The sequence below is a fragment of the Coturnix japonica genome, unplaced genomic scaffold (genome assembly GCF_054131305.1).
Source record: "Coturnix japonica strain WE unplaced genomic scaffold, WE-NBRP24 Scf047, whole genome shotgun sequence".
NCBI lineage: Eukaryota > Metazoa > Chordata > Aves > Galliformes > Phasianidae > Coturnix > Coturnix japonica.
In genome coordinates, this window is record NW_028188950.1 from 1,581,275 (window position 1) to 1,707,437 (window position 126,163).

A 126,163-nucleotide genomic window follows, 5' to 3' on the forward strand; every position below is an offset into this window, starting at 1 on the left:
GTAGTGAACTCATTCATTTGGTAAGCAGAATAACACTACCTGATACGTGAGGACTGTGTCTCTGCTCTTCTCTGCTCAGCTCACAGGGCTGCGGTGCAGGGTGTTGCTCTCATGTCAGTGCAGGTAAACTCACTTTAACCTTTTTTCTTCTGTAAATGCTACCTCTGTTTGTATGCTCAGATACACTTCCACATTCCCTCAAGTACACTTCCATATATCATTAACAATTACACTTTCTTATACCATCAAAACTGTTTGTCAAACAGTACAGTTCTTCAGTTCACATAAACTCCCTTAATACAGTCTGTATTCTTCAGTTATAAACACTGTGCCACAGAACCAGCACTGATTGAACCACCTCCCTCACACACTTCCTCGCAAGCAGTACATAGTATTACATAAATGGGTTGACATTCATTGGTTGGGTGGAATGTACACCTCTCCTCAGGACAATCTTACTAATCTACAGAGTACAAACTCCCGTCTTCTTACATACAAGCAGAAAGTACATATGAGTGGACAGACAACACAGTCTTTCACTTTGTCCGTGTCTGGCCATTTCCCTCACAGGAGGAAGGAAACATGGATCGGGACTCGGCACTCACCCTGCAGCTGTTCTGTGTCTCACTCACACCACACTCACTCTGACATTTAGATCAAAAACCATGGTTTATTCATACTACACAATGCTGACAACGTTTTCTAGCTGGAATCTTAATAACACTCATACTCTGGTCGACCAGTTGCAAACGTTAATGTTTTTCCCAGAGTCGGCTTGACACACGGTACCAAACACTTAAAGCAGATGATAATATTGAACATACAACCTATAACCCCCGTGATTACAACTTGGAGAACCCAGACTACCATTTGACAGGCTATCCACTATATCCCATACCCGTAGGAGAGACCAACCTAGGTCCCTCCTATTGTCAACTACCTGGGAGAGAGTATTTGTTCTTGTTTCCATTCATATGACATACAGTTCCCTTTCATAGGAACTCACCCAAGGAGTCTTCCTACCCCAGCTGGCAACCAAAGCCATGAGCTCACCTCCCTGGGAGCAGCACGTATGGCTGTAAACTGTGTAGGATGTCTCCTCAAGACATATGGGCTCCACTTACCATACACATACCTGGTCCACCTATGGGTGGTCCTTGTCTGTCCCTGCAGTGATCAGGTGAGGAAGGGAGTCCTTCAGAGAAATCTCAGGGTGCGCCAAAAGTGTCTCCCTCTCAGCTGGTCCTGCAGCGAACAGAGCTGGTCCCACCTGGGCCGCCAAATTGACTACAGGAATTGAACTCTATAACCTCTATAACTGATACAGTCTCCCATGACATACTTATACCAAAGCTGAGGAAGTATGGGATAGGTGATTGGACAGTGAAGTGGGTCGAGAACTGGCTGACTGGCAGAGTGCAGAGGGTTGTCGTTGGCGGTGCAGTGTCTGGCTGCAGGGCTGTAACTAGCGGCGTCCCCCAGGGGTCTGTGCTGGGTCCGGTCTTGTTCAACATCTTCATCAATGACCACCCTCAGCAAGTTTGCTGATGACACGAAGTTGGGAGGATTGGCTGACACGCCTGAAGGCTGTGCTGCCATTCAGCGAGACCTGGACAGGCTGGAGAGCTGGGCAGTAAGAAACCGGATGAGGTTTAACAAAAGCAAGTGTAGAGTCTTGCACCTAGGGAGAAATAATTGCATGCACCAGTACAGGCTGGGGGAAGAGCTGCTGGGGAGGAGCTCTGCTGAGAGGGACCTGGGCGTCCTGGTGGACGACAGATTAACCATGAGCCAGCAGTGTGCCCTTGTAGCCAAAAAAGCCAATGGCATCCTGGGGTGCATTAAAAAGAGCGTGTCCAGCAGGTCGAAGGAGGTGATCCTCCCCCTCTACTCTGCCCTGGTGAGGCCTCATCTGGAATATTGTGTCCAGTTCTGGGCTCCCCAGTAAAAAAAAGACAGGGATCTCTTAGAAAGAGTCCAGCAGAAGGCCACTAAGATGGTGAAGGGCCTGGAGCATCTCCCCAATGAGGAGAGACTGAGGGAACTGGGTCTGTTTAGCCTTGAGAAAAGAAGGCTGAGAGGGGACAGGATCCAGGTTCTATAAATATTTGAGGTGTGGGGGGCAAAGTGTTGAGGCCAGACTCTTTTCAGCAGTGTGTGGAGACGGGACAAGGGGAAACAGACAGAAACTGCACCATAGGAAGTTCTGCACTAATGTGTGCAATAACTTCTTTACGGTGAGAGTGACAGAGCACTGGAACAGGCTGCCCAGGGTGGTTGTGGAATCTCCTTCTCTGGAGATATTCAAGACCTGCCTGGATGCTGACCTGTGCAACGTGGTGTAGGGAACCTGCTTTGGCAGGGGGCTGGACTCAGTGGTCTCTGGAGGTCCCTTCCAACCCCTACAATTCTGTGATTCTGTGAATATCATGGAGTTGTTTGGATGGGGAAAGACTACCCCTTTGAATGACCTTTTGTCAGGGCATGTCCTGGGATTCCTAGGATCCTCAAAATGCAGCACTGCTTCTGTCACTGAAAAATGGGGCCCTGTGTGGGATGGAGGGAGGGTCCATGAGTCCCTGGCCCACCTGACTGAGTATTTCCATGGTCTTAGCAAAGACATACTTACAACTTGAGAATGACAGTTAGCTGTGTTCATGGTGGCATGGCCACTTTTAATGGCCTTGAACTGTCTGAACATAACTGAAGAGGCTCAGGCTGATGCAAATCAGCTATTGAATGATAGTGTTGAAAAACTGGAAAGACAGGTGGCAGTTTTGATGGGGAAAAAACCTAATTCAATCATTCTCCTATGGAAGATCAGGAACATCTCTCTGGAAGACCATGGGGACCCTGTACAAGGGAATCTGTATAAAATGGACTCTGTAAATGAAGGCACTAAAAGGTCAGATTTTGAGGTTCCATTTGGACTAGATCTATTTGAGATCTGACTGATTGTAACCCAAAAATGAAAAAAAAAAAAAATAAAATGCCGGATAGGCTGGTGGGAGTGCCCTGACCAGTATCCAACCCCCCAAACCCTGCTGCCCATAATACAGCAGCTGAACTGATGGATATAGTACAGTGGTTTAGACAGAAACCAAGAGAGCATGCCAGCATAGCTGCTCTGGTTATGGGACATGGAGGCAGAAAGCGCTGTGGTGAATGGACTGGAAATTTCAAAACTGACATCCATTACTACTCACCCTGCCCTCAGGCAAAGACTGTATGCTCTGTCCAACATAATGAGGATAGCCATTTGATCAGTGAATGATTTATGGCTGTGTGTCATATAACATGGCCAAATAAGAATGACATACCATTAAATATCAGCCTGTGGTCCTCTATGGAGGACTAACAAAATTATATTAGAGAATTAGGCATGAAAGAGGCAATCTATGAAGATGATTTTGAGAGCCCAGTCAATAAATTTTTCATCAGGAACGAGGGATCTCATCCTACAGCCATCACCTTTACATCAGTATGGGTCTATGTTATCCATACTGAAACCCCCAGTGGCCCTCAGGTGCTGTAATACAACAGGCTGCCCAATTGATGGGGAGACAAGAGTGCCTACAGCCAGATGCAGGCTCTGAATGGTGGTGGAAAGGTCTGAGAAAGGCAGAGAACCATCTGCTGCCATGACTTAGGCGTCCAGCCCCTAAGGTAATCCAGTCTGGACCCATTAGGGTCTTGAGACAACAAATGTTTAAAGACCAGATTAGAGCAGGAATTCAGTTTAAAAAGATCGATGGACAGCATAATCAGGAAAAAATATCTGTTAAACAGGCCCAAGCACTGAGTATTTATAGTCCAACCTTTTCAGCCAAACTAGATGTGAGTGTAACTCAAGAAGGGTCTGGATGGGGGCTCTGGCAGAGCCAGAGTTCTTTGTGAACCCCTATGAGGTTTTGGCCACAGGTTTGGCATGGAGCAGAATAAAGATACATCACAGTTGAAAAGCATTTATTGGCTACCTATTCTACACTACAGGTGGTAGAACCAGTAGCTCAGATTTCAGAGGTTATCGTTAAACAACAAGGCCAGTCCAGGGGTGGGTAAAAGATCTAACACACATATCTATGATGGGGGTGGCCCAATCACAAGCAGTGGTGCGCTCAGTTGTTCTGCTTGCCTGCTCCTCAAGGAGTTAGGAGAAATCTGTACCTGTTGCGTGTTTGAGTGCGTGTGCAATGCCATGTGGAGGGCTTATCACAATAAAGATTGGCGGATTTGCTGCGTAGACCGGTCAGAACTCAGATCTGCGTTGTGCTTCCTGCGGCACCAAACGCCCAACAGTGGCAGTTCCGTGTATTGGCCAGCAGGTGGCAGCAGAGACCACGGAAAGAACGTCTGCGGGACAGACCCTGGGGATCCGTTCTCTTTTGATTATAGGGGAAGAACACAAAGATGGAAGAGGAGGGAAGGGGGAAAAAAAAAAGAAAAAAAGAAAAAACCAAACCACAGCAAACAAATAAAAACTTCTCCAAACGTAGCAAACTTGAATGTCTGTCAATAAATAAATGAGTAATTGAATTGATGTCCGTTTCAGACAGTCCCCTGTAGAATCAGGGTAAGGGTTAGGATTAGAGTTACATTGCAGGTTAATGCTGTTATCTTTACAGCTCCTGTGAGGGTTGGGGTCTGGGTCAGGTGTTTAAAAAATGAAATGAAAAAAGAATTAAAAAAATATATTGAAAGCTTCAGATTTCCTTAATCTTTGTGGGAATCATATAATGTGCAACTCAGATCTACCTCTTCGTGCAGTGACTGCCTGTAAATTTGCTAGAGCCCAATATAATATGGCCTTCTGCTTTCCGCTAACTCACCTTCATTTAATTTTCATTAAATTTGCTTGGTAGTCAGATTTTGGTGTGTGGATTTTTTAAAACAATCTGACATTGGCAAAAAATTAAAAATAAATAAATAAATGCACGACAGCATCAATTGTATCAATTTTTATAGATAAGAAGAGCAGTTTTCCTTAGTTTTCTGTGCCTCTTTACTTTCTTACCCTCTCCCCTTGTGTGAGAAGCTCTCAAAGTCAAAGATTTCTAGTTAGGCAAAGCTGGCAGCGATAGCAGCAGTGCTTATTCATTACTGCAATACTGCGCGCACATCCCCTGTTGGCAAGGGAGAAACTGCACACCAGTCAGTGAAATCAATTCTGTTCTGTGCCCTAAACCCAATGCAGGTGATGCTCTCATGGCCCTCATTGGTTGAGCATCTCAGGCTCACAGACTCCTCGAGACTGTTGCTAGGATTCATTTCCGTATAAGGTCAATTACCAACCTCTTGTTTTTAGGTTTGCCTTGTACTTTTCTGCGGACAGAGAAGGGCAATGTTTCCAAAAGTCAGTACATTCATTCTGTCCTGTGCTGGGCTCTACCCACCCTGTGTATTTATCTTGTGCTTGTCTCAATTCTACCCATGTCAGAATGCCCCCAGTCTGAACTTAACTCTGTTCAGCAACTTTCTTGGTGGAAAAACTACTTATACAGCTGTTTTACAAGAGGGTTATACATTCAGTTAGGGCCTACACTATGTACTGAAAATACTGGAAACTTCCACTGCAAAAACACGATCTACCTCTCCCATCTGTGCAGCCTTGCAGACCCAGAGCATGCCAGGTTATTTCTGCTTTCATAGCATTTGCATGTTGTAGGGTGAGCACAAGGTTCTGCTGCTTGATTCTTCTGCAAGAGCTGCCTACTGGCAAATGGTTGCAGGGATGGAGGATGTGACAGAAAGCATTTGTCTCCACAAGAGCAGAGTTACATTCAGTGCAGAGTGTGAGAGTCAGGTTGGTGTGGAAAAGCACTGACACGCTGGGGATGATGCAGTGCTCACATGTCTAACACTCACAGACATTACTGTCAGAAGGATGGTGCTGTGTTGTGCTTCTACCTTTGGCAGCCCCTGGAGAAATGCTGTGGCACACAGAACACCTTTGTATTGCACTGACTGCTGCCATGCAGCATGGATTTAACACACCAAATCCAGAGGAGCATGACTGCATCTAACTGCCCTGAGAAAAACTACTGTAGCTGAAGAGATGAGGAGGCAGCTGCTCATCTGCAGAACAAGCAGTACTGCCAGACATTGGGCCAGGTGAGCACCTCCTGCTGCAGCGTGATGATGACAGGGCTGGAGATGATCTGCAAAGCCAGCTTCAAAGTGGGAGACGTGAGTCAACATGGCAGGAGGACAGAGGTGTTAGGGAGCAGCCAAGGCATCAAAGAGTATCAGAAGGCTTTGAAAGGTATCACAAAGCAACAGCCAGGAAGACTGGGATTATCATGAGCAGCAACCTGGATGCTAGAGATTATTTGCTCCCATACAAAATGGTAGAGATCTTGCTGCAGACATCCCAAAGCCAGGCAAAATGGGAACCCAGAGCTCTGCCTGCACGAACCCCACAGCCAGAGTGTTGCAAGCTGAGCTGCCTTGCTGTTTGTTGCATTCATCCCAATCCCTGTGAATGAAGACTCGGAATGCAGTCAAGGCGATGACTGAGCATGAGAGTGACTTTATTCATTAAAAGACAGGAGGGCTTGAGAGGTCAAGGGTGAAGATGGGACTCCTCTTGTCAAGATGAGAGTGGCTCAGAGCTGGTGCTGCTGCCTTGTGCCTGGGACTGGCAGCCTGACTCCAAGTCCCCATCTAAGATGCTCAGCTTCACCTCACTGATGCTGACCTGCTCCTGCATGGTGCTGCTGCTGTTGGTGCACTCGGGCTGTGCTTGGGATGGGCAGCACTGCAAAGGCGCTGAGTCACAATCCAGGCAGGTGACTGCTGTCTCTGGCAGGCTCAGGTCAGCATCTTCAGCAGAGCCAGGAGATATGAGAGCATGAACGTGGATGAGCCCCTTGTGTCCATCACTGTTACCATGTGGAAGGCTGTCATCCGAATTGCAGCGATTCATGCTTAATAAGAACTCTCCATTGATGGAAACACACTGCACATCACTACTTGGTTTGGATCTTTGGGGTTGACAAGGGCTCGAATCACCTAGGAAGGCATAGAAACACAAGGGTTAGTGTCAAACGTTTGCAAGTTGAATCATGAAAGGTTGTTGATACTTGGTAATAGAGCGGCGGCAGGAAGAAGCAAATAGGCTTCAAGCAACAGAGCCACTGTCTTGAAAGTGATCCTCATTCAGGTCCAGCTCGTGAGTTGTTTCACTGTAATCTGCTTCTTTGGGTCTACCTAGTGGGCAGCAGCACTCGAGCTGTTACTGATATCACTGAAAAGAACTGGAGACAATTGTTCTATTCCTAAGAGCTTCAAGGTGCCTAGAAGCACAAATAGAAACCAGCAGTATTTCATCACTTCATCAAAAAGAAGGTCAAACACCTGAGCTGTGAAGAGCAGTTACAGAACCTATGCATAAGATCACACCAGGCATAGTTTGTTCTAACAACAGTTATGGCACATAGTCCATTTCCTTCAATATTCCCAAAATGAAATGATGTGGAGCATTACAGGGAAAGAAACACTGCACACAGACACTATGACCCTGATTATACTCAAGCAGCAGACTTAAAACAAGTCAGAGTTTTTGATTCCAGGATATTTCAGGACCTATAATGTGTGAAATTCAGTTACACGACAGTGCCTAGGTGCCTGCGTTTCAAGCAACTTTCAGATCACAGCCATGTAAAATAAAAACAAATTCAGTGCAGAAATAGCAATCCTGTACCTTAATACTCATGAGATTATCCATTTTTTACAGCACTCTAAGTTCTAAAACTTGCTCATCCCAGTTCACTTCAACAAGTTCCACCAATTCAAGCAACACAGTTCTGAGATCCTGTGTATGTTGTGCAGATAGAATTGAACAGTGCAGAAATAATCTCTGACAGCTTTAAGAGCTCCGTTCTGCTTACAAACTCTCAGTCCAAAACTATTCTCAGTTTTAAGGAAATGAACACCTGAAGCAGTTGGATCATCTGCCGCATTCTGCTTCTTGGCATCATGATTAGCACAAAGGTTTTTCTGCTGTCCTGCAGAGATGGAAAAAGTCCTGCTTACAAATGGACCAAGTTTCAGTGTACAGCAGAGTTTGTACCAGACTAAAAAGCCACGCCATTCAATTCATGTGCTCAGGTTGTTATGCACTCCGAAAGGAAACAGAACTAGCTGTTGGATTCTGAAGGCAATCTGTGGGGTCCTACATTACCTCCTGATTCTGGAAGAGGAAATTCTAATAGCAAATGCAGAACTTTGATCTTTGTAGACATGAGAAGAGCTGGCATTTAGGAACATTCATTTCAGGGAAATCAAATGATGTGTCTGTATTTTTACTACAGATAGTATAGGGAGCAGCCAGTTGAAGAACCAGATACAAAAAATCCAGCCCATTGGCAAGAAAATACTTCTCCTTAAATTCTGTATGCTATCATGGTACAGAATTAGGCTACAGTGCCACATAGGCCAACCAAGTGTAGAACCAAATCCACAAAATACTGGTAGACAAAGCAGCAAAAACAGGGACAATATTCAGCAGACAGGCCTTTCTACCCACAGCTCAGCATGTTCTGCCATCCGAAAAGCAAGGCCTCTTGTCAAGCTCAGCTATTTCCCTTCTCAGTGTATTCTAGCACCACTGATACCCACTGGTATCCTCCTGTAGAGTGCTATCATATTGTCATCATCCAAAGGGAAAACCCACACAGCAGAGCATACAGCACTACACCCATGCTCCAAATATCCGCCTGAAAAACAAAAAGACAAGCTTACAAACCTGAAGCACCTCAAATGGCTTCCTGACAGACTGGATTGTCTGCCCTTGCCAAAGCCCACATATAGCCCATGAAAAGCTGGCTCTTTCCCTCAGGAAATAAAACCTTATCGTCCCAGAGAAAGCATATATCCCTCATTCAATTGCCCTTCCACTCAGCTTAGAGCACTACTAAAACCAGCATCTTCACCTTAGCTCATCACACTGCTGCAGTTCCTTTTACAAGGATTTCACTGGCAAAAATGAAATCAAAGCCGTCACAAGGGATTTAGCACAGTTACGTGTTACTGGCTACGAGAGCTGTCAGCACAGTCACCTGTCAGGCTTTGCTGCTGTTCTATTTATGTACAGGCACAACAAGGTTCAGACACCTCACAATGCAATTCTCACTTTGACTGTAAAGAAAAAGGAGGCTTGAAAAGCAGCGTGTGGAAAACAAAGAAACAAGAATTAGAACAACAGTGGGGCCATGGCACTTGTAGGAATTGCTCCGCCTTTAACAGCGATTCAAGAAGGATGAGGGCATTCCAAACCAAACCAGTTTGGACAGATTAACAACTGCAAGTAGTGGGTTCCAAAATTCCAGACATGAAATCAAAGCTGGAAAAACTCTTCACATTTTCATCTCTCAATTTTTAGTACATTGTGCATTACAACGGAAACAATTCTTCACATACAACTTGGAAGCTAAAGACAAGTCTGACAAAACAGACTGCACAGAAATGATGGATAATTAACAGAGCAAATTGCTCTTTCAAACACTTAGTAATAGAAAGAAATCTCTGAAGTTGCTGTTCTGTAGAGCACCAAAGCAGTCGCTTGAGGCAGTTCAGGATTAGCCTGAGACAAACCAGCCAGCTGTGAACTGAGACCAATTGCACTTCTTCAATTTTACTTTCATTCTATGTGACCTCACTAAGCAAATATTGTCTAAGACCATGAGTATCACATAAATGTGCAGATCTCAAGCTGCTCACTTATCTAGTACCCTTGGCATGATGCTTTATTTTCCTCAGCTTTCATCTAGATTGTGTCTGTTGATTGTGCAACAACAGCCTGTTGGTCTCGATTACCTGTGAGAGGCTCTAAATTTGGCCAGGAAAAATCATTTGAGGATAAGTAATTATCTGGGACTCAGTAAGGCAGTCTTCCCATGCTTTCATAACAGCAGAGATACACACACACACAAACTCATGGAACCCCACTGCTTTGCACAATCCTGTGCACACTCACATGTGTCATGCACTGATTTCCCAGCCAGTCCTCATGGGGTCTATTACTTAGGACAGGAGTGCAGGGGAGCAGCCAGAAGCTGTTTGCATTCCCTGCTGTCTGCTGGGCAGCTTTGCTGGAGATGCTTGGGTTGCTTTGCTTTTCCTTGGGAGGTGGGAAGGAGCTTTGGGTTGGAGGCACATCCCGTGCCAGAGCATCTCGATGGCACGTGTGTGGCACTGATCTGCAGCAGAGGAAGGGGAGGAGGTCCCAGCACAGCCCTGCACCATGCTCTGCCACACTGGGCAGCTTGTTCCTGGCTCAGCAGCGCCATCAGACAAGGAGCTAGGAAGGAAATCAAGGATGGGGGGTACCATCAAACGCAGTTAGTGCATGCCTGTGCAAGACAAACAGACCCAGAGCTTGCGGGTTATTCCTGCTTTTGTAGCATTTGTGTGCTGTAGCTGAGCAAAAGGTTCTGCTGCTTGAATCTTCTTCTGCAAGAGCCACCTACCGGTAAATGTCTGCAGGGATGGAGGATGTGACAGAAAGCATTTGTCTCCATGACAGCGTAGTTACACTTGGTCTAGAGAGTGAGAGAGGCAGGCAGCACTGCCTGATGTTGGTCAGGGCGAGTTCCTCCTGCCGCAGCGCGATGATGGCAGGGCTAGAGATGATCTGCAGGGACAGCTCACAGGTGAGAGCCAGGAATGGACACGGCGGGAGGACAGAGGTGTTAGGGAGCAGCCACGGCATCAAAGAGCATCAAAAGGCCCTGAAAAGCATCACAGCCACAGCCAGGAAGCTTGGGGCTTTCATGAGCAGCATCCAGGATGCTAGAGACTATTTGCTGCCATACACAACGGCAGCAGAGCTCTCGCTGCAGGCATCCCAAAGTCAGGCAAAATGGGAACACACCCAGAGCTCGGCCGCACAAACCCCACAGCCAGAGTGTTGTAAGCTGAGCTGCCTCACAGTTTCTTGCACTCATCCCAATCTCTGCGAATGAAAACTCGGAATTCAGTCAAGGCGTTGATTGAGCACGAGCGTGCCTTTATTCAATAGGAGAAAGGAGGGGGTGTGAGGTCTGGAGGAAAGATGGGACTCATCCTCTCTTGTAATCATGAGAGCTGCTCAGAGACCGTGCTGTTGCCCGGAGCCTGGGACTCATGTCCTGATTCTGTGCCCTCCTGCGAGATGCTCAGCTTCTCCTCGGTGATGCTGACCTGAGCCTGCATGGTGGTGCTGCTGTCGGGGCACTCGGGCTGTGCTTGGGCTGGGCTGCACTGCAGAGACATTGAGTCCAGGCTGGTGCCTGAGGTGTCTGGTGGGCTCAGGTCAGCAGCTTCAGTAGGGATGGGATGAATGAAGGCTTCAACGATGATGACCTTCTTCTCTTGATAGCTGATGTTATACGGAAGGCTTTCATCTGAACTGCAGCATTCTGTGCTTAGTAACAACTCTTCATTGATGGAAGATGCGTCATCGTAACATGCCCTGCGTCTTGGGGATATACAAGGGCTCGGGTCACCTAGGAAGGAGCAGATGTACAGCAGTTAGTGTCGAACGTTCACAAGATGAACCATGGAGATTCTTGACATTTGGCTATGTAGTGGTGGTGGGCAGAAGCAAATAGGCTTCTAGCAACAGTGTCACTGTCTTGAAAGTGATCCACGTGCAGGTCCAGCTCTTGTGTTGACAAGAGACTCATTTGGGAAAGACAGGGATCAAGACGGGCTTGAACGCCAGAAGGAGGTACAAGCCCACTGAAAGCATGAATTCTACCTGTGTTGCTGACAAGCAGTGTTTTGTAAGCTGGACTTGCACCCTTACCTGCCAGGACCAAGACTTCTGCTTCAGAGGGCTCCCTGGCACTGCTCTGCAGTTGGCGTTTGGCCACAGGGGATGGTTTGCCCAGGCAGAAGCAGGAACACCAACTGCCAGCTGCTGACTCTGCCCTCTTCCTGGGAGAACTCATTCTGCAGAGAAAACAGAGCATGCTGTCAGACGTGGTGCAGGGTGATGGAAGAGCTGCACCGAGCCCTGGCCAAAAGTTGCCTGTTCTGGGCACTGCCTGCTTTCTGCTGAAACACAGCTTAGAAACGCCCTCTGTTTCAAACAGCAGAGGATGCTTCCATTCCTACAGCTCAGCCCTCAAGTCCTGAAGGCTAAATACCTCTCAACGATGTCAAGCAAGGACATGGATCCGGAGAATGTCGGAGGCTCAGGCTGCTTTGCTCTCCCGGGGCTGGCCTTCACCAGGGAACAAAGGCCGTTGATGAGCTTGCCCCATTTCTTTGGCTCTGCGCAACAAAACAAAGAAACCAGTTCATTTCAGGCCTGGCTCGGTTGGACGAAGCTGAGCGCAATGCATTCGACAGAGCATGTAACAACGGGAAGAACATTCCCAACAAGGACACGCAAGAATGGATTTTCCCCATCCCTGGAGGTGCCCAAGGAGATTACTGTAGTTCTCTTTCTAAGCTTGCTGAACTTGGGCATAAACAAACCCCCTGAAAGTAACGTTCTGACCCTATTTGACTAACTCGCATTGTCAAATGTAAATTACGCACCTGGCTTTGGCAATGAATTGAGGAGGGAATCGGGAACTTTTCCGCTGATGAGTTCCATGCACTCACCAGGGAAAAGCCCAACCTGTAATTAGAACAGAAAGACAGGTGAGCATTAGCCCGAGCCCAGAGCCAAAGGGAAGGTCCACTGACAGTGACACAGGGCAACTGTTTGCATCCAGCAGCCATCCGTTGCAGGCAGAGCAGCTCCAAGCTGAGATTCCCAACTCTACTGAAGTTGTGCTCTCTAGTCAAAAACGTGTGCCTACCTCAAAGCCACGCTTGCCTCTCCACCAGGGGCTCAGCCTGTTGATATGTCCTCATATCAACAATGCTCACCAGATCTCTGACCTGAAAGAGATTGAAACATCAATCCCAGATTCAGCAAATCTGGTAGGAAAACAAAGCAGAAAGGACTGCCCTCTTCTATGCACGACAACACGGAATGCCTGGAACTGCTTACCTCCAGAGAGAGCTCATCTGGCCCCTGGGTGACGTGGCTCTTAATAACATGGGCTGCCGCAAATGCTGGTACGTTTAAAGATGACATAGCACGCACCAGCTGCGGCTTCTGCATGTTATCAGCCTGCAAAACAGAGAACAGGCCGTGGTCAGGAGCTGAGGACAAACCAGGAGGATTTCAAGGTGAGGAGCACATCTGCAGAGAAAGCTGCAGCAAATGCGCTCCGTCCTTATCAGGAGCACTTCAGAAGGAGCTGCACGTCTCATAGCTCTGGAGCAGCACTTCTTCCCCACCCTTCACTACTCCAAGCAGCTCCAACAAACTTCTCAGAAGAAATCCAGGCCAGCACAAACCTGGCAGACCAGAACCAAGTGCAGCTTGTGTGACGGCAGTGCCCACTCCTTGCTTCCACCCTGCTCCAGCAGGTTAAGGAGTCTGAGCATCACTGGCCTTTGACAACTCAAGACTTCCAGCACCTCATGCCAACATTTCTCACTAAGATACACCTAAGGCATTGAATTCTCTTCTCACTACCTCCTCTCAGTCCTCCCCTAGGAACAGAAACCATTTAGATTCTACAGCAAACTACAGCATCTACCCTGCAAGAGCACACTGAACCACCTGCAACAATGAAACATGGTTTTGGAGAGTGGGTTTGAAAACACACCTTTAGACAGCTGTCTCCCTGTAGCCAAAAGGAAACCAAGCAGCAAAAGAAGAGTCCAGCCTGAAACATGCCCATGCTACTAGCCCAAGTTTCTCACAGTGAATGCAGAATCCATCCTGTTCTTGAGGTAACAAATGACCAGTGGGTCTCCTCTTGCTCCACCCCTTCTCCTTCAAAGCCAGAAAAAGAAAAACAGGTAGAAGAAAACCCAGACGTACCTTTCCACACAAAGAGCAGAAAGTGGAACAGCAGTTGTCTCCTTCCTGAGACATGGTGGGGAGCATCCCAGAGGAAGCCCAAGTTCTTTGCTTCTCTCCACAGGGACTTCAAGCACTCTTGGCAAGAGCTGCTTTGGTTCTTTCTTCAATTGCTTCCATCACCAGAATCTCCTTTGGAAAAGGAACCCGAATGAAAGAATCAGCAAATGAAAAAGAATGAGCAATAGCCACTTTACCAGCTTTCTTCTGACACTCAATTTAGACTCTTGACTCGGGCAAGGTCTTAAAATCAACTGGTTACAAGAACTGTCCCAAAATATATCCAGCTTCTGTACAGCTGCTGTTATTTCTGACAGCGAGTGTAATCACAGAATCATAGAATGGCCCGGGTTGGAAGGGACCTCAAGGATCATGAAGATCAATCACCTCCCTGTCCCTGCTGGCCATCCCCTCTTCTGATGGAGCCCAGGGGACCATTTGCTCTCTGAGCTGCAAGAGCACGCTGATGGCTCACGTTCTGTTTTTCATCCACCAGGACCCCCAGGTCCTTCTCTGCGGGGCTTCTCTTAAGGACTGCTCCTCCCAGTCTGTAGAAATGCCTGGGATTCCTCCAGCCCAAGTGCAAAACCTTGCACTTTGCTGTGTTCAACCTCATTAGATTCACGTAGGCCAACCTCTCGGTTGAGCTCCCTCTGAATGGCATCCCTTCCTTCCACTGCGTCAGCCGCACCACTCAGCAAACAGCAGAGGGTGCACTCCATTGCATCATTGGTGTCTCTGATAACCATGTAAAAAAGCACTGGTCCCAAGACAGACTCCTGGATGACACCACTTGTTATCGGCCTCCACCTGGACATCAAACCATGAATCACCACCCTCTGTCCTCTACAAAACCTCTTTGTCTTCTACTCCTGCTGCAGCTGCAATGGCTGCACCAGCATGACTCACGTGTTTGACAATCCTCCAGCTCTGGCCTAGCCATGCACAGCAGCAGTCCGTCTCCCTCCCAGCTCACTCACCAGTGTGCTGCTGTGCCCCAAATTCAGTGCAGCAGCACTGAGAGCAGGCAGCACCCATCACCCTCCTCTAACTCTCTCTGCCAGCTGCGATGAGGACTGACATAGCACGCCCACCCCAGCCCAGCTTTTCTGCTGAGACACCTCCCAGCAACCACCCAGCACCAATCCCAGTTGCTGCAAGCTGTCTGAGAGCCTGCTGGAGTGCACTGACAATAACTTTGTGGGTCAAGTATTAAGCACACCAAGCAGAAGGGAAGCATTACTGGACATGGTGCACAGCAGGGGTTAAGACTGGAGGTGGTCAGGGCTGTAGTGACCATGCCCTACTAGAGTTCCTCATCTCAAGGAATGCGGGCCTGGCAAAAAGCAAAGTCAGGACCCTGAGCATCAGGAGAGTCAGCTGCAGGCTGTTCAAAGAATTCTTGCATGAGAGACACTGGAAAACTGTTTTTAGGGGTAAAGGAATGGAAAAGAGATGGTAACTTTCTCAGAAAACCTTACTCAGAGCTGGAGCTCTGAGCTCCATCCCGACCACACGAAACACAGTAGAGGAGGCAGGAAAGAAGCATGGCTGAACCTGCTGGTTACAGGGAGCAACAAGAAGGAAATGGAGAAACAGCGGAAACGGAGACATGCAGCCTGGTCGCTTTGGTGGCCTTCTACAGTGGAGTGACAGCATCAGTAGGGAAAGGAAAAGCAACTGACATCACTCAGCCAGACTTTTGCAAGGCCTTCGATGTTGAGCAAGTTTCCTGTTAGAACTCAGTGTGAACAAATCTACCACTGAGCAACACCCTGAGCCCCCACTCACCTCAGCAGAGGTCAGCCTGCACCCCAGCCTTCCGCCTATTCTGCTCCATTGATGGAAGCACACCGGGCATCATTGCTACTCACCCGACCAATGATGATAGGGGCAGAAAAGGGAATTCCTCTTTACCTTTCAGATGAAAAATTGATGACTGTGTGGAATCTTCCCAGTACAGCTGTGGGGCCTTCCTTTACTTGTATCCTGCTGCTCCGTGTCACAGTGGGAGAGCTGCTCTGGCCTCTCCTCTCAGCCTGTGCCTCCTGCAGTGTGAGCAGCTTTGTGGATAGAGGAGACACCCACACAGACTTGGGCCTGGATAGAGAACTGTGCCCTACAACATAGGTACATTTACATCACGCTCTTTTCCTTGTGTGTGAGCAATCCTTGCTCTTTTCAGATGGTACTATGAGCGTGTGACACCCCAAACACATAGTTAGCATCTGTCCATATCATTAAGGCTCTCGTCAAGGCAGTTATTTCAGCCTTCTGACGGGTAGTCCCCATGGCTGATGGTTGTGCTTCCATTCCCTGCTCAGTAGCAGTTACTGCATGTCCTGCCTTACAGCCTCCTTGTCTCACAAAACTGCAGCTGCTGGTAAATCAGGCGTCTTCTGCATCTTCTAAGGGTTCGTCCTTCAGCTCCGACTGACTGGATGTAATGTGCAGCATCAGTTGTTTCAAAGCAGTGATGTCATCCTGGTTCTCCACCAGGGGAGTTCCGCTAAGGAAACATACTGGGTTGGCAATAGTAGTTACAATTATTTCTATATCACCCTGCTCTACCAGGATGGCCTGGTATTTCGGGAATCTTTGGGGTGAACAGATGCCATTCAGAGGGACCTTGACAGGCTGGAAAGCTGGGCTCGGGTGAACCTAATGAGGTTCAACACAGCAAAGTGCAAGGTTTTGCACTTGGGCCGGAAGAACCCCAGGCACCTGTACAGGCTGGGAGGAGTTGTCCTTGAGAGCAGCTCGGCTGAAAAAGACTTAGGGGTCCTGATAGATGAGAAACTTAACATGAGCCAGCAGTGCGCTCTGGCAGCCCGGAAAGCAAATGGGATCCTGGGCTCCATCAGGAGAGGGGTGGTCAGCAGGGATAGGGAGGTGATCGTCCCTCTCTACTCTGCTCTTGTGAGGCCCCATCTGGAGTACTGTGTCCAGGTGCGGAGCCCTCAGTACAAAAAAGATATGGAGATTTTGGAAAGGGTCCAGAGGAGGGACAGGAAGATGATCAGGGCGCTGGAGCACCTCGACTATGAGGACAGGCTGAGGGAGTTGGGTTTGTTCAGCCTGGAGAAGAGAAGGTTGCGGGGTGACCTCATTGCAGCCTTTCAGTACCTGAAGGGAACTTACTCCCAGGAGGGGAGTAAACTCTTCGAAAGGGCTGATAATAGCAGGACTAGGGGAAATGGTTTTAAGTTGAAGGAGGGAAGATTTAGGTTGGATGTTAGGGGAAAGTTCTTTACTAGAAGGGTGGTTAGGTCCTGGAATAGGCTGCCCAGTGAGGTTGTGGATGCCCCGTCCTTGGAGGCGTTCAAGACCAGGTTGGACGGGGCCCTGGGTAACCTGATCTAGTAAAGGCGTATGTTTGGTGGCCCTGCTAGGCAGGGGGGTTGGAACTACATGATCCTTGAGGTCCCTTCCAACCCGGGTAATTCTGTGATTCTGTGATTCTGTGGGGTGAAAGCCAATGTCCCCCTTTTGCCTCCAATACAGTAAACACTGCATGAGATATTAAAACTGGTATCCTTTGGCCCAGTGTAGATTGACGGGCTTCTTGAATATTGAGCACCAGTGCACCCTGGATATCCCTTACTCACTTCAAGCTGTTTCAAGTTTACCATCAGTCCGTAGCTGTGTATCCATGGTTGGCACCCTCCTGTCATTCCTGGCAACGTATGGAGTTCCTTGGCAGTTTGCAGCTCAGGGGTTGAGCAGATGGCTTCTTTCTTGGCAGTCCTTAAGGTTCAAAGTCCAGCTGTCATCTCCTATCCCAAATACGTCACTTGCTGCTGAGTTATTTGTGCTTTCTGTAAACCAAGAAACTCAGCAAACTCTCAGTCTATTGTACACAGTCCTTTTGTTGCTGTGGCACCCACGTGCTCCAGTAAAGTTCCACCCTAGGATGGAGGATCCCAGGTCTCAGGCTCACGAGTTGACCAGTTCTCAACAATCAACAAGCTGTTCTCACAACCCTGGGTAACACTGTCCAGGTTCACTGAGTCTCTTCTCCCTCTATTAGGGAGAACAGATACACGCAAGTTCTCGTATGCTATCATGAGGAATTCAGTAGGTTACATTTAATTTAGAAGCATGATGCAATCAAAAGCTCGCTTAAATAAAAGCATACCCTTTTCTTTCACTCAAAATAATAGCCCAGAAAAAAATAAAAACAAAACAAAACTCTCATCATAATTGTTAAAGAAATTATCTACTAAATCTCGATGGAGAGTGGAGACACATGCTAGTTTTAGGAACACAGCACTTATCTCATTATCTGAATGCATCTCAAGGCATGCTCCTTGTGAAACTGTGAGAACTTCTATCATTAACAGACGTGTACCATGCCCTGATATATGGTTAAACCGCTTGCAGTGCACTGTCAGATGTACAGGATGGCAGCTGTATGTGCTGTGACCAAATAAACCCCACACTGAAACCTTTCAGAATTTTAGGACCTACAAGTATTGCATTCATATTAAAAGTAAAAAATTCCTAAGCTACACCTGTTCTAGGTTTCCATTTGTTAGATACAACATACCTTTGGAAGTAGGCGCCTGAAAGGATATGCCTTCTACTTGCTTCTCTGTCTGGCTCTTCGAAAAGAAGGCCTTTGGAGCAGGAAATGCAAAGGGCAGCTCATTTCTTAACGCTGACTCTGCATCAACATTCTCTGTGTTTGCACGCTGCTTAGATGCCACTTTTCTTGTCACTGGAGTTGACAGTGTGAATTCCATATCACCCAGTTGAGTATCATGCCTCGAATGCTGCCAGAGACGGAACAAAAGGTTTTCTGATCACAGCCGGAGAAGTTACTGTCAAAGAAATTCTAACAGCTGAGAAGGTCAGACACAATGCTTATAAAAATATCATACATTATTTGGCTATTGAACAAAACAGTTGAAAACTCTGATTCTCTCCTAGAATAAGTTCGTTTCTTATAGACTGTCAAACAACATTTTTTTATTTGTTCATCTCAATTCTCCATTGAGGATTAACCCTCACCAGCTTATCTAACCATAAATATGAATTATCACTTGGTTTAGTTAAAAATTTGAATAATATCACAGTGGATTTTTTTGTCCAACACAGTAAGATTGAATTTCTTTCGATACCTTTCAACCTCTGCCTACCTCCAGCCTAACTCCAGAATCTTATTAACTGTGCCTTATCTCTTCCCATTGTGTTTTAAAATCCTCACTGACTCCTTTACTTGTTCCCTTGCTTGCTGTTTCTGTGCAAACCAAACACTGGAGTTAGGGATCACGTCAAACCAACCATGGCCTACAGGTAGAAGGCAACAAAATTTATGCTTAACATACTTCTTTGCTCTATCTTTATCTTCCTTTGGTCAAGGTCCACTAGATACTTAAATATGGAGTAAGCACTAGATACAATGAGAAGCAGATTTCTAGATTAAGAGCTGTATTTTTTCTGTAAGAAACTAGCTGTACATCTTCACACACCTGCTTTGTTTTCTGAGTATTTAGATCGAGTGGAGATTCTTCAAACACTGAAGCTACATCAGAAAATTCCATGGATCCAAACGCATCTGGCACATGGCTGCAGTCTGGCACATCTTCATATGCCAGAGCCTTTTCAGACGGAAATGTTCCATCGAGATTCTTTTGCAGAATTAGAAGGAAGATTTCATCAGAAGATTTCATCACCAAAGTCTAAATAAGATTGCTTTGCAAGTTCCAAACTATGGCTAACAGCTAATGGAAGTCCACAGGCCAGCAGCACAAACTTTTATATTATGTTCTTAATATTCTAATTGTTGATATGACGTTCCTATCAAGAGCAGAAGGGAAATTACTCTTAGAGCTCAAGTCATCTTTCACAGCCTGTGTCAACAAGAGCAGCACCTCATAGCCTTTGGTTTCAAGACCCGGACCACAAGCTAGCTAATGATTTTACACAGAATTCCAGAGTTCAAGTCACTGTTTACATTAGGGCTGAAATTGTACTGAAAGCCTTCAAGTTCATCACACTTAATTATCACTGGCACCACACATAACTCCACGTTACATATGTGATCACACGCAACCTGGCAACTTCAGACAATTCCCAAAGCACTCCACTTGCACTTGGCTACTAAAGTACAGAAAAAGGAATTAACATCAGAAATAGCTGCAGTCAAAACCATCTAAGAATCCAAGTCTCCAGGAAACAAGGAAAGCAAATCCTCTCCAGGACTGTGTTCTAAAAGGAAACAGATCAGAAAGGTGAGTTCTTCCCCCCTTTGACCACCCACTCATGTAACGTCCATGTCATTTCTAAGTATGCTGCCCAGACCAAGACTGAGGATGCTTCAGAAGAAGACCTTCCCTGCTAAGCCAAACAGAACAAGTAAGGTACCAAAATATGTAGAGCCAAACGAGGAAAGGTGCTCTAAGAAGGTAAGCATCACAAGAGACCAACAGGAATACTTACACAATCCAAACAATACACAGTTTCTGTTCCACAAGCTGCCAAGAGGAATGTGTGCAGTACTCACAGCGCACCATGTACACTGCTTACTGCAGTCATACTGCTTCGTAGGACCAGCCCAACTTACTAAAACATTTTAATGAGCAGTCCGAACTGTCTGGATCAGCACGGTTCACTTGGAAGGGACCTTCAGAGATAAACCTGAAGAGGTGAGGCGACTGCACTATCTAAACCTTAAAGCATATAGGACCTTAAAGCATAAGCTTAAAGCACAGAAGCATGACCAGCAGGTCGAGGGAGGTGGTGCTGCCCCTCCACACTCCTCTCATTGAAACCCCATCTGGAGCACTGCACGCAGTTCTGGAGCCCTCAACACAAGAAGGACTTGGAGATGTTCAGGCAGGTCCAGAGGAGGGCCATGAAGGTGATCAGAGAGGGCTGAAAGCACCTCTACTATGTGCACAGGCTGAGAGAGATGGGGCTCTTCAGCCTGGAGAAGACTCCAAGGAGACCTTAGAGTGGCCTTCCAGTATCTGAAGAGGGCCTACAGGGAAGGCTGGGGAGGGACTTTTCATAAGGGCAGGTAGCAACAGAATGAGGGGAAATGGCTTTACATGGGAAGAAGGTAGATTAGGATTGGATATTAGGAAGAAATGCTTTACTGTGGGTGTGGTGAGACACTGGAGCAGGTTGCCCAGCAAGGCTCCAATATGATTGCTTTGCAAGTTCCAAACTATGGCTAACAGCTAATGGAAGTCCTCAATCCAGCAGCACAAAATTTTATATTATCTTCTTAATATTCTAATTGTGGATTTGATGTTCATATAAAGAGCAGAAGGGAAATTACTCTTAGAGCTCAAGTCATCTTTCACAGCCTGCGTCAACAAGAGCAGCACCTCACAGCCTTTGGTTTGAAGACCCGGACCACAAGCTAGCTAATGATTTTACACAGAATTCCAGAGTTCAAGTCATTGTTTATGTTAGGGCTGCAATTCTACTGAAAGCCTTCCAGTTCATCACACTTCATTATCAATGGCACCACAGATACCTCACAAAGAAGCATTATGACACCACAAAGGGGCATTATGACGTCAGAAAGGGCATTATGACATCACAAAGGGCATTATGAATCACAAAGGAGCATTATGACATCACAAAGGAGCATTATGACGTCTCAAAGGGCATTATGACGTCACAAAGGGCGTTATGACACCACAAAGAAGCATTATGACATCACAAAGGGGAATTATGACATCTGAAAGGGGCATTATGATGTCACAAAGGGGTGTTATGACATCACAAAGGGGTATTGTGACATCACAAAAGAGCATTAAGACATCACAAAGGGGAATTAAGACGTCACAAAGAGGCATTATCACGTCACAAAGAGGCATTATGAAAACAAAGGAGCCTTATGACGTCTCAAATGGCATTATGACATCACAAAGGGCATTATGACGTCACAAAGGGGCATTAAGACATCACAATGGGTCATTATGACGTCAGAAAGGGGCATTATGGCATCAGAAAGGTGCATTATGATGTCACAAAGGGTGTTATGATGTCACAAAGGGGCATTATGATGTCACAAAGGGGCGCTGGGAAAAGATCTCTGTGTGGAGATTGCTTCTACTAGAGGTAGTTCTATAAGACTGTTATATAGAGCTGTGCAGGGGCTGTAAATCTGTCTGCAGAGGGTGATGATCAGTTCCAAGTGTCTGCAGTCAATGCTCATGGACAGAGCCCATCCAACCTGGCCTTGAATGCCTGCAGGCCTTGAATGGGGCATCCACAGCCTCCTTGGGCAACCTGTTCCAGTGTGTCACCACCCTCTGAGCAAAAAACATCTACCTAAGATCCAACCTATACCTCCCCAGTCTCAGTTTTAAACCATTCCCCCTTGTCCTATCATTATCCACCCTCATAAACAGCCATTCCCCCTCCTGTTTATACGCTCCCTTCAAGTACTCAAAGGCCACAATGAGGTCTCCCCACAGCCTTCCATTCTCCAGGCTAAACAAGCCCAGATCCCTCCACCTTTCCTCATAGGAGAGCTGCTCCAGCCCTCTGATCATCACAGTGGCCCTCCTCTGGACCCCCCCCAACAGCTCCACATCCTTCCCAGGCCTGGACACAGTGCTGCAAATATGGCCTCACAAGAGCTGAGCAGGAGTGGACAATCACCTCCCTCTCCTGCTGGCCACCCCTTTTTCAGTGCAGCCCAGAACACACATGGATCTATCTTTTCCATACGGATATTCCCATCTGTGTACATATATATACCACACCTACACCCCCACAATCTGCTACAACTCCATAGAATTTTCAAGGTTGGAAAAGACCTGGATGATCTTATGATCTGGATGATCTTATGATCATCCAGTCCAACCATCACCAATACTTCCCAGTTAAATCACATCCCTCAACACAACACCCAAACTTTTTGTGAACTTCCCAGGGTTGGTGACTCTACATGAGAGAAAAGGGCACTCAGAGAAGGGATTCTGCATTTGCTATTAGCAGAGGTGGGATGAGACCGAGCACTGCCCCAGCTCCTGGGATAATGCAGAAGGGCTGAGACCTTCCAGCTGCTTCCACCCAGGGTCACACAGCAAAGCCGACCCTGCAGGAGTCTGCATCATTCTTTGCATGGCATTGCTAAGAGGAAGATCCCCCCCCTACCCTTGGCTCTACACTCCAGCTGCTGTCTGCCATCTGTAAAGCCACCACAGCTCTCCTACTGGAGTTCCCATCTGCACAGTGACAGCTTGGTTTCTTCTTACTGTCAAAGCAGCCACAGCCTCAGTGCTTCTCAAATCTCCCCTTTTCAGCTGATTTCCTCTTTCTTGTGGCTGGGCAATTCCTCCCTCTCACAGTCATCCCTCTGCCCCACTCTGTGCCCACAGACCCAGAGAGGGCACACAGAGCCAGCCCTGTCCCAGCTGCTGCTGCTTCACATCTGACAGTCTCAGGAGCTGAGATCCAGGCCGAGACAGCAATGCCCAGACATGGTTTGTAGGACGTTTGTGATAGGAAATAGGGAGGCTTGTGATTAAACCTGCCCCCTAAGGAGGAAGGCAATGCTGCCTGCAGCCCCAGCAGGCATTACAAAACATCCCCATTTACAGGAGGGTTTTAAATAGCACAATTCAGGAACTACAACTGCACAAATTCCCGCATGCCCTGGAATAAGTTTGGGAATGGACATGGTTCTACCACCTGTGCAATGCCATAGAAATAACAACCATCCACCTGTAAACCTCCATCCTCTCCCCTGCTGCACAAAGGGAAGCTCAACAGCAGTGCACAAATGTCCCAGCAATGTCTGAGCACTGCTCTGTGCATCCCAACCTGCTCATCCCATCCACTCCTGGCTGGGCAGCAGGATTGGGGTGGCACATTGCAATGGGCACAGAGGAACATGGAAGCCCCACACATGTGAGGAAGGGGCTGGCTGTGCTCCACACTCACGTTATCAGACGTGATTTGCCCTTCTGTGGGGAGCCTCTGCTCTTTCCCAGCTCATCCTCCAGCGTCTGGGACTCCAGAATCTCATTCAGGCTGTTGTTGGCTGCGGGGCAGCTCCATGAAGAGCCGCCCCTCCACCGACCGGCACACAACAGCCGCTCCCGCGCACTGCGGCTCAGCCAATCGGAGCCGGTGGAGCTGCCGCTGCCCGATGGGAGCCCCCCCTCCACATATTGACCCCCCAGACGAGGAAGAGGAGGAGGAGAGTGACGAGGAGCTGCCGCAGGAGCTGACGTTGGGGCGGGGGGGCAACGTGGGGGGGGGGTCGGCAGTGGGGGGTGGGGGAGGGGGTGGGGCAGCATTACCCCCGGACCCCGTGGACCCCCCCCAGCCAAAGTGCTGCTCTCGGACCCCCGCGGGCTCTTTCTGCAGCCGCTGCCCTCCAGTTATAGGACCCCCCCCCCCATATTGCGCTTTGCTCACCCCCACCTCCGGAACCCCCCCCCCACTCACCACATCGCCCCCTCCCCCCCCGGGTGGGGTTATGGGGGGTGGGGTGGGGTCGACGATGTGCCGTAAGCCGCGCCGGGGTCGTGTGACAAACCCCCCCCCCCATCAAGATGAATGGGGCGCTGTCGGGGGGGGGCTCAGCCGTAAGGATAAAGCGGGGGGGTTAATGACGGGGGGGGGCAGTGCTATAGGGAACGCAACTAATCTAAGCCCCCCCCCCCCACATTAACACCCCATTGTGTGTGGGGGTGGTGGGGGTGGGGCACACAATAACCCCCCCAAAGGCCAAACAGCCCCAACACCCCCCCTCAAAGCCGCTGACTTACGCTGTGCCCCCCCTGCATGAAGGGCCCCCCCCCATCGATTGAGCCCCCCCCAATCCCATCTATAGTTGAGAGCTATGCTTTTTGTAACCCCCCGCTTTTAAAGCCCCCCCCCCCCACAATGTTGTGCACGATGTGCTGCCCCCCATGAGCCCCTGACCCCCCCCCTTAAAAGATGGGGTGGGGGGGGTGGTCTCGGACCCCCCCTCCTTTAAACGATGGGGTGGGGGGGCGGATTGTCACTGCCCCCCAACACCAAAATGGACACCCCCCTTTTAAAGGATGGGGTGGGGATGGGGGGGTTGGGGGTGAAGGTGATCTCGGCCCCCCCCCCCATTAAAACGGACCCCCCACCACTTTAAAGGATGGGTGGGGGTCGGTTACGGGCCCCCCCGGCGCTGTGTATGTGCCCCCCCCCGTTTTGCTCCCCCCGTGGCGCAGTGTGCTGGGAAAGGATCTCTGTGTGGAGATTGCTTCTACTAGAGGTAGTTCTATAAGACTGTTATATAGAGCTGTGCAGGGCCTGTAAAGAGAGTTGAGGGGGACTCTAGTGGGCATATGGGGCTGTGGTGGGCAATAGGAGGACTAGGGGCTCTAGGGGGCTCTGAGGGTGTGTAGGGGTTGTGGATCAGGTTGGATCTTAGGAAGATGTTTTTCACTCAGAGGGTGGTGACGCACTGGAACAGGTTGCCCAAGGAGGCTGTGGATGCCCCATCCCTGCAGGCATTCAAGGCCAGGCTGGATGTGGCTCTGGGCAGCCTGGTCTGGTGGATGGCGTCCCTGCACATAGCAGGGGGTTGGAACTGGATGATCTTTGGGATCCTTTTCAACCCAGGCCATTCTATGACTGTACAGTTCCATAGTGGAACAAATATAATATGCTAACTATGTAAAACATGGAGTCAGACCGGTGTGATTTGTCCACACCAGGAGGTGATTAGAAAACAATTTGTAAGCTACAAAGCTGCTTGCTGGAAAGGAAAAGAAAATAAAACTACAAGAAAAAGGGAAATCATTTCTTCCTGAAAATAGGAAGAATTATAGATCTGACATGAAATTTGAGTGAAGCTCCTGATTTTATGAAGCTATTCCCATTATTTTCTTGGTGCTGTGTTTCCCAAATGAGTGGTTTCTGGCTCTGCTGCAGCACCAGTCTGCATGTGAACATCAACTCTGTTCACCATCTGGGAAGATTAGGACTTCCCTTCTCCTACCAGCACCACTGAATTACAGTTACTCAGTGGTTAAACAAAGGAATCCTTAAAGAAGGGTTTACAGCTGTCCTGTTGTCTGAAGTGCTTGGGGCATTCTGATGCTATTAAGCTCTATGTATTAACAAGTTAAAAAAGAAAAGGTAGGCATCTGATTGTTGTGACAGTTTCTAAGTGATTTGGAAAGCTGTACCACCCAACCACTCCTTCTATTTGATGGAGGTGACAAAGCTCAGTTTAATTTCTGACTGCTGTTTAAATTCTGAAGCTCGAGCTGGTTCCTGGAGCAGAAAAAGCTCGGAAGCTGTCCCTCCTACAAGCAGGCACCTCTGAGCAAAATATGACATCTCAGTTTCTGATGGTAAGGTCAGGAGATCTGATTCCAGCATCTAGCTTTTGGCTTAATACTGTGTTAGTGGGACCTTTGGCATCTAGCACTTAATGATCTTGAAGGTTTCTTCCAACCCAAGCCCTCCCATGATCCTATGATTCTGTGATTTCATTCAGGTTTATTGAGATGAGTTCTCCTGAATGTGCTGTTCTCCATATGATTATAATTGGAGTCCAGATGGGTGACTGAAACCAGACACCAAACTTTCTGATGGCCAAAATTAAATGAAATCAATCCTTTACTGTGTCAGTAGTCTGTAACTAGAGCCCATCAGGTAATTCCCAGCCTCCTGCCTGTATCAGTGGCTGCACACAGTGAAAAAGTCTGATGGGATTTTAACCTCTAAAATGTTCCAAAGCAACCAGAGGGTGAATATATTCACTATGTAAATACCTGCAGGAATAAGCTTGTCATGTATGTCCTCAGGTACCACAGTAGTTAATGGTGGGACTCAGTAGGTCATGCTGAAAGTTGAGTCTGCTGATTTTGAAGGTCTTTTGAAGGTCTTTTCCAGCCTACATGACCTTATGCTAATATTTCTGAAATTTATTTCTGTTCAGCTCCCAGAAAACCTCCCACCCAGCCCCCAACTGACCCCGTGGTGAAAAATAAAACAGAAACCTCAGTGACGCTGGCATGGTCCCCTCCGAAGATGCACCGCCCCATTCCAGTCGATGGCTACATTGTGGAATGCAAGAAACTAACTGGCTTCACCTGGGTGAGGTGCCACGAGTCTCATGTCCCCGTCCCAGAGTTCACGGTGAGCAATCTGTCTGAAGAGGCTGATGATCAGTTCCGAGTGTCTGCAGTCAATGCGCATGGACAGAGCCCGTCTCTGGAATTCCCAGGGAGCGTGCACCTTGGTAAGCACAAAAACCCCAATGGAAATGGGTCAGTGTGTGCTGAGCAGCTGTGTTGGTTCCCTAAAGATGCTTCCTTTGACTTTCAGGTTAGCAGTGCATTAACACACCAAAGGCTTTCCTTTATTCCTAGTTCTCCTATCTCCTATCAACCTCCAGCTACCACTACAGTGATACGAGTTGTTTCTGTGACAGAGACATGAATATCCTTATCTTTTGATATCTCACATGTGCAAGAGGCAGAACTTTCTGTAACAGATCTTAAGCACAGAAGTGCTTCTTCTAGCACTCATGCAAAGGGAGAAGTAGAAATGTACCTATGATTTAATCTTCCATCTCTAAATGAGATACCAGACTTGCATCTAAAGAGCATTAAGACATACATGTTCTTCCTCAGACCCAGTCCTGGCTGTGAAATCCCCCCTAACAACTGGTGAAGCTGTACCTGGAGGGGATGCCATGTTTACTATTGACCTTACAACAACGTGCAAGCATGCCAGCTGATGAATGTCTGCAGTTCACAGCTATTGGCCAGTGCATTCAGTCACCAGGTTTACCACTGCATGACCATAGAGCAGTACTTTCAGCTGCAGGTTCAGACAGCCTTTCTGATTGCACTGGAATAGTTTAGAAGTAGGGGAGCAATCATTCCAATAATATCTCTATCAATCAGCTTTGCATGACAAAGTAGAACAAATAAACATTCATGATGGGAGGACCTGTTTGTCATTGGGTGGAAACCTCTGCAGAAGCATGTTTAGAGCATTATTAATCAGTAGAAGGAGATGTTTGGTTGATTTTTACTTAGTAAATCCAGCAAGAAGACCAAATGAAATATCGTGAATTGCTCAGCACTGACACAATGATGAGTGCAGGAACAGAAGGTGACACTTTTTCAGAGATGTTGCAGCAAACATTGACCACGTTAGCCTGATATAAATTGAAATAACGAGGCCTTTGCTCCTGACAGGTGCTGCAGTGAGATTTACCAAGAAGAGCAAAGATGTAGAAAAGATCTGCGCTTGGCTGCGTGAGGAAGCCAAACTGCAGGCTGAGCTTTCAGACACAGGCGCTACTGTGGAGTGGATGAAGGATGGGAAGGAGCTCAAGGCCAGTGAAAATTATGAACTGCAAATTGTGGGGAAGAAACACACCCTGAAAATTCACAACGACTCAATGGATGATGCTGCAAGTTATCAGTGCATCTGTGAGGGGGATAAAATGCTCTATCAGCTTTCAGTGAAAGGTATGTGACAGTCTGGGCTGTCCTCTTCCTGCCCAGGGCCAGCAGACTGCATTCACCTGACTCCCCGACAGTCCAGCTGTTGTCAGACAGCATCTGGGGTGTTTTCAGTGGCTGTTTTGACTTGAACTGGCCAATCTGCTTTGTAGAGCCATTTGATTTCTGTGTTCTGTCCTGTGATTCGTCCCTAAGATATAGAGGAAATCAAGGGAAAGACAGGAAAAAGAGCATCCCAGCCTTCCTGCTCTTCTGTCAGGGTGGCCACAAGAGATGATGTCAACATCTCTTTTTGTAGCAGTGATCCCAAATGTAGAAAACACCTGTGAAGAGTCACAGGGACTAAATTGATGGAGAGCAGAACTTCCTGCCAAGGCTTGTCAGCTAGTCTTAATTTTGCTTTTCTTCTCTCTCTTTGTCATGTTAGCATAATATTTCATACTGGCAGGTCTGCCCACAGAATTAACTGGCACAGGCTGCCCAGGTAGGTGGTGGGATCCCTGGAGGTGTTCAGGAGCTGTCGAGATGTGGCCCTGATGGATGTTATCAGGGGGCATGGTGGGGTGGGTTGGGGTTGGAATCAAAGGAGGACCCCCATGTATTTCATCGGGAAGCACTACTGGTAATAAGACCTTTGGAGCAAATCCTGGTAGGGCCACGCTCAGCTGGTCCAGTCTGGAGGCTGTTTCTCCTTACTGCAGTATCTGCAGTGAAAACCAGCAGCTGCTTTTGTGTGGTTGGGCTCACATCCAGCAGTGGTGACGGGACTACAATGATAAGAGACAGTTCCTGAAAAAATGAATGAAATTTGACTGTATGATAGGATGGAGTTAAATGTATTGACAGGATCTCAGTCATCCCAGTGTCCATCAGCTGGCTCTCGAGCTCCTAAATACAGGCATTCTGTAGAACGTTGTTGAATTTGTATTATACATGCGTGTTCTTGGAACTGCAGAACAAATGCATGCATAATCCAGACTTTGATTTTAGCAGCTCTGACTGCGCTGTCTCAACAGACCCAACTCAGTTGTGTGCGCTGTTTTGAAATGATATGTTAACAAGAAGTTGGAAAACAAGCTCAATTACCCTCAGTAAAATAGGACCGTGGACTTAGGCTTGAACTTTTGGCTAAGACAGTGGTGAGATTTTGAATCTTTGAAGTCAATTATTCCACTGTGTGTTAATAAGGGCCAGTTTTATCATCTAACTTTTGCACTCCAATTAATTTCCATAAAGGAATTCTTTTTTTTCTTTTTTCTTTTCAGTCCTAAGTGATATCTCTATCTTTTAGGCTTGATTTGTTTGCCAGGGGGTTACAGTGCAGTAATAGATACCCCCTCCATTGATTTCCTTCTAGTTTGCTTGTTCCAATTCTTTCCTCAGTTTTCCTATTTTAGACATTTTCTTGAAGCCTTGGGCTTCTTCCTTTGGCTCTGTCCCCTGTACAGTGTACGTCCTTCAACTTGTGGAGATAAGGTAATCTGGTACGTGGTTTATAAAAGCTGCCAATTTGCCAGCTTCTGAATTAGAATCTAGCAATTAGAACTAGGATTAAACGTGCACGTTTGATCTTATGATAAATGAATGCCTCATGGTCACCAATGTCCCTGCAGTTCTTTACCATCATATGTGTTTTGTGTCTTCATATTTTGTTTCAGCACTGGCAAACTTCGTAATCAAAGAGACAAGTGGAGGAGTAATCAGGGCCGTTGCTGGAAAACAAGATGAATTTGTTTCTGAGACCTCTGAAGCCAATGTCATGGTGAAGTGGTACAAAAATGGCAAAGAAATCAAGACCAGTAAGAAATTCACAATGGAAGATAAAGGGAAACTGCATAAGCTTGTGGCTTCAGCTGTAACGAAAGAAGACGAGGGAACATACATCTACACAATTGGAGATGACACTCTGATTTTTGATTGGAAAGTCTCAGGTAAGTTTGTGAGGCAAACATAGGATCACAATCCATGTAAAGCACTTCAGACTTAATTCATTTTATTTGTCCAACGCTGTGGGTTTCCAGTATTTAGGACAAAGATTGCATAGCTCTATTGAAGCAATTCTGACCTTCCTGTTGTCCCTATGCAAATCCACAGTATGAGCAAATAATCTAACTGTGTTGTGATGAATTCAAGACAGCCTTAGCTCCAGCTGGGGCTGGAGTCACGACTTGAGCCCTGACATCTGGGCTTCATTCATCTAGTTCATGTATTGCCTCAGCACTTACATCATCTTTAAACCTATGACTGAAATGGTCCTAAGTTATTAGCATGGGAATCCTGTCTCCTCTTTGGACAAATTAAACTCCACATTTGGAGAGTTGAGTGTCTCCTGCTGTACCCGAAGGACATTGTGATCTCTGAGGTGTCTCCCTGAGGTGCTGTAAGCACAGCCATTAGCTCATAGTGCAAGTAAAGCACTGTTAGGTCAAGCCTGGAGGAGTAATGCTTGTCACTGACATGTTCCTGTTCAGGGTGGAGCTGGAGGGTAAAATAACACAAGAAATTGTCATTGAAATTCAATATCTGTGAAATTCAGCTGGTTGCATTCACAGAACCTGGCGTTAAGATCTGTTTTCTGTTTTATATCTTGAGCCTATTTTCCATAACCCAGTCCTCATTTATGAACTGAAGCTCTACTGAAAGCCTTTCGCTGTGTATGCTCATGCTGCAGTGCAGCGCTTGTGACCTTTAAGAGCACATTCACGTTCCTCTGATTACAGGATCTTTAAGGTTGATTAAGACCCTCTAGTCCGACTGCTCACCCATCACCACCGTGATGCTCACCATCAGCTTAGCTAAAAACTCAGCAGAGATGATAGATCAAGCACAACACTGGATTTGGGGTGGCTAGAGATTCCTAAGATATTGAAGGATTGCTTGCAGGTGGTGTTGGTTCAGGTATTCACCCTGCATCCCACCTGCTGTTCTGTTTGGTTGAGAATCATGCATTCTGCAATTTCACTTTGTAATTCAAAGACCCTGGCTTTATCTGTTGAAAAACTGATCTAAAACAAGCCAAGAAGACTCCGTTGGAACTGGTTGATGCAGAACAAAGGCATCCCCAAAGGACAAGTTGCACTGTTTGATGAACATTATTGGATGAGAGCTAAGCAAAGATTTAAAAAGTTCTGGGGCTGTCTCTGAGCATCAAATACAGAGGAAGCCTGAGAATGATTCCCTGAGAATGGATACCTCCTACTTTGGTGTAGGGTTAAGGGAACACTAGCAGTAACTCCTATCACAAAATGTCGCATGGCTCAGACAAAATGCCATCAAGAGGGCTTAATTAGGAGCACCAAATGGTCGCAAGATGGTCTTAGGGCAGGGAAGTAATCTATCTCTGTGATATTGATTGATGCTATTAGTTCTTAACAGCTTGACTCTAGAAGGACTGTTGTTCTTTGGTCACCTAGTTATAAAAGAATAAATGGCTCCTGTCTATTACAATTTTTAACGCGTTTTTTGTTCACTGATGCCATAAATGTTCCTGGCATAGTAATTGGCCTTGGTATATTCAGTGACTGAAAGCAACAGTTGTTGCTCTAAGAAATGCAGTACAAAGCTAGGTCTGCCTGTAGCTGACAGCCATCAGCTTGCTCCTCAGGCAGGTTCTGTCTGTGTATGGGAGATCACAATGTGAACCACTGATTGATCAGCTGAGGCAAGTGTGGGGTCAGCTGTGGGAGCACAGGTGAAAGTTATGTAGCTGTGCTCCCTGGAGGGTTGGAGTTCGACTCCACCTCCTCTGAGACCTCATTTAAGGGCTGACCCTCACTGAGGCAGCATCTCTTGGAGATTGCTCACCAGGGAGGATCACCTCAGCTCTGGTGAGTTCCCTTTTCCTTATATCTTCTGTATTTCTACCATTTTACTTGTAATTGCTATCCTTGTTAATACCAGCATAGTTATTGCCAATACATTTGGCAAGCCAGGCAGGAGCCACTGACTTGGCATCTAGAAATATAAGGAAAAAAAAAAATGTCCTTTGTGTGGAAAATCTTTAATTGGTACAAGGGGGAGAAGACCACCCCCTTAGGGACATGCCTTCCTGGACAAATTCCAGGTTTTGAGGTGTCCCCATATTACCAATTAGCAACAATTATTGAACAATGGGGCCCTTTAAGAGTACCAAATAACATGGACGCCTATTGTCTAACTGATTACTTTCTAGGACTACAAAAAGATATCTTAATTACAAAAGAAAAGCGAATGGCTGCATCTATGGCAGCCTGGCCATTATTAAATGCTTTAAATCGGGCAGAGATAAAATCAAACAACATTGCACATGAAAATGAATTGTTAAAGGCCCGTATTGAAAAATTGGAGGGTGAGATCAATCTATTGACAGGAAAAAAAACGTCATTTTCTTCCTCCAACCCTCAAATTAGATACATTTCATTTAATGACGATCAAGATCCTGAAGAAATGAATCAAAATAAGATCACTAAATCTGATCTAGAAAAACCATCTGAGACGGACTCACTAGAAGTCCATCCAGTAATAACTCAAAAAACAAAGAAAATTCAAGATCGACCAGCAGGAGTGCCTTCTGATCAATGGCCCCCTGCCGAATCTGTTTTACATGTAACAGCCCGTCCATATACGCCTACTGAACTCATGGACCTAGTGCAACGATTTAGGCAAAGGCCAAGGGAAAGTGTTCCGGCTTGGTTATTACGGTTATGGGATTCAGGGGCAGATAGTGTACTGGTTAGTGGCCCCGAAGTATCTAAGTTGGCCACAATAACAGTACATCCTGCCCTTCGGCAGAGACTGTATGCTGGGACTCAGTTCCCTGAAGAAAACCATTCAATTGTAGAATGGATAATGGCTGCTTGCCGCATGGTGTGGACAAATAAAACTGACATGCCAGTAAACACAGGGATGTGGTCTTCTATGGAAGACCTTCAAAATTATATACGCGAATTAGGTATGAGAGAGGCTATCTACGAAGACACATTCGATAGCCCTGATATGGTTAAATTTTCTGCAGGAATGAGGGACCTAATTTTACAGCAAGCACCCTCTCATATGTATGGAACCTTGGTTTCCATACTTAATCCAGTAGTATCCGCAGAGGCAGTAGTCCAACAAGCCGCCCAATTGGTAGCAGACCTCGGAGAAACTGAGCGTTTACGAGCTAAGCGCAATATCAGGGTGATTGAGGATGCCGAGGCTTTTCCAATAGTGCGAGCCAGAAGATCGGCCCCGCGAACTTCTCGGGCAGGACCTGTTAGGGTATCCCGGAAACAAATGTTTAATGATCTGCTCCGGGCAGGCGTTCAGTTTTCAAAAATTGATGGGCAGCCCAATCAGGTTCTCCTTCAGTTGTGGAAGCAACTGAAGGATGAACAAAAATTTCAGAATAAACCCAAAAGGCCAGGGATAAGATTTATAGAGCGGCGACCAACAACAACATGGAATTTAGAAGATTTTATAGTTCCAAATAGGAAAAAGAAGCCACCTCAGGTGCCTCGGGTTATGACACCGGAGGTATCGGAGGTAAAAGACTTGAATCTGGCTCAGTTCATGGCTTGACGAGGGATGTCAGTCCTCCTAGGGCCTCTAGACGGGACCGGAGGCCCTATGTGGAACTGACGATATACTGGTCCCGAAAGAATATACAGAAGGTTATGGCCCTAGTTGATACCGGGGCAGAGACATCTATAATATATGGAGACCCAACTAAATTTAAAGGTAATAGAGTGATGATTGGAGGTTTTGGGGGACAAACCATTCCGGTCACCCAAACCTGGGTAAAACTGGGGGTCGGGCGTCTTCCACCACGGGAGTACAAGGTATCCATTGCCCCAATTCCAGAGTATATATTAGGAATTGATATCCTGTGGGGTCTGGCTCTCCATACAACAGTGGGAGAGTTCCGATTGCGGCAGAGATGCATTAGTATCCGGGCAATCCAGACAATATTGAGAGGCCATGCAAAACATGAGCCTATTTGTTTGCCGAAGCCACGCCGGATTACTAATGTGAAACAGTACAGACTCCCGGGTGGGCAGGATGAAATAACAAAGACGGTGCAGGAATTAGAAAGAGTGGGTATTATAAGGCCTGCACATAGCCCATATAACTCCCCAATATGGCCAGTGCGAAAACTGGATGGAACATGGAGGATGACAGTAGACTATAGGGAATTAAATAAGGTCACGCCACCTGTTCATGCGGCTGTACCCAATATTGCCTCCCTAATGGACACACTAAGCAGGGAAATCAAAACATATCACTGTGTCTTGGATTTGGCGAATGCATTCTTCAGTATTCCAATCAGTGAAGAATCGCAAGATCAGTTTGCATTTACATGGGAAGGGAGGCAATGGACTTTCCAGGTCCTACCCCAAGGGTACGTACATTCGCCCACTTTTTGTCATAATTTAGTGGCACGTGATCTGGCTAAGTGGGAAAAGCCAAATAATGTCAATTTATATCATTATATTGATGACCTCCTGTTAACATCCGATTCGTTAGAGGCGGTGAGACAAGCAGCAGATTTGTTGATAGCTTACCTGCAGAAAAGAGGGTGGGCTATAAACCCACAGAAGGTACAAGGTCCGGGGCTATCTGTAAAATTCCTGGGAGTAATTTGGTCCGGGAAAACCAAAGTACTACCCAGTGCGGTAGTAGATAAAGTCCAAGCGTTTCCAGTCCCTACAACATCAAAACAATTGCAAGAATGTTTGGGTATATTGGGGTATTGGCGCTCCTTTATACCTCATTTAGCTCAGCTATTAAGGCCATTATACAAGCTTACAAAGAAGGGTCAATCATGGAATTGGGGAAAGATAGAACAGGATGCTTTCCAACAGGCAAAACTGGCAGTTAAACAAGCTCAGGCGTTGGGTATATTTGATCCGACCCTCCCAGCTGAACTAGATGTTCATGTTACTCAAGATGGTTTTGGCTGGGGCCTGTGGCAACGCCAGAGTTCTGTTCGAACCCGCATTGGATTCTGGTCTCAGGTTTGGCACGGAGCAGAAGAACGATATAGCATGATTGAGAAACAGTTATTGGCTGCCTATTCGGCATTACAAGCAGTAGAGCCGATAACGCAAACAGCAGAGGTCATAGTTAAGACTTCATTACAAATCCAGGGGTGGGAGAGAGATTTGACTCACCTTCTTAAGACGGGGGTGGCCCAAGCACAAACGGTGGCACGATGGGTCGCCTATCTAAGCCAGAGAAGCAGTCTGTCTTCATCTCCACTTAAAGAAGAACTACAGAAGATCCTAGGCCCAGTGACGTATCACAGTGATACATCAAAAGAACCGATGGTTGCTCCACCAGAGAAGAGTCCCGTTCAGGAAGGAAGATATCCTATTCCTGAAGATGCCTGGTATACGGATGGGTCCAGCAGAGGCAACCCGAGCAAGTGGCGAGCAATAGCATACCATCCCTCTACTGAGACCATCTGGTTTGATGAGGGGGATGGTCAAAGCAGCCAATGGGCAGAATTGCGAGCCGTGTGGATGGTTATAACTAAAGAACCTGGTGACGGCGTCCTGAACATCTGTACAGATAGTTGGGCTGTGTACCGGGGGCTCACTCTGTGGATTACGCAATGGGCTACCCAGGAATGGACTATCCACGCCCGACCGATTTGGGGTAAAGACATGTGGGTAGACATTTGGAATACGGTCAAACACAGGACAGTATGTGTCTACCATGTCTCTGATCATCAACCCTTGCAGTCACCAGGAAATGATGAAGCTGACACACTGGCCCGAATCCGATGGATTGAGAATTCACAATCTGAAAATATTGCCCGTTGGTTACATCAGAAGCTACGGCATGCTGGACAGAAGATAATGTGGGCAGCTGCTAAAGCATGGGGGCTGCCTGTACAACTATCTGATATCGTTCAAGCATGTCAGGATTGCGATGCTTGCTCAAAGATGAGACCGAGACCGTTGCCTGAAACAACATCCCACATTGCTAGAGGATATAGTCCTCTTCAGAGATGGCAGGTCGACTACATTGGGCCCCTCCCTCGGTCTGAGGGGGCGAGATATGCCCTGACCTGCGTTGACACTGTAAGTGGACTGCTGCAAGCCTATCCTGTACCAAAGGCAAATCAAGCATACACAATTAAGGCACTTACTAAACTGATGTCTGCATACGGGACACCTCAAGTTATCGAGAGTGACCAAGGGACTCACTTCACTGGAGCGATGATACAGCGCTGGGCAGAAGAAAACAACATTGAATGGCGATTCCACCTGCCATATAACCCAACAGGGGCAGGCCTTATTGAACGTTATAATGGTATCCTTAAGGCTGCCCTGAAAACAGACTCTCAGTCCCTGCAGGGGTGGACAAAAAGATTATATGAAACCGTGCGGGACCTGAATGAAAGACCTCGGGATGGCAGACCCAGTGCCCTGAAAATGTTACAAACTATATGGGCCTCCCCTCTTAGGATCCAAATTACAGGCACCGATAATAAGGTAAAACCGCAGGTTGGTACTGAAAATAATCTTCTGCTCCCTGCCCCTGAGAATTTAGAACCGGGAATCCATAAGATAAATTGGCCTTGGAAGGTGCAGGTAGGACCCAAATGGTGTGGCCTACTTGCACCTTGGGGGAGATTATTGGAGGTGGGAGGTTCAGTCACCCCCTCGGTGATAGGTACATGGCCTACTGACATCGTGGTCAATACTCCGGCCTTTATTGCTAAAGGAACACCTATTATGTCCCTATGGCAGATCAAGACTCCTCCTCTGGTGCCAGATATAGTTATACAGCCACAGATATCTGGCCAGAGGGTATGGTATCGGAGGCCGGGACATAATCCAGTACAAGCAGAAGTATTGACCCAAGATAAGAATACGGCCTGTATCTTGCCCTGGAGGGCGGATCTTCCCCTCCTAGTACCCTTGAAACATCTATATGACTCCCCTTAAGATTGATTCTAAGCCTCTAGGACCATTACTCTGGACTGATGAAACGCAGACGGACCTGCACTTCAAGATGATTTGTCTCCGGTAACATCTATCAAGCACTGGCCCATGGAAGATCATAAACACCCATCCAATCATCATCATTTGAATAATATCAACATCTAATGCGACGGGAGATTGTATCAGCGTCGTGATTGGGTCTCTGTAATAAGGGGAACTCACCTAATCATTGGTTCACGTTGTGAAGGGGTGGAGTGTATGGGAGATCACAATGTGAACCACTGATTGATCAGCTGAGGCAAGTGTGGGGTCAGCTGTGGGAGCACAGGTGAAAGTTATGTAGCTGTGCTCCCTGGAGGGGTGGAGTTCGACTCCACCTCCTCTGAGACCTCATTTAAGGGCTGACCCTCACTGAGGCAGCATCTCTTGGAGATCGCTCACCAGGGAGGATCACCTCAGCTCTGGTGAGTTCCCTTTTCCTTATATCTTCTGTATTTCTACCATTTTGCTTGTAATTGCTATCCTTGTTAATACCAGCATAGTTATTGCCAATACAGTCTGGATGGAATGAAGGGCATGAAATACTGATGTGCTCATCAAACGCTGCTTGTTAGCTTAGAGACAAGGTGTTGAATTGGTTTGTTCATGTATTGCAAACAGGTTACTTAGCTGCCTTCATTTTAGCTTCAGAAGAACATGTGCAGAATACAGAATTGATTAGAAGAAATAAGAACTGTCTGCATAGAACTTACTCTTTCCTTACACAGGAGAATCAAGCACACGTTTGTATGTGAGTACCTCCAGAGGTGAAACTTGATCCCCCAGATGTAATGAGCAGAGACATTACAATCAGTTCTAACTGTATCTTAATGCTGTGCTGAATAAGCCTGAGTCAGGATGTAAACCACTTTCTCTTTTTTTCTTCAGATGAAGCCATTAATTTTGTCAGCAAGTCCAAAACGACTCCAGAAATATCAGTCAGTCCTTCTGAAGACCTGGAGCTGGTGTGTGAGGTGTCAGCTGCAAGCGGAGCTGTCGTATAGAAGAAAGATCAAATAGAGGTGAAGCAGGACCAGAGGACAACCATCATCTCCCAGGGGACGCACCACAAGCTCATGGTCAAAAATGTGACCCTGAAAGACCAAGGGAGCTACAGCTGTGAAACAAAAGATGACAAAGCAACATTCCAAGTGAAAGTCAGAGGTGAGAAAATGCTTGGAATCCCAGAGATAAAGGAACACTTCATTTTGTGTGTCTTGCATTTGGAGGATCAACTTACAGCCTCTCTGGTGCAAAACATTTTGGCTATAGGACTTTCTTTGTCATCTAGTGTCATAGCAACACTTTTCTACATGTGCTTTTCCATCCAGGAATGAATTACTGCAACAAACAATAGGCAAGGAGGGTAACTTGTGCAGCTCTTGTAGTCAGCTGGTGTCTGCAGGGTTACAGTGCAAGAGCACACCAGGCATGCAAGGAGTGAGAAAAGGGGAGGTGTTTGATGAGATCTGGTTACAAAATTTGAATGACACAATGAGGTGGAAAATGCCACTAATCAGACTCATAAATGGCCTGGGTTGCAAAGGCCCACAGTGCTCATCCAGTTCCAACCCCCTTCTTCCTATGTGCAGGGTTGCCAAGCAGCAGCCCAGGCTGCCCAGAACCACATCCAGCCTGGCCTTGAATGCCTGCAGGGATGGAGCATCCACAGTCTCCTTGGGCAACCTGTTCTAGAGGGCCATTCCCTTCTGATTTACTGGAAATGTAGAGAGACATCAGAAGAAACAAAGAGAAGGGAGGAGGTTCAGCAGTGCATGCAGGTGTTCTAAATCTCATGTCCAAATCTGCTATCAGACTGCGAAATGTTTAGATTTATGATATGATATGAAATGATATGCCTATTCATTTCCCAAGGCAAAATAGAGGGGAAAGTATTTTCCTGTCTTAATGAGGCATCATGATGGTCCCTGTGAAGGGCAAGTATAATGAAAATGGGGAACTGGAGTAAGCTCTGCAGCAGACTACAGCAAAATGGTGTGACTGTTGTGATGTCCCTGCAGAGAAAGAAGACGTGTTTACAAACAAGGACAAGGTACAAAAGGAGGTGAAGGCTGCACTGACTCAAAATGCCACGCTGAGCTGCGAGGTGGCCCAGGAGAAGATGGAGGTGAAGTGGTACAAGGAGGGGAAACTGATCACCTCGAGCAAGAAGTTCAAGGTGGAGTCAGAGGGCAAACAGTGTCGGCTGGTGGTGATCCAGGTAGAGAAGAAAGATGCAGGGGAGTACAGCTGCGAGGCTGCTGGCCAGAAACTCACCTTCAAGATTCATGTCACAGGTGAGAGAGAACACATTTTGGCCTTTCATTCTAGAATGTTTTAGAAAACGGTCATTAGTTTGTAAGTTTTCCCTGCTATGCTTAAAATTTTTGGAGCTGAACTTTGGGGTGGTTAATTTCTGATGAGGAAATTGAACAAATTATTCTAAATACAGTTGTGAGGCAGCTCCATCTTTTAAAATCTTCAGGAATTTCCTTTTGCTGTGGGAATGAGGCCATAGACAAGAAAGTTCTGATTGCACTTCTCCATTCCCACGTGCCTGTACCACTAGAACAACTCTGCAATGCAGCTGCGTCTCAGGAAGTTTCAGAACAGGGGCTTTGTGTCAAGCACTAGGGGGTGTGCTCTATGTAACATGTTTTTGTCTTGGAAGGGCTCATTTAGCATGGGAGAGAATACTACAGGAATGTTTTGTATAAGTTGATGTTTTGAAGACATAAGTAAATGGCAGCTAGGGGACGAAAGAGTCATGAGAGTCATACAAGAAGCATCACAGAATGCCTTTTGTTGGAAGGGACCTGGAGGATCATCCAGTTCCAATCTCTGTCCTGGAAAGGAACACATTCTTTGTGACTAGGTTGCTCTAACACCCATCCAGCCTAGACTTGAATGTTTTCAGGGATGGGGCATCCATAAATTGCACAACTTCTCTCCACATCATTCTCTTGGGGCATCAGACTGGGAGAACTGATTCATTTTTCTGACTCCTTCCCCAAAACCTGCTCTTCTTTCAAGAGGCCAAACTAATGTATCTCTCTCTTTTCAGAGCCAGAATTTGTATTTACAAACAAGGAGAAGGTACAGAAGGTGGTGAAGGCTGCAACAACAGAAAAATGCCACGCTGAGCTGCGAGGTGGCCCAGGAGAAGATGGAGGTTGTCATCAATTTATAAGCAATGAGCCAATAATGTTCCAATTATAAACTTTTATTAATTGTAGCGGGTAAAACTAAAAGGCAATTCAGCGCTGGGCGACAGGGGGATTATTGTTCCTCCAACTGCCGCGCCGTCCCGTCCCTTGCAACTTCTTTTGTATTGTCCATCCCGAGCGTATTGTCCTTTAATTGGTCGGTTGTGATCGTGCGACTTGGTGTGTCGTTCCTTGGTTGGTCCTTCCGTGGAACTTTGTATCCATCGGGGCGCGCTTTGCCTGTAACTATGCAGAGTACACAATCTACCCATAAAATTAGAGTGTTCTGCAACCCTTGTGGCCTCCATATTCCACCATCATATCCCGGTCCTAATGAACAAGCACTCCACCACAATGCTACCACATCCCGGTCTTAATGAGCAAACATTTTATCACAGAGGTCAAGTGATAAAAGGAGGGGAAACTGATCACCTCGAGCAAGAAGTTCAAGGTAGAGTCAGAGGGCAAACAGCGTCGGCTGGTGGTGAGCCAGGTGGAGAAGAAAGATGCAGGGGAGTACAGCTGCGAGGCTGCTGGCCAGAAACTCACCTTCAAGATTCATGTCACAGGTAAGACAGGTGTTGTATGAAATACAGCAGAGAACAGTAAAGTAAAATCTAGTTTCTATTATACTGCACCTGGATCACTGTAGTCTGTGCTGAGGTTTTTTCCCTAGACTTGATTGCCTGGGTTTGTAGAAAGTATTTGGTTTCAGTATGACACAAAGACCTGTTTCAGTCTGTCTGTAGAGCAATAATTAGTAATATATGTACAGTGGAAGCAATATTCAAGATATTATTCAAATCTCTCCTGTGCCTGAGATCCCAAACTGTAATTCTTGTTCACCTAAACATTTGACTAAGATAAGTATGTGCAGTGAGGCTGGAGTGCATGTTCTACGTGCAGCCTTTCATGGCAGGAGAAGCAGGGACTTCTCCTAGTAGTACACTGCCTTTTTACTATGCCTTTATGTTGGAGGCTGCATCTGGATAGGTGAGTCTGCTACTCACAGTAAGAGACCTGGTAGAGCTGACTATTGCCAGAGCTCAAAGTAAGATAGATATCTGCAAATCACACACAAAGAACAAAGGACTGCGTTGGTGAGCATATTTCCTTTGTGCCTTTGACAGTCACAGTTGTGGCAATGGTAGAGGCCATGAGGAGTCTGTTCAGGAAGCCAGGAGTACTGTTCTGGGTCATGAAAAGGCAGCCAGTGGTTTGACTATCACATGTTTATGTGTTTTGATGTTTCACAGTGGGTCTTAAGTAAAAGGAACTCAGGTTTTGGTTGCCTGCAGGACAGATGTTCTTTTGGGTTCAATATGTTTGCATAGTGACTTGCAACCATGGGACTGGTGTTCAAGGACCCTCTTGGTTCCTTCAGTTCCTAGGTTCTTTCTTGCCTAGATTTGACACTTTGTTTCAACAGAAGAGCTGATATTCTCTAGTGAAGGCTATTAGTTTGGGCACAAGTGGTAACCTAAACCTGTTCCAACCTGTACATACAAACCTGCAAGTTGGTCTCATTTCGGTCCCTCAGTCAATACTTTTTCTTTTCTTCCCTCAGAGCCAAAACCTGTGTTTATAAACCAGGAGCAGGTGCAGAAAGAGGTGAGTGCTGCCCTGGCAGCAAGTGCCTCCCTCAGCTGTGAAGTAGCACAGGATCCAACAGAAGTAAAATGGTACAAGGATGGAAGACTGCTTGCCTCCTCCAGAAAGTTCAGAATGGAATCTGTGGGCAAAACACGGCGTCTGGTTGTGGAGCAGATGGAGAAGATGCTGGAGAATACATCTGCGAGGCTGCTGGCCAGAAGATGACCTTCAAGTTGGAAACAACTGGTGAGCATTCGCTTTGGGAGCACTAAGCAGCTTTTTATGTGGCTTAGAGGAAGACTGGCTGTCTTCTACCCTGTGGGCATGGAACAGCCACAATTCCCCCCGGAACAACATCAATGACCCACACCACAAGTTGGATTCTCCTTTTTAATGTAGTGTAGTGAGGTGAAAATCTGGCTGTGGAATATTTTTGACTAAGGAACTTCTACTTTAATTTCTAGATGCGCTGAATTACCCTCTAGAGTGTCTTTCTGAATATATAAGCAACCATGGGTGACTATGATCCTGATTTATATCTAGGTTCAGGCTTACTTTTTCAGTTAGGTTAGATCAATAGCTCCAGAGAAGATAGGGAAATACAGCAGTTCACTGATACCATGTGTCAGAAGAATGCAGCTCAGTGCTGGGCAGTTTGCTGCTTCATTCCCTCTTACAAGTTGCACCCAAGGCTGGAAAAGACCACTGAGATAGCTGAGTCCAACCCAGCCCACCCTCACTGGACTTACTAACCACGTCCCCAGTGCCACATACCCGTGGCTCTTGAGCACCTCCAGTGACTGCGGTATATCAGCGTGGTTGCTTCAGTTGTGGGAGTTTTCAGACACTGGCTGTTGTTCTAGCGAGACAAAAAACCCAAACTGATGGAACAGTGTCTATACAGGAAGCAACTGGCTGTCCTGATGGCTGCCAACAGTTTTACACAAGGTGTGTCATGCAAGCTTGCATGAGTCTGGTTTAAAAACTTGCTGTTCTGATGGAAGGAGAGGATGTTGGTACAGGATAACTGCGGGATTTGTGCTCTCCCGACATCCAGTTGCAATCACAGCTTATTGTTGCTATAGAAAACAGCTTCTCTGTAGACAAATTGAGTTAGTTCCAATAAGTGGCTGAAGCCCTAAGTGATCCAAGGTGAAGCATGATCCAAACTGGAATTTAACTAATTGTAGTAGGGAATCCAAGCCTTAATGAGATGAGTTATTTAAAATATGAGTCCTCCATCTAAAACAGCATTGAACTCTTACTCTGGTTTATGATAGAAGTGAGAGTTTAACAGCAGAAGTCTGAAGTTATGCTCCATATTTCTCATCACTCAAGAGAATATTTGAATATATGAATTCCTTTGGCTATGTTAGAGCTCATAATGAGGTCAGCTGATGTTCTTTAAATGCTCGGAGTCTAGCAATGTGGGGAAGTGGACTGCTATTTGCTGTTGAGCTTTAGGCTAAGAAGCCTGATTTTAGAGGACTGTGGACTTCCCCTTTCCCTTCCCCTCTCCTCCCCTTCTCCCTGGACTGATCCCACATGGTTTGAGAATGATTTCAGATCAAGGTAAATGAGGAATCGCCGTGTGAAAACCTGTTGTTTTACTGCACTATAAGAGACACTTAGTCAAAAGACAAGTGTGTGTTCCAAGCTTGAGATTGCAGGAGATCCTAGAAACAACTCAGCTGCTCAAACCTGTAGTCTGGCTGAATCTTTTATTGTCAGTTTTGGTCAGGAGGAGATGCTTGAGTAAGACAAATAAAAGGTCACGGGTAAGTTGGTCCTTCTTGTGATATACTTCTAGGCTTTCATCAGGGAGAAGCTTAATTAGTCCAAATAATCATAGCAGAAACCACACCAAGAGCATGAGAGTGAAATTTATACTTTCTTGACGTGAAGGAAAATTTTACCTGGTTCTGCCATTCCCCAAATATTTGTTTCCTTATGACAAGAAGAACTTTGCAGAAGTAATTTTTTTTTTCAGTCTTGCGTGCAACACAAAAAGGGGTAAAATCTAGGAGGCCACCTGAAATGTTTTTTCCATCTGGAAGGATCCATTTAACAGCACCCATGGACCTGGTTATGAACAAAACTAAGTTCCCAACTAAATCCACATTCTTCTTTCTCCTTCTCAGAATTGCCTGTGAAAATCAGCAAACCATTGGCAGACAGTAGCGTCATTGAGAAGGACAAGGTCACATTTGAGTGTGAGCTGTCCAGGCCCAACATGGACGTCAAGTGGTTCAAGGTATGGCATGTAATGGTATTTTCCTTTCTGACTTCTCTGGAAATGAATGAGAGCCTTTAATTTCACTTCCAAGGGATGCGAGTCTGAGCTTTTCCTTGATAGCTTTTTCACTGCTCTCTTTTCTTTATGCTCTTTTATTTGCCCAGATCAGCACTCTTTGTTATTATGTCCTGAGTTCATTTATCAAGTTGAAATTGAAGTTTGTTTTGGTTTTATTGTGAACTTTTTAGGTCATGCTGCACAAAATATTGTTGGTTGAACTACAGTACAGTCTTGAGCTTCAAGTCTAACACAGAAATTCTCAGCCGGGATTTTGTAGCCTTGTTGTGAACTGGGTTTTTGGGGTGAAATCTCAGTTTTCTTTGCACCTGACAGTGTGAGAATTTGCTCTGGCACTTTGTGTACCTCCCCGGTGCTCAGCTGTTCCTTCCCTTACTTGGGGATAACGTCATTTATTCAAGGTGATGTCCAAACAGGCTTGTTAACAGTCCTCCGCAGTGCTTTAAGCTGTCATAGGTCAGCCAGAATTTATGCATGTTCTATAGCCATTCCTTCATGTTGAAAACACTGCACTGTGCTTAAGCTTCAGCATATGTTCCAGTAAGCACGGTTCCATTAATTCTAGGGGAGTGGGTGAATTAAGCATAGATCTGAAGGCTCCCTTTGCTGAGTGCAGAGATGGAAGGACTAATGGAGATCTGACTTGATATTTTCCCTTCTAGGATGGGAAGGAGCTCTGTCAAAGTAAAAAAGTGGGCATTACTTCCCAGGGAAATAAGAGAAGTCTCATTATTCACAAGTGTGAATATGAAGATCAGGGAACATCCACATGCTGAGCAGCCTAAGACAAGACATCAGCTACCCTAAAGGTTCATTTTATGTTTAACTGAAAGAGCAAATAAATCCTCTTGTGGTATTTTGCACCACGGGAAGAAATGCTTCATGGGCAGTTTGGGCATTTCTTGGTTAGTCCTTTTGGATACCTTTCTCTTTCTTCTTTATGCTCAAGACAGATTTTCCCTCCATGTGTTGCATTGGTTAAACCCCAGTTTGTAGCTCATCATTGGGCTCTGAAGCATCAGACTTGTTACTGAACACACGGGTCTGCTGTGCCCTGGTAGATGCCACCTTCCCAAGGGACGTATGAAATGATGCTTTTTTCTGATTTCCTACTAGATGCTGTCCTCATGTGGCCACTTGGGTTCAGTGTTAGCATGAACATGAACATGTGTCCTGTCCCATGACTTTGGTGAACTCTCATTTTCTCTCTCATTCTGCAACCAGGTTGGGTTGCTGTTTCAGTACTGGCTGTTTTATGTAGCCATTCCATTTGTTCTGGTTTACGTTCTTTTTTATTTTCTTTTTTTCAGGCATCATTTCTATACAGTAGACAAAGCCAGCCTATTACATTTGATTTACAGTTTTTAGCTTTTGCTGGTAAGCATTTCAGCTCTCAGGCAGTTTTACCAACAGCTTTGAAGAGCTGAAATGAACCAGCCTGGACACGATGGTCTGTTTTTGTTGGTGTAATGAATTTATGAAGTTAAACTGATTGACCCCATAAGGTTTTACAGTGTATGACTCACGTCTGGCAGAGTTATCACAGCAATGAGTTTATATACTTAGCATTTCAGGAGGCAAATGGTTGGGGATACTCTTTCATTTGCTTGCGTCTCAGAGTGAATCACTAGTATGTGAACCATCCTTCATCTCCTTTGTATTGCTTTTGTGTGTGTCTGTGTGTGGTTTCCCCTGTGAATTTCATTCTTTCCAGTTATATGGAAGTTCTCTTTTGAGCAGTGAAATTAGATGTTCCATCATCAGTCATAATGGTAAAGCTGAGTTGCCACGTTATCTGTGTCCTTTCTGTCTGGCGTCTCAATAACTGCTGCCCCACCACAATATCTGCCTAATACTTCAGCTCCATGGATGCCTCCTTGTGCAAACTGAGAGCCTGTATTTGGTGTGCATAGATCTGGGCTTACATCTGTGCTGGTAAATGCACTAGTGCATGGGCTAAGCAGTCCTGCCTCCTGTGCTGTGGGCATTGAGATGGGGCTCCTACAAGCTGCCCATTGCAAGATATTTAGAAACTAATTGCTGCGGAGGTTTCCATCCTCTTTTCAGACTAACTAAAATTTGGTTAGTGGGATCAAAACAGAAGGGGCAGGGAGGGAGAGCTGACCAAGGACTACTGATGGAACAACTATGAATCCTTGGTTCCTCAGGATTCCCTGCATCAGCAGTTGGCAACAGGAGTAAGGGGGCTCAGGAGGACACTGTGGAGTAGTGTGAAAAATGAGCGAAGAGAGTTACTAATTGATGCCTCTTGGAAAGTAGTCCAAGAGTGGTCCTCTTCCTAAAGTCTCCTCTTGTGTGTGGTTTTATCTTTATGAGGTGTTCATAACAAGTGATGTGTAGATCTCCCTTATCTCATAATGTCTTTTCCTGCCTGCAGTGAATATGCAGGATACTGGATCATATACCAGCTTCTTTGAATTACTGCTCATGTCAGGAGATAAAATCTGCCTATTCTTTGAACTAACACTGGCGAGGGTTAGTTATTCTGGCTACCGAGAGAATGACACAGCAGATTAAACTCTTTCATTTCCTTCTTTGTCAAATGCCTTTTCATCTAACTGTGTGTCCCATAGAAATTCAGAGCAGTGTTGGCTGAGGGAAGTGGAAATATTTATCTCCTGTGTGTATCTGCCACCCTATTTAGACATGCTGGCAGAGCGCAGAGATTGGAGGAGTTGGATTAGGCAGTAGTTTCCCTATTGCTCACAGAACCACTTTTTCTGTGGTCTCCCAGCTACCCTGTGCCCAGTGGCCTATGCAAGATGGAGCGGAAAAGGCTCATTTTATGAACAAACAGGAACCTTTCTGGTCAGATTAATACCTGTGCTCTTTTAGAGAGATTTAGGTACTAGAGATTTTAGGTACTGGAATAGGCTCCCCAGAAAGGTGGTTGAATCGCCATCCCTGGTTGTGTTTAAGAGCCTTTTGGATGTGGTACTCAGGGATATGATTTAGTGTAGGGTTTTTAGAGTTAGGGTACTGGTTAGGCTGCGATTGGACTTGATGATCTTCAATGTCTTTTCCAACCTGGGTAAATCTATGATTCTATACAGGAACTCTTCTCCTGAGGTTAATCCAAGTTGTATCCAGGCCCTTCAGAAGGAAAGGGATATAGCAGCACAGAAATATGGCCTGATTCTGACATAAATAAATGCAGACCTGGAGAGTTAAAAGGGATTGTGGGATGTTCAAGGGATTTTGAAGCAAAGATGTCCCCTAGGTAAGATTTGTGGCTGACATTCCCCATACATTGTTTGTGGGCACACAAGCTAAGGAGAGACTAGTGATGAGCATGCAGAGAAGCCAATGGTTCAGATAGGTTTGTAGTGACACGACATTGTAGAGTTCTGTCTATTTCTCCTTGGCATAGTTTGGAAAATAAAGATGAGGTAATTGGTGGTAACCAATATGGCTTCCTCAAAGTCAAGCCATGCCTGACAAACTTGGTGGCCTTTCATGATGGAGTAACAGTATCAGTGGATAATGGGAGAGCAACTGACATCATCTACTGGGACTTGTGCAGAGCATTTGATCCCGTCCTGCATGACATCCTGGTCACCAAACTGGATAAAAATGGTTTTGATGGATGGACCAGTTGCAGGATAGGGAACTGTCTGGATGGTCACACTCAGAGAGTTGCAGTGAGTAGCTGAGTGTCCAGGTGGAGGGTGGTGTTGGGACCAGTGTTATTTAACGTTTTTGTAGGCAACATGGAGAGTGGAATCAAATGAACCCTCAGCAAGTTTGCAGATGACACCAAGCTGAGCGGTGCTGTTGATGTGCTAGAGGGAAGGGATGCTACCCAGAGGGACCTGGACAGGCTGGAGAGGTGGGCCCTTGGCAGCCTCATGAACTTGAGTGAGGCCAAGTACAAGGCCCTGCACCTGGGTCAGGGCAATCCCAAGCACAGGCACAGGCTTAGAGGAGAATGATTTGAGAGAAGCCTTGACCCTGAGGAGAAGAGTTGGTGTGGAGGGAGGTGTCCCTGCCTATAGCAGGGGGACTGGAACTAAATGACCTTAAAGATTCAGTCAGTTCTATTGTTTTTCTACCCTTAATTTTGCTTGAAAGGTTTTAGAATAAATGAGATTCTGGTTTCCATGAAAACTGTTTGCAGGGAGCTCCATTGTAGCTAGTAAGTCTGTCTTTAAGTTCAAGGGCAATAATGCATTGACTGTGTTGAAGAGAGAAATGACTCAGGAATGGATGATGGTTTAGAATAAAACATAATCCTACTTATTTTCTATGCAAATATGTGTAAGGAAAAGATGCTGCACTCAGTTCTGGAAATACCCTGACAAATATGTCTCTACTGTTTCACAGCTGGAGATATCAAGGTTGTTAAACCACTGGAAGATGTGGAAGTGAATGAATATGGGAGTGCATCTTTTGTCTGTGAGATTTCACACGATGAGGTTCAGACCCAGTGGTACAAAGAGGACAACAAGCTGAAGGCTGATGACAACATCAGAATGCAACAAGATGGTAGGGTGTAAGCGGGGGATCTTTCTCCTGAGTGGGGGGTGAGTTGGAGATCAAGCATATAAGACATCTGAAATGAAGTGAAGAGGGTTCAGAAGTGAGTTCCCCTTTTGTTTTGGGACTGAGGTTTAGGTGGAACAAGTGACATGGTGGGATGCTTAGTGTGGGAAGTGTGATGCTATCCCACCATCCCACACTGCTGGGAGCAGGTAGGAAATGAGTGCAGTTATTTCCAAAGTGGGGGTGAACAGGGCAGTCAGTTCACCTCTCCAAAGAGGTTTTGTCTGACAGTGAGTGTGATCCTTCTGTATCAGGTACTTTGATGGTGACGACAGCCACATTCGGTCAGTCCTTGTAGAAGCCATGTTTAGATTCTGCTTTGGTCTGCTCCATTTCCAGTTCAAAGTCGTTGGACACTAAATGAGACAGCTGCATCTCAGTAAAAGATGTGTTTGAATAGCTGTGATGTGCTTACTATTCAGATTTACAGAGCTGAGGTTTTGTCCTTGGCTATAGCAAAGAAGTCAAATCAGGTGAAATTAATTGTATTTCTGAACTAGACAAGGTTAAGTTTGGTAGCACCTAAATTTGGTGCGGTTTGTCATTGATTTCATCTGAAAGAAACTTGCAGGCTTTTTATCTGCTGTTGTCCCCAGCGTAAGATTATCCATTCACATCCTAAAGTACTTGTTATAATTTCAACTCACTCTTATTTGAATAAAAGCCTCAACTGGGAGCAATTTAATAAGCACAGAACAAGAGCTGGACCTTGCATTTGGTAGATACTGTACAGTATTACTTCATAGAAATGTAGTCAATGGCATTCCCTATAGACAATCGTTTGTTTTATCTTTAGAGTCGTTCAAAGAACCATTGTGAACTTGACATTAATTGGAATGGAATACACGCAAGAGACTTTCCTCTTCTTCCAATTGTCCTCATCCTTTCTTCTCTTCCACCCCTGCTTTGCAGATTACCATATAGAAATCACCAGGAAGTTGGAGGACAAGACAGCTTTGGAACGTCATTCTGTCATCCTGTCCTGTGACTTCAGGCCTTCTCCAAAGGTTGTGAAATGGTTCAAGGGCCGCACACCCATCGAGCCCTCTGAGAAGTACAAGATCAAGAGGGATAAGCATTCAGTAGAGCTCAGAATTCTGAAGCTGAAGCCCGATGATGCTGGTGTGTACAAGTGCAAGGCAGGAATGGCAGAGACTGAGGCCATGCTGACAGCTGAAGGTATGAGCAGGGAGGGTGGCCTCTTCCATGTCCTATTTCACCTCAGATTTCTCTTCTTGAGGTTGACTTCTGCCGTTCTCTCCTGCTAACTTTATACATGTATTATCTTCACATAGATGATTACACAAAGATCATCTAGTCCAACCATTCTACCACATCCCAGTATGATTTATAGTAACAGTGGTAACAGTTCACCTTGTTTCCCCACAGCCCGCAATGTAGAAGTAACGAAGCACCTGCAGGATGTAGAAATTGAAGAAGAGAGCTCTGCTGTCTTCTCCTGCGAGCTGTCCCATAATGACGAGGACGTGGAATGGTTCCTGAATGGCAACCTCCTTTACACCAACAATTACAATGACATCAAGAACGTTGGCAATTGCTGCACACTGACAATGAAGCAGGTTAAGCCTGAGGATGCTGGCACAGTGACAGTGAAGTCAGACAAGGTGTCAGAAAGCGCACCTGAAGGTGATAGGTGGGTCTGATCACACCCCTCCTGGATGTAAGAGATGCTAAGGAGCTCCAGTTCATTCTATTGTGCAGCAGTCCTGCTTCTAAAGCTGACCTCTCTGGGGTGACAAGTCATCAGAGGCTTTCTTCCAGTGGAAGGTTCCATTGCAGCAGATATCAAGGAAGGAGGATGGTTTTGGTGTCCTGCCAAAGCATTCCATTGCTTTTTATCATCATTTTACTTAACACAAGGAGAGTTACAGGAGCAATTTCTTTTACTGCTTCAGTAACATGCAGTGTCAATGCTGTTGTCTCCAAGGATTTATGACTGAAGGAGAGATCATTCAGTGTGTGTTTTGCCTCTGGGATGACTAATGACCAGGCTGTGAGCAACCTGATCTAGCTGTGAATGTCCCTTTTTATTGCAGGGGAGCTGGGCTAGATGGCCTTTAAGGGTCTCTTCCAATTCTAAGGAACTTGTGCCTGAAGTGCAGAAGTGGATGAATTATACCACTTCTTCATATCCTCCCCATGATTACAGAGGAAATACAACAAAACAACATGCATGGTCTTACTGTTGTCATTTGCTTGAATACGAAGACGTCTCTTTTTTATGGTTGAGATTTTTGTTGATATGGGTCAGGAGGAACACACACTTTTTAGCTTTCTCAATAGGCAAAAAGTTCCAGTTGCTGCAAGCCACCGAGGTAACCAATAGAGGGGCCCTGATCCCCCTTGTGCCATCGGGATGCTCTGGCACGGGATGTGCCTCAAATTCAAAGCTCCTTCCCACCTCCCAAGGAAAAGCAAAGCAACTCAAGCATCTCCAGCAAAGCTGCCCAGCAGACAGCAGGAAATGCAAACAGCTTCTGGCTGCTCCCCTGCACTCCTGTCCTAAGTAAGTGACCCCTCGAGGACTGGATGGGAAATCAGTGCATGACACACGTGAGTGTGCACAGCATTGTGCAAAGCAGTGGGGATCCATGTGTGTGTGTGTGTGTATTTGTGCATGGATGGTGTTGTACACACATTTGTGTCCATGAGTGTACAAACCAGTGGTGTTGCTCAGGTGTGTGTAGGTCTGTGGGTATGTGTGCAAGGACGAGCATGCACATATATGTACGTGCACAGGGGTGTGCAGAGTGTTGGAGCTGCACAAGGACATTGTGGTACCGGTGTGTGCGTGCACTTTGGGAGTGAAAGGAAGGGGTTACACATGTGTGAGTGTGTGTGCGCACAGGGCTGCACTAAGGGATGTGGTTGTGTGAGTGTGTGTGAGCACATAGATAGTGCGTGGATGCGGTGGCACAAATGTGTGCTTGCACAGGGCTGTGCTGAGGAGTTGGGCTGCACACAGGTGCACACAAAGGGATGTTTGAACCCTTTGCCCCTAAGAACAGTTTTCCAGTGTCTCTCGTCCAAGAATTCTTTGAACAGCCTGCAGCTGACTCTCCTGAAGCTCAGGGTCCTGACTTTGCTTTTTGCCAGGCCCGCATTCCTTGAGATGAGGAACTCTAGGAGGGCATGGTCACTACAGCCCTGACCACCTCCAGTCTTAACCCCTGCTGTGCAGCATGTCCAGTAATGCTTCCCTTCACAGAATCACAGAATCACAGAATTACCCGGGTTGGAAGGGACCTCAAGGATCATGTAGTTCCAACCCCCCTGCCTAGCAGGGCCACCAAACATACACATTTACTAGATCAGGTTGCCCAGGGCCCTGTCCAACCTGGTCTTGAACACCTCCAAGGACGGGGCATCCACAACCTCACTGGGCAGCCTGTTCCAGGACCTAACCACCCTTCTAGTAAAGAACTTTCCCCTGACATCCAACCTAAATCTTCCCTCCTTCAACTTAAAACCATTTCCCCTAGTCCTGCTATTATCAGCCCTTTCGAAGAGTTTACTCCCCTCCTGGGAGTAAGTTCCCTTCAGGTATTGAAAGGCTGCAATGAGGTCACCTCGCAACCTTCTCTTCTCCAGGCTGAACAAACCCAACTCCCTCAGCCTGTCCTCATAGGGGAGGTGCTCCAGCCCCCTGATCATCTTTGTGGCCCTCCTCTGGACCCTTTCCAAAATTTCCATATCTTTTTTGTACTGAGGGCTCCACACCTGGACACAGTACTCCAGATGGGGCCTCACAAGAGCAGAGTAGAGAGGGACGATCACCTCCCTATCCCTGCTGACCACCCCTCTCCTGATGGAGCCCAGGATCCCATTTGCTTTCCGGGCTGCCAGAGCGCACTGCTGGCTCATGTTAAGTTTCTCATCTATCAGGACCCCTAGGTCTTTTTCAGCCGAGCTGCTCTCAAGGACAACTCCTCCCAGCCTGTACAGGTGCCTGGGGTTCTTCCGGCCCAAGTGCAAAACCTTGCACTTTGCCGTGTTGAACCTCATTAGGTTCACCCGAGCCCAGCTTTCCAGCCTGTCAAGGTCCCTCTGAATGGCATCTGTTCCCTCCACCGTATCGACTGCACCACTCAGCTTGGTGTCATCAGCAAACTTGCTGAGGGTGCACTCCATTCCCTCATCGATGTCATTAATAAAGATGTTAAAGAGCACCGGTCCCAAGACAGACCCTTGAGGGACGCCGCTCGTTACCGGCCTCCACCTGGACATAGAGCCATTGACCACCACCCTCTGTCTGCGGCCTTTCAACCAATTGCTTATCCATCTAGTTGTCCACCCATCAAATCCACCTCCCTCCAATTTGGAGATGAGGATGTGATGGGGGACCATGTCAAAGGCCTTGCTCAGGTCCAGGTAAATGACATCGGTCGCCTTCCCTTCATCCACCAACGCCGTCACTCCATCATAGAAGGCCACAAGATTAGTTAAGCATGACCTTCCCCTGGTGAAGCCATGCTGGCTGTCTCGGATCACATGCTTGTTCTTTATGCGATCAAGCATGTTGTCCAGGAGGATCTGTTCCATAATCTTCCCAGGCACAGAGGTGAGACTCACCGGCCTGTAGTTACCCGGGTCGTCCCTGCTCCCCTTCTTGTAAATGGGAGTGACGTGACCCTTCCTCCAATCATCCGGGACCTCACCTGACAGCCACGACTTCTCAAATATGATGGAGAGCGGCTCAGCAACCACCTCAGCCAGCTCCTTCAGGACCCTGGGATGCACGCCATCTGGCCCCATAGACTTATACTCATTCAGTCTAAGGAGGCACTCTCGGACTTGCTCTACCCTTACAGTGGGGAGGAATTTACCTCCTTGGTCCCCACATGGAGGTATGGGGGTGCAAGACTTAGGGACGTGAAAAAGACTAGAATCCTGGCCACCAGTGAAGACCGAGGTGAAGAACTCATTCAGCACCTCAGCTTTCTCTTCATCTGTTGAAGCCATTTCTCCTTTTAAATTTACCAGAGTAGGCACGCCCATTTTGGCCTGTCTCTTCTGGCCAATGTACCTGTAGAAGGTTTTCTTATTGTTTTTCACATCCCTCGCCAAGTTCAGTTCTGCCTGAGCCTTGGCTTTCCTGATCCCACATCTGCAAGTTCGGACGGCATCCCTGTATTCTTCCCGGGTGACACAGCCTTGTTTCCAGAGCTTGTACACCCCTTTCTTCACCCTCAGTTCTCTTAGCAGGTCCTTGCTGAGCCATGCCGGTTTTCTACCTCTCCTGCCCACTTTCTTAATCAGGGGAATGGAGACCTCTTGTGCTGCCAGGAGGGCATCCTTGAACAGTAGCCAGCTCTCCTCAACGTCCTTATCTTTGAGGGCAGCGCGCCAGGGGATCTTGGCCAGCATTCCATTGAGTAGCTTGAAGTCTGCTCTTCTAAAGTTGAGCATCCTGGTCCTGCTCTTTGCCAGGCCCACATCGCTTGAGATCACAAACTCAACCAGGGCATGATCGCTGGAGCCCAGGCAGCCTCCAACCTTGACGCCTTTGATGATCTCCTCAGCGTTGGTGAGCAGCAGGTCCAGCAACGCTTGACCTCTGGTCGGTCTGTCCAATACCTTCCCTTCTGCTTGGTGTGCTTAATGCTTGGCCCACAAAGTTATTCCCAGTGCAGTCCAGCAGTCTCTCAGACAGCTTGCAGCCAGCCATGCTGATTTCCCAGCCTGACTGGAATCCCCCATCAAGTTGAGAGTCAGTGAGCGCGGTGCTTCTGGTAGCTGCAGTAAGCAGGGCCCATCAACAGGCTCCCTTGACCAGGCGGCCTGGAGCAGACCCTCACCTCCAGAAGCCCATTATTGGTTCAGTCCCGAATTTTACCCGCAAGTTCTCAACGTGATCGTGGCTGTTCTTAGTCCTTTGCAGTCAGCTTCTTCATAGAGAGGGCAAATACCTTGCCCTCCGGAATTCCATAGTAACAATCATGTCTCCTTTATGTCAGGTGAGGTGTTTTTTGTTGTTGTTGTTTTTTGTTTGCTTGTTTGTTTGTTTTCCATTTTCTAGGTAGAAAATTTAATTTCTGAGCCAGGAGAAGAAGAAGTGCAACATGTAACAATCTTCCTGGCACTGTGCAGTTTGCATGAGTAGCCAAGTGCTCCTCAGCTAACGTGTGCTGCAGAGCTGACCTTGGTGGCAGGGGTTGTGTCTTCATTTTCTTCCTGTCATGTGGGAACATAAGAAGACTCTTCAGAGCAGGAGCTGCAGAGGAAGATGAACGGCATGAGAAGGTAAGGCTAGGAACCAAGGACACCTCCAGAAAGAACAGAAAAACTAAGTCATTTAAGATGCATTATGGCCGTGTGATACTGTCCGTGACTGGAGGAGAAGCACATGGCTAGGAATGACTGATGGCTCTGGTGGGATGAGTGCCTACGTGCGCCGTAAAGGAGAGTTTGTGGGATGTTCTGTGGACATGTGAAGGCTGTGGGAAAGTTAAGAGAGAAAACGTGTGAATTCACAGAAGTGGTATTAGAACCTGGAATAAACCATTTGGATCACTCACATCTGAGTCCGTGCCAGATTGTCGCACTGTCAGAACCTGAGGCCTGGGATTTTCCTTTAGTAGTGCCAACTGCCTGTTGTAAATGAGAAAAGATATTACTAAACATAGCTTCCCTCCTTGTAGGTTTGATATTTCTGTCTTTGCATTCCTTTAGCACCCAGGGTGTTGATGCAGCTGCACAAATCCGCTGTACTGTCCTCCTGTTTTGCATGGAAGAATGGTAAAACAGCAATCTCTGGGTGAAATTTTGTTCAGGCGTTTTCCTTTCTGTGCTCCTAGGAAGCAATGGCTTGGAAATGGCAGTGCCGCCTGGGAACCCACACAGCAACCCAGTATCTCATTGTCTGGGTCTGTGAAAAACCACAATGATGACAAAAGATGTTTCAATTCTGTCTGTGCTGTCAGTGCAGCCCTGAGGAGCGGTGTGGGCATGGCATGGCAGGGAGAAGGGATTTCCCTTCCAATGGGAAAGTGCCTGTTCATGTGTTGGTATGTAACCAACCGCTCCATGGCCTGCCCCACGTGCTTCTGAATGGGCAGCTCAACTTTTGTGTCACTCAGGCACCTGTGGCAGAGGTCAGGATTTCTGCAGGTATGGGATATATCCCATCACTTAGTGCCTTACAAGGAGCTGAGAAGCTTTTCTTGCTCAAGTCCTGCTTAACCACCTACAATGAAGTTGATGTCATTTTTCTAGTGTCCTTCAATTCCGTGTCCGCATTTTCCCAAAAGCAAAAGAATTTGGAGGTAACCAGCTGCAGTGAAGTGAGCGATTTCAGTGCCCATTTCTGATGGTGGCAGTGAGTTCAGAGGTCACACTGAATTGACAGTGCCTGTCTCCATTCTGACAAAGGCTGTAGTTTCAGCTGACTTCCCGAGGCTGCCATACGTGGTGGTGACGCAGCCTTGGGCTTGTGCGTTTGCATGACTCCCACCTTTCCTTTCTGTGAATTGCAGGTCAGCTGGTGCTGGAAGCGGCCGGTATCTGAGTAGGAATGAAGGTGAGCGCAGGAGCAGCTGCTGAGGGGAGGAAGGAAGTCCATGCTAATGAGCTCTGAAACATCTGCGGGTCTGGTACCAGAATAGGCAGCAGTGATGCAGGGGGCTCCCCAGCAGGAAGCTGGCTGATCCAAATGCTTGCTGAGAGTTTGGAAGCCCAAACCCTTATTGTCTCTGTAAGGGTGGCTAATAAAAAGATGTTAACCAAGATGGTGGTAAATAGTCAAAGGTTATTAGCAAAGGGAAACTCACCAATATCGATACCTTGACCAGAAAGCTGAGGCAGTCTCAACTGGGGAGCAATCTCCAAGAGATGCTGCCTCAGTGGTGGTCAGCCTTTAAATGAGGTCTCAGAGGAGGTTGAGTCGAGGTCCACCCCTTCTGGGAGCACAGCTAGATTACTCTCACCTGTGCTTCCGCAGCTGACCCAACACTTGCCTCAGCTGATTAATCAGAGGTTCAAGCTGTGATTTCCCATACAGTCTCTAAGCTGAAGGCAGCATCTCCTTGATCTGATGGTGGTGTGCCTGAGTGAGGGAGTGATCCAAGCTGGATGCAGAAGAGTCGTCTTAATTTCTCTGCTATTTTACTTCAGATGACAACTATTGGGTGTTGGTTTCTTAAAATTTGGATCTAGGAGGTGGCCTCTCCCTTTGCTTCTGGTGAAAGCACAGAAGTGCAGCAGGAGTAGAAGATAAAGAGGTTTTCTTCGTGACAGGAACACCAATTATTTGATTCAAATGTGTAACTGTGATGAAGATGGTGAAGAACAGATCTGCCTCAAAGACATGCTTGATCACATAAGGAATGAGCATGTGATCCAAGACAGCCAGCGTGGCTTTAGCAGGGGAAGGCCATGCCGAACCAGTCTGGTGGCCTTCTATGATGGAGTGATGGCATTTGTGGACAAAAGGAAGGTAACAGATGTCATTGACCTGGACTTGAGCAAGATCTTTGACATTGCCCTCCACCACATCCTTATCTCTAAACTGGAGGGATGTGGATTTGACAGGTGGACCACCTGGTGGATAAGGGATTGGTTGAAAGGCCACAGACAGAGGGTGGTGATTCATGGTTCGATGTCCAGGTGGAGGCCGATAACAAGTGGTGTCATCCAAGAATCTGTCTTGGGACCAGTGCTTTTTTACATGGTTATCAGTGACACCAATGATGCAATCGCGTGCACCCTCTGCTGTTTGCTGAGTGTTACGGCTGATGCAGTGGAAGGAAGGGATGCCATTCAGAGGGAGCTCAACCGAGAGGTTGGCCTAGGTGAATCTAATGAGGTTCAACACAGCAAAGTGCAAGGACACTTCAGCCGGACAGCCCGGCTGAAGTGCCTTTATACTAATGCACGGAGCCTGAGTAACAAGCAGGAGGAACTGGAAACTGTGATGCACTCTGAAAATTATGACATTGTTGCTATCACAGAAACATGGTGGGATGACTCCCACAATTGGGATACTACCATCAATGGCTATAGGCTCTTTAGGAGAGATAGGCGAGGTAGGAAGGTTGGGGGAGTCGCCCTTTATGTCAGAGATTGGATAAACTGTGAGGAGCTCCCCATGAGAAACAGTCAAGAACAGGTTGAGAGCCTGTGGGTTAGGATTAGAGATGGGACTAATAAAGGTCAGCTGGTATTAGGGGTATACTACAGGCCACCTGATCAAGGGGAGGCTGCTGATGAGGCTTTCTTGCTCCAGATGCGTGAGGCGTCTGGCTCACAGACTCTTGTCCTGGTGGGGGACTTCAACCATCCTGACATCTGTTGGGAAAACAGATGCTCGGTCGGAGGCCAGGCACGAACTGCTGGGCTGAGCTGCTGCGCCCGCGTCAAAGCCGGCGTGGCCTATGGGGTCACAATCCGTTGTTGCCTGGTGATGTCTCCAACCATGGCTTGGCCAAGCTGCTGGGCGTCACCTTCGCTTGACCTTCGCTTGGGTACATCACTGCCCGTCTCACAGCAATGCCGCAGTCCACTGCTGGGTCATCACAGTGAGCCGTCCTCACCCGCAGCACGTGCTCCAGCCCCAGCTCAAGTTTCTGGGCTTTTCCCAGTGCCGCTGCCCTCTCCCTTCCCCACATCTCATGTGCTTGGCATGGGTGTTTCCTACCAGAGTGGGGCCTCAGCCATGTGATCCCATGATCCCCCTCAGGTCTCCCTGGCCATTACACACATGCAAAACACGTATGGCGTGTAGTATTCAATAAAAGTTCATGTTTGTCTCTGATAGATGGACGTGATGATCTTAGTGGTGATTTAACACGTCATGGACTTTGAGTGTCCTCTGTTTTCACGCACGTAATGTTCTTGTGTGATCAGTAATTTCTGTCTTTTGTCGCATCCATTTCATTTGTCAAAAGAGTTATTAATCCCATCGGTTCTTCCAGTGGTTATCTTTGATGTCTATGGCGCTCCTTGTGTCATTAGCCCCGTTCTCTCATGAAATTCTTTCATTCCTACGAGCCAACTTCTAATGTCTTGCATGCCATCTGACACTCCAGTTCTTCAGGCATTGTTGCCTGTAGGTAATATGAGAAGTAGTGGTTGATGGTTGTTGAATTGTTTCATTTTTGAATGAATTCTGATGGCAAACAAGCAGCGTTCCCTTTGATGAGACTGTACACCAGGCTGTGACAGCTTGTATTGTGATGTGAGGTGGAATTAGATGGAAGAACATTAGCAGGGGGAAGATTGAGTGAGGGACTGAGTGAGTGTTGGAGCTCAGTATGCTTCATAGGGAGCATGGGAATGACGGTGGAGTTCTTTATTCCGTAGTGAGGCTGGAGAACTTTCTGTTAACCAGATGTGCAGTAAACCAAGGGTACGTACTACCGTGTTTAAGAACCAGCTGTGTTGTCTTAGGAACGTGGTGTGGATAGGCACGGAAAGATTTTTGTCTGGTTTTGTCTTCTGTAGAGACATTTCAAATGCCTGCAAAGAAGGAAGTGTATAGGTCCCTACTTAAGAGCGGTTGTACAGGGATGGGCTGCGGATCTGGAGTGGTAGAAGCGAATGGTCCACTCGTAATGGGAAGAAGTGTGTTGTTATCCCCTGTGCTGGGTAGCCCAGCTGCGGTCCCAGCGCTCCAGCTGTGACCTCCTCAGGGCTGAGCAGAGGGCGGGATAACCGCCCTTCACCCACGGGTGGCACCTGGCCTCACGCAGCCCAGGACAGCGTTCGGCAAGGCAGCCCGGGTGGGTTCCTTGCAGGTTCAGCCTGGTGTCCAGCAGGACTGGTGGTTCTGCTCCATCTGGCTGACCCCAGCTGTAGCACGGCCTGTGGATGTTGGTCCCCAGGAGCAGAGATTTGCCATTGCCCTCTCTGAAGCCCGTGGGGTTCGTGTCTGGAATGCAACAGTGGCAGCAGTTGCACGGCAGTAGGAAAAAGGGGAGAGAGCGTCAAGGATGGGGAAGCGTCAACAGCTGTGCCGTTATCAATACCAACACTCAATACCAACACTTTGTTTTTCAATTGTTTTCAATGTTAATTTATTGTTTGCAGTCTTTCTGTTTTCTATTTGAGGTTGAATTGGACGGTGATGACAATGGTCCGTTGGGGCCAGTGTGCGTCCCAGGTGCTGCCTGGCCCCAGCCTCCTCAGCTGCCCCATGGGCTCTTCTATTGCTGCCGGCGGGGTGGCCTCTTCTTTGATGGTGCTGAGGCCTGTGAGTCGCCGGCCTTCCTCTTCGGGGCTCGCCGGGTCCCCTCAGGTGGGCTGGTGCCGGAGGGCCCTGCCACAGGCTCTCCTGGCTCCTCCTGAGGCGCTGCCAGCTCTGTGGTGACAGTTGCAGGGTTGCCGTGTGGGCGGCTGGGATGCCCACGAACCTCTTGTGTTGCCCTGCCCAGCATTTCGTCCCTGTTGGAGCTGGCAGGGCTGCTGGAGGGTGCTGAGCCAGGGACAGGTGGCTCCTCTGGTGTGGCAGATCTGGGCTCTGCTGCTGTGGCCTCCTGTGCCCCAAGAGCAGGGGGGATGTTGAGGCCCAGGAAGCGGCCTGCCACCCGGCTGCACCTCCGCACCGCAAAGGCGATGAAGTGCCTCACAAAGGTCACCGTGTGGCCGTGCAGGTCAGGATCCAGCATTTCTATCAGGATCCCCTCTGCCAAGCCTACGAGGAGCAGGGCCCAGATGACACTGTCAACCAGGATATTTGCCTGTGGCCCCTCGGTGCCCAGGATGCGGTGCAGGTTCTGGCGCAGCCAGGACCGCAGGGGCCGCAGCAGGGCCGGCTGCTCCCTGAAGAGGGAAGCCCAGGTGGCAGGGGAGAGGCCGCCCAGAGGATGCGTGGGCACTGCAGGCCATGGCCGGGCTGCGTGGTGGAGTGCGGGTCTCCGTGTAGCAACGGATGCCTGTGCAGCTGGTCTGACCTCCACCTCCTTGTAGTTGTCGTCCGCTTGCACGGAGTGAATGATGGTCTTCACATCCCGTTTGCACAGCGGACACTGGGGCCTGGTGCTTGTCCACCGCTGGATGCAGCGGAAGCAGAACTGGTGGCAGCAAGGCATGGCGTATGCTGCGCTGTCCCAGTTCTCCAGGCACACGGGGCAGCGGGTCTCAAACTCTGCCTCCATCCTTCCACCAGTTGCGGTGGGCCAGTGGGAGCGGGAGATGGTAACGTGCTCCCCAGCACTAACGCTGCAGCAGCAGCAGCAGGTGACACGCTGGAAGAGGACAAGAGACATTAGTCAGACTCCGGCCTGGGAAGGGTCCCTCAAGTTGTGCCCCCCTGCTGCCAGTCTCTGTGCCGCCTACCTGTGCTGCTGCACACGCTTTTTTCTCTAGGATGTCCCGTCTGCCTGCTCCCGGCAGGCTCGGGGAAAGAACAAATGGCTCTGAGAAGGCCGCTGGGAGCTGTGCTAACAGCACCCAGAGCACTTTCCAGCACCAAAGCTCGCCCTGTCCACACTCCAGTCCTCGCACACACGCTCGGTCGGAGGCCAGGCACGAACTGCTGGGCTGAGCTGCTGCGCCCGCGTCAAAGCCGGCGTGGCCTATGGGGTCACAATCCGTTGTTGCCTGGTGATGTCTCCAACCATGGCTTGGCCAAGCTGCTGGGCGTCACCTTCGCTTGACCTTCGCTTGGGTACATCACTGCCCGTCTCACAGCGATGCCGCAGTCCACTGCTGGGTCATCACAGTGAGCCGTCCTCACCCGCAGCACGTGCTCCAGCCCCAGCTCAAGTTTCTGGGCTTTTCCCAGTGCCGCTGCCCTCTCCCTTCCCCACATCTCCTGTGCTTGGCATGGGTGTTTCCTACCAGAGCGGGGCCTCAGCCATGTGATCCCATGATCCCCCTCAGGTCTCCCTGGCCATTACACACATGCAAAACACGTATGGCGTGTAGTATTCAATAAAAGTTCATGTTTGTCTCTGATAGATGGATGTGATGATCTTAGTGGCGATTTAACACGTCATGGACTTTGAGTGTCCTCTGTTTTCACGCACGTAATGTTCTTTTGTGATCAGTACTTTCTGTCTTTTGTCGCATCCATTTCATTTGTCAAAAGAATTATTAATCCCTCTGAGCAATCTAAATGATGCATGGATATGCTATTTGAAGTTTTAGGGTGTAATCATTATATTCCTTGTAGAAGGACCATGTATTGAAAAATTTAACTTGAAATCCGTTTTTGCAATTACTGTTAATATACACTGTACCAAGTTCTGATTAGATTTAAATGGAACCAATAGTATATGTGGATATTATTTATGAATACTTTAGATATCACATCAATTGACACTGTGAAGTAGAGCTCATGTATTTGTTGCCCAAGGCATGCATTTGCTGGGTAGTGTTAATATCCATCTTGTACTCCTGAAGAGCTCGCTGTTTACAAATGGCACCTGTTCTACTGCTCTTCTGATGGTCTAGAAATGGAATTCAGCTAACTGTAAAGACTGCAAGTACTGCAGTGTTGCAAGGATCGAGTTGCAATGCTTTAATGTAGTAGGTGCCTTCTCTCTGACAGCCTTAAAGTATTTTCTTGTATGTATGTGTCATCTTCTTTCCTGAGAGTTTAAGCTCTAGGGTACAATGTTTTGGAGGTCTTGATGCTCTTTGATACAGATTTGAGAGGGTTTTTGACATTTATTGTTTCTGAAATGGTTTGATCTTGTCTTAGAGAGTCGAATGCCACAAATAGGTAAATACTATCTCCTGTTGCTGAAACAGTGCAACATTTATGGCATCCTGCTGGTTTTTTATTTGTTTTTTAATTTCCTGATTGATCTATACATTATTGCTGCATATGAGCTCGCAGATGAGTTAACAGGTGATGAGAACTCTAATGCCGGGCAGGGCATGACTGCTCTTCATCTTGTGTAACAAAACAGGGGCTGCTACTGTGACCTGATTTTTAAAGGATATGTTGAGTGAATAAAAAGATGCCTGAAGTTGAACCCAATAATTGTGAGGAAATAGAATGTATTTTTTTGTTTAATCATCTCTTCCTCTTTTTATGAAGGGTATTGGTTTGCCAGATATTTTCAGATTCATTTCAGATAAATGATTTTGTGCTTCTGTCATTTGGTGGGTTGATCGCACAGTTTGTTTTGGGGCAGTGCCTTTGCTGAGGGATGGTGAGAGAAAGCACCTCTGGTACTATGTGTTCGTGCCACCTGGTGGCTTTGCTGGGCAGCCTGGGCTTCAGATACACAGTTAAAAACACAGGTGTAAAGTGTCTGTAAAATCCTCTACATTCCAGTACTGTAGTTTTTTTCTACTAACCCAGTGAGAGTTAAACTTTTAGTATATGCAGATCGACTTAAGCTGGTTCTTATCTTTGTTAGCAGTTTTTAGCTTGTGGTTCTTTTGATCTGATATCAATGACATAAGTCAGAGCATTTGTAAATACAGATTCTGAGTGGAATGCACAGATGGTTTGTCTCCAGAACAAAACAAGCCTTCAGTAAAAGGATTTTGTAGGTATTTATAGATAACTATTATCCTGTTGCTAATTACATACTGTGAATTTAAAGTGGAAAATATTCTTTCTTGTCTCACTTAGAATACAAAGAGGTGCCTAATGTTGTGCTGTTTCCCAGCTTCATTAATTGACTTTTTTTTTTTTTTTTCCCCAGGCATCAGTATAGGGGTAGGTCCTGTTTAATATCTTTATTGATGATCTGGATGGGGGGATTGAGTGTATCCCCAGTGAGTTTGCAGATGACTCCTCGCTGGAAGGAAGTGTTGATTTGCCTGAGAGTAGGAAGGCCTTACAGAGGGATCTGAATTGGCTGGATCAGTGAGCTGAAGGCAATTGTATAAGCTTCAACAAAGTCAAGTGCCAGCTACTGCACTTTGATCACAATATCATGCCACTCCATTTTGCAGGCTTGTGGCTAGAATCTAGATTCTGGTGGTGTTCGTTGACAGCCAGATGAATGTGAGCCAGCAGTGTGCCTGGTAGCCTAGAAGGCCTGGCTTGTATCAGAAATAGTGTTGCCAGCAGGACCAGGGAGGTGATAATCTCTCAGTACTTGGCACTGGTGAAGCTGTGACTTGAGCACTGTGTTCATTTTTGGGCCCCCTCACTACAAGAAAGACCCTGGCACATGTTCATAGAATGGTAATGAGGCTGGTGTGGGGTCTGGAGCATAAGTCTTGTGAGGAGCAGCTGAGGAAGCTGGGGGTATTTAGTCCGGCGAAGAGGAGGCTTGGGGGGAGACCTCATTGCTCTCTACAACTTCCTGAAGGGGGGTTGTGGTGAGGTGAGGTTCAACCTCTTTTTGTGTGTAACTAGTGACAGGACAAGAGGGAGTGTCTTAGAGTTGTGCCAGGAGAGGTTCTACTGGATGTTCGGAGAAACAACTTCTCAAAAATAGTCATTAGGTATTGGAAAGGTTTGCCCAGGGTGATGGTGGAATCACCATCCCTGCAGACATCCAAGAAACGTGTAGATGTGGCTCTGAGGGACATAGTGGGCATGCTGGGAGTGGGTTGATGGTTGAACTAGATGACCTTCAGTGGTCTTTTCCAACCTTAAGTCACAGAATCATAGAACCATAGAGTCATTCGTTCTTCTAAGAACCAGCTACACTCTGAAATGCTATACAGGTTGGTTGGTCCTTCTGATCCTTCTCATTTATGGCTCTGTATTATCTTATCCTCAGTGATCCTGCCGTCCTTCAAGAAAGGTGCTTTAGATATACTTCTGTTATACTTCAGCTTGATTGCTTTAAGTGTATCTCTCAATACCACAGTCCAAGGAAATGTGTGTGTACATTCTTCCGGCTAGATAAATAAATAAAAACACAAAGCATCTCTGAAGCTCGGACTCACTGTGTTTATTAAATGTTTTATTAACTTCATAATGACTCACAAAGAAACATTTTAATTTTGATTGTGTGTTTCTGTCTATGCTCTGATTTCTGTTAAAATCAGCTTTTGGATATGTAGAGGGAGAATTTTTTCGGTGAATAACTGTGTGTTTAGGGCAGGAATGGATGATCCTTGATTTCACATGGTAGATGTTCTTTACCTGCTCTGTACTCCTTTTACAAATCATTTCATGCTGTAACAGTAAACAAATGGTGAATTCTTCATCAGATACGTCTGCTTCTGTAAGGTCTTTGTCTGATTTCAAAGTTAAAGTCAGAAGTCAAACAAAAAGAAGAAAAAACTAGTTTGATAAGGACGTATAGAAATTCTGCCTTTCTGTAACACAGCTTTGTTGGAAGTAACCGCGGGAGACAAGTCTCATGCTATCATGGTCAACAAGCCTCGTTTATTAGGTGTTACAGCATCTCATTTATACAATCAGTAATAAGTTCATGCATATTGCAAAAGTTAAGCTCAGGATTGGTGAATTAGACATTACTTCATCCGACCTTTGTGGTTAGTCTTATGGATACTTTTTCTTTGCAGCTCTGTCTACACCTTGCTACACATCTTGCTTTTCCCTCAGGCCATCCTTGCCTCTAGATACATATTTCTTCTTTAGCTACATACCCTGTCTTTTCACATCCTGATTTCTTCTCAGCTGCCTAGCCCGTGATCGGCCCTAGAATAGACCGTCTTTGTCTTCAGTCATGTTCATTCTTTCACAATTTAACTAGTGGAATCTCTTCATGTCCTTTCTCATGAAGCCATTCTGCATAAACATTCTCCACACAGCTCTCCTAAATAAATGGACGTGGTTAAGGGCATGTTTTCAGCAGGCCATTTAGACACACGCTCCTGTCACAGCCTGCCAGATTTCCCCATCCCTTGTCTTTGTTCAGTCAGATACCTCCCAATTATCGGTCTGATTTCTGACTTTTAGGGGGATGACTCAAGTTTGCTCCATCTCACCAAAGTCTGATGGACTGTGTTCTCAACTTCTTCACCGTGATTCTATCCCTTCCTATCTTTTCATTTTCTCTTTCTTTTTCTTTTGCTATGTCGTTTTCTTCTCCTTTTCCTTTTAATTTTCCTTTTCTTTCATCCTTTCTCTTTTTTTTTTTCTTTTTCTCTTTTTAATTTTTCATGCTCAGTGTGTGAAATACTCACAAGTCCTGTTCAGTTTTATGTTGATACCTCCCAACTCCCTGGTTGATCTATCCCAGGAAGATTACTGGAATTTTCTCCATTCCTCAAAAATCTGTTGTCAAGTCCTTCACCATGATTTTATCTATCCCATCCTATCAGTGTCTAACTCATTTCTTGTGCAAATATTCCCTAAGAAAGATAAACCTCAATAGAAGCAGCTTGGACGTGGCATGCAATTGATCACTGTGTTTTTCTGTTCATTCAATTGCATCACCTTTCCTTCTGTTTGTTGGCCATAAATAAAGAGAAATCTTTCTTTTTCTGTGTGCAGCTGGTTCTCTGTGGAAAGCCAGTGGGAGTTGGTACAAAGGAGGTTTAACACTGAGTGGGTGACAACAGAGAAGAGTGATGTGAGGAAAAGTGATGCAAGTCCCATGGGGCCAATGAGAGTAGAAGAGGGGTGGGGAGGTTGAGGAGGAACTTTGTCCACACAGCAACAGAATAGAACTCACTGGGGACATCCTGCATTGACATCAGTTGCAAAGTGCTTCTTTAACTTCTTGTATAAAACAAACTATAAATAAACAGACATTAAATGCATTTTGGATTCTTGCTCTTTAAGCTCTCTCCATTTTGCTGAACACGTTCTGAAAACCTGAAGAAGACAACAGGAAGGCACAAGGCACAAGAGGCTCTTTAGGTTAGAATGGGCCCCAGGGTGCATTTGGTGCTGAGTCCATCAACCTCCAGTGCAGAGAGAAGTTTGCATAAAGTACTTGGCAAGACAAAGTCAGAAGTAACAGTGAAGTTTCTTGGAGTATTAATGGGCCCACTGAGGGCCATTAGCAAGCAAGCTTCCCAAGGGACTTGTTAGAGCAGATAATTGGAAGCCATGACTCCAGTCAGGCAGAGGCACTGGTATGGTGGCTCTGATGCTAAGAAAATCCTCCTTTGTCTTAAAAAGCAAACAGGACAAGACCTGATTCCCAGACCCTTGGCATGGAGATCCTGTCTCTCATGTTGGCTCAGGGCACTTCCTGTGGCAGTGAGTTGGAAATCTATATGATGTTAAGTGAAAGACATGGGAAGGGAAGATCCCAGGCTCTGCATGTGTTGAAGAAATGCTGTCAAGTTCATAACCCACATGTGCCCTGTGTCTCATCACAGGATGTGGGATGTGAGAAGGGCCCCGTCTGAACAAGCAGTCAATCCCAATGTAACTCTGAATCTCTGATCTCTCAGTTCCAGTGCCCTCCTGTGCACACTCCCCCATAGTTTGATGCACTTGATCTTCTGCGGTGCCCAGAAATGCACCCAGTGCTCCAGGTGAGGCTGCAGCAGTGCAGAGCAGACAGGGACGACCCTTTCCCTCACCCAGATGGCAATAACTTACTTGATGCACTTTATGGGACCATCGGCCTTCCAGTCAGCTGTCATGACTCTTAACTTACTTAGATGCAATTGAAATGAGAGCCCAGAGCATACTAAGGTGTCATCATTGAAAGAACGTAGGTGTTCCATAGCTTTGAAATGCCTTGGACTCCAGAGTATGCCAGAGATGGAGCAGAACAGAAGATTTGCCTCTTCTGTAGTGAGCTCATCCTTTTAGTAAGCAGAATAACACTACATGCTACATGGGGACAGTTGCTCTACTCTGCTCTGCTCTGCTTTGCTCTGCTTGCAGGGGAATGGAGCGGGGGGTTGCTCTCATGTCAGTGCAGATAAACTCACTTTCTCTTTAACCCTTTTTCCTCTGTGAACTATTCCACTATTTGTACCCTCAGATACACTTCCACATTCCCTCAACAACACTTCCATATGCCATTAACAATTATGATTTCTTATACCATAAGAACAGTTTGTCAAACAATACGGTTCTTCAGTTCCCATAAACACCGTTAATACCATTTATCTTTCCATTAACAGTTAGTATTCTTCAGTGATAAACACCTTGCCACAGAACCAGCACTGACTGGCCCTCCTCCTTCTCACGCTTCCTCACAGGCAGAACATAGTATTACGTAAATGGGTTGACACTCATTAAATAGGATAATAAAAAAGGCTTTTGAAATTATGTTAAGAATAATATGAAGACTAGTGAGACTGTGGGTCCCTACTAAGTGAGGGAGGTGTTCTGGTAATGGGAGTTGTTGAGAAGGTGGAGATACTGAAGGCCTACTTTGCTTCTGTCTTCAGTGTAAAAGCTCTCCTTCAGGAATCCCAGACCCTGGAGCTTAGTGAGAGGGTATGGGGAATGGAGGACTTGCCTTTAGTCAAGGTAGAGTTGGCCCATGAGCGCCTAGGCCACAACAATATTCAGAAATCCATGTGTGCTGAGGGAGCTGGCAGAGATGACTGCAGAACCACTCTCTATCATCTCTGAGAGGTCTTGGAGAATGGGGGAGGTGCCTGAAGACTGGAGGATAGCCAGTGTCAATCCTGTCTTCAAAAATGTGTATGAAGGAAGATCTGGGTAACTACAGGCCAGAGAGCCTCACCTCTGTCCCTGGAAAGGCGATGGAACAGCTTGTGCTGAATGCCATCTTCAGACAGTTGGAAGAAAAGGAGGTTATCAGGAGTTGTCAGCATGGGTTTACCAAGTGGAGGTCATGTGTGACCAACCTGGTAGCCTTCTATAACACTGTTGCTGGCTGGGTGGATGGGGAGAGAGCGGTAGATGTTGTCTACCTTGATTTCAGCAAGGCTTTTGATACTGTCTCCCACAATATCTTTATAACAAAGATAGGGAAATGTGGGAAAGATGAGTGAACAGTGAGGTGGGTTGAGGACTGTCTGACTGACAGAGCACAGAGGGTGGTCGTTGTCAAAGCAGAGTCCATTTGGAGACCTGTAAGTAGCGGTGTTCCCCAGGTGTTGGTGCTGAGCCTGGTCTTGTTCAGCCTCTTCATAAGTGACCTTGACAAAGGGATAGTGGCCACCCTCAGCAAGTTTGCTGATGATTGGCTGACACGCCTGAAGGCTGTGCTGCCATTCAGTGAGACCTGGACAGGCTGGATAGATGTGCAGCAAGAAACCAGACGAGGTTCAATGAAAGCAAGTGTAGAGTGTTGCACTTAGGAAGGAATAATTGCACACACCAGGACAGTTTGGGGAATGAGCTGCTGGAGAGGAGCTCTGTAGAGAGGGACCTGGGTGTCATGATGTCAGTGTGTGGAAATATGAGTAGGGGAACTGAACAGAAACTGGAGCATAGGAAGTTCTGCACGAATTTGTGCAAGAACTTCTTTATGGTGAGGGTGATGGAGCACTGGAACAGGCTACCCGAGGGGCTTGTGTTGTATCCTTCACTGGAGATATTCAAGACCCGCCTGGACGCCCACCAGTGTGCCTACCTGGTGTTCCCCAGGGGTCTGTGCTGGGGCCTGTCCTCTTCAGAACCTTTACTGATGACCTGGATGAGGTCATTGAGTGCATCCTATGTAGGTTTGCAAACTACAACAGATTAGCTGGGAGTGTAGATCTGCCTGAAGTTACCAAGGCCCTACTGAGGGATCTGGACAGGCTGGAGAGCTGGGCTGAAGCCAATGGGATGAGGTTCACCAAGACCAAATGCCAAGTCCTGAACTTTGGGACCTGGAATGGACTGCCCAGGGGGGTGGTGGATTCAATCAAGGAATGACTGGATGTTGTGTTGAGGGACATGGTTTAGTGGGAGCTATTGGTGATAGGTGAACAGCTGGACTAAATGATCTTTTAGGTCTTTTCCAACCTTGGTGATTCTATGATTCTATGATATCCTGTACTTGTATGAGTGCCCTCTTTGAGCAAACACTCTCTGAGAGGCCTCACCACATGTCAGGAATTAGTCACTGACCACTAGAAATCTGGTGTTAAATTCAACAGATTCCAAAGCACAGTCATGATGCTGTTGACTTTCAGGAACTGTTGGCCATGATGATGCAGGGAAATCTCAGGGGAGACAAGTGGGAAGGATAAAAATGATATCCTCTACTACTCAGCTGGGTTGGGCTCCTAAAACACAGGGAGCTCATAAAAGTGGACAGAGATGTAGAGAGACAGCTGTGCCCAGGAGCAGCTCTTGTGCACAGCACAGCCTGCAGGTGACAGAAAGAGAGGAGAGAAATTGGAGTGAGCTTACAAGATATGTACTGTGTGAGCGGGCTGTGAGCTCTATGAAGGAGCATTGCTCACAGACCACAACACGGTAAGTCTCATGCAGTAGGCAATGCAGCTGCTTTTAATAGAGGGTTAACAAAATATGCAACATTCCATAGCAGATTGGCTGCAGGTAATGCATGTTTCTTTACTGTGGAAAAAGCCTTCTGGTCCAGCTGAGGGCTTCTGTGCTGCAGCATAAGAGCTACGGGGTGTGTGTGTGGGGGGGAGCTGCATGTCCCAGCACGGCTGCAGGCTGTGCAGCCGGGGCTGCAGGCGGGTGCCCAGGGCTGTCCTGCAGAGCAGGGTCCCTGCTGTGCCCCAGGGGCTGTGTGCCGGGTATGGGACTCTGCCGCCTGCCAGGCTCAGCACTCAGCCTGCCCGGGGAGCTGCCCAGGGCGCTGCAGGGAGACGTGTGGGGGGAAGGAGCCCCCCGGCAGGGCTTGTGCTGTCACAGCTTCTGCCTGGGGCAGGGGATCACAGCTCCACTGCACAACAGGATGTTTATGAGGGCACTTTGCAAGAGGAGAGCCAAGGCAGGGGGTTTCCATTTCCTGTTCTGAGGCAAAGAGGTTTGGAGTCAGAAATCTAAAAGGGGCAATAGGAGTTCTGAGAATTTTTCGTCAATAAATTGCTTGTTTTGTGAACAGTCACACATGATGCGTTTTCAGTCTCCCCTTTCTCGAAGGATGGAATTATCATCATTTTCTGTGGGCATGAATAATTCACTTATCCTACAAACAGGCAGCATTTTCTAACTGAAACTGAATGCCACAGAAGCTGGAGTATGGGGCTCTAAGAGCACTTGGGGTAAATGTATGAGACATGAAACAGATGAAAATATCCAGGGAGGAGGGATAAGAAAAGAAGAGGAAGGTTAGAGCTCCATATGCTGCTTCTGCTTAAGGAATGCTGAAATATATGAAATTAAAGGCAAGTAATGGTGCTAAATGTACACTGTTGTAGGAGAATGAAAACATTTCATACTATAGCAGGAGGAGTGTCTCTGAGAATGGTCTGGACTTGTCATTATCTTCTGCACTCTGAACAGGACTCCAAGCCCAACAACAGCAGATGCCCAACAGCAGCTCCATCAGCGAGTTCCTCCTGCTGCCGTTGGCAGACACGCAGCAGCTGCAGATCCTGCACTTCTGGCTCTTCCTGGGCATCTACCTGGCTGCCCTCCTGGGCAACGGCCTCATCAGCACAGCCGTAGCCTGCGACCGCCGCCTGCACACCCCCATGTACTTCTTCCTCCTCAACCTGGCCCTCCTTGACCTGAGCTGCATCTCCACCACTCTCCCCAAAACCTTGGCCAACACCATCTGGGACACCAGGGCCATCTCCTACACAGGATGTGCTGCACAGCTCTTTTTCTTTACCTTCTTCATGTCAGCAGAGTATTCCCTTCTCACCATCATGTCCTATGACCGCTACGTTGCCATCTGCAAGCCCCTGCACTATGGGACCTTGATGGACAGCAGAGCTTGTGCCACCATGGCAGCAGCCGCCTGGGGCACTGTGCTTCTCTATTCCCTGCTGCACACTGCCAGTACGTTTTCACTGCCTCTCTGCCAAGGCAATGTTGTCAACCAGTTTTTCTGTGAAATCCCCCAGATCCTCAAGCTCTCCTGCTCAGAATCAAATCTCAGGGAAACTGTGTTTCTCAATTTCAGTATCAGTTTATTCTTTGGGTGCTTTGTTTTCATAGTGGTGTCGTATGTGCAGATCTTCATGGCTGTGCTGAGGATGCCCTCTGAGCAGGGACAGCACAAAGCCTTCTCCACATGCCTCCCTCACCTGGCTGTGGTCTCCCTGTTTCTCAGCACTGGCTTTCTTGCCTACCTGAAGCCCCCGACCATTTCCTCCCCACTCCTGGATCTGACAGTGGCACTTCTGTATGCAGTGGTTCCTCCAACACTGAACCCTATTATCTACAGCCTGAGGAACAGGGAGATCAAGCACGCTCTCAGGAAGGTGTTGCAATAAGCACTATTCCAGCTTTAATATAGTGCACATCTTCCTCGCACGATTCCCACTGATGGTTCTTTATTTTTTATGTATCTTTGATTGTTTGATCATGTGAGACATAGCAATGTGCAAATAAAATGGTGTTGAACATATAAAAATATATTTCATATTTTTCCTACCTAATTTCCATTTTCTCTTTTGAAGAGCTCATGGAAACATGTAACCAGATTCCCTGAATACGTTATAAGATACCTATAAAGGTTTCAAAATAGACATTTCCTTAGCTTTTCTTTCTTCCTACTTTGTCTGGATTTGGGGAGGTGCAGCCATAGACAGCAGCTCAACGTGTTCTTATCATTTCTGATCTCTTTACTCTGCCACAGTGGTCTCAGGTCCTCTCATTTGTGCAGGCTGAAGGTCTTGTTCTTCTCACAACAGTCCTGTTGTCTTTACAGCAGCACTCCGGGACAGCATTCAATAGCTGGCAGTATGAACAGCTGTGTCAGAGCTGGCCTCCTTGCTGGCACTGCCATAACAAGAGAGCTGCTTCAGAGCAGGGCCAGAGAACTGGAGGCCTCTTCCAAATCTGGCTTAAGGAATATACCTCAGGAGCTGCTCTCTGAGAAGACTTCAAGATATTCTGGTGCATTTCACTGACTGCCAGGGATAGTTTCAGAAGTCCCAAGGAGATCTGTAAGGGACTCAAGGCAGTGCTGAGGTTTAGAATCTGTGGTCTAAGGTCAAGATAAAAAGAAAACGATTATAAATATGATAAATGCATATATACATATCTTATATATATAGTATATTTTCACATATATACAATATAGGCAGTGGCTAACATATGTGCATGTACTAATACATATACATATCATACATAGATGATAGAAGTTTATATGCATATCTGTTTGCAAGTCCAGGACCTGTTGCAGGGTTTTTAACAGCCCCAAGGTTCACTGTAGGAACTGGAGAGGCTCTTTTCCTATTGCAGGAGTTGGAGCAATTGCAGAGCTCATTGCCAGAGCTGAAATCACCGCAGGACCTGTGACTGAAGTTGGAGCAGCCACTGTGCTCATTGGAGGGGTTGGAGTGACCACAGGGTTGTACCTCCTGGCACCGTGCACCTCCCTTGGGAGGAATTTGTTTCATTTTCTTATAGCAATACTTGGAACAGCTACAGGACCTGTAGCAGGAGTGACTGCAGAGCTCATTATGAGGGGATGAGTGACAGCGGGATCTGTCCAGAGCATGGAGCAAACGCAGGACATGTGGCAAAACCTTGGAGCTGCTGCAGGGTCTGTGCCAAGAGTTGCAGAGGCTGCAGCACTGTCAGCATTTCCAGCTCTCTGGATCTGGCACACTCCAGTCATGTGTGTTTCTTGGGGGCTACCAGAGCCACAGCAGACCTGCCCCCAATATTCTACCAGTTTCTCAGGATCCTGCAGTTGCTCAGAGATGAACTTCCAAAGCCCTGGGGGTGCCCATCACTCCAGGCAGCTGCCCAGACCATCCCACACCCCCTGCCATGCAGAGCCTTCTCACCTTGGGGTAGATCTCTCACTGATATTCCTGAATAATGTTTAACCTCAGTCACAGAATCATAGAATCACCAAGGTTGGAAAAGGCCTAAAAGATCATCCAGTCCAACCATTCATAGGTCATTATCCATATAGGCTATTACCTATAGCTCCCACTTAACCATGTCCCTCAACACAATATCCAGTCACTCCTTGAATACCCCTGGCTCCCAGAGAAGACAACGTAAAATGTGTAATTCCTAATCATACCAACAATATTACTTTCAAAACACAAAGATGACCACAGAGCTGAATGTGCACAAAACTTCACTTTGTTGGCTGCCAATTTTATTGTGATATAGACCAAGGTCAAACAGGATAGCAAAATAAATACCCTAATCCAGCATCCCGAGTTGACAAATGATGCAGCAGGGAAAACAAGCAGCAAGCAAGGAGCTGTGCAATGCAGCTTCATGAGAAGACTCATCAGTCTCCACAAATAGGGAAACTATCAGCATCATGGCCTGCAGTTCTCCAGCTTCCACAAAGCCCTGTGTTATCTCGCTCTGGACAGATGTGCTGTTATCTCAACCCTTGGAGCCTCTCATCGGGCACCCAAATGATGGTGGTTGTTGAATCCAGCATGTGGCTCAGCAGCACACAGTGCTTTGTGCACTGCCCCATTCCCAGTGGGATGGGGAAGAGAATTGGGGAAAAAAAGTACAATGTGTGGGTTGTAACAAAGCAGTTTACTAACAGATATAGAAGGAGAGGAGTAATAGTTATCACTGTATATCTGTTGATATGGAATCGTATGTAACAACTGATGCACAAGCACTTGCTCATCACCACCAGACTGATGCTCAGCAGGGCCCTGGGCAGTGAAAAGACTGAGATGAACTCCCACCCCTTTCAATACAATTTCTGCTTGCTGTCCGGTGATAGAGAACGTCCCTTTGGCCACTATCAGTCAGCTGTGCGCAGTCTGTTCCTTCCCAGCTCTTTGAGCACTCCACTGACCATGGCCTTGGCTCTGTAGAACACTGCTTAGCAGCAGCTATAAACATCAGAGTGTTATCAACATTGTTTTTCTCTTAGAACCAAAACACTGCACCATAGCAGACAGTCTGAAGAAAACAATTCCATCCCAGCTGTAACTCAGAGTCCTGCTTGTCCCCCTCCTCTTGTTCTTCCTGATCAGGAAGCAAGGAACAGAATCTGCTGCTCTCCACTTTGAGAACTTTCCATCAGTTCTCAGCTGGCTCCTCTGCCATCCCCAGGCAGAGCTCAGTGCACTCTCACAGAGAGCAGCAGCCTTTCTTCATCTTCATTGCCTAATCGTAATGAAGACACTGTACCTACTTTGCTACAGTTCAGAGGTGGGAACCATCCCACCATGTCTCTGTGAGACAAACAAGACCCTAGGCCTGCAAAGGCACAGAGATTTGGAGTTCACTGAGTGAATGTTTGTGGTCCTCTCATTAGTGTAAGGATTCTTCAGAAAGCATCCCCTTCCAGAAGCATGCTTTGATTTAGCCTGTCTGGGTCTTGCATCTACACTGTGGTACTGGTGTTCAGGGCCTTGCTCAGAAGCAGCAGCCTGCATGAAAGGAAAAGCTCTGTGGTTTTCTCTTGATTTGTCCCGTTTATTTCCCATGCTACCTGCACTGGTCTACAGGCACTTTAGGGCAGCAGCAGGTTGGGGTTACCCCCAGAGGGTACACAGTAAGATTTAGGACGGGGTATTGGCAACAAGACTTTCTCTGAGCAATCCTCACACAATCCTATAGAACAACTCAGAGGCTTTCCATTCAATCTCCAACAGCAACAACATCCCTCAGCCCTTCTCTGTCACATCCAATTCCCCATCCTTCCCCATTTGGACCTGGTTTAAAGCCCTTTAATCAATCAGTGCAGGAACATTTCAGATGGGGTAATGGAAGAGGCAGACTGCCATTCTTGGGGTGGCCATTTTCCCAGGAGGGCATGGTGGGAGGGCTTTGTCCCATCTGGTTCCACCAACACTTGTATCCACCCAGCAGAAGGCTGTGCCCTCTGTGTCCCGCTTGAACTCTGCATGGAGCTTACAGTTGGCAGTGACATGGCTGAGAAGCTCTGGGCATGGATTAAGGGACAGGGAAGTAATGTGCCTTCCTAACTTCCTCCCTGCATACCTTAGCAACTTCCTTGTAATCTCCCCAAGTATCCTGTCCCTTCTTCCAGAGGGCGTAGATTCTCTTTTTCTTCCTGAGTCTCAATAGTTTTTCCCAGTTCATCTGCACTGGTCTTCTTCCCCTATGGCTCACCTTATGGCATTCAGGGACAGCCTGATCTCGTGCCTTTAAGATTTCCATCTTGAGGAGTGTCCAGGCTTCCTGGACCCCTTTACCCATAAGGAGTGACTCCCAAGGGACCTGTGCTACAAGTGTCCTGAACAGGTCAAAGTCCGCCCTCTAGAAGTTCAGGATAGTAGTTTTGCTAGTCACCCTTCTGACATCTCCAAGAATAGAGAATTCTACCATTTCATGGCCACTCTGCCCAAGACAGTCCCCAACCTTCTCAACTCCTACCAGTCCTTCACTGTTAGTGAAGAGCAGGTCTAGCAAGGAACCACCCCTGGTAGGATTTCATACCAGCTGTGTAAGGAAGCTGTCTTGCATGCAATCTATAAACCTCTTGGACTAATTCCTCTGCTATTTATTATATTCCCAGCATATATCAGAGAAGTTGTAGTCTCCCAAGAAAATGAGTGCTGGCAATCTTGCGACTTCAGTAAGCTGCTCATAGAATGCCTCACCCATCAATTAGGCGGTCTATAAGAAACCTTTAGCAAGATGTCACACTTACAGGCCTTTCCCCTGATCCTTACAAACATGCACTTCATTCTGAAGCCCAAGCTCTTCAACATCAAAACTCTCTTTAATATAAAGGGCCACACCACCACCCTTCCTTCCTCCTCTATCCCTTCTGAAGAGCTTGTAACCATCCATCACAGCACTCCAGTCATGGCAGTGGTCCCACCATGGGTCAGTAATAGCAACTAGATCATGGTTTGTCAGATGCACAGTTGCTTCCAGCTCCTCCTGCTTGTTGACCAAGCTGCGTGCGTTGGTGTAGATGCACTTCAGCTGAGGCATCTGCCTCTCTCCCAGCTCAAACAGCATTTCCCTAGGCTTATATCTGGTAAGCCCTGTTTTGTCCCCTCCCCCATCGTAGCTAGTTTAAAGCTCTTTCGATAAGCCCCGCTACCGTCTGTGCTAGGATTCACTTCCCCCTTTGAGACAGTTGGGTTCCATTCATGGATAACAGGCCATGGGCCAAGTAAACTGTCCTGTGATCAAAGAACTCAAAGTTTCTGGCTCAGTACCAACCTCTGAGACAATTGTTCATTGCTTTGCTTTCCAAGCCTGCTCCATGTCCCTCACTGCCCCTGAAGGTATAGAACAAAAAATCACTTGATCTCCCACTTTGTGAACTAAATGGCTTAAATTCCTGAAATCTCTTTTTATAGTTTGTAGTCTTATCTAAGAAATTTCATCACTGCCCACCTAAACTATGAGTAGTGGAAAATAATCAGTGGACCTAACCAGCATTGGGAGTTTCCTTGTTATGTCCCTGACCTGAAGCCAAGTAGGCAGCAGACTTCCTGACAGCTCGGGTCCAGTCTGCAAATGGGGCCCTCTATTCCTCTGAGAAGGGAGTCACCCACCACGGCCACCCTTCTTTCTTTCATGGCAGAGGAAGTCACAAGGCTTGGTAGTCACTGCCTTGCATTAGGCTCTTTCCTAGGCAGATCCTCCATTGCCTCCCTATTCTTATCTCCTTCAGATTTCAGAGTGTCAAACCTGTTGCTTAGATGGATCAGGGGTCGAGGGCTAGGCAGGCATGGGGGGGCTCCTGTGATGTTGAGTTGGGACTCTCTTCCAACCCTCCTCATCAGTCAGGTCTGTCTGACTGTGACAGGGCAGGGAGTCAACCACTTTTCTGGGGGTATCTGCCTGGCAGCCTTCCCTCGGGGATGCCAGCAAGTCACTCCACCAGCCCATCTCCCGATCACACACCCTGATGGTAAATTGTGAGTAAAACCTTGAGTAAAGTGAGAGTTCACCTAGAGAAAAGTATGAGTAGAAACCTGGATTGACGTGAGGGTAAACCCAGAGTAAAACCAGGATCCCATCCATCATCATGCTCAGCCTCTAAGGGGAACATTTTCCAGTGTTGCTGTGTAAAAATATAGGTTCCTCACATCTAACCTAAGTCTCCCCTTTTTAATTTAAATCCATTTCCATTTGTCCTGTTATCATCAGACCATCCCATCCTTATTCTAGCGTTAGGCATCTCATCCTCAGATGGAAACCCTGGGGCTGAATTGGGATCAGTTTTTCAAAGAACCACAGGGGCTGCAAGTTCACCTAGCTGAGTTCAGATGTGCACAGTGAGGTGTCTGTGTGTGAGTCCCTCATCTGAATCCTTGGTTTTTATTCCACAGGGACTGCACTGCTCGTACACAGTCTCTCAGTGATGCCCAAGGTGCCTTGGGTGATCCTAGTTTTGTGCTAGTGCTTGTAAACTGTGACGGAAAATCTATGAGATAGACACCTCCTTCTGGAGCATCAGCTGAGGGCCAGAAGGGAGGTATTCTTGGCCATCCTAAATACCACTGCAGCCCCGTGCTTAGGGCACCCATTGTGTCTTTTGCACCTGACCCCATGGAATACGTAGTGATATTCAGCTTATCGAAAGGATGAGCTCAGAACAGAAGAGGCAGATTTTCCTCTCTGCTCCATCTGTGGCGTAGTCCGGATTTCAAGGCATTGCAAAGCTATGGCACATCTACGTTCTTGCACTGATGACACTTTAGCATGCTCGGGGCTCGCATTTCAATGGCATCTAATAAATCTAGGGTCATACCAGTTGACAGGAAGCTGGCAAATGTCACATTGTAAAGAAGAGCAAGAAAGATGACACGGGCAACTATGGACCTGTCAGTCTCACTCCAGTGCCTGGTAAAATTATGGAGAAAATGATGGTGGGAGTTATGGAAAAACAACTGAAGGACAGGTCACAGACAACACAAGATACAGAGGGGAAGGTCCTATTTAATTTCAGGTCTTTTTATGATACCTTTATCCATTGAGCTGAACAAGGGAAGGCAGTTGATGTAATCCTTGAGGATTTCAGTAGAGCTTTTGATACTATTTCTCCAGCACCCTTCTGGACAGAAATTCCTGCATACAGCTAGACAGAAACAGAACGTGGTGTGTTGTAATACAAGAAGAATTTTACAGAGCAGCAGCCATGGATTGAGATAAGGAGTTCACAGAGCAGCAGCTGCGGAGCAGGATAAACAGCATGAGAACAAAGGACATCTCTAGGAAAAGAATGAATGGCTCGTGGCTTTGAAGGGGGGTTATAGGGTTGTTATTGCAGTAGCTTTCCTCCAATTAGCGTGTGTGATTTTTGGACACCCTTGTCTGTCTCCTTTAAAATCATGGCTTTTCGGGCAATAAATTGACGCAGCTATATGTAACCATATTGGTGTTTGTCTGTTTGTTCCAGCACGCTGACATTTTGCCTTTCAGGTTCACCAGCAGTGGTGGGTGAGCAGTTGGCCAGTAGGTCAGTCCCAAAGGATTATAGTCAGTGGGTTCCATTGGGCTGGTAGATGGTCACTTCCAGAGTTCCCTAGGGTTCCATTTTAGGGCCACTTTCCTTTCATGTTTATGCAGATGACTTGCATGCAGGACTAGAAGACGTTCTGAGCAAGTTTGCTGGTGAGACCAGATGAAGAGGTGCTGTTGCCTCCACTGAGGGTGGAGAGGACTTGCAGAGAGATGTGGACAAGTCAGAGAAGTGGGTGTCAGTTGGTACTAAGCATCAAGTGCATAACGCATAACAAGAACAAGTGCCTGATTGTGCACCTGGGTATGGGCAACCCTGGACATAAACACTGACTGGATATTGGACACATGAGAGACGTCTGACTGAAAAGGATTGGGGGTCCTGCTCAACATAAAATTTTAAGTGAGTCAGCAGTGTGCCCAGCCAGCCAAGAAGGCCAACAGTCCCCTAAAGTGCATCAAGCAATTTATTGCCAGCTGGGTGGGAGAAAGGTTTGTCCCTCTTTGCTCTGCATTGCTACAGCCTCACCTGGAGCACTGGGTGCACTTCTGGGCAATGCAGAACATAAAGAACATCAAACTATGGGAGAGTGTGCACAGGAGGGCACTGGAACTGAGAGATCTGAAGTTCAGAGTTTCACTGGGATTGACTGCTTGTTCAGACTGGGCCCTTCTCACACCCCACATCCTGTGATGAGACACAGGGCACATGTGGGATATGAACTTTAACAGCATCCTTGCACCACATGCAAATGCTTTTCCCAGTGCTTCAGTGTTCCACCACCCATTGCTTTCAACATAGTTTTCAACACCCCATTGTATCTTTTAATTTTACCAGAAGCTGGTGCATGGTAGGGGATATGATAAATCCACTCAATGCCATGAACTTTGGCCCAAGTATTTATTAAGGGAATTTTTGAAATGTGTCCCATTATGAGACTCAGTTCTTTCTGAGGTGTCATGTCTCTATAGGACTTGTTTCTAACAACCCAATATTGTGTTTCTGGCAGTAGCATGGGGTACTGCGTATGTTTCAAGCCACCCAGTGGTTGCTTCCACCATGGTAAGCACATAACACTTATCATTATGAGATCCTGGCAAGGTGACATCATTCACCTGTCACTCCTCCCCATATTTATACTTTTGCCTTGGACTTCCCCCCAGAGAGGCTTCATATTCTTGGCTTGTTTAATTATGGCACATGTTTCACAATCATGAATAATCTGCGCAATAGCGTCCATGGTTAAGTCCACCCCTCGGTCTCTGGCCCACTTATATGTCGCGTCTCTTCCTTGATGACCTGAGGTCTCATGAGCCCATCGAGCTAGAAATAATTCACCCTTATTCTGCCAGTCCAAGTCAATTTGAGCCACCTCAATTTTGGCAGCTTTATCTACCTGATGGTTGTTTTGTTGTTCTTCAGTAGCCCGACTTTTGGGCACATGTGCATCCACATGACGCACCTTTACAACCATATTCTTTGTTCGGGCAGCAATGTCCTTCCATAATTCAGCGGCCCAAACAGATTTACCCTTCCGTTGCCAGTTGTTTTGTTCCCACCTCTGTAACCACCCCCATAAGGCATTTGCCACCATCCATGAGTCAGTATAAAGATACAGCATTGGCCGCCTCTCCCATTCCGCAACATCTAAGGCCAGCTGGACAGCTTTTACCTCTGCAAACTGACTTGATTCTCCCTTACCTTCGGTGGCCTCTGCAACCTGTCGTGTAGGGCTCCAAACAGCAGCTTTCCATCTCTGATGCTTCCCTACAATATGAAATGATCCATCAGTGAAAAGAGCATATTTCTTTTCATTTTCTGGTAGTTCGATGTATGGTGGGGCTGCTTTAGCACATGACACCTCTTCTCCTGGTGATGTTCCAAACTTTTTATCTTCAGGCCAGTTCATGATCACTTCTAAAATTCCTGGACGATTGAGGTTCCCCATCCGCGCTTGTTGTCTAATCAGTGCAATCCACTTGCTCCAGGTGGCATCGGTAGCATGATGGGTGGAGGGAACCTCCCCTTTCAACATCCGGTTCATCATTGACAGTCGAGGTGCCAGAAAGAGCTGCATTTCAGTACCAGCTTGTCACGGTTTGAACTAAAAATCCACCTGCGTCCGTGACAGGGGCCGTGGGCCCCGGAGGGGCCCTAGGCCGAAAAGGAAAAAGTTAATTAGGAAAAGAAAACAGCGGCAACGATCTAAGGAGGCACACTTATTTACTAAATACTATATCGAAATACCGGATAACACAATATAATACAATATAATTGAAAATTGAGCTAACGAATCAAGCAAAATAGGAGAGAGAATGAGTCCCGTAACCGAGAGGCCTACTGTGAATCTAGGCGAACGGCTGAAGGCTCCCACACACTCCCCTGAACGCCAGAACTCGAAAGACGTCAGTCTGTTCTGCGACAGAGTTAATACAGAGTCCACGTCCCGTGACCTATCGTGTTGTTCCCTGGGAGATGTAGTCTTCTTCTGTAAGTTGCAGATTCAGTAAAATTATTCATGCTTTATATGATGTTATGATGTGGAATACTGATAGCAAAAATTACAAAATTATTAAACCATGACATTCCACCCCTTATTCTACATCATTACATTATGTTTATACATACATACACACTCATATGTATAATTGTGAATAATCAGCAACCTTATTTTTCTCAACAATTTATATTTATTCCATACAAATCCCTAAGTTGAGAACAAAACTCTATAACCTAACCTACTATTTATTAATTTTGAGAAAATGGCAAAACTGCCAGAAAAAGGAAAACACGTCAGCGGTGGAGGAGAAAGGCAGTGCTAGTAGGGCGTCCCCCACATCAAGGTGCACTCATCCTTTCCCAGCCACCACAGCAGTTTTCCCTTTGACTTATACTTCTTTCCATGTGTGCTCTACACATGCATGGCCAGTGCACAATATAGAGTCCAGATGGAAAAACTTGCTTACAAAATGCCCAATTAAGATATATAGGAAGAAGTGTTTCCTTAACATTAATCCACTCTATCTTAAGTCCTGTACCTAACTGAACTATCTTGCACCTAATTGAAATATTTTCTGAGACTCTACCTATATATCTATAGGAAAATCATTGGCTGCACTCCCCCAACATCAAATTCCCTTGTGGTACACATTGGACATTCCCATTTTTGTCCATCACCCACCACGTGCACCCAGGTCCCTGGGCAAAGACAGTACCCCGGAGAGGTTTGCCCTTTCCAGACGCTGGAAGGACCCAAACTGTTTTCCCCAACACACTCTTTATGTGTACTACAGGAACCTTATCTCCCTCCACGGTACGTAGGGAGCTGGATTGGTTAGGACCATTACGATTACTAGATCCTCGAGTGTTGACCAACCAGGTGGCTTCTGCTAAATGGTTCTCCCAATTTTTATACGTTCCACCACCCATTGCTTTCAACATAGTTTTCAACAACCCATTGAATCATTCAATCTTACCAGAAGCTGGTGCATGATAGGGAATATGGTAAATCCACTCAATGCCATGATTTTTGGCCCAAGTGGTTACAAGGGAATTTTTAAAATGGGTCCCAATATCTGATTCAATTCTTTCTGGAGTGCCATGCCGCCACAGGATTTGCTTTTCCAACCCTAATATGGTGTTTCGGGCGGTACCATGGGGTACTGCGTATGTTTCGAGCCACCCAGTGGTTGCCTCCACCATGGTGAGTACATAACGCTTACCATTGCGAGATCGTGGCAAGGTGATATAATCAACCTGCCATGCCTCTCCATATTTATACTTTTGCCATCGCCCTTCCCCCAAAAAAGGTTTCATCCTCTTGGCTTGTTTAATTATGGCGCATGTTTCACAATCATGAATAACCTGAGCAATAGCGTCCATAGTTAAGTCCACCCCTCGGTCTCTGGCCCACTTATATGTTGCATCCCTTCCTTGATGACCTGAAGTCTCATGGGCCCACCGAGCTAGGAATAATTCACCCTTGTTCTGCCAGTCCAAGTCTATTTGAGCCACCTCAATTTTGGCAGCTCGATCAACCTGATGGTTATTTTTATGTTCTTCAGTAGCCTTACTTTTAGGCACATGAGCATCTACATGGCGCACCTTTACAACAATGTTCCTTATTCGGGCAGCAATGTCTTTCCACAGTTCAGCAGCCCAAACAGGTTTACCCTTTCGTTGCCAATTATCATCCTCCCACTGTTGCAACCACCCCCATAAGGCATTTGCCACCATCCATGAATCAGTATAAAGATGAAGCATTGGCCACCTCTCCCGTTCAGCTACATCTAAAGCCAGCTGAACAGCCTTTACCTCTGCGAATTGACTTGATTCTCCTTTACCTTCAGTGGCCTCTGCAACTTGTCGTGTAGGGCTCCATACAGCAGCTTTCCATCTGCGATGCTTCCCTACAATACGACATGATCCATCTGTGAATAGGGCAAATTTCTTTTCATTTTCTGGTAGCTCATTGTATGGTGGTGCCTCTTTAGCACGTGATACCTCTTCTGTAGGTGGTGTTTCAATTTTTTTACTCTCAGGCCAGTCCATGATCACTTCTAGAATTCCAGGACGGCTGAGTTTTCCCATTCGAGCTCGTTGAGTAATTAATGAAATCCACTTACTCCAAGTGGCATCAGTAGCATGATGGGTGGAGGGAACCTGTCCTTTAAACATCCAGTTTATTACTGGCAAGCGAGGTGCTAGAAGAAGCTGAACCTCTGTCCCAACTACTTCAGAAGCAGCCCGAACCCCCTCATACACGGCTAAGATCTCCTTCTCAGTCGGAGTGTAGCGCTCCTCAGACCCTTTATATGCTCGACTCCAAAATCCTAGGGGTCGGCCTCGGGTCTCTCCTGAGGCTCTTTGCCACAAACTCCAGGTGGGACCTTTCTCTCCAGCAGCAGTGTAGAGGATGTTCTTCACATCCTGTCCCGTCCGTACCGGCCCCAAGGCCACGGCACGGGCTATTTCTTGTTTTATCTGCTCAAAAGCCTGCTGCTGCTCAGGACCCCATGAGAAATTATTCTTCTTCCGTGTTACCTGATAGAGAGGGCTCACTATGTGGCTGTAGTTTGGGACATGCATTCTCCAAAAGCCCACTACTCCCAGAAAAGATTGGGTCTCTGTTTTATTTGTGGGCGGAGACATAGCAGTGATTTTGTCAATCACATCCGCTGGGATGTGACGACGTCCATCTTGCCATTTTATACCTAAGAACTGGATTTCCTGGGCAGGCCCCTTCACCTTGCTGCGCTTAATGGCAAAACCAGCTTTCAAAAGAATTTGGATTATCTGTTTCCCTTTCTTGGAAACCTCTGCTGCTGTATGGCCCCACACTACAATGTCATCAATATACTGCAAGTGCTCAGGAGCATTACCCTGTTCCAAAACAGCTTGGATTAATCCATGGCAAATTGTTGGGCTGTGCTTCCACCCCTGGGGTAAACGGTTCCAGGTATACTGAATACCTCTCCAGGTAAAAGCAAACTGTGGCCTACATTTTGCAGCCAATGGGATGGAAAAGAAGGCATTAGCAATATCAATGGTGGCATACCACCTAGCTTCTTTTGACTCCAGTTCATACTGGAGTTCTAGCATGTCTGGTACAGCAGCACTTAATGGAGGTGTAACTTCATTCAGGCCACGGTAATCTACCGTCAGCCTCCATTCCCCACTGGTTTTACGCACTGGCCATATGGGGCTGTTAAAAGGCGAGTGCGTTTTGCTAATCACTCCCTGATTTTCTAATTGGCGAATTAGCTTGTGAATGGGGAGCAATGAGTCCCTATTGGTGCGGTACTGCCGTCTGTGAACCACTTTGGTGGCAATTGGTACCTCTTGGTCTTTTACCTGGAGCAACCCCACAGCAGAAGGATCATCTGACAGACCAGGTAAAGTTGACAGCTGCTTAACACCATTTGTGTTTACAGCAGCTATCCCAAAGGCCCATCGATACCCCTTGGGATCCTTGAAATATCCCATCCTAAGGTAATCGATTCCCAGTATACATGGAGCCTCTGGACCAGTCACAATAGGGTGCCTTCGCCAGTTTTTACCAGTGAGGCTTATTTCGGCCTCCAACATAGTCAATTCTTGGGAACCCCCAGTCACTCCATGGATATATATTGGTTGTGTCCCTTGGTGACTTGAGGGCATTAGGGTGCATTGTGCACCAGTGTCCACCAAGGCTTTATATTTCTGTGGTTGAGATGTGCCAGGCCACTTAATCCACACAGTCCAGTATACTCTGTTGTCCCTTTCCCCCCCCTGGCTGGGGGCAGGGCCCCTCTATTGTTTACCTCGTTGACTTGCAGCAACTGGAACTCTCCCCTTCTTGGAAGAGTTCACCTTGGTAGTTGTTTCACCTTGTAATTCTTTCACTCGTGCCTGAAGTGCAGAGGTGGATGAATTACACCACTTCTTCATGTCCTCCCCATGACTACAGAGGAAAAGCAACAAGGTAAGACGTGTAGTCTCATTGTTGATTCGAGGTGACTTATCATTGTCATTTGCTTGAATACAAGGACGTCTCTTTTTAATGGTCGAGATTTTCGATGATACAGGTCGAGAGGAACTCATGTTGTTTAGCTTCCTCAATAGGCGATTGTGGAAATCCTGGTTTCCATCATCTTGTACCACCGTGGATTCATCTACATCAGGCACATTAGCCAATTTGTCAATAATATCATTTTGTGTTCCCTCCACTTCGTTTAATCTTTCCACAATTTTGATAATGGCTGAAGTATACAGATTAACTTCTGTGGCGCTTATAAATAATTCGAGTTCCTGAAGTCTGCCAATTAGTTCATTCACAAAGGGTTTCCTGTCCCCTTTGCCATATACTAATGCAAGTGCACTGGCATGCTTTTCAGGAGCTGCTTTTGTAAAGTCATGCCACATTTGTCGTGGAACGCGGACTGCTTCAGGATCATGTAATTGGTCTGGATCATTACGATTGAACTCGCGGATGTATAGCATTTCCACCAGAGCATTTTCTCTCAAAAATTGGATACCTTTCTCAATATCAGTCCATTTCTTTCTCTCAGGCTCCAAGTCCCGTTTAAAGGGGAATCTATCTCTTACCGCTATCAACATCCACTTCCAGAGGGTGTAGGACCGATTTTGGCATGTGCCAATACCTCTGTCCACACGCGAGTCCCTGGAAATGCTACCCAGTTGGCGAGCTTCACTGCCATCGAGCCACGCACTGTTGGCACCATTGTCCCAGCAGCGAAGTAACCAAGTGACCATATTTTCTTTTGGCTGACGTGTGTAATCCTTTCTTAGATCTCGAATTTCACTCAGTTTAAAAGATCAATCAATAATGGTCGTAATACTTTGCTCACCTTTTGCTCTATCAAGAGTCCCAGGTGTTGATGGTGGCAACTGTGTTGATGAGGCTGCCCCATCTATAAGTTTGGACTTGAGAAATTCTCGTAAAGAAAAAGTAGCTTTTGGCTCCTCTTCTGACTCTGACCCTGACCCTGATGCTTGTGTTATTTCCTCCAGGTAACCCTCCTTCTTTTTCCTCTCTCCTAACTTTCTCTGCTCCTCTAACTTCTTCTGCTCCTCTATCATCTTCTGCTCCTCTATCATCTTCTGCTCCTCTATCATCTTCTTATACCCCTCTAACATCCTCTGCTCCTCCAACTTCTTCTGGTCTTCTGACTTCCCCTGCTCTCCCGAGTCCCCTGAGTCTCCTGAGTCCTGCTCTCCTAACTCCCTCCGCTCTTCTAACTCCTTCTGCATTTTCTCTAACTGAGTTGAAACTTGTTTTGTCTTTCGCCCTCTTACAGGGGCAACCAACATTGTATCTGGTGTCCCCGATGGTTGGTCAAATTGAACTACATGTGCCCCCAGTGGCTGGCCAATTTGGACTACATGTGTCCCTGGTAGTTGGTTAAATACATTCAACTCACCCTGGAGGGCACATAGCTGGTCTCGGAGAGCGTTCCGCTCAAACTGGACGGCACCAAGCTCAGTCTGGAGGCTGTTGTAGTTGGACTGGAGAGTGTTGTACCCGAACCGGAGGACGTTATGCTCGGCCTGGAGGGCAGTGTGCTCAGTCTGGAGAGTGTTGAGCTCAGTCCGGAGGGCATTGTGCTCGGTCTGAAGAGCGTTATGCTCGGACTGGAGGGCATTATGCTCGGACTGAAGAGTGTTGTGCTCGGTCTGGAGGGTGTCACAATTGGGTTGAAGGGCATCGTGCTTAGGCTGGAGGGTGCCGAGCTCAGACTGGAGGGCGTCATACTTGGACTGGAGAGTATTGTACCCGGACCGGAGAGCGTTGTGCTCAGTCTGGAGAGTATTGTGCTCGATCCGGAGGGCATTGTGCTCAGTCTGAAGAGCGTTATGCTCGGACCGGAGGGCGTTATGCGCAGACTGAAGAGTGTTGTGCTTGGACTGGAGGGTGTCGCAGTTGGATTGGAAGGCATCGTGCTTGGCCTGGAGGGTGCCGCACTCAGACTGGAGGGCGTCATACTTGGACTGGAGAGTATTGTGCTCAGTCTGGAGGGCATTGTGCTCGGTCCGGAGGGCATCGCGCTCAGTCTGGAGAGTGTTGTACTCGGACCGGAGGGCGCCATGCTCGGACTGGAGAGTGTCGTGCTCGGACCGGAGGGTGCTGTGCTCGGACTGGAGAGTGTCGTGCTCGGACCGGAGGGCATCACACTCAGTCTGGAGAGTGTCATGCTCGGACCGGAGGGCGCTGTGCTCGGACTGGAGAGTGTTGAGTTGGGATTGCAGGGAGCTTTTCTCATCCCAAAGTTTTTCTGCGTCATCTCTAAGATTCTCTTTCTCGTACCAGATTGAGTCTCGTTGGTACAGGAGATCTTTTCTCTCAGCTTCAAAAGCTTTTTCTCTCTCTACCTTCTCATCCCAAAGTTTTTCTGTGTCAGCTCTAAGACTCTCCTTCTCGTACCAGATTGAGTCTCGTTGGTACAGGAGATCTTTTCTCTCAGCTTCAAAAGCTTTTTCTCTCTCTACCTTCTCAGTCCAAAGTTTTTCTGCCTCAGCTCTAAGACTCTCCTTCTCGGCCCTGAGACTCTCTCTCTCAGCTTCAAAAACTTCCCTCTCAGGAATGGTATTGAATAAGGCCCGATAAGCATTAGCTAGGCCCAAAATCATTTGTGCCTCCTGAGATCTGCCTGTGCCACAACATTCCTGCCTCAAATATGCAATCAAACTCTCAGGATTCTTCAAGTGTTCAGGAGTGAAGCTCCATAACACTGAAGATGTCTGTCCTTTGAGAATCTCTTCAAAGCCTCTCCACACTCCCTGCCACTCAGTATTCTCTGGTTCAAGGGAAGACTTCCACCGGATGTTATAAATCCAGATACTGAGTGAGATTATTAAAATAATCAACAATAAGATCAGGGAGATTAAGAGTGTGGCCCACTGATCATTCAAAAACTGTATAAAGGATTCATAGAAAGAAAGAGGAGCACGCTTAAAAATCACCATTTCTGTATAATTAGTTGCATTAGTTGCTCCCTCTGGAGCTGTATGCAGATACAAAGTGAGCATTGCTAACCATGCTTTCAATCCATTATACAATTGTATAGCTCCATAAGAAAAAGTGGCCAGCTTAAACATGACCCAATATGTTCGGAGCGTCTCAAAAAAGGAACCAATGACACACAGTCCCTGGTAAAACAAATTTAGTAGAGAAAACATTTTTTTTCCTCCAATAGAGAGAAAAAAAGTAAAAGGAAACAAAGCTCAGCAGTGTTTATAAAATATACCGGAGTATTGGCAGTCCGCCTGGACTTTCAAGGTCAAGCTCGCAGGTGCAGAACCGCAAACACGAGATAGCTCCTTAACAGGGAAAAAAACCTCGTAGCTCTGTTAAAAGCTAAAAGAGCAACAGAAGAAAACACAGAAAAACAGCAACTCAAATTGCCCGCATCCTCCACCAAAATCTGTCACGGTTTGAACTAAAAATCCACCTGCGTCCGTGACAGGGGCCGTGGGCCCCGGAGGGGCCCTAGGCCGAAAAGGAAAAAGTTAATTAGGAAAAGAAAACAGCGGCAACGATCTAAGGAGGCACACTTATTTACTGAATACTATATCGAAATACCGGGTAACACAATATAATACAATATAATTGAAAATTGAGCTAACGAATCAAGCAAAATAGGAGAGAGAATGAGTCCCGTAACCGAGAGGCCTACTGTGAATCTAGGCGAATGGCTGAAGGCTCCCACACACTCCCCTGAACGCCAGAACTCGAAAGACGTCAGTCTGTTCTGCGACAGAGTTAATATAGAGTCCAGGTCCCGTGACCTATCGTGTTGTTCCCTGGGAGATGTAGTCTTCTTCTGTAAGTTGCAGATTCAGTAAAATTATTCATGCTTTATATGATGTTATGATGTGGAATACTGATAGCAAAAATTACAAAATTATTAAACCATGACACAGCTACTTCGGAAGCAGCCCGATCCCCCTTATACGTGGCTAAGATCTCCTTCTCAGTTGGAGTGTAGCACTCTTCAGACCCCTTGTACGCTCAGCTCCAAAATCCCAGGGGTCAGCCTTGGGTCCCTCCTGAGGCTCTCTGCCACAAACTCCAAGTGGGACCTTTCTCTCCAGCAGCTGTATAGAGGATGTTCTTTACATCCTGTCCAGTCCGTACTGGCCCCAGGTCCATGGCACAGGCTATCTCCTGTTTAATCTGTTCAAAAGCCTGCTGCTGCTCTGGGCCCTATGCAAAATCATTCTTCTTCTGCATCACCTGATAAAGGGGGCTTACAATGAGGCTGTAGTTTGGAATGTGCATCCTCCAAAAGCCCACTGCACCCAGGAAAGATTGTGTCTCTTTCTTGCTAGTTGGTGGAGACATGGCAGTGATTTTGTCAATCACTGTTGGGATGTGATGACATCCATCCTGCCACTTTATACCTAAGAACTGAATTTCCTGGGCAGGCCCTTTTACTTTGCTTCACTTAATAGCAAAACTGGCTCATAGAAGAATTTGAATTATTTGCTCTCCAGCACAGCAGCACTCAGTGGGGGTGTGACCTCATTCAGGCCACGGTAGTCTACTGTCAGCCTCCATTCTCCACTGGCTTTACGCACTGGCCATATGGGACTGTTAAAAGGTGAGTGAGTTTTACTGATCACTCCCTGATTCTCCAACTGGCGAATCAAATCATGAATGGGGAGCAAGGAATCCCTGTTGGTGCGATACTGCCGTCTGTGCACTGTCTTTGTAGCAATCGGTACCTGCTGCTCTTTTATTTTTACTCGTAGCAGCCTCACAACAGACGGGTCCTCTGACAGGCCAGGTAAAAATGACAGCTGCTTAATGTTGTCCGTATCTACAGCAGCGATTCCAAAGGCCCAGTGATACCCCTTAGTATCCTTGAAATGCCCTCTTCTGAGGTAATCAATACCAAGTATGAAAGGAAACCCTGGGCCACTCACATAGGATGTTTTTTCCAGTCTTTACCAGTGAGGCTTATTTCAGCCTCCAGCACAGTCAATTCTTGAGAGATATCCAGAAATATGGATTGATTCTGTCCCTTCATGACTGGAGGGCATTAGGGTGCACAGTGCACCGGTATCCTCCAATGCCTTATATTTCTGTGGTTCTGATGTGCCAGGCCATCAAATTCACACAGTCCAATAAACTCTATTATCCCTTCCACTCCCTTGACTGAGGGCAGGGCCCCTCTATTGGTTACCTGTGATAACTGGAGCAGCCGTACTGGTGGTTGGACTGTTTTGTAGTTCTCTCACCCGTGCTAATAGTACAGGAGTAGGCTGGTCATGCCACTTCCTCATGTCTTCTCTGTGGTCACGTAGGTAACGCCACAAGGAAACACACAGTGCAATTGTACTGTTGTTCCTTGCTCGAGCTGGAAAGCACTTGTGTCTAATAGCTGAGATTTTTAATGATACACATGAAGGCTTTATGATCGTTAATTTCTTTATGATCTCTCGCCTTCAACTGAAGCAGCAGCTAGGCCAATTACCAAGTGACACCAAGGAGATGAAGTGGCAAAATGGCGATTTATTGAAACAGACACATCCTTATATAACCTACGCCTTTTTGTCTACACCCACTGTATTACACTAAGATTCTTCCAGAATATGGGGAAGGGCCTGTCACATCTCAACAAGCTACCGACCCAGCTGTCCCAACAGCGAAGAAACCAGGTAACAAGAGATTCATTCTGGTGCCGTGTGAACTCCTTTCTTACGCCTTGGATTTCAGTCATCATCAGGGGTCGACAAACAGTAATAGAGATTTCCTCCTCATCACTCTCTTCTTCACACCACTTTTCCTTTTGCCTTTCTCGGTACTGATCCAGACCTGTCAGCTGGCTCTTCTGTTGCCTTCTCCTCCACTTCTTTTTTCCGTTCTAGACGTGAGGACATCCATTTCCATTTCTTGCCTTCCACAGGGGCAACTGATATTGTTACTGGTGCCTCCTGTGACTGATCAAAATTGACTTGGGGATTTCCCTTTTTGGCTTGAACCTCAGCTCAGAAACTCTCTCTTTTCGGAACAGTGTTATATAGAGCACGGTAAGAACAATTCAAGCCCCAACTAAGTCATACCCCCTTAGATCTATCTAGGCTGCACCATCCCTGACTCAAATACTGGCTTAGTTTCTCGGGATCCCACAGGTGTTCAAGAGTTAAATCCCATGACATTGCGGTCCCCCACGTGTTGGCGAACCTGAAGGCAAAAGTCAGCGTTCTAGGACAAACAACCACACACCAATATAGTTAAATATAGCTGTGTCCATCTATTGCCTGAAAAGCCGTACTTTTATAGCAAACAAACAAGGGTGTTCAAAAATCACACGCACTAATTGGAAGAAAGCTTCTGCAATAAGAACCCTAAAACCCCGCATCAAAGCCACGAGCCTTTCACTCTTTTCCTAAAGGTGTCCTTGGTTCTCATGCTGTTTATCCTGCTCCGCAGCTGCAGCTCTGTAAAGTGCTTATCTTGATCCATGGCTGCTGCTCTGTAAAATTCTTCTTGTATTACAACAGAATGGCAGTTCCCTGGGGTCTCCAGCACACCTCCAGCCAGCTGGCAAATGCCGCTGAGGACCTTCAGGAAAGACATGCCCAGGGTAGTGACAATGTCCACTGGACAACTGTGAGCCCCACAATGGGTCTCGTACCTGTGTGCCACCTTCTGAACACCAGTAGCACGGTGTAGATGCAAGGTCCAGCCAGGCAAAATCAAAACATGCTTCTGGAAGGGGATGCTTTCTGAAGAGTCTTTACACTAATGAGAGGACCACAAACATTCACTCAGAGACCTCCAAATCTCTGTGCCTTTGCAGGCCTAGGGTCTTGTTTGGTTCACAGAGACACGGTGGGTTGATTCTCAGCTCTGTACTGTAGCAAATGGAGTACAGATTCTGCATGACGGATGGGCAAGGAAGAAGAGAAAAGGCTGCTGCCATCCATGAGAGGGCACTGAGCTCTGCCTGGGGATGGCAGAGGAGCCAGCTGAGAACTGATGGAAAGGGCTCAGAGAGGAGAGCAGCAGATTCTGTTCCTTGCTTCCTGATCAGGAAGAACAAGAAGAGGGGACAGGCAGGAATCTGAGTTACAGCTGGGATGGAATTGTTTTCTTCAGACTGTCTGCTGTGGTTCAGTGTTTTGGTTCTTGGAGAAAATCATTGATAACACTCTGATGTTTACAGCTGCTGCTAAGCAGTGTTCTACAGAGCCAAGGCCATGGTCAGTGGAGGGCACATGGAGCTGGGAGGGAACAGAGTGAGGACAGCTGACTGAAAGTGGCCAAAGGGACGTTCTCTATCAGCTGACAGCAAGCAGAAATTGTATTGAAAGGGGTGGGAGTTCATCTCAGTCTCTTCACTGCCCAGGGTCCAGCTGAGCATCAGTCTGGTGGTGCTGAGCAAGTGCTTGTGCATCAGTTGTTACATACAATTCCATATCAACGGATATATAGTGATAACTATTACTCCTTTTATCTCTCTTAGTAAATTGCTTTGTTACAACCCAGAAGTTGTACTTTTTTTCCCAGTTCTCATCCCCATCCCACTGGGAATTGGGCAGTGCACAAAGCACTGTGAGCTGCTAAGCCACATGTTGGGTTCAACAACCACCATCATTTTGGTGCCTGATGTGAGGCTCCAAGGGTTGAGATAGCAGCACATCTGTCCAGAGAGAGATAACTCAGGGCTTTGTGGGAGCTGGAAAATTGCAGGCCATGATGCTGATAGTTTCCCTATTTGTGGAGTTTGTTGAGTCTTCTCATGAAGCTTCACTGCACAGCTCCTTACTTGGTGCTTGGATGCTGCATTAGGGTATTTATTTTGCTATGCTGTTTGACCTCAGTTTGTACCACGATAAATTGGCAGCTGACAAAGTGAAGTTTTGTGCACATTCAGCTCTGCGGTCATCTTTGGGTTTTGGAAATAATATTGTCCATATGATTAGGAATTACACATTTTACATTGTCTTCTTGGAGCCCAGGGGTATTCAAGGAGTGACTGGATATTGTGTTGAGGGACATGGTTTAGTGGGAGCTGTAGGTAATAGGTGAACGGTTGGACTGGATGAACTTTTAGGCCTTTTTCAACCTTGGTGATTCTATGATTCTAGGATTGAGGTTAAACAATTATTCAGGAATATCAGTGAGAGATCTGCCCCAAGGTGAGAAGGCTCTGCATGGCAGAGGGTGTGGGACGGTCTGGGCAGCTGCCTGGAGCGGTGGGCACCCCCAGGGCTTTGGAACTTCATCTCTGAGCAACTGCAGGATCCTGATAAACTGGTAGAATATTGGGGGCAGGTCTGCTGTGGCACTGGTAACCCCCAAGAGGCACAAATGACTGCAGTGTGCCAGATCCAGAGAGCTGGATCTGCTGACAGTGCTGCAGCCTCTGCAACTCCTGGCACAGACCCTGCAGCAGCTCCAAGGTTTTGCTACACGTCCTGCAGTTGCTCCAAGCTCTGGGACAGATCCTGCTGTCACTCCACCCCTCATAATGAGCTCTGTAGTCACTCCTGCTACAGGTCCTGTAGCTGATCCAAGTATGGTAATAAGAAAATGCTACAAATTCCTCCCAAGGGAGGAAGTACAGCCCTGCGGTGACTCCAACCCCTCCAATGAGCCCAGTGGCTGCTCCAACATAATCACAGGTCCTGTGGTGGTTTCAGCTCTAGCAATGAACTCTGAGGTCACTTCAACTCCTGCAACAGCCCAACAGCCACTTCAGCTCCTACAGTGAACCTTGTGGCTGTTAAAACCCCTGCAGCTTGTCCTGGACTTGCAAACAGATGCACATAGGGATTAGTTCATATATGTTTGCAACTGCATATGTTGTATTTGTTTGAAAATACACTAAATATATATGTATAAATACATTTGTCATAATTATTATCCTTTTCTTTTTCTCTTTGTCTCAACCCATAAACCTTAAACCACAGCACTGCCCCGAGACACTTAAGGATTTCCTTGGGGCTATTCAATCTGATCTAGTCATACACTGAAGAGCACCAGAAGATCTCGAGGTTTTCTCAGGGAGCAGCTCCTGAGGTATATTCCTTACACCAGCTTTGGAAGAGGCCTCCATCCAATTCTCTGGTCCTGCTCTAAAGGGGCCCTCCTGTTATGGCAGTGCCAGCAAGGAGACCAGCTCTGACAGACCTGTTCATATTGCCGGCTACTGACTGCAGCCCTGGATTGCTGCTGTAGAGACAACAGGACGGTCGTGAGACACACAAGACCTTCAGGACTGCACAAATGAGAGGACTTGAGAGCACTGTGGTAGTGTAAAGAGATCAGAAATGAAAAGAGCACGTTGAGCTGCTGTCTGTGGCTGTACCTCCCCAAATCCAGACAAAGTAGGAAGAAAGAAAAGCTAAGTAAAAGTCTATTTTGAAACCTTTTTAGGTATCTTTTAACGTATTCGGGGAATCTGGATACATGTTTACATGAGCTCTTGGAGTGAAAAAATGGAAATTAGTTTGGAAAGAGGTGTAATACAATTTTATTTTTAAGTTCAATAATATATATATATATTTTTGCACGTTGCTATATCTCACATAATCAAACAATCAAAGATGCATAAAACATAAAGAACCATCATTGGGAATCCTATGATGAAGCTGTACATTTTATGGAAGCTGGAATAGTGTGTATTACAACACCTTCCTGAGAGCGTGCTTGATCTCCCTGTTCCTCATGCTGTAGATAACAGGGTTCAGTGTTGGAGGAACCACTGAGTACAGAAGTGCCACTGTCAGATCCAGGAGTGGGGAGGAAAAGGATGGGGGCGTCAGGTTGGCAAAAATGCCAGTGCTGACAACTAGGGAGACCACGGCCAGGTGAGGGAGGCACGTGGAGAAGGCTTTGTGCCGTCCCTGCTCAGAGGGCATCCTCAGCACAGCCACGAGGATCTGCACATAGGACACAACTATGAAAACAAAGCAACCAAAGCCTAAACTCACACCAAAAAAGATAAACACAACTTCCCTGAGGTAGGATGCTGAGCAGGAAAGCTTGAGGATCTGGGGGATATCACAGAAAAACTGGTTGACAACATTGCCTTGGCAGAGAGGCAGTGAAAACGTACTGGCAGTGTGCAGCAGGGAATAGAGAAGCACAGTGCCCCAGGCAGCTGCTGCCATGGTGGCACAAGCTCTGCTGTCCATCAAGGTCCCATAGTGCAGGGGCTTGCAGATGGCAACATAGCGGTCATAGGACATGATGGTGAGAAGGGAATACTCTGCTGAGGCAAAGAAGAGAAAGAAAAAGAGCTGTGCAGCACATCCTGTGTAGGAGATGGCCCTGGTGTCACAGAGGGCGTTGGCCATGGCTTTGGGGAGAGTGGTGGAGATGCTGCCCAGGTCGAGGAGGGCCAGGTTGAGGAGGAAGAAGTACATGGGGGTGTGCAGGCGGCGGTCGCAGGCTATGGCTGTGCTGATGAGGCCGTTGCCCAGGAGGGCAGCCAGGTAGATGCCCAGGAAGAGCCAGAAGTGCAGGAGCTGCAGCTGCCGCGTGTCTGCCAACGGCAGCAGGAGGAACTCGCTGATGGAGCTGCTGTTGGACATCTGCTGTTGTTGGGCTTGGAGTCCTGCTCAGAGTGCAGAAGATAATGACAAGTCCAGACTATTCTCAGAGACACTCCTCCTGCTATACTATGAAATGTTTTTATTCTCTTACAACAGTGTACATTTAGCACCATTACTTGCATTTAATTTCATGTATTTCAACATTCCTTAAGCAGAAGCAGCATATGGAGCTCTAACCTTACTCTTATTTTCTTATCCCTTCTCCCTGGATATTTTCATCTGTTTCATGTCTCATATCTTTACCCCAAGTGCTCTTAGAGCCCCCTACCCCAGCTTCTGTGGCATTCAGTTTCAGTTAGAAAATGCTGCCTGTTTGTAGGATAAGAGAATTATTCATGCCTACAGAAAATGATGATAATTCCATCCTTCGAGAAAGGGGAGAGTGAAAGCACATCATGTGTGACTCTTCACAAAACAAGCAATTGATTGACGAAAAATTCTCAGAAATCTTATTGCCCCTTTTAGATTTCTGACTCCAAACCTCTGCCTCAGAAGAGGAAATGTAAACCCCCTGCCTTGGCTCTCCTTTTGCAAAGGACCCTAGGAAACATACTGTTGTGCAGTGGAGCTGTGATCTCCTGCCCCAGGCAGCAGCTGTGGCAGCACAAGCCCTGCCGGGGGCTCCTTCCCCCCACACGTCTCCCTGCAGCGCCCTGGGCAGCTCCCCGGGTAGGCTGAGTGCTGAGCCTGGCAGGCGGCAGAGTCCCATACCCGGCACACAGCCCCTGGGGCACAGCAGGGACCCTGCTCTGCAGGACAGCCCTGGGCACCCACCTGCAGCCCCGGCTGCACAGCCTGCAGCCATACAGGGGCAGCCATACAGGGGCTTTTTCCACAGTAAAGAAACATGCAGTGCCTGCATCCAGATCTGCTATGGGATGTCCCAGATTTGGTGATCCCTCCAGGAAAAGCAGCTCATGGTCTGCAGTGAGACTTACCCTGTCATGGTCTGTGAGCAATGCTCCTGCAGTGAGCTCACAGCCCGCTCACACCACACACATCCTGCAAGCTCTCTCCAGTTTCTCTCCTCTCCTTCTGTCACCTGCAGGCTGTGCTGTGCACAAGAGCTGCTCCTGGGCACAGCTGTCTCACTGCAGCTCTGCCCACTTGTATGAGCTCCCTGTGTCCCAGCAGCCTGGACAAGCAAGCAGCAGATGATGTCATTTTTATCCTTCCCACTCATGTCCCCTGACACATCCCTGGGTCCTCATGGCCAACAGCTCCTGAAAGACAACAGCATCATGACTGTGCGTTGAAATTTGCTCAATTAACCACCACATGTCCAGTGGTCAGTGACTGATTGGAGACATATGGGGAGTGCTCCCAGAGTTCGTTTGACAATGCACAAAGGGCACCCAGACAAGGAAGGCGAGGTTTGGACTTTCCCTGTGCAGGGCAGTGATCCAGCTGAGGCAGTGCAGGAGTCTCATCCGTTGACAGAAATCCTGGAGCTGAAATGGGATTCAGCTCCCTACACACCCACAGGAGCTGGGATTCCTCTGGTTCAGCTCAGAAGTGCACAAGGAGTTGCCTGCATGTGAGCTCCTGCTCTGAGTCCTTGGTACTTCAGCAGGGAGGCAGCTGCTCACACACAGACACTGGGTGATGCCCAAGTGCCTGGGCTGCTCCTGATGTGTGCCAGTGCTTGTAAACCGTGTGGGAAATCCCTGAGACAGACAGCTCCTTCCTGGGCTTCAGCCGAGGGCCAGAGAGGGGATAGCACCGGCTGTCTGGTGAATTCACTCACAGTTGCAAGTGCAGCACAGGGCCTTCAGCAAAGCCATGCCCATGGTGTGTCCATGCTGCTACGTCACCTCCAAGACCTACGATAGGTCTAATGCCTGTGTGCCACCTTCTGCGCACTAGTACAATAGATGAGCTATCCAGTCCGGCTATGTCCAGTGATGCTTTCCAGTGAGGATGTTTACTCCTGTATTTTTGCACTAATGCAAACACCAACGCACAAGAAGCTAGAAATCTTGGTAGAGCTGCTGGCCTGAGCTCCTGTTTGGACCATGGGGACACAGTTGAATGGCTTCCACAACTGCACTGTAGCACAAGGGGGATACAGAGTCTTTAGGATGGATGGGCGAGGAGATAAAGAAGGGTGAATGCCCTCTGTGAGAGTGCACTGAGCTCTGCCTGGGGATGGAAGAACAGACAGGTAAGAGCTAATGGAAATGGCCAACAGAGGAGACCAACAGTGTCTTTTCCTGTCTTCCTGATCAGGGAGAGACAATGGAAGGTGCCCTCTGCAGACAGATGGGAATCTGATGTTGTCTGTCCCTTGTGCCCTTTGGGAGCCTTTTTCAATCCAGTATGTGCTGCAGGGACAGCACAGCAGGGCATGTGGCATCCAGAAGATCCATGGAGAGCACAGATGGCAGCTTCTTGACCAAGCAGTGGAGGAACCAAAGAGGAGAGGTGCTCTGCTGGATCTCATACTCTCCGGCATGGAAGGACTTGTGGGAACTGTGAAGGTCAAAGGGACAACAGGCCATGTGCAAGATGCAAATGTATCTCTTTTTATTTATTTATTTATTTTGAGGCTGTAAGCTTAATAGTTGATCATAAATGTCAATAAAACTGAAACAAATAATTGAAGACAAAGATGGAAATCAATGAAAATGTGTTAATCCTTCTCAACATGAAAAATTCTCATGAGTCTTGTTCCATTTTAAGTTGTATGTATGAATCTTTGAGATGATTTGATGTCTTTTTTTTTCTCTTTCTTTTTTTTCTTTTACTGAAACTACAATGTTTTCCAGAACTGTGTTTGCTGGACACAAATGCCTTCAGGTTCAGAGACACAGACAGCGGTGCCAGTGCCAATGCCCTGTGACTATAGCCCGGTGCCCAGCACTACTCTTCCCTGCTGCCTATTTGATGTGTCTCATCCTCCAAGTGTTTTCAGCTCTCCTAAAGAAATGGCCATGGTTAAGGGCATGTTTTCAGCAGGCCATTTGGGCACACACTACTCCCACTGCCCTCCAGATTTCTCCATCCCTTGCTCTTTGTTCAGTCAGATACCTCCCAATTATCTGTCTGTTTTCTGAATTTCAGGGGGATTACTGGAATTTGTTCCATCTCCCCAAAGTCTGAGAATCAGTGAGAATGTGTTAACCCGTCTCAATGTGTGAAATACTCAGTAGTCCTGATCAGTTTTAAGTTGATACCTCTCAACTACCTGGCTGATCTATCCCAGGGAGATTACTGGAATTTGCTCTATCTACCAGAGTCTGATGGCCTCTGTTGTCAACTACTTCACTGTGATTCAATCTATCCTATGCTACCTCAGTATAAATCATTTCTTTTAAAAGTATTCCATATGAAAGACAAACTTCAATAGATGCAGCTTGAACATGGCATGCAGTTGATCAATGTGTTTTACTGTTCATTCAATTGCATCACCTTTCCTTCCATTTGCTGGCCAGATAAAAAAGAGAAATCTTTAATTTTCCATGTGCAGCTGGTTCTCTGAAGAAAGCCAGTGGGAGTTGGTGCAAAGCAGTTTTTACACTGAGTGGATGAATGCAGAGGAGAAGAGTGATGTGAAGAAAAGTGATGCAAGTCCCATAGGTCCAATGTGAGCAGAAATTGGGTGGGGAGGTTGAGAAGGACCTTTGTCAACACAGTAACAGTACAGAACTCATTGGGACATCCTGGATTGGTATCAGTTGCACAGTGCTGCTTTAATACCAGCTATAAAGAAAGAGACAATAAATTTATAATGGATTCTATCTCTTTAATCTCTCTCCAGATATCCCTCCTTTTTGCTGAACAAGTTCTGATAACCTGAAGAAGATAACAAGATGGCATAAAACACAGGAGATTATTTAGGTTATAATGGGCCCCAGGGCGCATTTGATGCTGAGTCTATAAACCTCCAGTGCAGAGAGAAGTTTGCACAAAGTGCTCAACAAGACAAAGTCAGAAGTAACAGTGAAGTTTCTTGGAGTATTAATGGGCCCACTGAGGAACATTAACAAGCAAGCTTCCCAAGGGACTTGTTAGAGAAGATAACTGGAAGCCATGACTACAGGCAGGCAAAGGCACTGGCATGCTAAGAAACCTCTCCTTTGCCTTACGAAGCAGACAGGTCAAGCCCTGATTGCAAGACCAGTGGTAGAGAGGTCCTGTATCTCATGTTGGCTCCGGGCATTTCCTGGGGCAATGGGTTGGAGGTCTGTATGATGTTAAATGAAAGACATGGGGACAGAAGATCCCAGGCTCTACATGTGGTGCAAGGACGCTGTGAGGTTCATGTCCCATATGAGACCTATGTTTCATTGCAGGATGTGGGATGTGAGAAGGGCCCAGTCTGAACAAGCAATCAATCCCTGTGAAACTCTGAATTTCACATCTCTCAGTTCCAGTGCCCTCCTTTGCACATTCTCCCAGAGTTGTTGTCCTTTATGTTCTGCGGTGCCCAGAAGTGCACCTAGTGCTGCTAGTGAGGCAGTAGCAATGCAGAGCAGAGAGGGACGATCCAGCTGGCAATAAGTTGCTTCATGCACTCCAGGGGACTGTTGTCTTTCCTGGCAGCCTTGGCACACTGCTGACTCACATTCAGTGTGATGCTGACCAGCACCCCAATCCTTTCCAGTCAGACTCCTCTCCAGTGTCCCATATCCTGTCAGTGTGTATGTCCAGCATTGCCCCTACCCAGGTGCACAATCAGGCACTTGTTCTTGTTATACGTTATGCACTTGGTGCTTAGTACCAACTGATACCCACTTCTCTGACTTGTCCACATCTCTCTGCAAGTCCTCTCCACCCTCAGTGGAGGCAACAGCACCTCCTCATCTGGTCTCATCAGCAAACTTGCTCAGAACATCTTCTAGTCCTGCATTCAAGTCATCTGCATAAACATGAAAGGAAAGTCGCCCCAAAATGGAACCCTGGGGACCCCAACAGTGACCATCTACCAGCCTGATGGAACCCACTGACTATAATCCATTGGGACTGACCTACTGGCCAACTGCTCACCCACCACATTGTGTTTCTGTCTAGCCATATGCAGAACATTCTGTCCAGAAGGTTGTTGTGAGAAACAGTATCAAAATCTCCACTGAAATCCTCAAGGATTACATCAACTGGCTTCCCTTGGTCAACTAAATGGATAACTGTGTCACAAAATGAGCTTAAATTAAACAGGACCTTCGCCTCACAAACTTGTGTTGGCTGCGACCAATGACAGAATTGTCCTTCAGCTGTTTTTCCATAACTCCCACCATCATTTTCTCCATAATTTTACCAGGCTCTGGACTGACAGGTCCATAATTGCCCATGTCATCTTTCTTGCTCTTCCTTACAATGAGTCAACATTTGCCAGCTTCCTGTCAGCTGGCATGACCCTAGACTTCTTTAGATGCAATTGAAATGAGAGCCCAGAGCACACAAAGGCGTCATCATTGAAAGAAAGTAGATGTGCCATAGCTTTGCAATGCCTTGAACTCCAGAGTATGCCATAAATGGAGCAGAGGGGAAGATTTGCCTCTTCTGTAGTGAACTCATTCATTTGGTAAGCAGAATAACACTACCTGATACATGGGGACTGTGTCTCTGCTCTGCTCTCCTCAGCTCACAGGGCAGCGGTGCAGGGTGTTGCTCTCATGTCAATGCAGGTAAACTCACTTTAACCTTTTTCCTCTGTAAATGCTTCCTCTATTTCTATGCTCAGATACACTTCCACATTCCCTCAAGTACACTTCCATATATCATTAACAATTACACTTTCTTATACCATCAAAACAGTTTGTCAAACAGTACAGTTCTTCAGTTCACATAAACTCCCTTAATACAGTCTGTATTCTTCAGCTATAAACACTGTGCCACAGAACCAGCACTGATTGAACCACCTCCCTCACACACTTCCTCGCAAGCAGTACATAGTATTACATAAATGGGTTGACACTCATTGGTCGGGTGGAATGTACACCTCTCCTCAGGACAATCTTACTAATCTACAGAGTACAAACTCCCGTCTTCTTACATACAAGCAGAAAGTACTTATGAGTGGACACACAACACAGTCTTTCACTTTGTCCGTGTCTGGCCATTTCCCTCACAGGAGGAAGGAAACACGGGTCGGGACTCGGCACTCACCCTGCAGCTGTTCTGTGTCTCACTCACACCACACTTACTCTGACATTTAGATCAAAAACCATGGTTTATTCATACTACACAATGCTGACAAAGTTTTCTAGCTGGAATCTTAATAACACTCATACTCTGGTCGACCAGTTGCAAACGTTAATGTTTTTCCCAGAGTCGGCTTGACACACGGTACCAAACACTTAAAGCAGATGATAATATTGAACATACAAACTATAAGCCCCGTGATTACAACTTGGAGAACCCAGGCTACCATTTGACAGGCTATCCACTATATCCCATACCCGTAGGAGACACCAACCTAGGTCCCTCCTATTGCCAACCACCTAGGAGAGAGTATTTGTTCTTGTTTCCATTCATATGACATACAGTTCCCTTTCATAGGAACTCACCCAAGGAGTCTTCCTACCCAGCTGGCAACCAAAGCCATGAGCTCACCTCCCTGGGAGCAGCACGTATGGCTGTAAACTGTGTAGGATGTCTCCTCAAGACATATGGGCTCCACTTACCATACACATACCTGGTCCACCTGTGGGTGGTCCTTGTCTGTCCCTGCAGTGATCAGGTGAGGAAGGGAGTCCTTCAGAGAAATCTCAGGGTGTGCCAAAAGTGTCTCCCTCTCAGCTGGTCCTGCAGCGAACAGAGCTGGTCCCACCTGGGCCGCCAAATTGACTACAGGAATTGAACTCTATAACCTCTATAACTGATACAGTCTCCCATGACATCCTTATAACAAAGCTGAGGAAGTATGGGATAGGTGAGTGGACAGTGAAGTGGGTCGAGAGGGACCTGGGCGTCCTGGTGGACGACGCATTGGCCATGAGCCATCAGTGTGCCCTTGTAGCCAAAAAGGCCAATGGCATCATGGGGTGCATTAAAAAGAGCGTGTCCAGCAGGTCGAAGGAGGTGATCCTCCCCCTCTATTCTGCCCTGGTGAGGCCTCATCTGGAATATTGTGTCCAGTTCTGGGCTCCCCAGTACAAAAAAGACAGGGATCTCTTAGAAAGAGTCCAGCAGAGGGCCACTAAGATGGTGAAGGGCCTGGAGCATCTCCCCTATGAGGAGAGACTGAGGGAACTGGGTCTGTTTAGCCTTGAAAAAAGAAGGCTGAGAGGGGACCTGATCCAGGTCTATAAATATTTGAGGTGAGGGGGGTAAAGTGTTGAGGCCAGACTCTTTTCAGCAGTGTGTGGAGACGGGACATGGGGAAACAGACAGAAACTGGACCATAGGAAGTTCTGCACTAATGTGTGCAATAACTTCTTTATGGTGAGAGTGAGAGAGCACTGGAACAGGCTGCCCAGGGTGGTTGTGGAGTCTCCTTCTCTGGAGATATTCAAGACCTGCCTGGATGCCGAGCTGTGCGACGTGGTGTAGGGAACCTGCTTTGGCAGGGGGGTTGGACTCAATGGTCTCTGGAGGTCCCTTCCATTCCCTACAATTCTGTGATTCTGTGAATATCATGGGGTGGTTTGGATGGGGAAAGACTACCCCTTTGAATGACCTTTTGTCAGGGCATGTCCTGGGATTCCTAGGATTCTCAAAATGCAGCGTTGCTTCTGTCACTGATACATGGGGCCCTGTGTGGGACAGAGGGAGGGTCCATGAGTCCCTGGCCCACCTGACTGAGTATTTCCATGGTCTTAGCAAAGACATACTTACAACTTGAGAATGACAGTTAGCTGCGTTCATGGTGGCATGGCCACTGCTGATGGCCTTGAACTGTCTGAACATAATTGAAGAGGCTCAGGCTGATGCAAATCAGCTATTGAATGATAGTGTTGAAAAACTGGAAAGACAGGTGGCAGTTTTGATGGGGAAAAAACCTAATTCAATCATTCTCCTATGGAAGATCAGGGACATCTCTCTGGAGGACCGTGGGGACCCTGTACAAGGGAATCTGTATAAAATGGACTCTGTAAATGAAGGCACTAAAAGGTCAGATTTTGAGGTTCCATTTGGACTAGATCTATTTGAGATCTGACTGATTGTAACCCTAAAATGAAAAAAAAAAATAAATAAATGCAGGATAGGCTGGTGGGAGTGCCCTGACCAGTGTCCAAACCCCAAACCCTGCTGCCCATAATACAGCAGCTGAACTGATGGATATAGTACAGTGGTTTAGACAGAAACCAAGAGAGCATGCCAGCATAGCTGCTCTGGTTATGGGACATGGAGGCAGAAAGCGCTGTGGTTAATGGACTGGAAATTTCAAAACTGACATCCATTACTTCTCACCCTGCCTTCAGGCAAAGACTGTATGCTCTGTCCAACATAATGAGGATAGATGTGTGTCATATAACATGGCCAAATAAGAATGACATACCATTAAATATCAGCCTGTAGTCCTCTATGGAAGACTAACAAAATTATATTAGAGAATTAAGCATGAAAGAGGCTATCTAGGAAGATGATTTTGAGAGCCCAGTCAATAAATTTTTTCATCAGGAATGAGGGATCTCATCCTACAGCCATCACCTTTACATCAGGATGGGTCTATGTTATCCATACTGAACCCCCCAGTGGCCCTCAGGTGCTGTAATACAACAGGCTGCCCAATTGATGGGGAGACAAGAGTGCCTATGGCCAGATGCAGGCTCTGAATGGTGGTGGAAAGGTCAGAGAACCATCTGCTGCCATGACTTAGGCATCCAGCCCCTAAGGTAATCCAGTCTGGACCCATTAGAGTCTTGAGACAGCAAATGTTTAAAGACCAGATTAGAGCAGGAGTTCAGTTTAAAAAGATCGATGGACAGCATAATCAGGAAAATATCTGTTAAACAGGCCCAAGCACTGAGTATTTATAGTCCAACCTTTTCAGCCAAACTAGATGTGAATGTAACTCAAGAAGGGTCTGGATGGGGGCTCTGGCAGAGCCAGAGTTCTTTGTGAACCCCTATGAGGTTTTGGTCACAGGTTTGGCATGGAGCAGAATAAAGATACATCTCTATCTATGCCTGTTGCGTGTTGGAGTGCATGCGCAATGCCATGTGGAGGGCTTATCACAATAAAGATTGGCGGATTTGCTGTGTAGACCTGTCAGAACTCAGATCTGTGTTGTGCTTCCTGCGGCACCAAACGCCCAACAGTGGCAGTTCCGTGTATTGGCCAGCAGGTGGCAGCAGAGACCACGGAAAGAACGTCTGCGGGACAGACCCTGGGGATCCGTTCCCTTTTAATTATAGGGGAAGAACACAAAGATGGAAGAGGAGGGAAGGGGGAAAAAAAAAATAAAAATAGAAAAAATCAAACCACAGCAAACAAATAAAACTTCTCCAAATGTAGCAAATGTGAATCTCTGTCAATAAATAAATGAGTAATTGAATTGATATCTGTTTCCCCTCTCCCCCCCCCCCACAAAACTTCTGAGATGAAAAAAAAAAACCTGGTATCAATTGGACAGATGCACACAGTGAAGCCAGGGATGGTCTGAAACGCAAAGCAGCTGAGCAGCTTTTAGAAGAAAACAGAGTAGTAACAACTTCTGTACCTACATTCACCACTCTGAGATCCTGTCTGGGTCACCCAAGGCTTGTAAATAACCACTGGGTCGGTTCTGATGTCGAGTGATTTGTTGTCAGTTCTCTCATGGTTCTCCGGTCAGTTCTCCGGTGCCAGGATCTGCCACAGGGCATTCTGACCACGGGCATCATGTTTCTACGCTGCCGCCTGCATTTAACAGGCAATGGGACAGCCCAGCATGTGCAAGGCAGCACCTCTTTCACACCACCAGAATGTTTAAGGCTGTTGGGATTGTTGTTAGCGTCCCATTAACACTGAGGCTAGAGATACCCTAAGGATTGACATTACTATTAGCATTACTTTGATGGTGCCCTATCTGGGTCATTTCCAGGGGATGTCAGGAGTAAGGCACAGTGTCAGGAGAAAAAGAACAGACTCTGTTACTTTATAAACGTGATAATAGAGAGAGTTCATTGGAAAAAATACAACGCTTAAATAATACAAAGCATGCTTCTGATTGGATGCAGGCATCATCTGGGCTCTGATTAATATTACTTCTAAGGTAAAGATTATTGTTACCTTAATGATTGTTTTTTGGATTATGATCAGGGTTAAGGTTCCTTTTGCTACAAACTTCTAGCATCATTTTTGTTGTTACATTTGGAGTTAGAGACTATTTTAGAATCAGGGTAAGGGTTAGGATTAGAGTTACATTGCGGGTTAATGCTGTTGTCTTTACAGCTCCTGTGAGGGTTGGGGTCTGGGTCAGGTGTTTAAAAAACGAAATGAAAAAAGAATTAAAAAAATATATTGAAAGCTTCAGATTTCCTTAATCTTTGTGGAAATCATATAATGTGCAACTCAGATCTACCTCTTCGTGCAGTGACTGCCTGTAAATTTGCTGGAGCCTAATATAATATGGCCTTGTGCTTTCCGCTAACTCACCTTCATTTCATTTTCATTAAATTTGCTTGGTAGTCTGATTTTGGTGTGTGGATATTTTAAAACAATCTAACTGACATTGGCAAAAAATTAAAAATAAATTAAAAAATGCATGACAGCATCAATTGTATCAATTTTTATAGATAAGAAGAGCAGTTTTCCTATGTTTTCTGTGCCTCTTTACTTTCTTACCCTCTCCCCTTGTGTGAGAAACTCTCAAAGTCAAAGCTTTCTAGTTAGGCAAAGATGGCAGCGATAGCAACAGTGCTTATTCATTATTGCAATACTGCGCGCACATCCCCTATTGGCAAGGGAGAAATTGCACACCAGTCAGTGAAATCAATTCTGTTCTGTGCCCTAAACTCAGTGCAGGTGATGCTCTCATGCCTCTCATTGGTTGAGCATCTCAGGCTCACAGACTCCTCGAGACTGTTGCTAGGATTCATTTCCATAGAAGGTCAATTACCAACCTCTTGTTTTTAGGTCTGCCTTGTACTTTTCTGCGGAGAGAGAAGGGCAATGTTTCCAAAAGTCAGTACATTCATTCTGTCCTGTGCTGGGCTCTACCCACCCTGCGTATTTATCTTGTGCTTGTCTCAATTCTCCCCATGTCAGAATGCCCCCAGTCTGAACTTAACTCTGTTCAGCAACTTTCTTGGTGGAAAAACTACTTATACAGCTGTTTTACAAGAGGGTTATACATTCAGTTAGGGCCTACACTATGTACCGAAAATACTGGAAACTTCCACTGCAAAAACACAATCTACCTCTCCCATCTGTGCAGCCTTGCAGACCCAGAGCATGCCAGGTTATTTCTGCTTTCATAGCATTTGCATGCTGTAGGGTGAGCAAAAGGTTCTGCTGCTTGATTCTTCTGCAAGAGCTGCCTACCAGCAAATGGTTGCAGGGATGGAGGATGTGACAGAAAGCATTTGTCTCCACAAGAGCAGAGTTACATTCAGTGCAGAGAGTGTGAGAGTCAGGTTGGTGTGGAAAAGCACTGACACGCTGGGGATGATGCAGTGCTCACATGTCTAACACTCACAGACATTACTGTCAGAAGGATGGTGCTGTGTTGTGCTTCTACCTTTCGCAGCCCCTGGAGAAATGCTGTGGCACACAGAACACCTTTGTATTGCACTGACTGCTGCCACGCAGCATGGATTTAACACACCAAATACAGAGGAGCATGACTGCATCTAACTGCCCTGAGAAAAACTACTGTAGCTGAAGAGATGAGGAGGCAGCTGCTCATCTGCAGAACAAGCAGTACTGCCAGACATTGGGCCAGGTGAGCACCTCCTGCTGCAGCGTGATGATGACAGAGCTGGAGATGATCTGCAAAGCCAGCTTCAAAGTGGGAGACATGAGTCAACATGGCAGGAGGACAGAGGTGTTAGGGAGCAGCCAAGGCATCAAAGAGTATCCAAAGGCTTTGAAAAGTATCACAAAGCAACAGCCAGGAAGACTGGGATTATCACGAGCAGCAACCTGGATGCTAGAGATTATTTGCTCCCATACAAAATGGTAGAGATCTTGCTGCAGACATCCCAAAGCCAGGCAAAATGGGAACCCAGAGCTCTGCCTGCACGAACCCCACAGCCATAGTGTTGCAAGCTGAGCTGCCTTGCTGTTTGTTGCATTCATCCCAATCCCTGTGAATGAAGACTCAGAATGCAGTCAAGGCGATGATTGAGCATGAGAGTGACTTTATTCAATAAAAGACAGGAGGGCTTGAGAGGTCAAGGGTGAAGATGGGACTCCTCTTGTCAAGATGAGAGTGGCTCAGAGCTTGTGCTGCTGCCTGGTGCCTGGGACTGGCAGCCTGACTCTAAGTCCCCATCTAAGATGCTCAGCTTCACCTCACTGATGCTGACCTGCTCCTGCATGCTGGTGCTGCTGCTGGGGCACTCGGGCTGTGCTTGGGATGGGCAGCACTGCAAAGGCGCTGAGTCACAATCCAGGCAGGTGACTGCTGTGTCTGGCAGGCTCAGGTCAGGAGCTTCAGCAGAGCCAGGAGATATGAGAGCATGAACGTGGATGAGCCCCTTGTGTCCATCACTGTTACCATGTGGAAGGCTGTCATCCGAATTGCAGTGATTCGTGCTTAATAAGAACTCTCCATTGATGGAAACACACTGCACATCACTACTTGGTTTGGATCTCTGGGATTGACAAGGGCTTGAATCACCTAGGAAGGCATAGAAACACAAGGGTTAGTGTCAAACATTTGCAAGTTGAATCATGAAAGAGGTTGTTGATACTTGGTAATAGAGTGGCGGCAGGAAGAAGCAAATAAGCTTCAAGCAACAGAGCCACTGTCTTGAAAGTGATCCTCATGCAGGTCCAGCTTGTGTGTTGTTTCACTGTAATCTGCTTCTTTGGGTCTACCTAGTGGGCAGCAGCACTCGAGCTGTTACTGATATCATTGAAAAGAACTGGAGACAATCGTTCTATTCCTAAGAGCTTCAAGGTGCCTAGAAGCACAAATAGAAACCAGCAGTATTTCATCACTTCACCAAAAAGGTCAAACACCTGAGCTGTGAAGAGCAGTTACAGAACCTATGCATAAGATCACACCAGGCATAGTTTGTTCTAACAACAGTTATGGCACATAGTCCATTTCCTTCAATATTCCCAAAATGAAATGATGTGGAGCATTACAGGGAAAGAAACACTGCACACAGACACTATGACCCTGATTATACTCAAGCAGCAGACTTAAAACAAGTCAGAGTTTTTGATTCCAGGATATTTCAGGACCTATCATGTGTGAAATTCAGTTACACAACAGTGCCTAGGTGCCTGCATTTCAAGCAACTTTCAGATCACAGCCATGTAAAATAAAAACAAATTCAGTGCAGAAATAGCAATCCTGTACCTTAATACTCATGAGATTATCCATTTTTTACAGCACTCTGACTAAGTTCTAAAACTTGCTCATCCCAGTTCACTTCAGCAAGTTCCACCAATTCAAGCAACGCAGTTCTGAGATCCTGTGTATGTTAGGCAGATAGAATTGAACAGTGCAGAAATAGTCTCTGACAGCTTTAAGAGCTCCGTTCTGCTTACAAACTCTCAGTCCAAAACTATTCTCAGTTTTAAGGAAATGAACACCTGAAGCAGTTGGATCATCTGCCATTTGCCGCATTCTGCTTCTTGGCATCATGATTAGCACAAAGGGTTTTCTGCTGTCCTGCAGAGATGGACAAAGTCCTGCTTACAAATGGACCAAGTTTCAGTGTACAGCAGAGTTTGTACCAGACTAAAAAGCCACGTCATTCAATTCATGTGCTCAGGTTGTTATGCACTCAGAAAGGAAACAGAACCAACTGTTGAATTCTGAAGGCAATCTGTGGGTTCCTACATTACCTCCTGATTCTGGAAGAGGAAATTCTAATAGCAAATGCAGAACTTTGCTCTTCGTAGACATGAGAAGAGATGGCATTTAGCAACATTCCTTTCTGGGAAATCAAATGATGTGTCTCTATTTTTACTACAGATAGTATAGGGAGCAGCCAGTTGAAGAACCACATACAAAAAAATCCAGCCCATTGGCAAGAAAATACTTCTCCTTAAATTCTGTATGCTATCATGGTACAGAATTAGGCTACAGTGCCACATAGGCCAACCAAGTGTAGAACCAAATCCACAAAATACTGGTAGACAAAGCAGCAAAAACAGGGACAATATTCAGCAGACAGGCCTTTCTACCCACAGCTCAGCATGTTCTGCCATCCGAAAAGCAAGGCCTCTTGTCAAGCTCAGCTATTTCCCTTCTCAGTGTATTCTAGCACCACTGATACCCACTGGTATCCTCCTGTAGAGTGCCATCATATTGTCATCATCCAAAGGAAAAACTCACACAGCAGAGCATACAGCACTACACCCATGCTCCAAATATCCGCCTGAAAAACAAAAAGACAAGCTTACAAACCTGAAGCACCTCAAATGGCTTCCTGACAGACTGGATTGTCTGCCCTTGCCAAAGCCCACATATAGCCCATGAAAAGCTGGCTCTTTCCCTCAGGAAAAAAAAAACCTTATCGTCCCAGAGAAAGCATATAACCCTCATTCAATTGTTCTTCCACTCAGCTTAGAGCACTACTAAAGCCAGCATCTTCATCTTAGCTCATCACACTGCTGCAGTTCCTTTTACAAGGATTTCACTGGCAAAAATGAAATCAAAGCCGTCACAAGGGATTTAGCACAGTTACGTGTTACTGGATATGAGAGCTGTCAGCACAGTCACCTGTCTGGCTTTGCTGCTGTTCTATTTATGTATAGGCACAACAAGGTTCAGACACCTCACAGTGCAATTCTCACTTTGACTGTAAAGAAAAAGGAGGCTTGAAAAGCAGTGTGTGGAAAACAAAGAAACAAGAATTAGAACAACAGTGGGGCCATGGCACTTGTAGGAAATGCTCCGCCTTTAACAGTGATTCAATGAGGATGAGGGCATTCCAAACCAGACCAGTTTGGACAGATTAACAACTGCAAGTAGTGGGTTCCAAAATTCCAGACATGAAATCAAAGCTGGAAAAACTCTTCACATTTTCATCTCTCAATTTTTAGTACATTGTGCATTACAACGGAAACAACTCTTCACATACAACTTGGAATCTAGAGACAAGTCTGACAAAACAGACTGCACAGAAATGATGGATAATTAACAGAGCAAATTGCTCTTTCAAACACTTAGTAATAGAAAGAGATCTCTGAAGTTGCTGTTTTGTAGAGCCCCAAAGCAGTCGCTTGAGACAGTTCAGGATTAGCCTGAGACAAACCAGCCAGCTGTGTGAACTGAGACCAATTGCAATTTTCCAGTCTGTGGTCACTGACAGCTTCTGAGAGCTACCAAGCAATGCAACCTAGCAGAATTCAGAAGGGAAACCAAGAGAGCCTACCTGAGCTCCACTGCCTTTAAATGCTCTGTGGAGACATTTGGGTGATTCTGCATGGCTGAAGCAGCTCTTTATTGCTTTGTATTACTGCAATCATCTTGCTTGTTTTAATGTACGTTGAAATGAGGTGTGTATTACGGCAGTGTAAAACCAGTGGGAATAGCTATGAAGAATACAAAATGAACAAGCTAAGACAGAAAGTGGAGAGCGGAAGTTATTTGAAATTATCCCTTTCCCAGAATGTAGTAATCAAGCAAAAGTATTTACAAAGTCCAAGAAAAGGGGGATTGAGTTCGAACGAGGGGACAATCTAAGGCTTAACTATTGCAGAGGGGCTTGGGTAAGCAGGATGTCAGGTCAGATGAGAAAAGAATATTTTGAAACTCCATTGTCAGCGTTACGGGGAACACTGGGCAAGGGACCAGCTGGAAACGGTTGCAGGCTGAAGTCAATGCACAGTTTGATGAACAGCCGTGTGCTTCCGGCTGGATTGTGGGCTTCTGAGAACATCCGACCCCGACAGCTCCAGAAATGTCTTACAAGAAGGAGGACAGACAGCGTAACTGCACGTCCTCAATTCTTTTAAGGTTCACGGAGAGCCTGATTCATTATGTACAGTGCGTCTGGGCTACACTAAGAAGTTACAAGCTGAAGAGGAATTGATTTGAATAATGACATTTTAGTAAAGAGCATTACAGTATTTTTTAAAAAAAGAATAAGATTTAATACATTACACTTATAAAAATCGATTGAAACAAAACAGAGTTTGCAACAGTAAAAAGCCGCATTACATGTCATGAATTCCAATAGACAGGCAATTCACTGCATTTAAAACACATCTGGTCATAACTTCCCTCACAGCATTCTTGACTTCATGGTTCCTCATGCTGTAGATGAGGGGGTTTACTGCTGGAGGCACCACTGAGTACAGAAGTGCCACCATCAGGTCCATGGATGGGGAGGATATGGACGGGGGCTTCAGGTAGGCAAAAAAGCCAGTGCTGAGAAACAGGGAGACCACAGCCAGGTGAGGGAGGCATGTGGAGAAGGCTTTGTGCCGTCCCTGCTCAGAGGGCATCCTCAGCACAGCAAGGAAGATCTGCACATAGGACACCACTATGAAAACAAAGCATCCAAAGAATAAACTGGCACTAAAAATTATAAACACAACTTCCCTGAGATTTGATTCTGAGCAGGAGAGCTTGAGGATCTGGGGGATTTCACAGAAAAACTGGTTGACAACATTGCCTTGGCAGAGAGGCAGTGAAAACGTGCTGGCAGTGTGCAGCAGGGAATTGAGAACCCCAGTGCCCCAGGCAGCTGCTGCCATGGTGGCACAAGCTCTGCTGTCCATCAAGGTCCCGTAGTGCAGGGGCTTGCAGATGGCAACGTAGCGGTCATAGGACATGATGGTGAGAAGGGAATACTCTGCTGACATGAAGAAGGAAAAGAAAAAGAGCTGTGCAGCGCATCCTGTGTAGGAGATGGCCCTGGTGTCCCAGAGGGTGTTGGCCATGGCTTTGGGGAGAGTGGTGGAGATGCTGCCCAGGTCGAGGAGGGCCAGGTTGAGGAGGAAGAAGTACATGGGGGTGTGCAGGCGGCGGTCTCAGGCTACGGCTGTGCTGATGAGTCCATTGCCCAGGAGGGCAGCCAGGTAGATGCCCAGGAAGAGCCAGAAGTGCAGGAGCTGCAGCTGCCGCGTGTCTGCCAACGGCAGCAGGAGGAACTCGCTGATGGAGCTGCTGTTGGGCATCTGCTGTTGTTGGGCTTGAAGTCCTGCTCAGAGTGCAGAAGATAATGACAAGCCCAGACCATTCTGAGAGACACTCCTCCTGCTATAATATGAAATGTTTTCATTCTCCTACAACAGTGTACATTTAGCACCATTACTTGCATTTAATTTCATGTAGTTCAGCATTTCTTAAGCAGAAGCAGTATATGGAGCTCTAACCTTCCTCTTATTTTCTTATTCCTCCTCCCTGGATATTTTCATGTGCTTCATGTCTCATATCTTTAACCCAACTGCTCTTAGAGCCCCAAAACAGCCTCTGTGCCATTCAGTGTAAATTCTAAAAAGCTGCCTGCTTGCAGGTTAATTATTCATGTCTACTGAAAGTAGGGATATTTTCAATTGGTTCCATCCTTCAGGAAATGGGATACTGAGAGCACATCATGTGTGACTGTTCTCAAAACAAGCAATTGATTGAAGAAAAATTCTCGGAGCTGTGACAGCCCCTTTTACATTTCTGCCTCCAATCCTTTCTGCATTCCCCCAGAACAGGAAATTGAACCCGCTGCATTGGCTCTCTTGCAAAGTACCCTCACAAACATACTGTTGTGCAGTGGAGCTGTGATCCCCTGTCCCAGGCAGCAGCTGTGGCAGCACAAGCCCTGCCGGGGGGCTCCTTCCCCCAAACGTCTCCCTGCAGAACCCTTGGCAGCTCCCCGGGCAGGCTGAGTGCTGAGCCTGGCAGGCGGCAGAGTCCCATACCCGGCACACAGCCCCTGGGGCACAGCAGGGACCCTGCTCTGCAGGACAGCCCTGGGCACCCGCCTGCAGCCCCGGCTGCACAGCCTGCAGCCGTGCTGGGACACACAGCCCTCAGGGCTGTGATTTCATACTGCAGCACAGAAGCCCTCAGCTGGAACCGAAGTCTTTTTCCACAGTAAAGGAACATGCAGTGCCTGTGGCCATGTCTTCTATGGGATGTCCCACATTTATATAATCCTCTATTAAAAGCAGCTGCATTACCTACTGCAAGAGACTTACCATGACATGGTCTGTGAGCATTGCTCCTGCTGGGTGCTCACAGCTTTCTCACACAGTACCCATCCTCCAAGTTCTCTCCAATTTTTCTCCTCTCCTCTGTCACCTGCAGGCTGTGCTGTGCACAAGAGCTGCTCCTGGGCACAGCTGCCTCTCTAAAGAGCTGCACACTTTTATGAGCTCCCTGTGTCCCAGGTGCCTGGTCCAGCTCAGCATGAGATGATGTCAGTTTTTATGTTTCCCACTCACCTCCCCTGAGATGTCCCTGGGTCCTCATGGCCATCAGCTCCTGAAAGACAACAGTGTGCTTTGAAATCTGCTCAATTATCCACCAGACAATTCCTGACATGAGGTGAATCGTACCAGGGAGTGTTTGATGAAACAAAAATTGCACCCAGACAACAAGAAGGAGGGTTGGACTTCCCCTGTGCAGGGCAGTGATCCAGCAGAGGCTGTACAGGCACCTCATCCCCAGATGGAAACCTTGGGGCTGAAATGGGATTCAGCGCCCCACGGACCCACAGGAGCTGGGATTCCTCTGGTTCAGCTAAGATGTGTACAAGGAGTTGTACAGAGTGGCTTTAATATCTTCTTTATAACTGTAAATTAATAAACTATAAATGTCTGCTGGATTCTGGCTCTTTAAGCTCTCTCTAGATAACTCTCCATTTTGCTGAACAAGTTTGAAAACCTGAAGAAGATTACAGAAAGGCACAAGACACAAGACGCTCTTTAGGTTATAATGGGCCCCAGGGCGCATTTGATGTTTAGTCCATCAACCTCCAGTGCAGAGAGAAGTTTGCACATAGTGCTCAGCAAGACAAAGTCATAAGTAACAGTGAAGTTTCTTGGAGTATTAATGGGCCCACTGAGGGACATTACAGGCAAGATTCCCAAGGGACTTGTTAGAGAAGATAATTGGAAGACAAGATTACAGGCAATGAAAGGCACTGGCATGGTGGCTCTAATGCTAAGAAACCCCTCCTTTGCCTTACGAAATAGACAGGCCAAGCCCTGATCCCCATACCCTTGTCATGGAGATCTGGTCTCATGTTGGCTCAGGACCCTTCCTGGGGCAGTGGGATGGAGGTCTGTATGATGTTAAATGAAAGACATGGGGACAGAAGATCCCAGGCTCTGCATTGCGTGCAAGGATACTGTCAAGTTCATGTCCCATGTGTGCCCTGTGTTTCATTGCAGGTTGCGGGTTGTGAGAAGGGCCCAGTCTGAGCAAGCAGTCTATCCCAATGAAACTCTGAACTTCAGATCTCTCAGTTCCAGTGCCCTCCTGTGCACACTCTCTCATAGTTTGATGTTTTTGATGTTCTGCATTGCCCAGAAGTGCACCCAGTGCTCCAGGTGAGGCTGCAGCAGTGCAGAGAATACAGTGACAATCCTTTCCCTCACCCAGCTGGCAATAACTTGCTTGATGCACTCCAGAGGACCGTTGGCTTTCCTGGCTGCCTGGGTACACTGCTGACTCACATTCAATTTGATGCAGACCAGGACCCCCAACCCTTTTCAGTCAGACCACTCTCCAGTGTCCCATATCCAGGCAGTATGTCCAGGGTTGCCCATACCCAGGTGCACAATCAGGCACTTGTTCTTGTTATACTTTATGCACTTGGTGCTTAGTACCAACTGGTACCCACTTCTCTGCCTTGTCCACATCTCTCTGCAAGTCCTCTCCACCCTCAGTGGAGGAAACATCACATCCTCATCTGGTCAAATCAGCAAACTTGCTCAGAACATCTTCTAGTCCTGCATTCAAGTCATACATAAAATATGAAAGAGAAGTGGCCCTAAAGTGGAGCTCTGGGGAACCCTGATAGTGAATATCTAACAGCCTTAATGAACCCACTGACTATAGTCCTTTGGGCCTGACCTATTGGCCAACTGTTCACCTACCACATTATGTTTCTGTCTAGCCATATGCAGTACATTCTGTCCAGAAGGGTGCTGTGAGAAACAGCCTGAAAAGATCTACCGAAATCCTCAAGGATTACATCAACTGGATTCTCTTGTTCAGCTAAATGGATAACCATGTCATAAAAGGATCTATAGTTAAACAGGACCATCTCCGTTGGAACTTGTGTTGGCTGCAACCAATGACAGACATTCAGCAGGGCTGAAGCGGCTGCTTCCAAAGGCAGGGCTCCTGTGTGCGCTGTGGGATCTCAAAATGGACTCCAAGGGGCCCGACTGGTCTGGCCCAGCCAGCAGGCTGCAGCACGGCCTGGTGAGGCTCAGTCCTGACAGGCCTGTCTCCGCAGCCCTGAGAGTTCGTACAGCAGAGCTTCTGCCCTTTGGGACCACATCCATACAGCAAGGCAGGCTTCGGCTGGTTAGTGAGCGAGGCTGGGAAAGCTCACTGTTGTAGTTTTGTAATGTGGTTGGTGTTGCTATTCCACATCAGAACATCATGTGGGATAATGGGAGTTAAGAAGACAAGTTTTTCTTTCTTTTCTTTTTCTGTGGACTGCCTTAAATGGGCATGGGGGGAAGGAAGTAGCACTGGAGGGAAGGTCAGGAAGGTGTCAAGGTTTAACCCGGTTCCCTGCAGGAGACAGCGTGGTTGGAACTTCCCACTTCCCGCAGCCCATCGGTGAGATTTGGACTTGTTTTTCTCCTTGTTGAAAATCTCTCTTTGCTGTTTAGTGTCACAGGGTTCATTAAAATGCCGCTTGTTCTCAGATTGTTGCTTTTTTTTTTTTAATTTTTTCCCTCCCTAGGGGGAAATTCCCATTCGCAATCTCCCTCACTGTCCCCTCTCTTGGGGCGCATGTGGACAGGCTGTGCCTCCATGCAGTACCGCGCTGCTAGAGCAGGGAGGTACTTTGTTCTTTCTCTCCCTGTGTATATTCCCGCTGTCACGGAGTGAGCTCTGGAGAGAATTCCATGATAAAACATGTCAATCACATCACAGCTTCAACTATGGCACTTATGACTATTGGATTGCAAGCAACACGTATTGCGTAGCCACCACCTGCATCCTGATGAGTCCTTGGATGAACTAGAGAATAGTCAGTGTAAAGCATAAGGTCACAGAGCCAATTTCCAGCCACATGAGCACCAGTCGTGACTGATGTACCCTTTCTTTTCTAAGAGCCTCTGCACAGCATCCTTCACTCTCTGCATGGTGGTAGTGGTGTTTTTTTCCCTGTCGGAGGTTCTATTCCTTTTGAGCATGTTAAGAACCTCAGTCATTACTGTGATCCCGGTGGCCTTGGTTAGTGGCCAATGGAGGGTGGAGCAGCACCCTCTGAAGTTCCTCCTCTTCCTCATCCTCCTCATCCGCCAGCACTCGAAATGCCCCTGGCATGTTGCAAGACACAGCCACTGAGTAGGTGTAAATGAGGGATTGCCAAGGGTTATGGCATGTCAGGTTGTCAGTGGTGTTTACCGACACATTGAAGGTCATAACTGAGATATTAGGTCTCGTGCTGTAGTTCCCTGGCTTCAAGAAATACCCAGGGAGGGGAACACCAAACCAGCAGAGTGAGAAAGGGTCCCCTACAGATGAGAAGGCCAGGCATATCACGCCATTCTCCTGGTGGGAAGTCAGAGTGGCCAACTCTTTCCAGAAATGAGATGCCACATGGTTGAGCAGAAGTGAAAGTTCCAAGGACAGGCATTGTAGAGGTCTTACCCTAGAGTTCATGGAAGATTCTATTTCATGATTTATGAAATCTAGTCGTGAACTGAACCATCTTTGTCTGGAGTATATGACTCCCTGATTGTCCAATCTGGTCTGATTCTGCAAACACAATGACAATGCAAAGCACCAGCAAGTCACTGCTATCTTTGCTAATTCTATAACTGACAATAAATGAAAAGCAGATGTATCCTTCTATTCAGGCTTAAATATGGGGAAGTCTTGAACAGAGCACAGATCTCCTTGATGTAATGCTGGACAGTTTCATCAAAACTGGTGCCACAGGGGATTTAGGATCCATTAAGGCTGAGGTTACAGCAACAACCATGGACCTTCTTGAACTGTTCTCCTCCGACTTCTTTGTCTCCTCTCCTCCCACCCCAAGTGCATTTAGCAAAGATGAGCCTGCTGTCTATCAAGAGCTTTCAGCCATGGAGCCCCGGAAAAATCTCCTGGGGAAGCAGTGAGGAAGAGAAACTCCAATCCTCTGGTGTGCTGATCTGGGCGGGCTCCTGGGACTCATACAAGTGGGCAGTGCTGCAGAGAGACAGCTGTGCCCAGGAGCAGCTCTTGTGCACAGCACAGCCTACATCTCCGAGAAGGAGAGAAGAGAAAAAGGAGAGAGCTTCCAGGATGCGTGAGGTGTGAGGAGGCTCTGAGTTTCCTGCAGGAGCATTGCTCACAGAGCGTGACACGGTAAGTCTCACTTCAGACCATGCAGCTGCTATTGATAGAGAGTTATCTCTATGTGGGACATCCCATAGAAGACATGGCCACAGGCACTGCATGTTTCTTTACACTGGAAAAAGCCTTCTGCTCCAGATGAGAGCTTCTGTGCTGCAGCGCCAGAGCACAGCCCTGAGGGCTGCGTGTCCAGCAAGGCTGCAGGCTTTGCAGACAGGGCTGCGGGTGTGTGCCCACAGCTGTCCTGCAGAGCAGGGTCCCTGCTGTGCCCCAGGGGCTGTGTGCCGGGTATGGGACTCTGCCGCCTGCCAGGCTCAGCACTCAGCCGGCCCGCGGAGCTGCCGAGGGCACTGCGGGGAGACGGGTGGGGGGAAGGAGCCCCCCGGCATGTCTTGTGCTGCTACAGCTGCTGCCTGGGGCAGAAGGATCACACCTCCACTGCACAACAGAAGGTTTCTGAGGGTACTTTGCAAGAGGAGAGCCAAGGTAGCAATTTTCTATTTCTTGTTTGGATGGAAGGGGAAAGGATTGGAAGCAGAAATCAAAGAGTCTGTCAAATATAAACACAGCTCTGAGACTCCTAATTCTTCTTCAGTCAATTGCTTGTTATGTGAACTGTCACATGTGAAGTGTTTTCAGCCTCTCCATTCACAAAAAGGAACCTTTCCACGGGTGGAAACTATTTGAGATTATCAATTTTGTTGACAAGAATAATGCACTTATATTGCAAATAGGCATGTTTTCCTGAACAGAAAGTGAAGGGCACAAAGGCTGGGACTGAGGATTTTAAGAGCAGTGAGGGTAAAGATATGAGACACAAAAAAGATGAAAAAGTCCAGGGAGATGGGATAAGAAGATGAAAGGAAGGTTAAAACTCCATAGGCTTCTTCTGCTTATAGAATGGTGAACTTAATGAAGTTAAATTCAATTAGTGTTGCCAAATGAATATTATCATAGAAGAATGAAAACATTTCAAAGCATATTAGGAGGAGTGTCTCTGAGAATGGTCAGGACTTGTCATTATCTTCTGCACTCTGAACAGGACTCCAAGCCCAGGAACAAAAGCAGATGCCCAACAGCAGCTCCATCAGCGAGTTCCTCCTGCTGCCGGTGGCAGACACGCGGCAGCTGCAGCTCCTGCACTTCTGGCTCTTCCTGGGCATCTACCTGGCTGCCCTCCTGGGCAACGGCCTCATCAGCACAGCCGTAGCCTGCGACCGCCGCCTGCACACCCCCATGTACTTCTTCCTCCTCACCCTGGCCCTCCTCGACCTGGGCTGCATCTCCACCACTCTCCCCAAAGCCATGGCCAACGCCCTCTGGGACAACAGGGCCATCTCCTATGCAGGATGTGCTGCACAGCTCTTTTTCTTTACCTTCTTCATGTCAGCAGAGTATTCCCTTCTCACCATCATGTCCTATGACCGCTACATTGCCATCTGCAAGCCGCTGCACCACGGGACCTTGATGGATAGCAGAGCTTGTGCCACCATGGCGGCAGCTGCCTGGGGCACTGGGGTTCTCTATTGCCTGCTGCACACTGCCAGCACGTTTTCACTGCCTCTCTGCCAAGGCAATGTTGTCAACCAGTTTTTCTGTGAAATCCCCCAGATCCTCAATCTCTCCTGCTCAGAATCAAGTCTCAGGGAAGTTGTGTTTCTCATTTTTAGTGTAAGTTTAGCCTTTGGTTGCTTTGTTTTCATAGTTGTGTCATATGTGCAGATCTTCCTTGCTGTGCTGAGAATGCCCTCTGAGGAGGGACGGCACAAAGCCTTCTCCACGTGCCTCCCTCACCTGGCTGTGGTCTCCCTCTTTCTCAGCACTGCCTTTTTTGCCTACCTGAAACTGCGCTCTGTTTCTTCCCCACATCTGGATTTGACAGTGGCACTTCTGCTCTTTGTTTCCTCCAATACTCCATCCTATTACCCACAGCACGAGGAACAGGGAGATCAAGCAGGCTCTCAGCAAACTGTTGCAATACGCACTATTCCAGCTTCCATAAAGTGCCCATCTTCCTCACACAACTCTCAGTGATGGTTCTTTATGTTCCATTATTTTTGTATTTTTGATTTTTTGTAATACTGTAATCTGCAAATAAGTTGCAGTTTATTTCACTTCCTCTTTCCTACCAAATTTCCATTTTCTTACTCCAGGAGCTCAAAGAAACATGGAACCATATTCCATGAATAGGTTAAGAGATTAATAATAAGCTTTAAAAATCGACTTTTCCTTCGCTGTTCTCTCTTCCTACCTTGTCTGGGTATGGGGGGTTACAGCAATGGACAGCAGCAGAACGTGCCCTTTTCAATTCTGCTCCCTTTATACAGCCACAGTGCTCTCAAGACCTCTTATTTCTGCAGGCCTTGTGTGTCTCACAACATTTCTGTTGTCTCTACAGCAGCACTTCAGGACAGAAGTAAGTAGCCAGCAATATGAACGGCTGTGTCAGGGCTGGTCTCCTTGCTGGCACTGTCATAGAGTTATCTAGATCAGTCTGTGTCCACGACAGGGGGAGCAGTAGGCCCGTGGGCCCCATGGCCCCAAAAAAATGGGAAGGGAAAAAGGAATGGGGGAGATGGGAGCTGGGCTCAAGGAAACAAACAGAGCAGCAGCAACGACCTAAGGAGGAAAACTTGTCTTACTAACTACTATATATGGAATACCAATAGGAAAAATGACAAAACCAAGATATTCCACCCTCAATTCTACATCACTATATCATGCTTAGAAAACACATCTGAATGCAAATAAACAGTAATTAAAATGCATTACGCACACAGTTCTTTATACTACCCCGGTGGTGCAGTGGTAGGAATGCCGCCTTGCAACACTGTGGCCCGGGTTCGAATCCCCCCTGTGGCGCAAGTGGTAGAAGTGCCACTGTGCTACACAGAAACTCAAATCTCGGGGGTTGGACTCGATGATCTCTAAGGTCCCTTCCTACCCGCACGAGACTATGAGACTATGAGACATATATATACACGGAATTACTGACTGCACTCCCCCAACATCAAATTCCCTTGTGGTACACATTGAACATCCCCATCTCTCTGCATCACCCACCAAGCGCACCCAGGTCCCTGGGCAAAACCAGTTCCACGGACAGGTTTGCCCTTTACAGAGGCTGGAAGGACCCAAACAGCTTTTCCCAACATGTTCTTTACATGAACAACAGTGACCTTATCTCCCTCTGCAGTATACAGGGGCTGGATTGGCTAGGACCATCACAACTGACTGATCCTCTAGTACTGACCAACCAAGTGGCTTCTGCCAAATGCTTTACCCAGTGCTTCAGTGTTCCACCACCCATTGCTTACAACATAGATTTCAACAACCCATTGTATTGATCTTCTTTATCAGAAGCTGGTGCATGGTAGGGAATATGATAAATCCAAACAATGCCATGATCTTTGGCCCAAGTATTTATAAGGGAATTTTTGAAAGTCATCCCGTTATCAGACTCTTCTTTCTGGGGTGCCATGCTGCCACAGGACTTGTTTCTCATGACCCAATATGGTGTTAAATTCAACAGATTTAGTGGTCAGTGACTAATTCCAGACATGTGCTGAGTCCTCCCAGAGAGTGTTTGCTCAAAGAGGGCACTCATACAAGGATGGGATATCATAGAATCATAGAATCACCAAGGTAGGAAAAGACCTAAAAGATCATCCAGTCCAGCTGGTCACCTATCACAAATAGCTCCCACAAATCCATGGCCCTCAACACAACATCCAATCATTCCTTGAACGCCTCCAGGGTCACTGAATCCACCACCTCCAACAAAACCTCATCCCATTGGCTTCAGCCCAGCTCTCCAGCCTGTCCAGATCCCTCAGTGGGGCCTTGCTAACTCCAGGAAGATCCACACTCCCAGCCAATTTGGTGTAATTTGCAAACCTACATAGGATGCACTCAGTGCCCTCATCCAGGTCATCAATAAAGATACTGAAGAGGACAGGCCCCAGCACAGACCCCTGAGGAACACCAGGTAGGCACACAGGTGGGCGTCCAGGCGGGTCTTGAATATCTCCAGAGAAGGAGACTCCCCAACCTCTTGGGCAGTATGTTCCTGGGCTCCATCACCCTCACTGTAAAGATGTTCTTGCACACATTCATGCAGAACTTCCTATGCTTCAGTTTCTGTTCCATTTCCCCTTGTCTTGTCTCCACACACTGCTGAAAAGAGCCTGGTCTCTCCACTTTGAACCCACACCTCACATATGAGCACTGACATGAGAGCAACCCTCTCCACCTTTCCCCTGCGAGCAGAGCATAGCAGAAGAGACACAGTCCCCATGTATCACGCAGTGTTATTCTGCTTACCAACAGAAGAGGCCAGTCTTTCTCTATGCTCCATCTGTGGCATACTCCAGAGTTCAAGGCACTGCAAAGCTATGGCATATCTATGTTCTTGCAATGATGACACCTTAGTATTCTCTGGGCTCTCATTTCAATGGCATCTAATTAAGTCTAGGGTCATACCAGTTGACGGGAGTCTGGCAAATGTTGTCTCATTGTAAGGAAGAGCAAGAAAGATGACAGGGGCAATTATGGACCTGTCAGTCTCACTCCAGCACCTGATAAAATTATGGAGAAAGTGATGGTGGGAGTTATGGAAAAACAGCTGAAGGACAATTCTGTCATTGGTTGCAGCCAACGCAAGTTCCCGAGGGGAAGGTCCTGTTTAACTTCAGGTCCCTTTATGACACAGTTGTCCATTTAGTTGTACCAGGGAAGCCAGATGATGTTAACCTTGAGGATTACAGTAGAGCCTTTGATACTGTTTCTCACAACAACCTTCTGGGCAGAATGTCCTGCATATGGCTAGACAGAAACAGAATGTGGTGGGTGAGCAGTTGGCCAGTAGGTCAGTCCCAATGGATTATAGTCAGTGGGTTCCATCAGCCTGGTAGACGGTCACTATCAGGGTTCCCCAGGGCTCCATTGTAGGGCCACTTCTCTTCCATGTTTATGCAGATGACTTGCATGCAGGACTAGAAGATGTTCTGAGCAAGTTTGCTGATGAGACCAGATGAGGAGGTGCAGTTTCCTCCACTGAGGGTGGACAAAACTTGCAAAGAGATGTTGACAAGTCAGAGAAGTGGGTACCAGTTGGTACTAAGCACCAAGTGCATAAAGCATAACAAGAACAAGTGCCTGATTGTACACCTGGGTATGGGCAACACTGGACATAAACACTGACTGGATATGGGACACTGGAGAGTGGTCTGAATGAGAAGGATTGGGGGTCCTGCTCAACATCAATTTGGAAGTGAGTCAGCAGTGTGCCCAGTCAGCCAGGATAGCCAACGGTCCCCTGGAGTGCATAAAGCAATTTCTTGCAAGCTGGGTAAGGGAAAGGATTGTCCCTCTCTTCTCTGCACTGCTGCAGCTTCACATGGAGCACTGGGTTCACTTCTGGGCAAAGCGGAACATAGAAAACATCACACTATGGGAGGGTTTGCACAGGAGGGCACTGGAACTGAGAGATCTGAAGTTCAGAGTTTCATTGGAACTGATTGCTTCTTCAGACTGTGCCCTTCTCACATCCGACATCCTGCGATAAGACACAGGACACAAGTGGGATACGAACTTCACAGTATCCGTGCACCGCATGTAGAGCCTGGGATCTTCTGTCCCCATGTCTTTCATTTAACTTCATACAGACCTCCATCCCACTGCCCCAGGAAGGGCCCTGAGCCAACATGAGAGACAGGATCTCCCTGCCAAGGGTCTGGGAAGCAGGGCTTGTCCTGTTTGCTTCTTAAGATAAAGAAGGATTTTCTTAGCATCAGAGCCACCATGCCAGTGCCTTTGCCTCACTGGAGTCATGGCTTCCAATTATCTGCCCTAACTAGCGACTAAGGAAGGTTGCTTGCTAATGGCCCTCAGTGGGCCCATTCATACTCCAAGAAACTTCACTGTTGCTTCTGACTTCGTCTTGCTGAGTTCTTTGTGCAAACTTCTCTCTGCACTGGAAGTTGATGGATGCAGCACCAAATGCTCACTGGGGCCCATTATAACCTAAAGAGCCTCCTGTGCCTTGTGCCTTCCTATTCTCCAGGTTTTCAGAACTTGTTCAGCAAAATGGAGACAGCTTAAAGAGCAAGAATCCAAAATGCATTTATTGTCTATTTATTTATTGTTTGTTCTATACAGGAAGTAAAAGAAGCACTTTGCAACTGATGTCAATCCAGGATGTCCCCAATGAGTTCTATTCCGTTTCTGTGTGGACAAAGTTCCTCCTCAACCTCCCCACCCCACTTCTACTCACATTGGCTTCATGGGACTTGCATCACTTTTCCTCACATCACTCTTCTCCTCTGCAGTCACCCGCTCAGTATTAAACCTCCTTTGTACCAACTCCCACTGGCTTTCCACAGAGAATCAGCTGCACATGGAAGAAGAAAGAATTATCTTTATTTATGGCCAACAAAGAGAAGGAAAGGTGATGTAATTGAATGAACGGTCAGACACAGTGATCAACTGCATGCCATGTCCAAGGTGCTTCTATTGAGGTTTATCTTTCATAGGGAATATCTGCACAAGAAATGAGTTAGACACAGATAGGATGGGATAGATAGAATCACGGTGAAGGAGTTGAAAGCAGACTTTTGAGGAATGGAGCAAATTCCAGTAATCACCCTGGATAGATCAGCCAGGGAGTTGGGAGGTATCAACTTAAAACTGAACAGGACTCGTGAGTATTTCAGAAATTGAGACGGGCTAACACATTCTTCTTGATTTCTATTTATCTTCAACTTTTTTTCACATTTACTGACATTAATGAACATCTTTCAGAATTCATGCTTTTTTTAAAAGCATGAAAAATAAAAAAAAAAGAGAAGAGAAAGAGAAAGAGAAAGAGAAAGAGAAAGAGAAAGAGAAAGAGAAAGAGAAAGAGAAAGAGAAAGAGAAAGAGAAAGAGAAAGAGAAAGAGAAAGAGAAAAAGGGAAAAAAAAGAAAGTGAAAAAGGAAAAGGAAAAGGAAATGACATAGAAAAAAAAAGAAAGAGAAAAAGAAAAGATAGGAAGGGCTAGATAGAATCACAGTGAAGGAGTTGACAACACAGTCCATCAGACCTTGGCGAGATGGAGCAAATTTGAGTCATCCCCCTAAAAATCTGAAATCAGACAGATAATTGGGAGGTATCTGACTGAACAAAGAGCAAGGGATGGGGAAATCTGGCAGGCTGTGGCAGGAGCATGTGTCTAAGTGGCCTGCTGAAAACATGCCCTTAACCACGGCCATTTATTTAGGAGAGCTGAAGACATCTGGAGGATGAGGGACATCAAATAGGCTGCAGGGAAGAGCAATGGCCA

The 126,163-nt window shown here is 46.9% G+C and overlaps 1 protein-coding gene across 1 annotated transcript; it reads left to right on the plus strand.

The window, feature by feature from the left end:
• The first annotated feature begins 50,055 nt into the window (after positions 1-50,055).
• Positions 50,056-112,398, plus strand: LOC146752298 (myosin-binding protein C, fast-type-like). The gene is made up of 3 exons (XM_085532050.1): positions 50,056-50,162; positions 50,373-50,637; positions 112,323-112,398. The coding sequence occupies exons 1-3, from the start codon at positions 50,129-50,131 to the stop codon at positions 112,396-112,398; spliced, it is 375 nt and encodes a 124-aa protein (XP_085388176.1). The 5' UTR covers positions 50,056-50,128.
• The last annotated feature ends 13,765 nt before the right edge of the window (positions 112,399-126,163 follow it).

What these genes read in the sequence shown, in the direction of transcription:
- LOC146752298 (XM_085532050.1), top strand. Translation starts at nt 50,129, where the DNA reads ATGGCAGAGACTGAGGCCATGCTGACAGCTGAAG. An exon ending in GGCCATGCTGACAGCTGAAG is followed by an intron (nt 50,163 to 50,372) that starts GTATGAGCAGGG and finishes GTTTCCCCACAG; the next exon opens with CCCGCAATGTAGAAGTAACG. An exon ending in AGCGCACCTGAAGGTGATAG is followed by an intron (nt 50,638 to 112,322) that starts GTGGGTCTGATC and finishes AATTCTTTTAAG; the next exon opens with GTTCACGGAGAGCCTGATTC.